A 144,179-nucleotide genomic window follows, 5' to 3' on the forward strand; every position below is an offset into this window, starting at 1 on the left:
ACATACAGACGAAACCCGTAACCCACACATCTATCTACAGGCCTCTACAGACATACAGAGTCATATGACGGGACAGGGCCTCGCCGTACCCAGAATATCCATACATACAGAGTATACAGAAGACAGGAGATATATACCAAAAATATACGCTCCGGATCAAAGGAGCTCTTCAAAACAGCTGAATCAGAAACCTACGCTGGCGGCGTATCACCTGGTGCGTCGGTACCTGCGGGCATGTAGCGCAGCCCCCGAAGAACGGGGGTCAGTACGAAAAATGTACCGAGTATGTAAAGCAGAACATAACAGATATAAACATAGTCCGAACCGGAGTCACAGAAATATACCGAACAGAACCATAAATCAGACTGACGGACAGTGTCATGATCCAGACAGACATACAGAACCGTGTGCCATACAAATAAACAGAATTATGGTTCGGACAGACAAACGGAATCATAATACGGACAGACGAGCAGAATCAGAATCCATACGGACATACAGAATCAGAATCCATACGGACATACAGACGTAGTCGTCTTTCAGACGGACAGACAGAAGTATGTCGGACAGAATTATGCATTCAGAGTAGTACAGAGTCATACAGAATCATACAGAGGCATGTGCTTATATAAATATAGATAGCACACGCATACATTCATACAGATCCCGGCCCTGTCTGGGGGCGCGGTAACAGAACCCGGCCCTCTTAGTACGGGACGCGGTGGACAGACAGAATCAGATCAGATCATATGCTATCCTGGCCGCCATCCCCATACACAGTTCATAATATCATACAGACATACAGATCCCGGCCCGCACGCCGAGGGAAGCGGTGAACAATGCAGAGGAATATGCACGATAACAGAACCTGGCCCGGGACGCAGTGAAGGAATGCATTGAGACAGACACGAACCGATAAATGAGAAACTACTTACATACAGACTCAACATACAGACTCAATCAAACTGAAGGGTGCCAAACGGCGAGTCAAAATCAGAGTATCCAGATAGTATGCATAGTACGCGCCTATATCCTATTTGGGAAGGCACGACAGATTATTAGCAGAATCAGATTCTCAGATGTTCAGAAATCATTTTGTAAGAATTGCATAAAAATAGTTGTATCATAATCAAAATAATAGTTCAATTGTTTTCTGAGAAAATCGGACAAAAGGGAAGTATTTAAAGTATTACAGAAGATATCGGGCCTTGTGGGCCCGCCTCGGACCAACTCGAGGCAACATATGTAAATTATCGCTAATAGACCTTATGAGGTCATCCATAATCGTTTGGAAGTGTTCCGACTCCGTTTAGGGAGGTTTTGTACAAAAACTCACTTTAAAGGCAATTTGCAAGAAAATAGCTTCAAATGAATTGAAGGAATTGGAGCGGTTTTCCGTCTCGAATTCCGGGGAACGAAGTCGTACTTAAGGCTCGCGGCCGAGCCTATCACATCCAGAACATGCCTAAGAACAAAGGGAAAGGCTTCACATACCTCGATAGCGCCTCACGCTCGCTTGGCGTCGATCCCAAGTTCGTCCAAAATCTAGAAATGGTCAAGTTTACCATTTGTTAGTTTCAACTTTTCCATAGTGCAAACTTAACACATACTTGCCTACCGAAATTTCGGCAGCATTTCCTCTGTATATATGACATCCCCAAAAGTTAAACACAGCCAAACAATCAACACAACCCAACAACAATATTCATAATAACGACAAGTAGCTCAAAATACATAATAAGGCACAATTTGCCAACTTTCCGTCATAACTTAATATTTTCCGTTCCGACCTTACACTTCCAAACCAAACTTATTATTTTGATGTTCATTACCCATCAAATTCATTACAACACGATTTGGAGGCGTATCATACCATTCTCACAAGATATACATAAGATATGCAAACTTACAAACTTTCCGTCAAAGCCACAATTTATCCAATTCTCCTAACCTTCAACATACAAGTTCATTATACAATTCCATCTTCCAAATTCATCAACAATAATCATAATTTGCCTCTTGATACATTCATTTCCATTTTTACATAAATCATAACAAAGTTGCATACTTTCCTACAACAACTTGATAACCATTTTTCCATAGCAACAAGAATCATTATCCTTTCATTCACTTCACAATAACACAATTGGCATACTAACGGAATTTGATTAACATTCCATTGTTAGCATGACACCACACGGCCATACACTAATTTTTCCAACTTTCACTAATTCATTCAACTTTCACTTCTAATACAATTTCTTCCATAACTACAACAAGATTTCAACAAAAATTCAACTCATCACAAGTATACAACACACACACACACACGGTCAAAACCTCCCACACGGCCAACACATATTCACACACATAACACACAAGTTTCATACTTCTTACTCAATTCCACACTCTACAACATGCATACACCTTCCATAACATAACAAAGGCATGAAATTCTTACCTTTTTCTTCAAATTCTTCACTTGGAGGATAAAATTGTTTTCTTGCCACAATACTTATATTAACTTGTAGAGAACCTTGAGCTTAGTACTAATATCACAAGACTTGGATTTTTAAATCAAAGATTTGGCTCCCAAAATTTTTCTTTCTTTTCTCTCTTCTTTTCTCCTCAAACCCGAAACCCTCTTATCTTTTTTTTTCTTGCTTGCTCTTTATTTTTTTCTTGAATGTTCCAAAGATGAACATTGGTCCAAGTATATACCCTTCATGTTAATTAGTCATGTGACTAATCACATGACCAATATACATGGTCTTGGGCCAACCATGGCCGGTTGGGCCTCCCAATTGGGCCTTAGTTCTCTTATTTTTTTTTGAGTCCAAATTGGTGGCTACATATTGTAATTCATGGGGAAAGTTTCCAAAATTCCAATTTTTCCCTTGGCCTCCTTCCGTAATTCCACACCAACGTATTCATAACTTACACATTCATACCAAGAAATGTCCAATAGCGGCCTTATTCATCACAAGTCCATTTATCTTGAATCTTTCGAATAAACAAAAATGTCGGATGTAACACTACTACTTTCTCCATATCATATATCAACTCCCAAACATCCATAACAACATTCACAATATAACAAGCAACAATCATCATTCATCTACATTATCCACATTTCACAATTTCACTTCGATTCCTCCATAATTGTGGTTATAGTTCACTATTGCGTTTTCTTACATATAATACTTACCCCATGTTCTAAAGGTCATTTATAGTGTACTTATAATCACCACATATCAATATTCATGATTCACTCCAAACTACTACTCAAAATGGCATTATTCTCTTATTCATGACCCATTTTCTATATCCTTTTACAATCCAAGTGTTTCAACTTTTCACTACCTTAAACAACATGAAACTACCATGAAACTTACCTTAGATTGTGTAGTAATAAGCCTTGAGTTGAAATACTTCTCTTGCACCAAAACCCTAGTTCACTTCCATTGATATTCCTTGGCTTGGATGAACTTTAATGTGTTTCTTACACTTGATTCACTTAGTTGATGTAGTTTATCACTAATATTTCTTGAATTCTTGTGGGAGAAGTGTTCTAGAGAGTTCTAGAGAGAAGGGGTGTCACGACCCGACTAGGGGCCGCGACGGGTACTCGGGGCTGACCACCGAGCACCGCTCGTTCTATTATCAATCTTACTCATTTAATGCTCTATTTTATATTCAAATCATAGGAAAATCATCTTTCATGTGAAACATACACACTTTCGTATACATTGGCCTTTCGGCTATCAAAACAATATATATATATATATATATATATATATATATATATATATATATATATATATATATATATATATATATATATCCATAATAGCAACTTCGTGAGGCCATATAACCCACACTGCGTATCTACGAGCCTCTACTGGAGTGCTAGACATATGGACGGGATAAGGCCCCGTCGTGCCCAAAATACATATACATATATGTATACACAAAAGGATAAACCTCGTTAGCACCTCCGGAATAATGGAGTGCTCCTGAAAATCTGCTGGTAGCTCCTATAGGTCTGCGCCGTCCCCCTGTCTACCTGTGGGCATGAACACAGCGTCCAAAGAAAACGGACGCCAGTACGAATATTGTACTGAGTATGTAAGGTATGAAAGCAATAAACATAATAGAGAAATCATAAGTCATAAGGTGAAGGTAAAACCTGCGCGACCTTTAAGGGCGAACACATTTCATACATATCTCATATATACATAATCGTCATATATGAATCATCATAGCGTATACATCATTATGTCATATAATTCATCGTCGTAGTACCGTATCTGCTCATACACATAAAACATTATCCATATTCGGCCACGTAGGGCTCGACAATATCCGTATTCGGCCACGTAGTGGCTCGACAGTATCACATACACAATATCCGTATTCAGCTACGTAGTGGCTCGACAATATCACATACATATCTTCCATATTCGGCCACGTAGTGGCTCAACCATATTACATACATCATAACATGGATCGGTATATCTCATCATCATCATTGTCATCACATACATCTCATAAGCGTATCATGACCTTTCATTAATGCATACATCTAGATTTAAAGACAATCTATGAAAACCACATCATATTCATAGCATTGACTTCGTATGAATATTGTAGGATAGACTTCATAATCTCTAGGTTTAAGCTCAACATTACCACTATCGTTTATGTAGCATATCTCTTACCTTTATCTCATATGAAATCCTCTATGAACATAGACTCGTAACTTTGCGGAACATTGGTCATAGGACATGCATTAAGGCTCATGGACAATCTATAACAATGTCGGGGTGACATAAGGTCGAGAACCCCCGAGTTCATTATGGAGCATTCATAAGCATTATGCCTCACCTTGAAGGAATTAGCATATAAGGTGAGTGTAGTCAATGAACAATATCAATGGATCGTAAAATTGTCACGACCCAACCCCGTAGGCCGTGACTGGTGCCCGACTTGGACACCCGTATACATATTCTTAGCTATATGTTCATTTCACAACAAACTCATTATGGATCTTATAACGACCAAACCATGGTCTCAAAACTGTCACGTAATCAATACATATAAAGGCAAGCCGACAAGGCTGCTACCACAATAGAATAAGCATACTGATAACACACACACAACTGATCACGTCTGAATATGACCCACACACATGTCCACAGACCTCTAAGAGTTCCAACAGTAAAATATGACGGGACAGGGCCCCGTCGTACCCATAGTCAACATATGCATATATTTAGATCAGAAAGGATCTATACCAAATCTGGGCTCCGGAACAACGGAACTCTCCAAAATAGCAGAAGGGAAATCCTAAGCTGACGGATCACCAAAGCGAGTATCTGCACCTGCGGGCATGAAACGCAGCCCCCCGAAGAAAGGGGGTCAGTACGGAATATGTACTGAGCATGTAAAGTATGAAATACAGTAAACAGGATCATAACTGAAATAAGAGTACAGAAAATGAGTATCATAATCAGAATACCAAATACTCGCTTTCGAAACATAAATCATGCACATTAATATCATATATCATATCCGGCCCCATTATGGGACTCGGTGAACATGGTCGCCACCCCGTCTCTGGCGCCATAACACAGCATACTCCAGAATATAATATAACTCCGTAACACAGCATAACTCCGTAACACAGCATAACACCATAACACAGCATAACACCATAACACAGCATAACACCATAATATATATACCGTACCGTCCCCTTTTACTGAGGGACGCGGTGAACAATGCAGTGAGACTGTGCACGATAACATACCCGGCCCGGGACTCGGTGAAAGATATATTGAGATATGCACGAGCATAGTAGTGAGGAACTATATGCAATTTAAAACATTTTAAGGACTCAATAGGATAGTCAACACGAACCATCGTTCGCAATTTCAAATAATAATCATATCATATACCTTTCGGATGTCCCTGTGGATTATATCAAAATGGAACTTTGAAATCATATGTACATATCAGTATATACGAAGCAAAACATAAATTATGTGAATCAAGATCAATAGCCATCCTAGTGGCTCTAGGAGTAGGAGTTTCCTTTGGAATCGTATATATATCGTGTATTCATTTCACAACGATCATGCCAAAAAGAAAGAAGAGTTAGCTTCACATACCTTTAGCGCTTATTCGCCACACAATATGTATACGCTACCCAATAATACTTCAACCTATATTAAGACGCCAACAACTACGATTAAGCTACGGGGAGATTCAAAACGTATTCTAGCGTTAGTAACTCATTTCTAGATGTTTAGTCGATGTTTTCTCTTATATCCAAACCAACTACATACAACCAATCCAACATCAATAATTATATGTTCAATACCAATCCGGGCAGCCCACACAATATTCCAAACAGCCCACATTCACAACATGCAATAACGATTCACATACGGCTACTACGTTCTCAAGTTACTCCTAATTGTTCGTAGCCTTAACGTTTTCATGTAACAACTTTACAACAGCCCAAACACTATGAAAACATGATGTATACTCTTAACTATAATTAGTTTTTCCAACTTAATGAAAACACAAGTCCAAAACAGTCCCTAACCAACAACACATCCAAAACAGTCCCTAACCGACAACATAACAATGTTCGGAATTCTTGCAAACGTTTACGAACATATTAAGCAAACCACATACGATTCTTACACATTATTTCATGTCTTCTTTTCATATAATTTCAGTAGGTTATGACCAGCAATCCACACGACAAGTACAACATCAATTCATACGCAACTAAGCTACATCGTCATCTCTATAATCCTTACAACAACTCACAAACGACTTTAGTTTCAACTCCAACCATTAAACACCTTCATTTCCATCATAAAATTCATGACAATAACAATCAAAATATCAAGTAAAATCAGTTCACTAACTTCTTACAAAAACAGTCCACTACACGACTACACCATGCTTCAACATCACTCACATAAAATCATAGATTCAATTATTTTCATACTAACACAACTTCACCTTTAACCTTCCAATTCTTTTCATTCTTTTTACCATGCAATCTATGATAGTAACAACCATAATTACTAAAGAAAATCAGTCCAACCATTTCACCCAAAACAGTCCCCACGGCCACAACATCATTCCAACACCAACATTCATGATTTTATGCATGTAATTCATGTTCACCAAGTTACTACCATACTTCAACATCAACATATATAACTCCATGGTTACTATCATGTTCCAACATCAACACACATCATTTCATGCATACAACTTATATTTACACATCTACATCACCCTTAATACATGAAAAGAATGTTAGATCTTACCTTGACAACTTGACTTCTCAACTTGGCTAGAGTTTGTGAATTGAAATGAAAATGGTCCTTGTTTCTCCAATGACTATCTTCACGTTTCTAGGGACCTTCTAAAGGGTTGAAACACCTTGGAAAATAATTTTTGTATCAAGACTCAAGGAGCTAATTTTCAGCCCTCTTGGCCGAATGCTTTCTCTCTCCCTCTCTAGGGTTTTCTAGTTTTCTTTCTTTGTGTTGTGAAGTTGAAATGAATGTAATGGATGATTTCTTAGTCATTATTTGGTTAACTATGATGCCTACAAGTTGGGCACATGCTCCACTCATGACCTTGAGTCACTCTATTAACTTTACACTTAAATTTCTATTTCTTTTCTTCACACTTTTGGCTAGTGTGTTGGTCGAGCACCTCCCTTTGTTTCCTTTCTTCTTTCTTTTCAATTTTTTACAAGACAATTGCATGTGTGGTGGATGATTCACACACTAACCTTTGTCCATTGTAATCATACAAGATGAATGGTCAATATTTAAATATGAAATGATTCCTCCAACATGTTATGTCTTCATAAAATAATGCATGCCTTCATTATTCAATTGCATGCTTCAACTTTTTCTCCTCCAATTTTCAGCCATCTTGGCCGAATATTACATGTATATTTCTTCCAATTTAATTGTCCACAATATAATGAAAGTGTAGTGGATGAATCAACATTAAATGTATATGTGTATGTCTTCCATAATAGTCTTGTTTTAGATGACTTTGAGTCATCTTTTGTGTATTGCACGTTGGTGTTCCTTCTTGGTTCATGGTTGTCACAAAATTTTAACTAACACCACAATTAAGTAGTTCCTAATCTCCAATAACATTTTTATACTAAGTGAAATATTTTAACCGGTTAGTTCTAGTTTAGAAATTAAAAATCCGAGGTTTCTATCTCACGTCGATTCCTTCGTGAATAACTCGACGTATAAAATACGGGGTCTAACAAATATGGATCATTAGCCTTGTAGAACCATGATATTATAGGCCTTAGTATCTTTAGGCTTAGACTCATCATCGGTATTGTCATGTACGTGACGTATCTCTTTTCTTTTTCTCGTATGAAGTTCTTTATACTCGTAGATTCATAGTTCGCAATATGTAGGAAAATCATGGAGAGATAGGAGGATTCATACCATACGATTCATGCCTTGGAAAGAAAGGACTAGCCTGACATACCTTTGTCGTTTACTAATATGTCACTTGCTTGTTCTCCTTTAATGCCCACGTTTCTACCTTCAAGAGAAGTCGCATTAACATTAGTTAATCGGCTATAAGAACATGTCGCATTTCCTTTGTTTCTACAACCTTTCTCATATTCTACATCAACTCCCAAACACTCACAACAACATTCACAATATTGCAATCAACAATCATCATTTATATACATTGACCACAATCCACCATTTCTCTTCAATTTCTCCACAATTATGATTATAGCTCACTATCGCGTTTTCTCATATATAATACCTATCCCATGTTCTAAATGTCATTTATAACGTTTCTACAATCACAATTCATCAATTATCATGACTCAATCCAAACCTTTACTCAACAATGTTACTATTCACACTTTCATGACCCATTTCCTATATCTTTCTACACTCCAAGTGTTTCAACTTTTTCATACCTCAAATAACATGTAAATACCATAAAACTTACCTTAGATGGTGTAGGAATAAGCCTTGAGTAGCAATACTCTTCTTGCACCAAAAACCCTAACTCACTTCCTTTGAAATTTCTTGGCTTGGATGAACTTTAATGTGCTTCTTACACTTAATTTTGTGGGTTTGATGAAGTGGATCTTTAATTTCACTTGGATTCTTGCATATGAAGTGTTTGGAAGGTTCTAGAGAACTCTTGAGTCGTGGAGGAGGAATGGGAATGAAAAAAAATGAACTTGGGTCTCTTATTTAAAAGCTTGAAATCTGATCCGTCGGGCAATTCTACGCCAATTTTGACGGGCCGTCAAAATGGTCCGTAAAACTGCCCAGTTAAATATGGGTTTCTGTGACCGTTTTACGCTGGTCTGTGTCAATTTGACGGACCGTATAATTATTTTACGGTTCGTCAAAATTTCTACGGGCCGTCAAATGGTCCGTAGAACTTTTCTGCTCAGACAGTCTGTCGTAGAATGGCCATACCTTTTGATCTCGATATGCTGTGAGGGCCCATGACCTATGGTTGGAAATATCTTTCAATTATCTACATCTTTCATTCTTGGTGTTTTTCCAAATTCCAAACTTGTAATAGCGTTTTGGCCCCTCCAAATCAGATCATCCGAAAATGTTCCCTTAAATCACCCTTTTGGATGGCTTATGCCCATATTTGGCTTATGGGTCCTTCTTAGGCCTTGCTCAATGCTCCATGTACTACTCATATATCTCTTCATATGTCCTTTAACAAACTCCGATGTGTGGGCCCCACTTAGCTTACAGCAACGAGGGCTTTTCGGTAAGTGACATATGAACCAATTCAACTCATATGGTCTCTAAATGTCATATGTATGCCATTATTACACTCTTATAATATAACCTTTCTCCTTAATCATCACATAAATTTGCTCTTCCTCAGGCCCATACTAAGCTGGCTACGACCTAGGTAGCACGAAATTTTCCAAGGTGTAACAAGGGGTGTGAAAGGGAAATGAAATGAACTGAAGCTTGGTCCCTTATTAATAACATAAATCTGTCCCGACCAGTTTCTATGGACCAACATACGGTCCGTATAAATTATACTAACCGTATGTATGGTCGTAGATTTGGTCCAGAGAGGGGTGCTAATATGGGCTGATTATACGGTTGAACATACGGCCCGTATGTTTTATACGGCCAGTATGTTTGGCCGTATAATGCCCAGTGTTCCGAAGTTCGTTCTCGTCCACTCGTTTGATCTCCAATCCTTATGAAACCTTCTTAACACTTGTTTAACACCTCATTAACAATCTAAGGGACGTTATACCTCTTCTCCAAAACATCATTAAGTCATCATTAATTTGTTACTCATAAATCCTTTCCGATGTATAACGTATACCTTGCCTTTCTTGGCAAACATTCTTCTATTACCTCGAATGCCTTCGAAATCTCAATTAGGATCATCCAATGCTATTTATTACTTATTGAAACATCGTATACTTCGTGCCCCTCGTTAGTCTATCCACTGTGCAACAACGAAAAATTTCCCGAGGTGTAACACGTGGGGACTTAAAAAGTAAACACATGTAACGACCCGTTTGGTCGTTATAGTCTTTTCGGCATTTTCGCCCATTCCCGAGCATTGATTAGCTCACTTTTGACCTGGGGGGGGGGCCGTTGATATGCTTCCCGAGGTGTCTAGATCGGATTCGGGCAACTTTTTGGCGAAATTGGGCTTAAGTGCAAAATAGTTGACCCAAAGTTAACTTTTGGGTAAACGGATGTTTTTAGGAAATCCATCAATTTCGAGAGATCCGGATGGTCATTTAGAACTTTTGTGTGTATCTGGTTCTTTTCCCAATGCACTCAGATGCATTTTGGGACTTGAGTTGGGAAATTGGAATTAAGGTATCGAGGGTTGATTAGGTCAACGAGACCTCCGTTGGGAATTCTGAGGCCACAAGTGTGTTCGTAGCGTGTTTTTATGTGTTTCTATGTGTACGGTATATGAGCAGATGACCTCGGGAATTAGTCAAAAATCGGATCAAATTGTGAAACTTGGGTGAACTTTCTAGTGTCTGGTGCCCACTTTGGCGGCACCAGCACCGTGGCAGCGGTACCGCTGGAGCGGTCCAAGCCATTTGGGCTTGACTGCTGAGCGGCCCCAGTGTATAATTAATGAAGTGTTAAAAACCTTTAGTCCCTCATTTATTTCCATTTCAAAATTAGAGCTTTGGGGACTGCTCTTGGAGATATTTGGAGAAAACTCTTGGAGGTAAATCTTGCTAATCCCATTACTATTCAATTAATCCTAAACATTATAGATCCCCCTTCTCTTAATAATCTCTTAGTAATGAGAGATGGAAGTAGGTTTGATGAACTTCTCTCTAGGCTTATTAATAGTGAAATTGATGGGGTTTATGCTAGAATTTGATGAATCTAAGGTTATTAATCACTTATCTTCCATTATTAGAGTTGAATTCTTGAATCAAAGAGCTAGGGTTTATACCCAAATTTAGAGGCTTTGTCACGATCTAACGGGAGGGCCATGATGGGCACCTGGAGCTAACCCACCGGGCACTTCTCATAATACTTTCACGATCATATTTAGGTGAGTCATATGGCCTGGTAACAATCTCCACGCATCAATAATTCCATTTCCATCGGCTAAAACACTTTTATATTAACGTCAGCGACTATGCCCATATATATATACACAAGTTGACGAGGCTAACAAAATGATATACAACAATATGAGCCGGCAAGGCTAAAAGACATCTAACTATACACAATTATCCACGAGCCTCTAAGAAGAGTATGAAACATCATCATATAGATGGGACAGGGCCCCGCCATGCCCATGTGTATATACACAAAAGAATAGTACCATCAGCTGCAACTCCGGATCAAATGGAGCTCCTCTAAGCAATCTCTCGATAAGCAGCCTAAGGATCAAGTCTATCCCTCTGTCCACCTGCGGGCATGACGCAGTGTCCACAAACAAAAGGACATCAGTATGAATAATGTACTGAATATGTAAGGCATAATCAATAACATAATAGAAGCATGAACGATAACATAAGAAAGAAAAGTTCTGGGATAATAGAGCCATTTATACCTCTAGCGACGTTCATCATATTCACTTACCCTTTTGCTAATGGGAACCTTCCATTACATACACTTATACATATAGTAGTATCATACCTAACCATAGAGGTTCAGTGTCTTACATACCCGACCATGACAAGGTTCGGTGTTATACATACCTGGCCGTACCATGGCTCAGTGTTATCCGTACCCAACTGCAGTGGTGCGCGCGCAATAGATATCGTACCAGGCCATATAAGCTCGGTGTTCTTAATAGTTATGCTTTGATACACACACACACACACACACATATATATATATAGACACACACACACAGGAGTACATACGTATCCTCAACATCATCATCATCATCATCATCACTTTCATTATATCCTACCTTAGAGGATCAACCTTCATAGTATGATACCAATGGTATCGTGAGAATATCAAGAATCATGAGTTTTAGTGATTCTAGGACATCGTAGAAGACATTATGGAATTCACGTGAGGGTATATAACATGGGATCATGCCTTAAGGAAAAAAGGGTTAGCCTTACATACCTCTTTGTCTTCTTAACTACTTAACATTCACTGCCAAGCCTCGAGAAATCTACATTTAAAAGGATTCATACCATAGTTAAGTCTTAAAGACACTCTTGAATTCAAACTAGAACAACTCATGAGCTAACAAAAATTGGGTAGCATTTCCCCTATTTCATTGACTTCAACCATATCGCAAAACAACTCCCAAACAACTATAACAATATTCACAATATCATAATCAAGTAGTCATATTTCATTAAGTCTCAAAATTCATTATCATATTCAACTTATGCCAACAACTTCACACCAACCCTTTGCACAATTTCATAAAACACTTCCTTGTCATCATTAATACCCTTCACAACAAGATTATATCCATAACATACTAAGAATCATGACTCAAGTTAGTTTACTACTAAAAAACATCATGAAATCTACATTTAGAACTCATCTTCTACTTTCTCCTTTCACCCAAGTTATTTAACAACTAAACATTCTTAATAACATGAAATAAGCATGAAAACTAACCTTTTATCGCATAAGAATGAGCTTTGGAGCAAGCCATCAACTTGTATGAAAACCCTAGCTTCAATACAAAGAAATTCTTGAAATCTATTAACCCTAGTGAGCCTCTTAACACATGAATACCTTGATTCTGGCTATTTAATCTTTGATTTCTCTTGGGTTTGTGTGGAATATGCTTGGAGAAGGGTTTTAGAGCTTTGAAGAGATTCGAGAAAGTGGGAAATGAAAAAGAGAGCAAGGGTTGTCCATGTATATAAAAAGAAAAATCTGGCCCGACCCGATTATACGACCAATTATTCGGGCCGTATAATTTATACGGTTCGTATAATTGGACCGTATAATCTCACCAAGGATTCACCCTTCTCTGGAAGTATTCTACGGACCATTATACGGGTCGTATAAATTATACGATCCGTATAAATAGCCGTACAATCCAAAGTTTTCTGAAACTTATGCTCGTCGATTCGTTCAATCTCCAATCCTTATGGAACCTTATTATCACTTACATAAAACTTCATTAACCATACAAGAGGCCCTATAGCTCTTCCTCAAGACACTACTAAATAAATATTAACTCAGTTATTGCGAAAACCTTTTAAAACATGACTTACATTTCATTTCCTTTAACGAACTTAGTCTTACATATTCATATGACTTCAAAATCTTATGATATGCACTTTAAGCTATCTAATACTCTCCTTAATCTCTTAAGGACTTCATATTCACCTTAAGATCGCACTATTCTACGTGCAATGCAATAATCCGAAATCTCTGAGATGTAACATACTCCCCCTCCCCCCCTCCAAGAAACATTTGTCCTCGAATGTTAGACTGTTTGGGGGATCCTACAAAAATTTCGCCAGGAGTTTCCCTGTAATATGGCACTACCATCCTGCCACAGCAACCCAAAATATATCACCTCACAGGGCTACACCAACAATATCAAGAACCATGGCCACACACGACCACGAAAGCATCAAGGAAAGCATTACATACCTGAAAACAATGACGTCTCTGCCTGGGCCTCCTCTGGAGGTAGAAATAAATGCGGGTACCTGAAATTCATGTCTTCTTCCGCTTCAAAAGTCATTTCCTCTATATTATTATTTCTCCATAAGACTTTAACTGAAGCTACATCTTTGGTTCTGAGTCTCCGTACTTGCATACCTAGAATGGCATTGGGAAATTCTTCGTAGGATAACTGCTCAGTGACTTGAATATCATCTACCAGTACAATTTTTGAAGGATCTCCAATGCACGTACGAAGCATCGATACATGGAAAATTGGATGGACTAACTCCAAATCCGAAGGTAGATCTAATTCAGAAGCCACTTGGCCTACCCTGCGTATAATCTCATAAGGTCTAATGTATCGGGGACTAAACGTGCCCTTTTTGACAAAACTCTGATGACGCCTTTCATTGGCAACACCTTCAAGAATACCCAATCTTTCACTTGGAACTCTAAATCTCATCGACGATTATCTGCATAGGATTTTTGACGACACTGAGCTGTTAATAATCAATCCTGTATAAGCTTGACCTTTTCTATAACTTGCTCAACCAAGTCTGGTCCTATCAATTAGTCAATCCTACTTCGAACCACCCAATTGGCGATCTACACTTGTGCCCATATAAGGCCTCATACGACCATTTGGATGCTGGAATGATAATTGTTGTTATAACAAATTCGATAAGCGGTAAGTGATCATCCCAAATACCTCCAGAATCCAATACACAAGCTCGTAGCATATCCTCAAGAGTCTGTATGGCACGCTCAGCTTGCCCATCAGTCAGTGGATGAAATGTTGTGCTAAGACTCACCTGAATCCCCAAACCTTCTTGAAAAGATTTCCAGAAATTGGCTGTAAACTATGTCCCTCTATAAAAAATAATAGATACTGGGATACCATGGAGTCATACTATTTCTTTGACATAAAGCTTTGCATAAGTTTCTGCTACATATGTAGTTCTGACTGGTAAGAATGAGCTGACTTCGTAAGTCTATCCACAATTACCCATACAGAATCATACTTACGTCGAGAACAGGGTAAGCCTGCAATGAAGTCCATATTAATCACTTTCCATTTCCAAGTTTGAATTTTCATAGCTTGCAAACAATCCACCGGGCGTTTGGTGCTCAATTTTCACTTGCTGACAATTAGGACATTGGGCCACGAATTCCGCTATATCTTTCTTCATTCCATTCCACCAATATATGGATTTAAGATCATGATACATTTTCGTTGCTCCGGGGTGAACAGAATAATGGGAACAGTGGGCTTCTTTCAATATTTGGTGGCATAATCCTACAATATCAGGAACATAAATCTGCCTCGACATCGGAGAACTCTATCTCCATAAATTTCAAAGGATGACTTCTTCTTCTGAGGAAGTGTATTTCTGTAATGAACTAGTATGAGGTCCTCATACTGGCGCTCTTTCACCTCTACTACTAGTGACGAGATAGCTGAATTCTGAATGGTAGGTCCCATATTGTCCGAGTCTATCACCCGAACTCCTAGGCTAGCTAACTGCTGGAGCTCATGAGCTAACTCCCTTTTCTCTGGCTGAACATCACATAAACTTCCCATAGATCTATGGTTAAGAGCATCAGACATAACGTTTGCCTTCCCAGGATGATATAGGATGTTAACATCATAATCTTTTAACAATTCCAACCATCGCCGTTGTAGTAAATTCAATTATTTCTGCTTGAAAATATATTGAAGGCTCTTGTGTTCCGTACAGATATCCACATGAACACCATACAAATAATGTCTCCATATCTTCAGTGCATGAATCACTGCAGCTAACTCAAGATCATGGGTTGGATAATTTTTCTCATGTTTCGCAACTGCCTTGAAGCATACGCAATCACTCTACCATGCTGCATCAACACACAGCCTAACCCAACGCCTGAAGCATCACAATAGACAACATAGCCTTCCGATCCCTCTGAAAGTGTCAGGATTGGGGAAAAAGTTAATCTGTTCTTCAACTCCCAAAAATCATGCTCATAAGCATCCGTCTATTAAAATTTAGCTAATTTCTGGGTTAACTTTGTCATTGGTGCAGAAATAGAAGAAAAACCCTCTATAAATCTTATGTAATAACCTGCTAAGCCCAGAAAACTTTGAACCTCCGTAGGTGTTGTAGGCCTTGGCCAAGTCTTCACGGCCTTAATCTTCTAGGTATCTACCCGAATACCATCGATTGAAATAATATGTCCAAGAAAGGTCACTGAGTTCAACCAAAACTCACACTTTGAAAATTTTGCAAATAGCTCTCACGTTTGGAGAATTCTAAGGACAGTACGTAAATGATCCACATGTTCTACCTCGGATGGAGAATATACAAAGATGTTATCAATGAACACAATCACGAATAAATCTAGAAAAGGTTTGAACACATTGTTCATCAAATCCATGAATACTGCTGGTGCATTAGTTAGCCCAAATGACATTACCCGGAACTTGAAATGACCATATCTTGTTATGAAGGTTATCTTAGGAATATGTTTCTCCCTAACTCTCACCTAATGTGTTACACCTCGAAAAATTCCATGTAGTTGTGCGGTAAATAAACTAACGCAGGGTAAGAGGCATATGATGTCCCTATAAGTAAGAAGGGGTACTTAACAATTCTAATTAAGATTCCAAAGACATTTGAGGCAAGAGAAGAAAGTTCGTTGAGGAAGGCAAAGTATAAGTCGTGTTTTGGAAAGGTTTTGTGAAGTACCGAGCTAATGTTGATTTAATAATGTATTGATGAATAGCTATAATGCTCCTTAAATTGCTAATAAAGTGTTAGACAAGTGTTAAGAAGGTCCCATAAGAATTAGAAGTCAAACGAAACATCGGGATCAACTTCGAAAAAATGTGAGTTATACGGCCACTTATACGGTTCCTATAACTTATACGGTCCGTATAAGAGACCGTATAACCTGTCCAGAGAGGGATCTTTCACTATAGGTATTATACGGTAACTTATACGGACCGTATAAGTGTCCGTATAATCCTCACCGGGCAGCTTTTAAATTTTATATAAGGAGGACCCCAAGTTCTTATTTTTCATTTTATTCATTCTCCACACTTCAAGAGGGCTCTAGAACATTATCCATACCATCTTAACATATATCCAAGAGAAATCAAGGGTTAAACATCAAGAGTTGGTAGAATCAAGTGTTTGGATGTTCATTAGGGTAGCTAGAAGCCAAGCATCCCTTTGGAATTGAAGTTGGGTTTCTCTCCAAGTAAAGTATTGCCATCCAAAGTTCATTTCTAAATCATCAAAAGTGAGTTTTATATTCATTCCATGTTATTAAGAATATTGAGGGGTTGAAAGACTTGGATTATGGGAGAAAGTAGAGTATGAAGCTCAAATGTAGAAATAAGGGTATTCTTGCATAGTAGCTTGACATGAATTAAGTTTGGTGAGTATGATATTATGGATATTTTTATTGATGCTTGGGAGTTGTTATATCATATGGAGAAAGTTGTAGAAACAAAGGAAGTGCTGCCCAATTTTCGTTAGCCCTTAGTTTAGCTTCAAGTATGTTTTCGGTTATCTAATCTTAGTACAAATTCTCTTGAATGTAGAATTGTGAGTATTGGAGAGAAGCAATTAGTCGATAAAGCTAGAGCGACGTAAAGATATGTAAGGCTAGTCCCCGTCTTTCAAAGACATGACTTCTATATTATAACTTCTTTTCTATATTTCCATGACCTTCTTATCTTCCAAAGATGAAAGTTAATGATTCTTAAGAGACTTTGTGAGATAGAGATAAGATATATTCCACGACAGTGATAATGATAATGATGCTATGATGAGCTTGACATTCTTATCTTTATGATTTCATTGATGTCATTTCTTATTGTTACCTCATCTCATGATATAGTTCCTTTGAGGTGAGATATAGTGATGAGGATTATTCCATAATGTAATCGGAGGTTACTGACTTACGTCACTCCGATAGAGTACAATTTTTATTCGAGCTCTTACGCATGCTTCGTGATAAGTATATAATGATGATTACACCATTCCTAGATGGTCGGGCAGCACCCCTAAGACAGGCGACTTACTACATCATGTCTATATGGCATGGGCAGACACCACTAGTGGGCGGTGTGAGATGATTACCCTGGACGCAGAAGGCCCGGACGTGGGCTAATGATATTATTGATTCAGACAGTCTATGTATATATGTGTGACATGTTTTAAAGGTAAAAATGAGCATGTATGATTCTGCCTCGAGAGGCAAGCAGTTACAGTTATCCTTTCTTCTTATGCTTTCTATATTTCCTTATTATGTTATCATATATGCCTTGCATACTCAGTACATTGCTCGTACTGACGTCCTTTCTTTTATGGACGCTGTGCTCATGCCCACAGGGAGACAGAGCAGACGCTTAGCAGCTTATTCAGCATAAGGATAGGAGCACTCCACTACTCTGGAGCTGCCACCTCTTGGTATATTCTTTTGTGTACATATTTAGGGCATGACGAGGTCCTATCTCATTCTTATGTCTCGGTACTCCAGTTAGAGGCTCGTAGATACTTATGTGTGGGTTGTTGATGTCATGAGACTTCCTCAGTGTATATTTTGTACATCATTTTTGGTAGCCTTGTGAGCCGATGTGTATATATATTTATATGTTTTGTAAATGTTGACGACCATCTTATGGGGAGTTTTGTCTTAAAAATGGCATATGTCCAGGTTGGGTATGATAGATAGCATTATGCGTGGTGCTAGGTAGCTAGCTCCTGGTACCCGTCATGGCCTACTAGTCGGGTCGTGACAAAAGCGGTATTAGAGCAGTTCCGTCCTAGGGTGTATCTACGAGCTGTGTCCAGCAGAGTCTCGTTTATGGGTGTGAAGCGAGCCACACTTATAAACAAGAGGCTGCGGGGCATTTAGGAAAAATGACCGTCTTTCTTCTTATTAAATCGTGCGATAGGGCTATGTTATAAGATTTCCTTTTCTCTAATTATGTATATGATTTCAGCGATGCCGGTAAAGAGGAAAGCCACAGCCGCCCAGAAGGGCAAGGCTATAATAAAAAGGCGGATGGAAAGGGAGCCACAAACGAATATAGAAAAGGTGATTCATGAGGCTCGATCCATACCTCCCACACTCAGCCTATTCTAGAAGAACAAGAAGGGGTCTCTACTCCAGCTCCTATGCCTCCAGTTCCTCCACCGAGTGCTTCAGGTCAACAGATGACCGAGGATATTTAGCTATTAACTCAGTTGGTTGCCGCTCAAGATCAACGACAGAGTACGGGCCCAGGTGATCGGGCGGTTAGTGCAAAGGCTCGTAATTTTATAAGTCTAAATCCTGCAGAATTTTTTGGGTCAAAGCCGGATGAAGACCTGCAAGGCTTTATAAATGAGATATTGAGGATGTTGAGGATCATCCATGCTTCGGATACCGAGTCAGTGGAGCTGGCATCTTATAGGTTGCGGATGTGGCGGTTCTATGGTATAACAATTGGATTTCTTCAAGAGGGGAAAATGTGCCTCCCCCGGTTTGGCAAGAGTTCGTGAATGCTTTTATCAGTCATTATTTGCCACCCGAGGTTCGTCGAGCTCGAGCTGATAAGTTTCTGAATCTAAAGTAAGGGAATATGAGTGCTCGGGAATATAGCCTTCGTTTTAATTCGTTGACTCGGTATGCTCTGACCATGGTGGCCGATATGGGAGACCGAGTACATCGATATGTGATTGGCTTAGGGCCACACTTGTTCAAAGATTGCTTGACAGCTTAACTACAAGAGGGGATGGACATTTCACGTATTCAGGCCCACGCCCAGAATTTAGAAGAGCAGCAAAAGCCGCAAAGGGGTGAGCGCGATATTGATAGAGGACAGAGCAAGAGGGCTAGATCTACCGGTGCTAGTCCTGAGTATAGAGGGGTCAGTAGCAACAGTATTCTAAATATTAGGGCTAGTTTGCGACTTGTGCACCTCCTCGATTCGTGAGCAGGAGACTTGATCGATCCATTTATTCTGGTACGGGCCAGAGTTCGAGAGTCTCAGGTCCCCAGTTTAGAGGTGATCCTAGTCAGAGGAGACCACCGGTTCCACGATGTAGCCAATGCAGAAGGTTACATTCGGGTCCGTGTCGCCAAGGCTCAGATGTTTGCTATGCTTGTGGACAGACTCGGCACATGATGTGTGATTATCCCTCGATGCACGGTAGAGGTGGGGTTCAGCCCACATGATCAGTAACTGGTTCTTCTTCGTCCGTGCGCTTCGTAGGACAGACTCCCCAGGCGCCAATAGGTCGTGGTAGGGGCAGAGGGGTAGCATCCAGTTCAGGTGGCCCCCAACCCCATATTTATGCTTTAGCCGGACGACAAGAGCTTGAGTCCTCCCCTGATATGGTTACAGGTATACTATCCATATTCTCTCATGATGTTTATGCATTGATTGATCCGGGTTCTACGTTGTCTTATATCACTCCTTATATTGCTGGCCATATTGGGGTGAAACTCGAGCCAATAAAGCCTTTTGAGGTATCTACTCCTGGTCGTGACCCGGTAATAACTAGACAAGTGTATAAAAATTGTGTGATTGTGGTATGTGATCGTCAGATTAAAGTTGATTTGGTTGAGCTGGAAATGTTAGATTTTGATGTGATTATGGGCATGGATTGGTTGACCTCTTGTTATGCTAATGTGGATTGTAGAACGAAAATAGTTCGGTTCAAATTTCCGGGCTAACCAATGCTTGAATGGAAGGGTAACACAACGTCTCCTAGAGGTAGGTTTATTTCCTACCTGAAGGCAAGGAAGATGATCGCTAAAGGCTATATTTATCATCTACTCCGAGTTCATGACATCGAAGCACAGCCACTGACTTTTCAATCCGTCCCGGTAGTAAATGAGTTTCCAGATGAACTTCCAGGTCTTCACCGGAACGGGAAATTGATTTTACCATTGATGTGCTACCGAACACCGAGCCCATATCTATTCCTCCTTACAGAGTGGCTCTTGTAGAACTAAAAGAGCTAAAGGCACAACTGAAATATTTGCTCGAGAAGGGATTCATTAGACCCAGTTCATCGCCATGGGGAGCACTTGTCTTGTTCGTAAGAAAGAAAGATGGATCTTTGCGAATGTGCATCGACTATAGGCAGTTGAACAAGGTGACGATAAAGAACAAATATCCTCTTTTGAGAATCGATGACTTGTTTGACTAATTACAGGGTGCCAAGTGATTTTTCAAAATTGATCTGAGATCGGGGTATTATCAAATGAGAGTTAGAGAAGAAGATATCCCCAAAACGGCTTTCAGAACCAGATATGGCCATTATGAATTTTGGGTGATGTCATTTGGGTTGACTAATGCTCCAGCAGTGTTTATGAATTTGATGAATAATGAATTCTGGCTTTTCTAGATTTATTTGTGATCGTGTTCATCGATGACATCTTGGTATATTCCCGGTCAGAGGCAGAGCATGCAGATCATCTACGTATTGTCCTTAGAATTCTTCACACTTGAGAGTTATATGCAAAAAATTTTCAAAATATGAGTTTTGGCTGAATTCTATGACTTTTATAGGCCATATTATCTCAGCTGATGGTATTCACGTAGACACTCAAAAGATTGAAGTGGTGAAGACTTGGCCAAGGCCTACAACACCCATAGAGGTCCGTAGCTTTTTGGAAGCGTCCTCTTCTATTTCAGCACCATTAACGAAGCTAATTCAGAAATCAGCAAAATTTCAGTGGACCGATGCTTGTGAACGCAGTTTCCAGGAATTGAAGGACAAATTAACGTCAGCCCCAGTCCTAACACCTCCAGAAGGGTCAGAAGGCTATGTTGTTTATTGTAATGCCTCTGGTGTTGGGATAGGCTGTGTATTAATGCAGCACGAGAAGGTTATAGCCTATGCTTCCAGGTAATTACGAAAACATGAGAACAATTACCCGACTCATGATCTTGAATTAGCAGCAGCTATTCATGCACTGAAGATATGGAGACATTATTTGTATAGTGTACATGTTGATATTTTTAAAGATTATAAGAGTCTCCAGTATATCTTCAAACAGAAGGAGTTGAATCTTCGGCAGAGGTGATGGCTAGAGTTGTTGAAAGATTACGATGTGAGCATACTATACCATCCTGGTAAGGCGAATGTGGTGGCCGATGCGCTTAGCCGTAAATCCATCAGCAGCTTATGTGATGTTCAACCAGAGAAGGAGGAATTAATTCATGAGCTTCGCCAGCTAGCTAGCCTGGGAGTTCGTTTAATTGATTCAGGCAATACAAGGTTTGTTGTTCATAACCCAACTATTTCATCCTTAGATATGGAGGTACGAGAGCGCCAATATGTAGATCCCTAGTTAATTCACTATAGAGATACATTACTGAGAAAGAGAAGTCACCATTAGAGGCTTCTGCAGATGGAGTTCTCAGGTATCGAGGCAGGTTGTGTGTGCCAAATATAGCAGGACTATGTCGTCAGATTCTGGAAGAAGCTCATTACTCCTGTTGTTCTATTCATCCAGGAGCAACAAAGATGTATCACGATCTCAAGTTAATGTATTGGTGGGATGGAATGAAGAAAGATATAACAGAATTTGTAGCCCAATGTCCCAATTGTCAACAAGTGAAGATTGAACATCAGAAGCAAGGAGCATTATTGCAAGCTATGGAAATCCCAACTTGAAAATGGGAAGTAATTAACATGGATTTCATTGTAGGCTACTCGTTCTCGACGCAAATATGGCTACATATGGGTAATTGTTGATAGACTCACGAAGTCGGCTCATTTTCTACCAGTCAGAACTATCTATGCGACAGAAGATTATGCAAAACTGTACCTTAAAGAAGTAGTGTGGGTTCATGGTGTCTTTGTGTCTATTATTACTGATAGAGGAGCACAATTTACAGCTAAATTTTAAAAGTCCTTCCAAGAAGGTTTGGGTACTCAAGTGAGGCTTAGTACAGTAGTTCACCCTCATATAGATGGACAAGCCGAACACACCAATCAGACCTTGGAAGATATGTTACGGGCATGTGTGCTAGATTTTGGAGGTAGTTAGGATGATCATTTACCTTTTATTGAGTTTTCATACAACAACAGCTATCATTCCAGTATTCAGATGGCCCCGTATGAAACTCTATATGGAAGGAAGTGTAGATCTCCAATTGAGTGGTTTGAAGTTGGGGAGACACAACTGATAGGTCCAGAATTGATTCAGCAAGCGGTAGAAAAGATCAAGATTATTAGAGACCGATTGTTGGCAGCCCAAAGTCGCTAAAAATCTTATGCAGATAATCGCCGACGAAACCTGGAATTTCAAATCAATGATTGGGTATTCCTAAAAGTATCGCCAATGAAAGGTGTAATGAGATTCGGAAAAAAGGGCAAGCTTAGTCCCCGGTATATTGGACCTTATAAGATTGTACGCAAGGTGGGCCAAGTGGATTATGAGCTAGATTTACCTCCGGAATTTGAATCAGTCCACCCAGTTTTTGTCGTGTTAATGCTCTGCAAATGTGTTGGGGATCCAGCTAGAATCGTGCCAGGGAATGATGTTCAAGTTATGGAGAACTTGGCCTTTGAAGAGGTACCCATTGCCATACTAGATAGGCAAGTACGGAAACTTAGAAATAAAGAGGTATCCTCGGTTAAGGTCTTATGGAGAAACAATAACCGAGAGGAAATGACTTGGGAAGCGTAAGAAGACATGAAGTCCAAATATCCGCTATTGTTTCCACCCCCGGAAAAGATTCAAGATGAGATGTCATTATCATAAGGTATATAATGCTTTCTTTTTAATGCTTTTGGTCAAGTGTGGCCATATTTTCTTGCCATTGTATTAAGCTCTGTGAGGCGATGTTATTGTGGGTTGTTGTGACAGGATGGTAGTGCCATATAGCAGGGGAAACTCTAACGAAATTTATGTAGAATTCCCCGAAAACTTAACATTCAAAGAGGAATATTTTTAGGGAGGGAGGGAGGGAGTGTTACACCTCAAAAAATTTCATGTAGTTGTGCGGTAAATAGACTAACGTAGGGTAAGAGGTATATGATGTCCCTACAAGTAAGAAGGGGAACTTAACGTGTTACACCTCGGAAATTTCTCCGTGAGCGTACAATGAATAGACCAACGAAGAGTATGAGTGTACGGTGTTTTACTAAGAAGGGGATGACTACTTATGAGTTTTGAAAATGCGAAAGTTGCAGATTTGCACTTCGACCCAGTTGGTCGTAAAATAGAATACGGCCCGTAAAGTGGTTTACGGACCGTAAACTGCTATCGTCTTTCAACATTCCAAAACTTCAACTTTCTGCCAAATGTCTAAATGGTTAAATACGACTCAGAATACGAACCGTAAATCGAAATACGACCCGTAAACTGTGACCGTAAACCACCATGACCTCCAGAAAACCTTTCTGGTTCTGTTATGCTTAAATACGGTCGTGAGAGACGAACCGAAAACCAGAATACGGCCCGTAAAATGGGTTTACAGCCACTGTGCACTTTCGACGACTGTTCACTTCAGATCAGATTTTGGGTTATTAAAAAGGGGACCAAGTTTATTATTTCATTTCACTTCACTTCTACATGACACCCCTTCTCTCTAAAACATCTCTCTACATAAATTTCACAAGAATTCAAGGATATTTGGTGATCAACAACATAAACTAAGTGAATCAAGTATAAGAAAACCCATTAAGGATCATACAAGTCAAGAGATCTCATTGGAGATAAACTAGGGTTTTTCTCAAGTGGAGTATTATCAACTAAGGCTTGTTCCTACGACATCTAAGGTAAGATTTATGATGTTTCGATGTTGTTTAAGGTATTTAAGAGTTGAAATACTTGGATTGTAGAGAGGTTTGGCAAAATGGGTCATGAATGTGGAATAGTGTCATTTTAAGAAATAGTTTGAATTGAGTTATGAGTCTTGATGTATTGTGATGTAAATGTGTTATAAATGATGTTGAGAACATGAGATGAGAAATTTACGTGAATGGACATAGTTGTGTGTTATAGCCATGGATACGAGTAATTGAAAGTAAGTCTAGAAATGTGGATAATGTGAATGAATAATGATTATTATTATGGTATTGTGAATGCATTATTGACGTTTGGGAGTTGATATACGCTATGGAGGAATGTTGTAGAAATAAAGGAAAGGTTGTCCGATTTTCTCTAGTTTTGGTCAGATATGCTAGCTAACGATTCTAATGATAGTATGACTTTAATGAAGGTAGAAACGCTAGCATTGGAGGTGAACGCGCAAGTCTAAAATAGTGAACGGAAAAGGTATGTAAGGCTAACCCTTCTTTCATAAGGCATGGTTCTTTGGCCAAATATCTAACTCTTTTATGAGACAGTGATGTCCTTCAAATGACGATCTCCCGAGCTAGTAAGCTCATGATTCTTGGTACGCCACGATTGTACTAAATCCCTCGTATGACGAGTAAGCCTATAAAGATAAATGTGATAAATCACGATAATAGTAATAACGATGTTGATGACGATTATGATAATGATGTAAATAGTAAAGATGCTTATGAGATATTATGTATATGTGTCTATGTATGACTATTATGGAACCCCGAGCTTATGAGGCCGGGTAAGATATGTAAATTAGTATGTATATGATTACGTAATGCGCGCACACCTCTGCAGATGGTACGGATAACCCTGACGCCTTGGTAGGGCCAGGTAGATGTAACCCTGAAGCCTTGGTAGGGCCAGTTATGAGTAACCTTGAGCCTTGGTTGGCCAAGTATGTATGAAACACCGATCCTGCATGGTCGGGTATGCTATATAAATGCTATGTATATGATATGATTATGTATATGATATGGTTACGAGTATGAATACGAATATGATACGATATAAATGTGAATAAAGGTATGTATACGAATACGAGTACAAATACGGAACAGAGAGATCCTATGCACGGCAAGTAAGTGCCTATGACGATGATATTACTATCTCCCATCTTGTGTTATTTCTCATGTTGCGTATTATGCTTCTATATTGATATTGATCATGCTTTACATACTCAGTACATTCTTCGTACTGACGTCCTTTTGTTTATGGACGCTGCGTCATGCCCGCAGGTGCACAGGGAGACAGGCTCGATCCATAGCGGTATTCTCAGAGACTCCCTAGCAGAGCTCCATTTCATTCGGAGCCATAACTTTTGGGTACTTATTCTTTTGTGTATATAATTATGGGCCTAGCGGGGTCTTGTCCCGCTTATGTGACATGTTATACTCTTCTTAGAGGCTCGTAGACATGTGTATATGGTTAGATATGTCTGGCCTTGTCGGGCTATATTTTGTATATCATTTTGATAGCCTTGTCGGCTCATGTACATTGTCGTGGTATAGATGCCAACCATGATATGAAAGCATTGTCGTCCAATGGGACTAGCATGAATGATGAACAGAAATGTACGTTTAATTATGTGGCTCACCTAGATGTAAGTATAAGTGTAAGCCAAGGGGTGCCCGAGTGGGCTAGCACCGGGCGCTCGTCGCGGCCCCCTAGACGGGTCGTGACAAAGGTGATATCAGAGTATTTCAGTCCTAGGGTGTGTCTACGAGCCGTGTCTAGTAGAGTCTTGGTTATGCGTGTGTTGCGCGGCACACTTATAAACAAGAAGCTGCGGACATTTTAGAAATAAATGACCTTCTTTCTTCATAAGAATTGTGCGATAGAGCTATGGTATAAGAAATTCTTGTCCCTTAATCGTGTGTTGTGTATTTCAAAAATGTCTGTAAAGAGAAAGGCTACAGCAGCCCAAAAAGGCAAGACGGTGGCAGAAAAGCGGGCTGAAAGAGCATCGCCACCGGTAGTTGAGGAAAGTGAGTCCAAGAGTGCGGCTCAATCTCAGTCCTCCCGTTCAGTACCTATATTAGAGCAGCGTGAGGGAGCATCAACCCCAGCCCCAGCACCTCCAGCTCCCCCACCAGATGCTTCAGGCCAAGATGTGAAAGAGGCCACACATTTGCTTACCCAGTTAGTTGCTGCTCAGACTCAGCGGCAAAGTACAGGGCAAGGTGACAGGGCTGTTAGTGCAAGGGCCCGTGACTTCATCACTTTGGACCCTCCGGAATTCTTTGGGTCAAAGCCAGAGGAGGACCCTCAGGACTTCATTGATGGTATGTTGAGGACGCTTCGATTGATACATGCTTCTGACACCGAGTCGGTGGAGTTAGCGTCGTATAGATTGAGAGATGTCTCGATCCAATGGTATACGGTTTGGATGGCTTCATGGGGAGCCAATGCACCTCCCCCGGTATGGCAAGAGTTTGTTGATGCAACATGGTAAGGTGATCGCGTATGCTTCAAGGCAATTACGGAAACATGAGCGGAATTATCCAACCCATGATTTAGAATTGGCCGCAGTGGTTCATGCGTTAAAGATATGGAGACATTATTTATAAGGTGTCCATGTGGATATTTATATAGATCATAAGAGTCTACAGTATATCTTCAAGCAGAAAGAGCTGAATTTACGGCAACGACGATGGTTGGAATTGCTAAAAGATTATGATGTTTATATCTTGTATCACTCCGGAAAGACAAATGTTGCAGTTGATGCTCTTAGCCGCAGATCTATGGGAAGTTTGTGTGATGTACGACCCGAGAGGAGAGAAATGACTCGTGAGCTCCAGCAGTTAGCTAGCCTAGGAGTTCGAGTAGTGGACTCAGGTAGCAGGGGGACTACTATCTAGAATTCAGCAGCCTCATCGCTAGTGGCAGAAGTGAAAGAGCGACAATATGAAGATCCCATGCTAATGCATTACAGAGATACACACCCTCAGAAAGAGGAGTCATCATTTGATATCACAGGAGACGGAGTTCTCCGATGCCGAGGCAGAGTATGCGTTCCTGATGTGGCAGGATTACGCCACCAGATATTGAGGGAAGCTCATTGTTCCCGTTATTCTCTTCACCCCAGAGCGACGAAAATGTATCATGACCTCAAGTCGATATATTGGTGGAATGGAATGAAGAAAGATATAACGGAATTCGTAGCTCAATGTCCCAATTGTCAACAAGTGAAAATCGAGCACCAAAAGCCGGGTGGATTGTTGCAAGCTATAGAAATCTCAATTTGGAAGTGGGAAGTGATTAACATGGACTTCATTACAGGCTTACCCCGTTCTCGCCGTAAGTATGACTCCATATGGGTGATTGTGGATAGACTCACCAAGTCAGCTCATTTATTACGAGTCAGGACGACGCATATGGCAGAAGATTATGCAAAGTTTTATCTTAAAGAGATAGTAAGACTCCATGGTGTTCTAGTATCTATTATCTCAGACAGAGGAACTCAGTTTACAGCCAATTTTTGGAAGTCTTTCCAAGAGGGTTTAGGGACCCAAGTGAGCCTTAGCATGACATTTCACCCGCAGACCGATGGACAAGCTGGGCGCACCATTTTGACTCTTGAAGATATGTTACGGTCATGTATGATAGATTTCGGAGGTAATTGGGATGATCATTTGCAACTCAATGAATTTTCTTACAATAACAGTTATCATTCTAACATTCAGATGGCACCGTACGAAGCTTTGAATGGGCGAAAGTGTAGATCCCCGATTGGGTGGTTCGAAACAGGGAAGGCTAGATTGATAAGGCCAGACTTGGTCCAACAAGCCATAGAGAAATTCAAGCTCATACAGGATCGGTTGTTAGCAGCCCAAAGTCGTCAAAAGTCCTATGCGGATAATCGTCGAAGAGACTTAGAGTTCCAAGTGAAAGATTGGGTATTCTTGAAAGTGTTACCGATGAAGGGTGTAATGAGATTTGGCAAAAGGGGGAAGCTTAGTCCCCGATACATTGGACCTTATGAGATTGTGAGAAAGATAGGAAAAGTGGCCTATGAGCTTGACCTACCTCCGGATTTGGAATCAGTCCATCCAGTTTTCCATGTCTCGATGCTTCGAAAATGTGTTGGAGATTCTACTACGATCGTGCCAATAAGTGATGTGCAAGTGACAGAAAAGTTGAATTATGAAGAAGTGCCCATTGCCATACTAGATAGGCAAGTACGGAGGCTTAGAAACAAAGAGGTGACCTCAGATAAGGTTCTATGGAGGAGCAGTAAACGAGAAGAAATGACATGGGAAGCGGAAGAGAGTATGCGATCCAAATACCCGCATTTATTCCAACCCCCAAAAGAGATTCAAGATGAAACGCTAACGACATAAGGTATGTATACTTACTTTTCATGCTTTTGGTCGTGTGTGGCCCTAGATATGTTGATATTGTAATGTAGCCCTGTGAGGCGATGATATTATGGGTTGATGTGACAGGATGGTAGTGCCATATTATAGGGGAGACTCTGGCGAAATTTTTATAAAATCCCCGAAGACCTTAACATTCGAGGACGAATGTTCTTAAGGGGGTGAGAATGTTACACCTCGGAAATTTCTCCGTGAGTGTACAATGAATAGACCAACGAAGAGTATGAGTGTACGGTGTTTTACTAAGAAGGGGATGACTACTTATGAGTTTTGAAAATGCGAAAGTTGCATATTTGCACTTCGACCCAGTTGGTCGTAAAATAGATTACGGCCCGTAAAGTGGTTTACGGACTGTAAACTGCTATCATCTTTCAACATTCCAAAACTTCAACTTTCTGCCAAATGTCTAAATGGTTAAATACGACTCAGAATATGGACCGTAAATCGAAATACGACCCGTAAACTGTGACCGTAAACCACCATGACCTCCAGCAAACCTTTCTGGTACTGTTATGCTTAAATATGGTCGTGAGAGACGGACCGTAAACCAGAATACGGCCCGTAAACTGGGTTTACAGCCACTGTTCACTTTCGACGATTGTTCACTTCAGATCAGATTTTGGGTTATTAAAAAGGGGACCAAGTTTATTATTTCATTTCATTTCATTTCACCTCTACATGACACCCCTTCTCTCTAAAACATCTCTCTACATAAATTTCACAAGAATTCAAGGATATTTGGTGATCAACAACATAAACTAAGTGAATCAAGTATAAGAAAACCCATTAAGGATCATACAAGTCAAGAGATCTCATTGGAGATAAACTAGGGTTTTGCTCAAGTGGAGTATTATCAACTAACGCTTGTTCCTACGACATATAAGGTAAGATTTATGATGTTTCTATGTTGTTTAAGGTATTTAAGAGTTGAAATACTTGGATTGTAGAGAGGTATGGCAAAATGGGTCATGAATGTGGAATAGTGCCATTTTGAGAAATAGTTTGAATTGAGTTATGAGTCTTGATGTATTGTGATGTAAATGTGTTATAAATGATGTTGAGAGCATGAGATGAGCAATGTACGTGAATGGGCATAGTTGTGTGTTATAGCTATGGATATGAGTAATTGAAAGTAAGTCTAGAAATGTGGATAATGTGAATGAATAATGATTATTATTATGGTATTGTGAATGCATTATTGACGTTTGGGAGTTGATATACGCTATGGAGGAATGTCGTATAAATAAAGGAGAGGCTGTCCGATTTTCTCTAGTTTTGGTCAGATATGCTAGCTATCGATTCTAATGATAGTATGACTTTAATGAAGGTAGAAACGCTAGCATTGGAGGTGAACGCGCAAGTGTAAAATAGTGAACGGAAAAGTTATGTAAGGCTAACCCTTCTTTCATAAGGCATGGTTCTTTGGCCAAATCTCTAACTCTTCTATGAGACTGTGATGTCCTTCAAATGACTTGATCTCCCGAGCTAGTAAGCTCATGATTCTTGATACGCCACGATTGTATTAAATCCCTCGTATGACGAGTAAGCCTATAAAGATAAATGTGATGAATCACGATAATAGTAATAACGATGTTGATAACGATTATGATAATGAAGTAAATAGTAAACATGCTTATGAGCTATTATGTATATGTGTCTATGTATGACTATTATGGAACCCCGAGCTTATGAGGCCGGGTAAGATATGTAAATAAGTATGTATATGATTACGTAATGTGCGCGCACCTCTGCAGATGGTACGGATAACCTTGACGCCTTGGTAGGGCCAGGTAGATGTAACCTTGAAGCCTTGGTAGGGCTAGGTATGAGTAACCTTGAGCCTTGGTTGGCCAAGTATGTATGAAACACCGATCCTGCATGGTCGGGTATGCTATATAAATGCTATGTATATGATATGATTATGTATATGATATGGTTACGAGTATGAATACGAATATGATACGATATGAATGTGAATAAAGGTATGTATACGAATACGAGTACAAATACGGAACGGAAAGATCCTATGCACGGCAAGTAAGTGCCTATGACGGTGATATTACTATCTCGCATCTTGTGTTATTTCTCATGTTGCGTATTATGCTTCTATATTGATATTGATCATGCTTTACATACTCAGTACATTCTTCGTACTGACGTCCTTTTGTTTGTGAACACTGAGTCATGCCCGCAGGTGCACAGGGAGACAGGCTCGATCCATAGCGGTATTCTCAGAGACTCCCTAGCAGAGCTCCATTTCATTCGGAGCCATAGCTTTTGGGTACTTATTCTTTTGTGTATATAAATATGGGCATAGCGGGGTCCTGTTCCGCTTATGTGATATGTTATACTCTTCTTAGAGGCTCGTAGACATGTGTATATGGTTAGATATGTCTGGCCTTGTCGGCCTATATTTTTTATATCATTTTGATAGCCTTGTTGGCTCATGTACATTGACGTGGTATAGATGCCAACCATGGTATGAAGGCATTGTCGTCCAATGGGACTAGCATGAATGATGAACAGAAATGTACGTTTAATTATGTGGCTCACCTAGATGTAAGTATAAGTGTAAGCCAAGGGGTGCCTGGGTGGGCTAGCACCGGGCGCTCGTCGCGGCCCCCTATATGGGTCGTGACATAACGATTCTAATTAAGATTCTAAAGACATTGAGGCAAGAGAAGAAAGCTCGTTGAGGAAGGCAAAGTATAGGTCGCGTTTTGGAAAGGTTTTGCGAAGTACTGAGCTAATGCTTATTTAATAATGTCTTGAGGAAGAGCTATAATGCTCCTTAGATTGCTAATAAAGTGTTAGACAAGTGTTAAGAAGGTCCCACAAGAATTAGAAGTCAAACGAAACATCGGGATCAACTTCGAAAAAATGTGAGTTATACGACCACTTACACTGTCTGTATAACTTATACGGTCCGTATAAGGGACCGTATAACTTGTCCAGAGAGGGGTCTTTCACTGGAGGTATCATACGGTCACTTATATAGACCGTATAATTGTCCGTATAATCCTCGCCGGGCAGCTTTTAAATTTTATATAAGGAGGACCCCAAGTTCTTATTTTTCATTTTATTCATTCTCCACACCTCAAGAGGGCTCTAGAACATTCTTCATGCCATCTTAACATATATCCAAGAGAAATCAAGGGTTAATCATCAAGAGTTGGTAGAATCAAGTGTTTGGATGTTCATTAGGGTTGCTAGAAGCCAAGCATCCCTTTGGAATTGAAGTTAGGTTTCTCTCCAAGTAAAGTATTGCCATCCAAAGTTCATTTCTAAATCATCAAAGGTGAGTTTTATGTTTATTCCATGTTATTAAGAATATTGAGGGGTTGAAAGACTTGGATTATGGGAGAAAGTAGATTATGAAGCTCAAATGTAGAAATAAGGGTATTCTTGAATAGTAGCTTGACATGAATTATGATTCTTGACATGCCATGAGTAAAACCTTGTCGTGGATGATGAAAATGGTGTTAAAGAAGTATTATAAGAGAATGGATATGACATTGTGCCATAGTTTTGGTTATGAATGATTTTGATAGGCAATGTTGAAAACTAAATAATGTCTAGCTTGATAAAGTTTAGTGAGTATGATATTGTGGATATTGTTATTGATGTTTGGGAGTTGTTGTATCATATGGAGAAAGTTGTAGGAACAAAGGAAGTGCTGCCCAATTTTCGTTAGCCCTTAGTTTAGCTTCAAGTATGTTTTCGGTTATCTAATCTTAGTACAAATTCTCTTGAATGTAGAATTGTGAGTATTGGAGAGAAGCAATTAGTTGATAAAGCTAAAGCGACGTAAAGTTTTGTAAGGCTAGTCCCCTTCTTTCAAAGGCATGACTTCTATATTATGACTTCTTTTCTATATTTCCATAACCTTCTTACCTTCCAAAGATGAACGTTAAGGATTCCTAAAAGACTCTTATGAGATAGAGATGAGATATTCCATGATAGTGATAATGATAATGATGCTATGATGAGCTTAACATTCTTATCTTTATGATTTCATTGATGTCATTTCTTTTTGTTACCTCTTCTCATGATATAGTTCCTTTGAGGTGAGATATAGTGATAAGGATTATTCCTATAGAGTACAGTTTTTATTTGAGCTCTTATGCATGCTTCATGATAAGTATATGATGATGATTACACCGTGCCTAGATGGTCGGGCAGCACCGCTAAGGTGGGTGGCTTACTACACCATGTCTATATGGCATGGGCAGACACCACTAGTGGGCGGCGTGAGATGATTACCCCGGACGTGGGAGGCCCGGACGCAGGCTAATGATGTTATTGATTCAAACAGCCTATGTATGTATGTGTGAAATGTTTTAAAGGTAAAAGTGAGCATGCATGATTCCGCCTCAAGAGGCAAGCAGTTACGGTTATCCTTTCTTCTTATGCTTTCCATATTTCCTTATTATGTTATCATATATGCCTTGCATACTCAGTACATTGCTCGTAGTGATGTCCTTTCTTTTATGGACACTGTGTTAATGCCCACAGGTAGACAGGGAGACAGAGCAGACGCTTAGGAGCTTATTCAGCATATTGACAGGAGCACTCCACTACTCTGTAGCTGCAACTCCTGGTATATTCTTTTGTGTCCATATTTAGGGCATGGCGGGGTCCTGTCTCGTCCTTATGTCTCGATACTCTAGTTAGAGGCTCGTAGATACTTATGTGCGGGTCGTTGATGTCATGAGACTTCTTCAGTATATATTTTGTACACCATTTTTGGTAGCCTCGTAAGCCGATGTGTATATATATATTTATATGTTTTGTAAATGTTGATGACCATCTTATGGGGAGTTTTGTCTTGAAAATGACATATGTCCAGATTGGGTATGATAGATGGCATTGTGAGTGGTGCTCGGTAGCCAGTCCGGGCACCCGTCATGGCCTACTAGTCGGGTCGTGACAGGATGATACTCGGATCTCAAACATATTTTTGAAAACTAATTAACACCCTGCAATTGATCAAATGAATCATCATTCCTTGGAAGCGGATATTTATTCTTGATTGTCATCTTATTCAACTGCCTATAGTCAATGCACATTCGTAAGGATCCATCTTTCTTTCTTACAAACAATACGGGTGCTCTCCACGGGGATGAACTAGGCCTAATGAAACCTTTCTCAAGCAAATCCTTCAGTTGCTCTTTCAACTCTTTCAATTCTATGGGATCCATTCTATAAGGAGGAATAGATATGGGCCTAGTATCCGGTAGTACATCGATAGCAAAATCAATCTCCCGCTCTGGAGGGAGCCCTGGAAACTCATCCGAGAATACATCCGAAAGCTCATTCATCATGGAGACTAACAGAAGAGTTGGCGATTCGGCTTTTATATCTTGAACCCAGACTAAATGATAAATACAACCTCTAGCAATCATTTTCCTTGCCTTGGGACAGGAAATAAACCTACCTCTCGGAGACGCTGTACTTCCTTTCCATTCCAAAACTGGTTCTCTCGGAATTTGGAAGCGAACTATCTTTGTCCTACAATTGACATTGGCATAGAAAGAAGCCAACCAATCTATGCCCATAATAACATCAAAGTCCACCATTTTTATCTCACGTAAATCATCCATGGTACGATGATTACAAATCACAACTACATAATTTCTATATACTCGGCTAGCTACTATCGGTTCACCAACGGGTGTAGATACTTCAAAAGGTTTAATTGACTCCGGTTTCAACCCAAATCAACCAACAATATAAGGAGTAACATATGACAATGTGGAACTTGGATCTATCAAAGCATATACATCATGTGAAAATACCGATAATACACCTGTTACGACATCAGGGAAGGACTCAAGATCCTGTTGTCCAGCTAAAGCATAAATACGGTGCTGAGGACCACCAGAACTGGGAGCTCCTCCTCTACCTCTACCACAGCTGACCGGCGCCTACGACCATTTCCCCAGAGGGAGTTTAGATGATGAAGAGCCGGCTGCCGACCATGAAGGTTGGACCCTACCCCTACCACCAATCGAGGGGCAGTCACGCATGATATGGCCTGGACGACTGCATGTATAGCAAGCATCTGAACCTAACTGGTACTATCCCCAATGTAGCTTCCCGCATTGAGAACATCGTGGCATGGGTGGTCTTGCCTAACAAAGTCGCCTATGCAATGAGAACCTGAAGCTCTAAAACTCTGACTCGACCCAGAGTGAGTAGATCGATCAAATCTCTAGCCCGTAAACCGTGGAGGTGCACTAGTCATAGAATAGCCTGAATGCCCAGAAAACAGCTATCTTTGCCCTTCTCTAAACTCACTAGTCGGACCCGAAGATCTAGTCTTCTAGTTATAACCCCTATCAAGCTCACGCTCACCTCTTTGTGGTTGTTGGCTTTCCTTTAAATTCTGGGTGTGGGCTTGAATGCGAGAAATAACCATATTGTCTTGAAGGGACGCAGTCAAGCACTTATCCATCAAATGTGGCCCTAAGCCACTCAAAAATCAATGTACTCGATCACCCATATCCGCTACCATGGCCGAAGCATACCTATCCAAATAATTGAAACGGAGACTATACTCTAAGGCACTCATACTTCCTTGCCTAAGATTCAAGAACTTATCGGCTCTAGCCTGCCGAACCTCAAGGGGTAAGAAATGTCGGAGGAAAGCATCAACAAATCCTTGTCATACCGGGGGAGGTGCATTGACTCCCCTAGAAGACAACCAAACGGTATCCCAATGAACCGCAATGTCCTTCAACCTATACGATACTAAATCCACCAATTCAACGTCGGAAGCATGCTGTTCCACCCTAGAAAATTTCATGTTCTAAGGCTACAGACGGCTTAATGTGAGCTCGAGGACGAGCAAATATCACAAGTATAAAGAATGAAATTCTACTGTAGTAGCATGAGTATGATATTTGGAATTCGTACATTATGATTGGAATAATACGTTAAAAGATATATAGCCCTCGTAACCGTAAGCTGAGGTGGGGCTCACATGATGGGATTTTTATAAAGGACATATGATAAGTTATATGGACAATATATGTGAAATTAAACACAACTCAAGAAGGACCCTTGAGCCAAATCCAAGTGTAAGCCCTCCAAAAAGATGTTTTTAAGATACGTTTTCGGGTGATCTGACTTCGGGAGGCCATAACCCCATCATTATTGGGGAATTTGGGAAAACACCTAAAATCAAAGTTGTAGATAATTGAAATACCTTTCCAACCATAGGTCGTGGGCCTGTATGTGACATCACGATAAAGAGTTATGAACGTTTTAAGTAACAAAGGTCAAGCTGGGCAGTGAAATGGGCCCAACCCGATTCCAATCCGGGTCAGGCCCATTTCCCTTGTTATTTAAGGGAAGTTTCAGCCTTCTCCTCTTCATTTTCAGACCAAAAAGACCCAGAAAATTCTAGAGAGAGAGCGGGAGGAAAGCCTTAGAGAGAAGAACCAAGTGTTGATCAAAATCCGAGCTCCGAATCCCGAAGCTCATGAAGAGAAAAGTGTTGTACGTTGCGTTGCCTTCAATTTGAGCTAAAAATCAGCCAAGAAGAAGAGTGTTGACGTGGTTTCTGCATACTTAAGGTAAGATTAAGGTCCCTTTTTCATTGTTAATAAGTTCATTTAGAGTTTTAACGGATTAGAACGGAGAAAATAGCGTTATAAATTCGTTTGTTGTTTTATTGAGATTTATGGATCGGTGGCTGTTTTGTGATAATATTTTGGGGCTATTTGTGGTTGTTATGAATGGTTTTGTGGGCTGGAATATCGTGGGATTGGCTATAGTTGTTGTTGTTGTTGTGTTTGTTGTTATACTATAGATATACGAAAATAAAGAAGTGTATACAAGCATTGGTATACGAATAAATATTGGGCTGTTTTGGAAGTGATTTAAGAATGGATTTAATTCTAGTTTGATATGAAATTGTTGGTGTTGTTGTTGTGGGTATTTTGATTGATGTTTGGCTAAATTGGAATCTCGAGGATTATTAAGTTTTCAGGGGAAATGCTGCCCGAATTTCGTTAAGTTTCATTCGTACTTGGATTGGTTAGTAAGTGATATGGATGATCTAACTGTGGCTTATGTTATCTTAATTTAGACCTACGAGCTCGAGAAGTAGACGTTGGAAATTTAAATAAGCGTTAAAGGTATGTAAAGCTAACCCTTCTTTCTTTTTGGCATGATCTTTGTGAAACAAACAGACGACGTGTATATGATTCCAAAGAAGTTCCTATTCTTAGAGCCACTAGGATGGCTAATGTTCTTGACTTCCAGAACCTATTTCATTATGTGTATATATGTTTATCCAGGGGTACGGTGGGGCCCTGTCCCGTCATATTTTACTATCGATACTCTTAGAGGTCTGTAGACATATGTGTGGGTTGGGTATAAGTTTTGTTCGGCTGTGTCTATATGGCTTACATATGGTATTGACATGTTGTGACAGCCTTGTCGGCTTACGTATGGTATTGACATGTTGTGGAAGCCTTGTCGGCTTGCGTATGGTATTGATATGTTGTGGCAGCCTTGTCGGCTTGCGTATCATATTATGTTTGATCAGTTGTGACTCCCTAGGAGACAGGTTTCCTGGATATATACGTATGATAACGTTATGAACCTTTGGAGTTCTTTGCAAATTTCCATATTGTTCTTAGATTCAGTTGACTATATCTAACAGGTATGTATACGAGTGTCCAGCTCGGGCACTAGTCATGGCCCACGGGGTTGGGTCGTGACACATGCATTAACCGAAGTGTCCTCAATATTCCATCAACAAAGTTTTGAGGGTCCTCATTCGGCTTTGACCCGAAGATCTCCGGAGGGTTCAAACTAATAAAATCACGGGCTCTTGCACTAACTGCCCTATCACCAAGACCCATACCCTGCCGCTGGGCATGAGCGGCGACTGACTTAGTCATTAATTGAATGACCTCTTTCATCTCTTGGCCCGAAACCTCTGGTGGAGGAGCTAGGGCCGGGGCCGAGACTCCCTCATGCTCCTCAGAAATAGGCAACGAGTGAGAGGACTGAGATTGAACCGCATTCTGGGACTCACCTTCCTCTATATCCGTTGGCGATACTCTTTCAACCCGTTTTTCTGCCATTGTCTTGCCCTTTTGGGCTGCCGTAGCTTTCCTTTTTACAGGCATTTCTAAAATACATAACACTCGATTAAAGGAAGAGAAATCCTTATATCATGGCTCTATGACACAATCTTATGAAGAAAAAAGGTCATTCATTCTTAAATGCCCGCAACCTCCTGTTTATAAGTGTGGCGCGCAATACACCCATAAGCAAGACTCTACTGGACACGGCTCGTAGACACACCCTAGGATGAAACTGCTCTGATACCACTTTTTTCACGACCCAATCAGAGGGCCAGGACAGGCACCCGAAGCTAACCCACCGGGCACCTCTCATAATACATTCACAATCATATCAAGGTGAGCCACATGGCCTGCTAACATTCTCCACGCATCAATAATGCCATTTCCATCGGCTAAAACACTTTTATATCAACGTCAATGACTATGCCAGTATACATATGCACAAGACGAAGAGGATAACAAAATGATATACAACAATATGAGTCGACAAGGCTAAAGGACATCTAACTGTACACAACTATCTACGAGCCTCTAAGAAGAGTATGAAACATCATCATATATATGGGACAGGGTCCCGTCATGCCCATGTGTATATACACAAAAGAATAGTACCAACAGTTGCAGCTCCAGATCAAATGGAGCTCCTCTAAGCAATCTCTGGATAAGCAGCCTAAGAATCAAGTCTATCTCTCTGTCCACCGGCGGGCATGACGCAGCGTCCACAAACAAAAGGATATCAGTACGGATAATGTACTGAGTATGTAAGACATAATCAATAACATAATAGAAGCATGAACGATAACATAAGAAACAAAAATTCTGGGATGATAGAGCCATTTATACCTCTAGCGACGTTCATCATGTTCACTTACCCTTTTGCTAATGGGAACCTTCCATTACGTACACTTATACATATAGTAGTATCATACCCGATCATAGAGGTTCGGCGTATTACATACCTGACCATGACGAGGTTCGGTGTTATACATACCTGGCCCTACCAAGGCTCAGTGTTATCTGTACCCAACTGCAGTGGTGCGCGCGCAATAGATATCATAACCGGCCATATAAGCTCGGTGTTCTTAATATTTATGCTTTGATATATATATATATATATATAGACACACACACACACACACACACATAGGACTACATACGTATCCTCAACATCATCATCATCATCATCATCATCATTACTGTCATTATATCATTCCTTAGAAGATCAACCATCATAAGATGAGACCAATGGTATCGTAAGAATATGAAGAATCATGAAGTCATCTTGGAAGACATTATGGAATTCACGTGAGGGTATATAACAATGGAATCATGCCTTAAGGAAAGAAGGGTTAGTCTTACATACCTCTTTGTCTTCTTAACTACTGAACATTTACCGCCAAGGCACGAGAAATCTACATTTGAAAGGATTCATACCATGGCTAAGTCTTGAAGACACTCTTGAATTCAAACTAGAACAACTCATCAGCTAACAAAAATTGGGTAGCATTTCCCCTATTTCATTGACTTCCACCATATCGTGAAACAACTCCCAAACAACTATAACAACATTCACAATATCATAATCAAGTAGTCATATTTTATTAAGTCTCAAAATTCATTCTCATATTCTACTAATGCCAACAACTTCACACCAACCCTTTGCACAATTTTATACAACACTTCCTTATCATCATTAATACCCTTCATAACATGATTATATCCATAGCATACTAAGAATCATGACTCAAGTTAGTTAACTACTCAAAGACATCATGAAATCTACATTTAGACCTCATCTTTTACTTTCTCCTTTCACCCAAATTTTTCAACAACTAAGCATTCTTAATAACATGAAATAATCATGAAAACTAACATTTTATCTCATAAGAATGAGCTTTGGAGCAAGCCATCAACTTGTATGAAAACCCTAGCTTCAATACCAAAGAAACTCTTGAAATCTATTAACCCTAGTGAGCCTCTTAACACATGAATACCTTGATTCTTGCTATTTAATCTTTGATTTCTCTTGGGTATGTGCAGAATATACTTAGAGAAGGGTTTTAGAGCATTGAAGAGCTTGGAGAAAGTGGGAAATGAAAAAGAGAGCAAGGGTCGTCCATGTATATAAAAAGAAAAATCTGGCCCGACCCGATTATACGGCCAATTATACGGGCCGTATAATTTATGCGGTCCGTATAATTGGACCGTATAATATCTCCAGGGATTCACCCTTCTCTGGAAGTATTCTACGGACCATTATACGGGCCGTATATATTATACGGTCCATATAAATGGTCGTACAATCCAAAGTTTTTCGAAACTTATCCTCGTCAATTCGTTCAATCTCCAATCCTTATGGAACATTATTATCACTTATATAACACTTCCTTAACCATACAAGAGGCCCTATAGCTCTTCCTCAAGACTCTACTAAATAAATATTAACTCAATTATTGCGAAAACCTTTCCAAACATGACTTACATTTCACTTCCTTCAACGAACTTAGTCTCACATATTCATATGACTTCGAAATCTTATGGTATGAACTTTAAGCTATCTAATACTCTCCTTAATCTTGTAAGCACTTCATATTCACCTTAAGCTCGCACTAGTCTATGTGCAATGCAATAATCCAAAATCTCCAAGATCTAACAGGTTTTGCCCCAACTTCGAAATTAGGGGATTTCATGAGTTAAATTAGTAACTAGGGGTTGGTTATGATCACCTAGTGATTAATTTGTTATTTTTCTTTAGAATTTCCCGTTTTTCCCTTGTGGGTCCGTTTCCCCAATTTCTAGGGTTAGAATTGACCTAAATTGAATGATAGCGATATTGGTATCATTCTTCATGATTTCTAATCTAGATTTCAATTATTCTTAGACTACTTTGGTTCTGAGCCTCAGCGGAAAGGCAAGGAAAAGGAGTGAGTTGTTGGTGTTTGCGGTTTGACCATCCAGGTAGATTATGGCTTATCCTTGGTGAGACTTCGTCTAGCAAAGCACACATTTAGATTATATTGTCGGAGACAGCATGTGAACCTTCGGGTACGAAGTTGGGTTGGATATTGCCTAAGGTTGAGCCTTGTTGTGTGTTTAGGGCTAGCCACCTCGTTGTGTTGTGATTTGATTGTTCTATTGTGTTAGCTTGACGCCATGAGTTATTGGTAGATATTGGATTCTGTTTTACCATCTTGATTTCGATGTTGTTGGCATACCCACTGTTGGTACTTGTGACCCTGATATATTGTTAACTTACCCATTGTTGGTACTTATGATTCGAATACATTGTTGGCCCCATTATTGATACTTGTGATATGGAGCATGATTATTGCTGATGATACGTGCATTGCACGCACTCTCATTCTTCATGATATACTGTTAAGACACTGATGATACTTGAGCAAATATTGTGATGAGTTGGGCTCAGTTTTTACTTGAGTGACGTGAGAGTCCGATATCCGATGTTCGTTCTGGAATCGTTGATTGAGTGAGTGCATGGACTCCGCGGGTCCCCCAGGGTGGTGCCGGTGAGAACCCCTCATGGGCAAAAATTAGGGGTCCCGTCTGTCCGTTGGGTAAAGATCCAGGACGGGTGGTACTTAGACTTCGCGAGTCACCCTGTGTTGTGCTGCCAAGATGTTGATATCTCCGTCCAGAGTACATGTGTACACAGTATTTGCATGGCATTGCACTCATACATTATTGCATTGAATTCACGGCTTGATTTGGAGAAGATTTGATGTTGTACTTGTGATGTTGGATTTGGACTTGATATATTGAGACTTGGCACACTTGGGATTAGATGTTCTACTTAGGTGACGACGTATACGTTATGCCCTTCGTCTTTGTCATAGTAGAACTAATGATTTTCTATTCGAGTATGTCTTGAGAATGGAGACTTGTGCTCGAGTTTGGGGACATAAAGTGCTATACTCCTTGTACAAAGGTATCGGTAGGTATTCTAGGTAAATTATGGAGTTAGAAGCTGAATGCATCAAATCGATAAAATCTTAACTGAATCAGGAAATTCTGCAGACACCAATCACTGTCGACGGGTTGTCGACATGTCGACGGACAGTCACTTGCACCATCAACATGTTCCTGCAGACTGAGACCTTCAGGAACAATTCGACGGGTCGGGTCGATGGACCGTCGACACATCGACGGAGCCGTCAACCCAACCGTCAACATATTTATGCAATCAGGGATTTATAAGCGTAAGCCGACGAAGCAAGCTGACGGACCTCGACACGACAACGAGTCATCGACCCGCTTGTCAAACCGCTTCTCTGGAACCTTCCAGTTTCAGTTATAAATAGACGACCCTGGTTTTCATTTTTTCAGATTTCACCTTCTCCACACTTCATGAGACCTCTAGAATATTCCATACACCATATGAGCATATATCCAAGAGAAAACAAGGAGTAATTACCAAAAATCAAGGGGATTAAACACAAAAGAGGTCCATTAGGGTTGGTAGAAGCTAAGAATTCATTTGGTATTGAAGTTGGGGTTTACTTCAAGTGAAGTATTTTCATCCAAAGCCCATTCCTACATATTCAAAGGTGAGTTTTGTGTTCATTTCATGTTATTAAGAGTATTGAGTGGTTAAAGGACTTGGGTTAGAGAAAAAGTAGAATATGAGTTCAAATATGGAGAAAATGGTATATTGAGTAGTAAGTTAATATGAATCATGATTCTTAGAATGAGATGAGTATAATCTTGTTCTAAATGATGCTAATGACGTTGAGGAAGTGTTTTCAAGGTTAAATATGACTTCTCGAGAGTTACCAAAATACGAAGTTCTCTTCTCCTTTCTTTCTCTTCTTTCTTTTTGATACTTGGTTGGCAGGGTCAGGGCCTTTCGCACTGCGCGAGCGCATCCGATTCGTCAGTACTTTCTTATTCTTAAACCACTTCTCGTTCAGTTGCTGAAAGATAGAGATCAGGCTTTCTAAATGAGATTGAGTTCCACGAATATGCGGGAAAATGGGGTCCTCTCACCTATGCTCACTTCCGTTTTAGAAGTCAGATTGGATTTCCAATTGGGGCTCAACAGAAGGGTTCCAAACCTGAAAGGCGAGGCAGATTTAATGCTACGTCCTTTAACGCTGTGGAAGCAGCAACCGGTCTGTTGGAAAGTTCCTGCATAAGTTGTCGAATCCTAAAAAAAAAGCTTTTCTAGGGACGCGTTGTTCAAGTCGAGTTTCCTTATTGTCTCTTCCAAGACATCCTTTCTAACTTCCCTATTTCCAAAGGAAGAAAGAAAGGTCGAAAGCTCTCTTTCGAGAGCCTCTTTTGTTGGGCTCCGAATTTGAGAGGTAAACCATGTTTAACTTGAAGAATCTATTGATTATGATATTATGGGTGTTGTTATAGATGTTTAGGAGTTGTTTATTGTATGGGGAAAGATGTAGAAACAAATGAGGTATCACCCAATTTTCATTAGTCCTTAGTCATTTTAGCCTAGACTTAAACGTGTTTCTAATAATCTAACCTTAGTACAATTCTCTTGGATGTAGAATCGTGAGCTTGGAAGGAAAGTGTTTAGTTGATAAAGTTAAGAAGACGAAAAGGTATGTAAGGCTAGTCCCTTTCTTTCAAAGGCATGACTTCTATGCTATGATCTCTTTTCTATATTCTATGATCTTATTATATCCTAAAAGTTGAAAGTTCATGAGTCTTAAGAGTTTCCTATGAGATAAAGATGAGATATGCTCTATGATAATGATGATGATAATGATGCTATTTTAGAGATTCCGAGGCCTATGAGATAATGCTAATATGGGCTTGATGATCCCATCTTTGTGATTTTATTGATGTTGTTTCTTATTGCTGCCTCACTGCATGATATTAGTTCCTTCAAGGTGAGACGTAGCAACGATGACTATTTCATAATATAATCGGAGGTTACCGACTTTACATCACTCTGATAGAGTCATAGTTTTCATTTGGGCTCTTATGCATGCTTTATGTTATTTTCATGTATGATCACAACGTGCCTACATGGCCGGGCAGTATAACACTGTGCCTACATGGCCGGGCAAACACACCACTGCAGTGGCCAGCTTACGCCCCGGACGGAGGAGGCCTGGACGCGGGCTAATGATGATCACACCGTACCTATATGGTCGGGAAACTTATATATATGTATGATATGATACTATTTTTATTATAAAAATTAGCAAGCATGACTTCGCCTTAAGAGGCAATCAGTTACAGGTTTGTTCTTCATCTTATGCTCATTCGTTCTTTATTGTGCTATTGTACATGCCTTATATACTCAGTACATTGTTCGTACTGATGTCCTTGTTCTTTTATGGACGTTGTGTTCATGCCCACAGGTAGACGGGGAGACGGCACAGACACTTAGAAGCTTTCTCAGCAGATTTGCAGGAGCACTTCACTACTCCGGAGTCGTTATTTCTTGGTATATTCTTTTGTGAACATATTAGGGCATGGCGGGGTCCTGTCCCTCCCTTATGATTTTAGTAATTCAGTTAGAGGCTCGTAGATACTTATGTGTGGGTTGTAGATGTTAAGTGACCCCTTCCTTGTATATTTTGTACATCGTTTTTTAGCCTCGTGGGCTTATGCATATATACATGTTTTGGGAAGATATTTGGAGATTGTTTCATGATAAGTCCTGTGTTGAGAATGATGTATGTCCAGGTTGAGCATGATAGATAGCATAATGAGTGGTGCTCGGTAGTCAGCTCTGGGTACCCATCATGGCCCACTAGTTGGGTCGTGACAGTATACTTGGCTTCTATTACGTTTGACTTATACTTGTGGGTTTATCTACTTATATGCTTTATTACCTGAATTGTGTTAGCTATGCTTAGTTGGCCAATGATGCCTACCAGTACCATTGCATTGTACTGACCTGCACTTGCTGCATTCCTTTATGAATGCATAGTATCAGGTTGGTTATGCTTCCATCTCCAGTGGCTGATCATCTTCAGCATTGTTCTGAGTCTCCAGGGTGAGCATGGTCGTTCGCTGCCTTGAAGACTTCTATATCATTTATGTCTTATTCTTATTCAGAGACATCGACACTTTTTGTATTTTATTCCAGACTTGTATTATTTTCTCTTAGATGCTCTTGTATGACTTATACTAGACCTTGGGGGCATTTTATTATTCCGCACTATTTCTATTATATAATATAGTGAGACTTACGTGTTTATTCTATTTCTGTTGCTTGATTTGATTAATTATGTATTTATTTATCATTGGTTTGAGGGTTCGCTTACTGAGGTGGGAAGGGTAAGTGCCCGCACGGCTTAGGCAAATTAGATCATGACAACACACAAGAGGTAGAATTAATGTTAAACTTATAAAATGTACACACGTTAGTCCCAGCTTAGAGTACAATTTCATGTGCTTTCTATAATAGAGTAATAAAATGAAGTGTAGAAAGAAACAAGTATGATAACGTAGAAGTGGAATAAACGTGTATAGGTGGAAAACCAAGTAGTAGTACTTGTTAAATGAAGTGGACCCACAATTGAAAAAGAGGAAAGAAACCAAGTACAATTGAAATAAGTTCAAAATTAGTGTACAACTCAAACAACTTTTTGTACAATTTGTTGTTGCCGTGTTCATCCATCTTGGACACTTAAATAAATTAGAAAAGTATGAAACAAAGTTGAAGTGGCATAGATAATATTGAGTGGGATACAAATTAAATGCTAGGATCACACGTATATAGGGATAGAGATGATGACAATTTTATGGAAAGACATGTGCTAACAGTGAAAAGGCAGAAGGATACAAAAGTATTTATAGGAAAAGATAAAGGATATGAAAGTAAGGAAAAATTGGAATGTCTTTTAAATGAAACACAAAGTACAAGTTTTCTTGCATGTGTTCGCCCTCTTATCCCATTTATATATAGTATAGACTAGATGATGAAAGCCCGTGCTAGCACGGGCCCAACACAGAAAATAGTACCACACATTTCTTTTTAGTCTGTCTTAAAAAAATGATATATTTTTATGTTTAGAAATCATTTAACTTGAAACTTCCCTTTTTACCTTTAATGAAATGATTTAAATCCACACAAATATCTATGAATTGTTTTAGACCACAAGTTTCAAAGATCTTTCCTTTCTTTTTTAAACTTCGTACCTAGTCAAACTATGTCACATAAATTAGGACAGAGAGAGTACCTTTTAGTAATATAATTATGGAATTTTTATTATAGAAAGTATTATAATTCAATTAATTGAAAATATCAATAAATTATTTTACTTAGTCCGTTTCTCCCATATATAATATGACTTTCCTGGTTTGATTTTCCAATTGAAAGATTTGAAATACGCCTTCTCCTACCGAGTTTTATGTCATCATCTCTTTCTACTCAACAACACTGAAAAGCGCTTTCATGTGTTAGCATCTGTTGTAGTCTTAAATTTTTAAGTATAGACCAACTTCATCATTTTAAAAAAATATGTGTATACGTTTCTTGACGGTTTATATTTTGTCTTCTTGATGTTATTCCTCATTATTTGTGTGAGACGTTTGGGTATAAGTTTTAAATCTTTTGGTTTTATGACTTTTTTAGCGGTTTTTGGGTTCAATTTAAATCGTTATTTCTTTTTTTCATGAATTTCTCTTTTTTAAATTTTCTCTAAGCATACCTTTACCATTTTCTGAACTTATTATCATTATTTAAATGTCCTATTTTTTTATTTTTTGCAATTGTCTAATAATTGTTCACGTTGACCCCATCTTAAATTTTTTTTTTTTTTTATTTCTACTATTGTAAAAGAGTGGCCCCACCTTAATTTTTATTTTTTTATTTTAACTATATTAGAAGAGCGGGTGGATGACGATCCAACCCACTCTTCTAATATAGTAGAAATATATATGACTGTTGAGGAAATTTTACAAAACCCTAAGTTACAACAAAACATTGATTTTATAAAAAAATATTTTCATTACAAATTTGTAGTGAGCATCCTAATGCTTTTTGGAATCCACAAAAGTGTTTTAACGCTTCCATATGAAGATGGATTTACTATAGCCCATTATAAGGAATTAATATAGACAAAACACCAAAAGGAAGCTCAGAGCCCGTTCAAGATTATTGCAAAACGGATCCAGATGAAGAAAGGACTAATGTCCAAAGCAGAGACTATAATATCTTACATGGAAGAAGATAAAAAATATTTAATGCAAAATCTGGACATAGAACTGCCTTTAGATAAATCAATGGCATCAGTTAATACTACAGATAATGATGACGAAGAAAACAACTGTTCAGCAGGAGAGTCTCAATCCATCGATCATATCGAAGAAATTGAAGAATATTTGAAAAAACTTCAAAGCCAGCTGGAAGAATATTTGAAAAAATTTCAAAGCCACCATGACTTGAGGTTTGGGTATTACCAAATGCGTGTTAGTGAACAAGATGCTCCTAAAACTGCCTTTAGGACTCGCTATGGTCATTATGAATTTTTAGTGATGCCATTCGGGTTGACAAATGCTCCAGCGGCATTTATGGATCTGATGAATCGCGTGTTCAAGCCTTATCTTGACCAATTTGTGGTGGTATTTATAGATGATATTTTAATATATTCCAAGAATAGTGAAGATCATGAAAAGCATCTCCGGATTGTTTTGCAAATTTTGGAAGAGAAAAAGCTCTATGCTAAGCTTTCCAAATGTGAATTTTGGCTTGGTGAAATGGCTTTTCTGGGACTTGTTGTATCAGTTGAAGGTGTGAAGGTGGATCCTAGTAAGATTCAAGCTATTATTGAATGGAAACCGCCTAAAAGTCTTACTGAAGTAAGAAGTTTCTTGGGCTTAGCGGTATACTATGGAAGGTTTGTCAAAGGTTTCTCCATTATAGCCTTTCCTTTGACTAAACTCTTGAGGAAGGATGTCAAGTTCGTATGGGATGACAAATGCTAAGACAGCTTTGAAAAGCTCAAATCCTTATTGACACAAGCTCTTATACCTACTCTACCAACTAAAGGGAAAGAGTATGTGATATATAGTGATGCTTCTCATCATGGTTTGGGTTGTGTCCTGATGCAAGAAGGGAAAGTGGTTGCGTATGCCTCTAAAAAATTGAAACCACATGAGTTGAATTACCTTACCCATGACTTTGAGCTCGCTTCCATAGTGTTTGCTTTAAAAAAATTAGAGGCATTACTTATATGGAGACACATATTTACTGATCATGATAGTTTAAAGTACTTGGGTACACAGAAAGATTTGAATTTGGGACAACGTAGATGGCTTGAACTCATTAAAGATTATGACTGCACGATTGATTATCATCTGGGTAAAGCCAATGTGGTGGCAGATGCTCTAAGTGGCAAAGCCTTTTCTAGTTTATCTCTAAGTCCTTTGCCTTTATTTCTTAAATTAAGAGCCATGAATGCTTGTCTTGCATTTAATTCTGATGGCTCTATTGTTGCTAGTTTGCAATTCAAGCCAGTTCTACTTGAACAGGTGAAAGAAGCACAGAAGTTAGATGAGAAGCTTGTGAAATTGATCAAAGAAGTTCAAACTGGAGGAAAGCTTGATTTTAAATTAAGGGAGGATGGTGTTCTACTTTATCGAAATAGGTTATGTGTTCCGAAAGATGACAACTTGAGGAAAGAAATTTTGAATGAAACACATACTTCACCATATGCACTGCATCCTGGAGGTACTAAAATGTACCAAACCATCAAAGAACACTACTGGTGGAATGATATGAAGAAGGACATTGCGGAATTTATTTCTAAATGCTTAGTTTGTCAACAAATAAATGTCGAGCATCAAGTCCTATTGGTTTGTTACAACCCTTATCGATACCTGAGTGGAAATAGGAAAGAATAACTATGGACTTTTTTTTAGACTTCCACGCACTCAAAGAAATCATGATGCAATTTGGGTTATAGTTGATAGGCTAACCAAGAGTGCTCATTTCTTGGCCATCAGAATAGACTACCCACTTAAACGTTTAACAGAATTGTACGTTACTAAGATTGTGAGGATGCACGGAGTTCCTGTTTCTATTGTATCTGATCGAGACCCGAGGTTTACATCTAGATTTTGGACTAGCTTGCAAGAAGCTTTGGGCACTAGGTTGAACTTCAGTACTTCTTTCCATCCTCAGACAGACGGCTAGTCCGAGAGGGTAATTCAAATCTTGGAAGATATGCTTCAAGCTTGCATTATGGAATTTGAGGGTAGTTAGTATAGACACCTAGCCTTGATAGAATTTGCTTCCAATAATAGCTATCAATAAAGTATTAGCATGCCTCCCTATGAAGCATTATAGGGGAGAAAGTGTAGAACTCTTCTTTGTTGGAGTGAAGTTGGTGAAAGAAAATTGGTTGGTCCTGAGATTGTGCAACAAACTGAAGATAAATTAAAAATCATCAAGGATCGTCTAAAAATTGCCTTGGATAGACAAAAGTCTTATGCTGATCTTAAGAGGTGTGAAATTGAACATCAAATGGGAGATAAGGTATTTTTAAAGGTTTCTCCATGGAAGAAGGTTATGAGATTTGGCCAAAAAAAGAAAACTTATTCCTCGTTTTATTGGACCATATGAAGTACTTGAGAGAGTTGGTCCAGTTGTATATAAACTATCTCTTCCACTGGAGTTAGATAAGATCCACAATGTCTTCCATGTTTCTATGCTTAGAAGATATCGCTCAGATCCATCTCATGTTCTTCCTGTTGAATCCATTGAGGTCAGTCTTGACTTGACATATGAAGAGGAACCTATCCAAATCTTGGTGCATGAGACAAAAGAGCTTATAAACAAGAAAATTCTTTTAGTAAAAGTCCTTTGAAGAAATCATTCTGGCAAAGAAGCTACTTGGGAGCGAGAAGAGGATATGCGAATTCAATATCCACAGTTGTTTTGAGGCTAGTATAAGGTAAATTTTGGGACGAAATTTCTTAAGGGGGAAGAGTTGTAACACCCCAAATTTTTTTAAAACTAACTCTTGAATTTTCGATTGACCATATCTTGATAGTAAGGGTATATTTTACTTCGCACTTCCTGAATGTGAACTTGACGATATTTGAAACTTGTTTGAAGTGTTATGGTGTAGTTATATAAACTACTCCTACTATGATTATCTTAGTAAATTATTAAATAGATTAGATATATATAAAAATGGGCAGCCACCTTATTATTTTATTTTATTATTTTTCCTTTCATCCTTATCCTAGGGAGTATATAATATCTTTTTGGGGCTCTTATCCTCTCCACCACCTCCAATTTCGATTTCTCCAAGGAAATAAAACACCAAAACCTGTCTCCTCTCATAATATTCATCCTCTAAATCAATCATCAAGACTTGTTTTGGTTGAGCCACAAACAACTCCACATGATTGAGGTAAGTTCAAAACCCATTTTTAAACTGGACAGTTGTTAGTGTTTTCTGCATATCTCCTTGAATAAAATTTAGTTTTAAGTGATCCAAGATGTTTTAGAAATCTATTTCATAGCCCTAAAACTTTCGTTCAGTCTCCAATACCCAGTTTTGCTTTTATTTACTGGAAAAGAGGTGATGAAGTACAGAGCAGGTGCTGCCCAGATTTCTGTTTTTGTAAACCCTACATGTACTACTGTTAGTATTTTGAGCATATCCTGTAGAAAAAAACTGCTATAGGAGTGATTTAAATTTCTCTGAAACCCCAAGACATATATCTACAACTTTCATTAAGGACACAAAGTCCATTTTTGTCGTTTACCCCTTGGAAACTGAGTCACAACACAAGACATTAGCACTGTCCAGAATTTCTGTTTTGATAGTTTAGGGTGATTTTCACTGATATCATGTTTAGTTTCGACGTGCTGAAACTAATGAACTTAAATAGATATTTGGTTGTGTATTTAAGGTATATATACTCTTGTACAATCTAAGAGGAATTGTTTGACGATGTGGACTTTGGTTGGTCTATGGCGTAGACGATTTAAACTCCTCGAGTTGTCGTAGAACTTGTTGTGTGGTAAAACACCAAGGTTTGTGTATAAACTTGAATTTGGAATATATTTATTTTCTGTAATTTTTGAAGTATCTTTGTGAGTTGTTCCTTCCTCTTCATCTTATATCATTGTACGGTTATTATCTCAAGTATTGCAAAATATTTGCTAAATCGCCCACTTGTATGAATTGCTTGATCATTTTGCATTCTTGTTGGGAATTTGTCCTTCTTGTTGCGGTGACTTTGTCATAGATATCAGGATACCTCTTGATTTGGATCTTGCCTATCTTGACTTTGGATTTACATTTCATCTTGATGATGGACTTTTGTCCATTCTCGAGTATGAGTGGAAAGTCACTTTCAACATGGATCTTGATTCTCTTGATTATTGGGTGACGACCCTTCTTGACTTAGGGCTTCGGTCCATCTTGATATTGATTGTGCTTGGTGTGATGGCATGACGTACATATTGGGCGAAATTGGTTATTTGAAAAACTCTCTTGAATTGAATTATAAGCTTTCTTGACACTTGAGCCATTGAATATTGATATTGATATTTTGAAACTCTTCAAGGTTTGGTATTTGATACTTTCGATATACTTGGTTACTTGATTTATTTTCATCTCATTGAGCTACCTACGACGGATAAGGGAATTGGAAAATCTAATGGCTCCAAGCCCAAAGTTTATATGCCACTAAGCTTTATGCTTACCGATAGTTGTTTCCTATCATAGGTAATGTTCGGGAGGAGATTTGAAGATGGCCATTTGGAGTAGACTTTTTGGGAACCTTAGTGAAGATCACATTTGCATATGCATCTAGGTCTTGTAAACTTTTGGGGACTTGTACATGATCCACCTGTCATACTTATGTAAGAAATTTTGGAGGCATGTTGGACACAAGACCATATGCTTGTAACTTGAACTTAGTGACTTGTCTTGCTGTTTTTAGGTGTACTTTTAACCCAAGTCATGCCACTCGGTTTACATTTTTCCTTGTAATTATGTACAAAGGAAGATACTAGTTTTCTGTGATAATCGCAAGTTTGAGTTTCGTGTATCTTATGGACCGGCAGTGGTGTTGATTTGAAAATATAATTTCAAATCGAAGTTTCTTAAATGTGTTGACTATTTGAGAAGGGCGTTACCATTTTAAATTGATACTCTACTATTGTATTTCATCTAAAAAAATTCAAAGGGTATAATGGAAAAAAAAATGTCGCACTTTCAACCCTTTTTCGCATGGGCCTATTTCCACTATTAAATATTTTTGTGAATATCTTTTGGCATAAATTTCTTTTAAACGTTGTAAGTGTGAAATCAGCTTTTGTTTCGTAAGTGGTATCCTCCCAAAGGGGATGCTACATTGTCGGCATACCATCGTATCCTATCGGCCTCCATGGGCAGCATCATCATCATTATCATCGTCGTCATAATCATCATATGACCAGTTGATCAGGTGGTAGTGCATATATAACGCTGTCACAGGTCTGTATTTGCATATATATATATAAATGATATGCAATGCAAAACATGATAAGAGTATAAGTAACTCTAAAGATCATACTGAATCTGAAAGAAGGCTTTCTGAAGATACATTATGGAACGTGAATCAAATGGGTCATCCCTAACTCTAAGAGTGGAACCATTATGGATTAACATTACGTGTACGTTTTGTTCATAAGGATCATGCCAAAACAAGAAAGGGACAGCCTTAACATACCTCAAGTCGTCCAAGTAATCCAACAACAAGCTTATCACCACTAGAGCGCCACTCCTATAACCAAGAATACATATACGACTTAGATGACGCTTGTATATCATGTATATCAATGATAACTCAATTCCAAAGTGAAATGGACAACCTTTTCCCTATTTCTTATTCATTACCACAAAGTATAAACCAACAATTTACACAACAACTCCATACGATCTCCTTTAACCTCATATTCTCCATGTTTAAAGATATACCATTGAGCAGGCCCATATACACTTGTATACCACACTTCCTCAACATTACTATTATCCTTTATAACAAAATTATGCCAAAAATTTGCTAACAATCATGGCTCAAGTTAATTTACAACTCAAAATATCATCAAATTCATATTTGAACTTTTCCTCCAATTTCTTCTCCTTAAATCTTAACATATTTACCACGTGAACTCATAAACATGAAATAAAATGAAATCTTACCTCAAAAATTCAAGAACACTCCAATTCCAAGATCACTTCACCTAGAAATATCCTCCAAATCTTCTACAAGAAGAAAAGACAAGTTTCAACCTCACTTTGAAACCATAAACACTTTAATCTTCACTTTGATTTAAACTTGAAGAATTGTTTGAATATGTTGGGAGAGGTTTCTTGTCACGACTCAACCAGAGGGCCATGACGAGCACCCGGAGCTAACCTACCGAGCACCTCTGAACGTACATCTCATAATCATTTTTAGGGGGACCACAAAAACAGCTCATGGGTATCATAATCTGTAAGGGCATATATCACAAGATAATGACACATCGCTATATAATCATCAATAACTATGCCTATAAACATAAGCCAACAAGGCTACCGAAATATAATACAACAATATGAACTGATAACGATATGGGACTTCTAGCTACACACATCTGTCTACGAGCCTCTATATAGAATACAAGAATCCATGAAGACGGGGCAGGACTCCGCCATGCCCAAGTATATACACAAAAGAGTAATATCAATAAACTGCAGCTCCGAAACAAATGGAGTGTTCCTGAGACTCCGCTGATGAAGCTCCTAAGGATTAGATCCTTCACCCTACTTTCTTGAGGGCATGAACGCAGCGTCCATAAAAAGGACGTCAGTACGAGCGATGTACTGAGTATGTAAGGCATGAATAGCAACATAACAAGAGATAGGGAACATAACATGAAATAAAGAGATAACTTGTACATCTGAATGCCTCTTAGGCAGATATTATGCATGCTTACTTTTTACAAAACATTTCTCATACATATATAACATTATAGTGCTGCGGAACGTGCAGCCCGATCCATAAATATATTATATCATCATAATATACCCATATATCCCGCGTTCGGGAAGATATCATAGTATACCAACTGATCAGGTGGTTATGCGTATATAACACCGTCACCCTTTTCCCATACCCCATATACATATAATATATGCGTATATAACACTGTTATCTTTTCTCATATCATATATACATATATAATATAAATAGCATGCATGAGAGCCCAATTAAAAGTTACTATTTTATCGGAGTGACGTAAGGTTAGTAACCTCCGATTTATGTTATGGAACAATCATCATCGCTATATCTCACCTTGAAGGAACAATTAAGAGATCAACAACTATGAATAAAATCAAGAAAATCATGAAATAAGCTCAATAATCTCATAATAATGTCAAAACCATAAGCTTTGGAATTTCTAGAAATGGGATGATCATCATCATCATCATTATCATCATGGAAAACATCTATCTTTAGTATCATAAAAACTTGAGAATTATAGTCTGCTAGCGTTTTGGGACAGAGGTGTCATGGAAAACATGTATGGGTTCATAAGGAAAGGAGTCATGCCTTTAGAAAGAAAAGGATTAACCTTAACATACCTTTTTGGTCTCCTTAACTACTTAACGCTTATCCTCCCAAGCTCGTAAATCTACATTCAAGAGAAATCATATTATTGTTAGGCTTATCGTCACATGCTTATCTTAAGCCTTCAAATTAAATCTTTTTAGAATCTGCGGAAATTCGGGCAGTATCTCTCCTGTTTATATCCCTAGCTCGAAATCACAATACCAACAAAACAACAACAATAACAACACTAATATCAACAAAATCATCACCAACACCAATATACTCAATAAAACATCCTACATGATGTTTTATGTCTCAACCAATCACTAGCTTTTATGAAGCCTTAACAACTAAATCTCCATAATACCATTCATAATATCAAAAATAGAGAGTATCCTTACCTCAATCAAAGTTGGAAGAGCTTGAAATCTTATTTATCTTCAATAGATTCCTTCGTCCCGTCAAAATTTGATGTTTAGAACAAGAGCCACAAAATCCTATACACTTCTCGAGCTTCGTTGATGGCTAACTTTAACCCTTTATGACCAAAATTTGCATATGGACTTGTAGGAACAGGCATGTATGTTGTGAAATGGTCTAGAGTTGGAAAAATGACCAAAAGGGTCCTTTTATACTTGCCAAGGTCGGTGCAAATTTTGCGCACTGTAGCAGCGTGTTCGCGCACTGTAGCTGGGCGCGCCTCTACTCTGCCGGCCTAACTTGTAACGTCCATAACTCTCAACTCCGATGTCATATTGACGAGCGGTTTGTTGAGTTGAAAACTAGACTCAATGAACTTCATTTTAGGCATTGACTTCACTTCAAAATTTTGCTAAATTTTTTCCAAATTTTTGACAAACTTATTTTCTTCGATTTGCTTGATCCCAGAACCTCTGGACAATTGCTTAACACTTGTTAAGAGTGTTCTTTAACCTTGTAAGGTTTCCATGATCTCTCTGAGCTTACGTTAGTTTACTCACGACGTAAACAATGCGAAATTTTTTGAGGTGTAACATTTCTAGAGCTCTCTTGAACTTGGGGTTATGTTTAAAATGACTTAAAATGAAGAGGGGTCATCATATATAAAGTCAACAAAATCCACCGATATTGGAAAATATAGGCTGTATATATTGGCCGTATAACATTATACGGCCAACTCCCTGGCCGTATAAAATTTATACGATCCGTATAATGGGCCATATAACACCACCTTAAAAACTGTCTTCTCTGGAAATTTTTAAAATTCTTAAATACGGTCCATATCTTAAAATACAGACCATAGCTCAATTATACTGTCCATATTCTATATTTTTCTCAGAAACAACTTTTTACGAAGCTCTCCGCTTTGATTCACTTATTCTCCAATCCTTCCGTACCTTACCAAACATGAACTTAAACCCTTATAAGTATAAATTAAGCATGTCCAACCTCATATATCCTCAGAAACTATCCCGGTGTCCAAAACTAAGACAACTACCATACGACGAATCTAAATGTAAAACTACAAGGGGTAACAATTATGTTGCCCTTGTCGACGTTTGTTGGTTTGCTGTGTTACAAGAGTATATGTTATACTCGGATACTCGGTTAGATAAGGCATCGGGTGTCGGTTGCGCCTCCCTTGCTGGGGCCTGACATCATTGTAGTAGCCATATCTAGATGCGATAGTGCCCCAACTATAGAATCAAGTGTAAACAGTGAATCATTTGTAAATAGTGAATCATTTATAAAGAAAGTAGGGAGTAGATTGAGAAATCACATCCATTCTATTTCCTTTGTTGTTTCTTCATTTACCTTTAATTTGGAAGCATAAATAAAGGGTCTCATCTGGTATGATAATCCATCCGTGAATTTGATATAGTGCGCACCTTTGGACATCATATTAACGGAGTCTTTCATTAAATAAAAATTTATTAGTACATGACGATGCGTGAAAGTAACCAATACTACATTCAGGTTTAACTCCACATTGCGCAAGTATGATTTTGCATAGTTCTTCCAACTCAGGCCATCCATATGAGAATTTCCCGATAATTTATTAGTGTGACTTCTGCTTCCATCCACTTCACAACTAGATCTCCATTGACATATTTCAGTTCTTTGATGGGAATTAGGGCTGCCTTCACCTTGCTTTGCATGCGAGGATTCAACATGTTTGCGTATTTATTAGTGGAACTAGGGTTTTGTGTGCTAGAGACTATAGTGGGTGCTTGCGTGTTGATGGGCGAGGGGGGGGGGGGGGAGGGGGGGGGGGGGGAGGGGGGGAGGGGGGAGGGGGGGGATTGGGAAGAACATGCTAGGGCTAGGGTTTGACCAGCCGCCAGAGCAGATTAACAAGTGGCAGGTGTGGCCATGGTTAGGGTTTGCGCTCAAAAGGCAAGGTTTACATAAGAGAGAAGAGAGCATTTTGATCCTCACTTAAATTCTAGAATTTCTTGTAGTGTCTTATGTCATTGAGGGACAAAAGTTATGTATGTGTTTTTTTAATGTTTTGGCTTCAGGGGTACCTTTGTCCTCTTTTGTACTTAATGTGCAGAAGGTAAAAAATTAAACACCACAAATTTGAGGGGAAAAAAATTGAAGACCACCCAAAATAGGAACAATTATGCAATAACCCAATTGATTCGAACAATTGAGCCCGAATACATTTTCTTGCGTGGATTGCCCTTCAAAGGCGCTGGTCTTTAATTTTTGCCCCTTAAATTGCCGGTCTTTACTTTTTGCCCTCCGCTTAAAAAGTGATCAAAATACCCCAAGGTTCTGGGTTCGAACCTCCAGTCAGTGAAAAAAAAAAAGAATTTCGCAAGGCAATGCTTTCGCGAAACATCTAATTGCTCAAAATTAGGCCTATTTGAACAAAAGTTAGGCCTTAAGGCAGAGGCTTCCTGTAAGAAAAACTTTTGCCTAAAATTAAGCCTTAAGACAAACCTCTGCTTTAAGACCTAACATTTGCCCAAAGTTAGGCTTATTCAAGCAAAAGTTAGGCCTTAAGACAGAGATTTGCTTCAAGACAAACTTTTTCCAAAAATTAGGCCCGAAGGCAAACATCTGCCTTAAGGCCTAACTTTTTTGCCTGAATAGGCATAGTTTTGCTACAAAACTCTGCTTTATATTTTTTTGACTAAGTCGGAGTTCAAATCCAAAACATTAAATATTAGGCGAAATATAAAAATTAAAGTGAAGCAATTTGAGGGGGGGAAAATTAAAGACCATTCCCGAATATGGATAATGTGCAAATTGCCCGGCCGAATGCGGTTCAATCCGGCCCACGAAGATTTCCTTTTCGACGAGTCGACCGTAGCATTTCTACTACATTGGGCAATTCGATTGAACTCTCTACACTTCCCCTCGTCTTGACCTTATTTCTTTCTCCAGTGTACTCCCCACGATCTCTTCCTCCAGCGACATCAGCTTTGTATGTTCTTTCTCTTTCTCTTGATCGAATGTGAAGTTTTGCAATGCCGTGCCTGCTCCGATTATATTAAGAAGATTTCTTGTCTGATTATGACTGCTGTCTGTGATTGTCGAACTTAGTTATTAAAATTAATGAATCCAGAACACGGAGTTGTCAATTTTCTTTTGTTATTCTTATTAACTAGCTTACATCGTTAATATGTGAATCGAAAGTTCTGATGCTTGTACTGTGCCTGCTATTGTGCATTATTGATCCATCTTGTGGATATTTCTCCAAAAAGATTTGAAAGAGAAGAACAGGGATAAGGAAAAGATATAGATAAGGCTACACGGATCAGTTTCTCCATTACGTCCCGAATCAGTTTTGTGGATATCTCTCACTAAATATGGGGAAAAGATATAGATAAGGCTACATGATGCGAAATATTAATCATTGTAAACCATGTATCTTCTACTAGAAAACAGGAGAAAGAAAATGATACAGAATTTCAGATATTAACCATTGTAGTGTGTACTTTCACTAATTTTTACTGCTAATTCTCAATCCTTGCAATGATGCACTGAATTTGCCAATCAAATCAATCAGTCAATGAACTGTCTTAACGCCAAATGAAGATGTGATCTGCTACATGAATCTTTTAATACCCAAACTAATTAGGAATTGCTACCTAGTTTTAATATAATCAGGATACTGGATATTACACTCTGGAAATAGGAAGAAAAGAAAAGGATAAGGTGTATAATATGAAATGTAAGCTATGGTAATGTTTGGTGCCGCATTTTGTTTTCTTTTGACTTAATTATGATTCTTCGATTACATACCCCCATACAGAGTAGTTGAAGAAAGAGAAGACGAAACCGGGAACCACTATAAAAATTCTAGGTTGCCAGTATCTAAATTAAAAAAGGATGTACAGGAAGTGCATCGTTGTGTTGGCGAGCATTTTATTTGAGTACGACTTCAGTGTGTAGTACATCATTTAGTCTTCATACTTTCCTTTTGTGAGTTATAGTTCAACACAGGAATCAGGTTAGTTCTCGACCTTGGGACCAGGAAGCTGGAGATATAGAAATTTTGAATAACTTACCTCATTACAAGGTTTGACCTTTCCAGGGAAACGGAAGGGAAGAGCAAAAACTCATTGCTGGTTAAACAGAGAATAGCTGAATAACCTTGGCCCCTTCAGCTAAAAACATGATGATATGCCACAGATTCTTGCTGCTGCTTATAAATTATAATATATGAAGCCAAATTCAGACTACAACCACTGAAACACACTTTAAAGCTTTTGCCGTACAGGAAGAGAATTAGTCCCCCTTTTTTTAGAAGGTAGGAAGAGAATTAGTCCCCTTATTCATTCAATTGTGTAGTGCATAAATTTCTTTGCTCCCTTACCACTGGGGAATCCAACAAATGCATACACTTGTGTAATGATAAAACTGTATTTATCTTTACATGCTCAGGGAATTATGTTTTCACTTCATTTCTTATTTTTGGGTTCAAAGTAGACATTCAAAGCTAATTCAGGTTCTTCTCTCCAACTCAAAGTCTGCTTTTCCAGTGGAGGCTAATAGTTCTTTATTTCTGTATATTGTTTAATTCAGGAAGAACGCTATTGGTGATCTACAGGAGCAAAGCTGACTTTGTTTGGGTTGCTGAGCAGTTCAATGGGCACTATTCTGAATCATCCTTATATCTAGGGATAGTTGTAACGTAAAACAGTCAAAATAAGAAGTTCCTGTAATTTGTAACTTGCTATATTTATTTGATCTGTGCTAAGAAGTATGATGACCTGAAATGGATTGAGGCCTTCCAAATCTCTTCTTTCCCTCTTGAATTTAGAAATTTGTAAATGTTCATTGGTACTAGTTTTAGAAAGAATTTGGCATCTTTAACTTGTGTTGTTTGATTGACTGATCTTTGAGAAATTCTCTTACTACTTCATCAATGGAGAGCTTAGCGCACCTTGAAGCATTGTGTGAGAGGCTTTACAATTCACAGGATTCTGCTGAGCGAGCTCATGCAGAGAATTCACTGAAATGCTTCTCAGTAAATAGCAGCTATATTTCACAATGTCAGTACATTCTGGACAATGCATCAACTCCTTATGCATTGATGCTGGCTAGTTCAAGCTTGTTGAAGCAAGTGACAGAACAGCGCCTATCTTTGCAGATCCGGCTTGATATTCGTAATGTTCTAGTTTGACTGCAGAGACTTTTGCCTTTCTATAATTGTTTATTCTTGCCCCCCCTTCCTCTTTTTTTTTTTTTTTCCTTTTTCTTTCCTTGTTTCCCGATTCTCTATTTGATTTGCTACTTACTTTTATGCTGCTCTGGTATGCCATCTTTATTTCTCATAAAGCTTGAACATGTGAAGGTAAAAGTAGAGGTATTTGGCATCATATTTGCTATTCTAATAAGGAAGAAGGTGAAAGATTCAATCTGCCTGCCAAAAACTAGAAATGTTGGAAAAGGGATTTATAAGTCGAACCATTGTAGTGGAAGATCTTGGGAATGTTAATGTTATCTTATTCAAAAAAAAAGATCTTGGGAATGTTCACTTTCAGATTCTGGCATTTAACATGGTCGTGCTTATTTAATGCTTTGAGGTTTCTATTGTTGTAAAATACTGATTACATATCTCTCACACATACATTACTACTATGTCTAGTATGTTATTAGTGTAGCTAATCTTCTCTTTTTATGAAGGCAACTATCTCATAAATTACCTGGCAACAAGAGGAATTGACTTGGAGCCTTTTGTAACTGCATCTTTAATTCAACTGTTTTGCCGAGTTACGAAGTATGGATGGTTTGAGGATGACATATTTAGAGAGGTGGTCAAAGAATCCACAAGCATTCTGAATCAGGTAATTGATGTTTAAGATCTTTTTGTAACCTATAGTGTACATGATTGGGATGGGGGACTTGCACAAGATGATGGGTTGAGGACCCTTTTAGCTTTATTGCTTGTATCTGGTTTGTGAATATTCATGCTTTTATGGTTCTATAGTTGGATTGTTGTATGTTATCTTCATGTAGACTCTCTTTACTATGCTCTTCCCGTTTTCCTTCTCTTTGAAATTGCAAGTAACTATGTCTATACTACATAACTTTCTGGCCACGCTTCCCTTTTGCTGGAAATTTTTGTGATTCAATTTGCATAATTGGCATGGTGTTAGTTGAGACCGGTGCTCATGGTTGAGTTGAGTCTTTGCTTCTTCTTGGTTTGTTTTCTAGCTATTTCTTGGGCTTTGTGTCTAATATATTGTCAGATCATGGAACCAATGTTGCTCGGATCCTCCAACAGTGTCACTGCATCTGTGTTGGGTTCTCCCAAAATAGAGCATTGTTGGAGGATCCAACACGGGTGTGGCAACATCTCGGAGAATGCAAGTAGCACAACTCCGGAACATGACAACAACAGAATCCATACATACTGAAAATATCAAAGCAGAAGGGTAATTCACATGAGGCCTTAATAATTATTTACAAAGAACAAAAAGTGTGAGAAATGATGGAATAGCTTTGACTATTCCCACAAGCATATTACTTACTTATGCTACAGATTTGCCTATTTTTACGCATAAGTAAATTCCTCAGAAGATTGACGGAAATTTATAGGTAGAGGAAGAAAGATCTACCAATGGTGTTCCTTGACTTAGAGAAAACGTCAGAGACTACCAAGAAAAGTTCTTTGGTGGATGTTGGAGAGGAAAGGAGCTCATATTAAAAATATTTAAATGTTGTAAAAGATAATAGTGGTAAAAGATGCATAATAATTTTCCACAACCGTTAGTTTACACAAGGTATCGACGTTGAACACACTTTTTTATCCGGTCATGGATGAGTTGACAATATATAGATGAGATTTCAGTTCTCTTTTTTGGTATACTACTTGTATACATGAGCTTTCCCTTTTATTAATGAAATTATTCATTGATTAAAAAAAGGGTGAGGTTCCATACTGCATGCTATTTGCAGACAATGCTGTTCGAATTGACGAAACTAGAGGGTGTCAACCTAAAGCTTGAACCTTAGAGAAGCATTCTGGAGAGTGATGAATTTAGGATAAGTAGGAGGAAGACTGAATATATGCCCTAAGAGTTGAGCAAACATAAGAATAATGAACTTAAGATAAATTTGACAACATAGTGGTGCTTAAATACAAGCAATTAAGATATTTAGGCTCGATATTGCAGAGAATGGCATGATAGATGAAGATGTTACTCTATGGAATTAAATAAAATAGTTGAAATTGAGAAATGGGGCCATAATGTCATGCTTGGGTGGATAGGGGAAAGTTCTATAAAAAGATTGTAAGGCTGGTAATGCTATAATAGGAGTGAATGTTGGGCCTCTGGTATCTATCATATTCACAACATGAGTGTGCAGAAATGCAAGTATGAAGGTAAAAGTGTCGTTCAAAATTATACGAGATAAAAAATTATCACATTCAACAAAAGGTGCAAATAGCACATATAAAGAGTAAATGCAAGAAGTTCGCTTAAGATGGTTTGCATGCTCTATGTCGGCCACCAAATGCAAAAGTTTTTGGCTATTACACCATGGTGATTGAAAATGTTGGACGAGGTCAACCTAAACTGACTTTTTAGGATTTTTTTGGTAGGTAGGGTAAGAATATCACTTGTAAGAAAGTTGTATTGAAGGTCCTACAATCTCTTGGAATCCATACAGACTTAGCAAAATGTAAGACACAATGGAAGGAAAGATCCGTATAGGCTATACCAATAAGTTGGGATTAACTTTTAGTTATGTTGGTATGTTACTTTAGGTCCAATAAATGCTAGAAGTCTTTAGTCATGTTAGAGATTTATATACCTCTAAAAGATATAGAGAACTTCTACTTTATCAAAAAAAGATATAGAGAACTTCTAGTGCCGATAATCTATTTTTTTTTTTTAATATTGAATTGAGACGGGTTTAAATGAAGTGACATGTAAGGATTCACATAGCTGATCCCAACATGCTAGGAAGTGAGACATTATCGTAGTTGTTATAGTTACATCAATCAAAAATAAAATTAATCAACTAAAATTATCTTCATGTTAAATACCTAATCGTGTCCTAATCGAATATACCATAATCTCAATACTCTCTTTCAAGGTGGAGGTAATATGTTATAAACTCGAAATTTGTTACAAGTGTATTTAATTCAAGGACCTCTTGGGGATCTAGCAAAAACATCTTTAAATTAGTGATCATCTTGATCATTGCCGGTGATAACAATATTATCAACATAAAGCACCAAATAGATACACAAATTTGAAGCAAAATGCCGATAAAATACATAGTGATCATCTTTATTGCTAGTCATGCCAAATTCCGGAATTACTGTGCTGAACTCTCCCCATCAGGCTCGAGGAGATTGTTTTAGACCATAGAGTAACCCGTACAATTGTCATACCAGGCTACTAGACTCCCCTGAGCAACAAAACCAGGTGATTGCTTCATATAAACTTCCTCCTTAAGTTCACCATGGAGGAAATCATTCTTAATGTCCAAATGATAAAGAGGCCAATGGCGGACGGCATCCATGGATAAAAAGATGGACAAATGTAATTACAGCTACGGGAGAGAAAGTATCAATGTAATCAAGCCAAGTATCTGAGCATACCTCTTTGCAACAAGGCGAGCGTTAAGCCGATTAACTTGATTGTCCAAACTAACTTTGAATGCATAAATCTAACGACAACCAATAATAGATTTACTTGAAGGAAGAGGAAGTACCAATCGCATGTAAAGCAGACATCTAGTAAATTATAGCCTATCGCCATTCGTGATGAGAAAGTGCTTCACCTGTAGACTTACGGATGGAAACAAAGGTTAAAGATGATACAAAGGCATGATCGGGTGATGACAGGCGATGATAGCTTAAAAAGGTATAATGGGGTTTGTAATTACGAGTGGGCCGTATACCTTTTTGAACTGCAATCAGTTGATACACTAAAGGATATGGAAAATAAGAAATTAACAAGAAAAAGTAGAGGATAAATAGATTGACACAAAGCAAGACACCAATTGGCAACTAAAGCTCTTCAACTAGCTAAAACCTCCAATTGGCATCCAAACTAGCACCTAATCTCTTGGGATGACCTCAAGGGAATCAAAGCTCCAAAGCAACCAATCCTCTCAACAATCACACCATCAAAAGCTTCCACAAGCTCACAACTCTCAAAGAGTATGTTTAACATCAATATTCATCAAAATAGCCTAAGTCTTGGGGAAATATTAAGTCTAGTATTTATACTAAGATAATAAGGAAGACTAGCTAGCTATTACAATTATACCTTTCAATGAAGGAAGAAACTTTTTTGGTTGGTCTTCCTTTGGAGATGAAGGCTTGCATTTAAATTATAGCCTCTTTTGCACAAATAGCCTCCTCAACCAAGCTACCTTCCATATCTTGAATGTGATGGTCTTGAAGACTTCCATCCAAGCTATCTCCCATATCTTGAAGGTCATCCTAGGTTGATCTTCCATGATCTTTAAAGACTCAATCTTCATGATCTTTGATGCTCGGCTTTGTGGGCAAGTTCTTGATGGAGTTTCGCTTGTATCATTCTCCCCTTCTTGAAAAGAATTCGTCCTCGAATCTAACCTTACAAGACCATAAAAAGGAAGAGAAACAACAACAAGGTCCTTAACGCATGAGGGGTAGTGCAAGAGTTAACAAATCTACCAACATGCCAAAGATGCACAAACTTGTGATATAGCCAAGTATCAACCGCTTTGATGAAGAAAAAAACTCACATAGAGCACTAAGCAATTGGCTATCCCAAAGATCACGAAATAAGGATATCATAAAGGTACCAATGGTTTCAAAATACCAAGTAGGCAATGTCACCGTGGGCCTTATAGCCATGAAGCGTAAATAATCCTCTATTTCTAGACTAGACCACCTCCAAGGTAGTAGCATGACCAAGTCACACGAATTAAAAACATCACCGGGGTCAAAAGGGAAGAATATCCACACATCTTGGTCAAGAAGACAATTTTAAACCCCATTTAAATCCCTCTCAACATAAGATGCACCCCCTAACACAAGCATGAGTGTCATCATATGCAAAAAGATAGTAAAGAAATGTGTCACACAAAACAACTTCATCTATAGTGTCCTCAAATGTAGCTTCACTATTACGTTCAAGAACAAGATCAAACGTGCTTCTAAGATTTTGAACACTCAAGGAAGAAGTGACAATTAGCAAACGAGTATCACCTTCCTTTTCAAAACACTCCTTCCGCACAAGTGTAATATCATCCCCTAAGGAAAGATCATCATTGTAGGGAAGAGCGTCATCATTTCGTAGTGGGTTTTCAAACACTTTGTAGCCCCCAAAAGTGGCTACTCTTTCAACATTACAAAACATCCCACTAGACACATCACTTACAATAGTCATGCTATCACCAAATAAGACATTATCTTTAAAGAGAGAACAATCAATGAACAATGAAGAGTCGAAGCATGCAATTTCATTCTCAAAAAGACAAATGTCTTCTTTTAAAGCACTTTCTTTCACATGACTATCTACATGACATGCATCACCACCACGTCCTTGGACCTCATCACTCGACACAAAGATAAGACAGAGACTCATTGCCATATTTATCAAACAATGGTGGGGTGTCACACTCATTCAAATGATCAACTAGATTCACATCATCACTAATCGGAGGTTCGTTAAGCACATCACAAGATACCTCGACTGGTGGATTATCAATACACTCAAATTGATCATCCATATCACATGATAATGTACTATCATTCAAATCACAAGGGCCAACACTAGGTGGACACAAATTGTCCTTGCAAGAAGGATAAATTCGGTCATCAATAGGATCAACTAGTGCAGGGACACTTTCAACAATGACATTATCATTACATGACAAAGAATCATTAAGCTCACACAAAGACAAGCTACAGCTCATACTCTCATCACAAACTTGTTCATTCAAAGAGTTGGAAGTATTGAGTTTAGCTATTGTATCTTGAAGTTCACACGAAGAATCTTCTGTACCTTGAGCTATCCATGGCAAGCTAACTTGACCAATCGTAAAGATGGTCTTGTCCTCCATTCCTCCTTTCAAGTATGGGAGTTCTTCACATTTACCTTAAAAAAAAGTATGGGAGTTCTTCACGTGAAGTCTCCTTTAGCAATTCGTTTCCTTGAGTACCTACAAAAGTTTCTTCACAACAAAATGAAGAAGTAGAAAGGTTAGTTTGAATGTGTGGCAACTCCCTCACGTCACTCCGCACATCCTCTCCTTTTTTCCACTCGTGAGTTTCCACTTTGCACTCTCTTACTCCTTTGTATCTTTTGTCTCTCAAGTTCATGGAATCCCTTGGTTCCACAAGGAGCCTTTTTCTTCTTCACCAAATGGAAAGGTACAGTAATCTCCTCTTCTTGTGGAAGGGACCGATTGGTCTCACAAGGAGCATTTTGCTTTCCTTCCTTTGGCTTCTTCAATTGGGAATTGTCTTTCGTGCCATTCCCTCCTACATGTGGCTCGAGATATATGTACTTAAATGTCCCTTTCAATACCTCCCAAGTCTCAATTGGACTTCTAAAAGTTGGCAAGCTTTGCTTCAAAAGTTCTAAGGGCTAAGTCCATCTTCCTTTCTTGCGAATAGTTGTAGCTAGCAAAGATTTTATCCATCATGAGTTCCCATTGTAAAAACTCCTCGCCACTAGCTCCCATACACATGATAGGCCATTTCACATTGGTCTCTCGCACCCTTACATTGGAAGGTTTTCTAGGAGGTACATGTGGAAATAGAAGTTTCCTCCTTTTATCCACTACATACCTACGCCAATTGTGCTCCTAAGCAACCCCATGGTCTTCGAACCAAGAATATTCCAAACACAAATCACATGTAATGTACCCACAGAAAGTACTAGACACTACACTTCCTCTTGATATTCCCCATGAGAAAAGGATACATTCATAAGAGTCTTCTCTCTTAGTCCATTGTAATCCTAGACAGAGTGCGGCCTGAGGAGAGATGTAACAACCACGACGTTGGTCATTAACTTCAAGTCGAACTCCCAATTCATCATGTACTTTCACCAACCTTGAATGAAATCTCTTGTTAGGCGCAATTCTGATCTTGACCTAAGGTTGAACTCTACTCACAACTCTTTTGAGTAGTTTTGGGTGGAGGAGGTCTCATGCCCCTTAAACAAGATTGTGTTATGGTGCCATGTGAGAGAGGGCAAGAACAACCACCACCGGCAAATATAACATGGCTATAAGTGGGCCTCTCATGACTTTGAGCTTCACTCTCATCATAAGTACTTGATACTTCACTATCTTCATTACTACGTTCATCACAAGAAGAGTAAGAGTTGTACCTCGAAGTACCTTCATAGTCATGAGGGTCATCATTGAGATCTTCTGGGTCATTAGCGTCAATGTAGGATCCATGAGTACTCCTTGCATCATGTTCTTCATTGTAATGACATTCACATCCCTTATTTAGAGCATCACACTCTTCATTGTAACCGTAGCCCTCCTCATCATAGCGATAATCGTCAGCATTACAACCATCAAAGTCGTCGTCACATGAATCGTAATCCATGGAGAAGTACCTGTTTAGACACTCAACAAAACAAACAAACACGTTAGGTTAGTGAAAACAACTCACAATCTCTCAAGTATAGGCACCTTTGGTTGCCTCACAAATTGCTTCGACCAATGATTGTGTTCTTGTTAATACGATTAGTCACAAGGGATTTAAGTTCTACTCTTGGCCGGAATAGATTCTTGCTTAACTTAGAAGAACGGACGACTCAATTCAAACTAGCGGACTTGAATCAAGAAGTTTCAACGAAGTTAAAAAGAGAAACGAACGAAGAAAAATTGGTACGAAAAGATAATCGGATGCAAGAACTAGTTAACAACCAAGTAAGGATCAATTATTAGTTGTTAATTCATTAGAAGAATCAAAGAAATGAAGTTAGGGAAGAATCAAACCGTTTTACTTTCGGGCTCCATGAAAATAAATGTCCAGACGAAATGCTCCACGAAATTGAGAAACGTGGAGACGAAATTGGCTCTATGATCTTTGGCGAAGTCTGTTTCAGTCCACGAAAATAAATGGGTTGATGAAATTGCTCCACGAAATTGAGAAACGAGGAGACAAAGCAGAAATACAGAGACGAAATTGGCTCTATGATCTTTGGGGAAGTTTGTCTCAGTCCACGAAAATAAATGGGTAGATGAAATTGCTCCACGAAATTGAGAAACGTGGAGACGAAATTGCGTGGCTGCCTACGTGGCCAGTCCACCTGGCACGCTGGGGGGGGGGCACGTGGCCTTTTTTTATCTTCTTTTTTTCTTTGACTTATTTGGCTCCACACAACCTAGTAATTTCCCCCTTTGGCCCTACACACACTTTTCTACAACTTGACCTTGGGAGTTTGGATCAAACACTCCTTTTTGGTCACCTTCTTCCTATGAGGATATGAATGTCTTCAAGAACACCAAGAACATTAAAAAATCTAACCACCTTCAATTCATCTCCAAATCACTCCAAAATTAGATTTATAATTCTCAGCTTTTAGAAGGGATTAAGAATGCTCGTATTTTCTTTATGAATATCCAAATTTTGGCGAGAACAGAATGTGAGCATACACTCCGTGAAGATTGATAGATTTTTATATGCCACCTGCTCTTTCTCCTTATTTTTAGTTTTGGACTTTTTATTTTTCCTTCCTTTCCGTAAGTTTGCTGTGACTTGCACTAGTGTATTTGCCAACTTGGTAAATAAAGTTCTAATTGTTTTTTTTCCTTGTGATATCTATGCCTCAGACAGCATCTCGTTATGCAATTGGTTTGAAGATATTGAATCAACTTGTGTCAGAGATGAATCAGGTTAGTCTTTCATAAGGCTTATAGTTCCTAATGTGACTGGCTGCTGTCGTATCCTGCCAAAACCATGTAGATGACATCCAAAAAAGGGAAACTAGTTAATAGTACCAGTTTCAACCAAAAAAAAAAAAGGGGGGGGGGGGGGGGGGGGACAACTAGTAAAGGAGATACCATGTGGTTTTTCCACTTCTAGAGTTGTAAGCTTATAGAAATATGTTAGTGCTAAATGGCATGTCCTAAATATCCTAATGGGTTGTGTATGTATGTACGTAAAAAATGTTCGTTATCATTATTTTGAAATTTAATTTAGTATAATAGAGTTGAACAGAGAATGATTAGCTGTATCTTGTGTTGCTAATTGTTGCAATTCTATAGCTAGGTACTTTTTCTTCTGATTTCAAGTGTTCTGATATGGACCTAATAATGGATATATTCTACCTCCTTACTGATATAGGTTCTTTGAATACAACAACAACAACAACCCAGTGAAATCCCACATCGTAGGGTCTGGGGAGGGTAGAGTGTACGCAGACCTGACTCCTACCAAGGTAGGACGGCTGTTTCCGAAAGACCCCCGGCTCAATAAAAGCATAAAAAGAAGTCAGATACGGTTAGATAAGGTTAAGAGATTCGGATAAGAGATTTAAAGCGATATGGAAATGAAATAATGCAAGCGACACAGATAATACAGGATAATCAGAGCACAGAAAATAACCGATAATAGCAGAAATCAGAGCAGATGACACAAGATAACCAAAGCACAACAACAACAACAACAACAACAACAACCCAGTGAAATCCCACAACGTGGGGTCTGGGGAGGGTAGAGTGTACGCAGACCTTACTCCTACCAAGGTAGGACGGCTGTTTCCGAGAGACCCTCGGCTCAATAAAAACATAAAAAGAGGTCAGATACGGCTAAGAGATTCAAAGCGATATGAAAATGAAGTAACGCAAGCGACACAGATAACATAGAATAATCAAAGCACAGGAAATAACAGATAATAGCATAATAGCATAAATTAGAGCACAAGAAATTATACTACGATAATGCGACTACTAATAAGGCAGGGTAATGAGACTATCTACTAGCCTTCTACCCTAATGTGGGTCCTCCAAACCCTCCTATCTAAGGTCATGTCCTCGGTAAGCTGTAACTGTGCCATGTCGTGTCTAATTACCTCTCCCCAATACTTCTTTGGCCTACCCCTACCTCGTCTGAAACCATCCATGGCCAACCTCTCACACCTCCGCACTGGGGCATCCGTGTCTCTCCTCTTCACATGCCCAAACCATCTCAATCTCGCTTCTCGCATCTTGTCTTCCACCGAGGCCACTCCCACCTTGCCCCGAATATCCTCATTCCTAATCCTGTCACTCCTGGTGTGGCCACACATCCATCTCAACATTCTCATCTCAGCAACTTTCATCTTTTGAATGTGAGAAATCTTAACTGGCCAACACTCCGCCCCATACAACATAGTCGGTCTAACCACCACTTTGTAAAACTTTCCCTTAAGTTGTGGTGGCACCTTCTTGTCACATAGCACTCCGGAAGCAAGCCTCCATTTCATCCACCATGCCCCAATACGATGTGTGACATCATCGTCAATCTCCCCGCTGCCTTGCATAATAGACCCAAGATACTTGAAACTACTTTTCTTCTGGATGACTTGGGTACCAAGCCTCACTTCCAAGCCAGCCTCCTGAGGTGCTTCACTAAACTTACACTCTAAGTACTCTGTCTTGGTCCTACTCAGCTTAAACCCTTTAGACTCCAGAGTTTGTCTCCAATCCTCCAGCTTAGCGTTAACTCCGCTACGAGTCTCATCGATCAGGACTATGTCATCCGCGAAAAGCATACACCATGGCACCTCACCTTGAATTTGCCGCGTCAATCCATCCATCATCAAGGCAAATAAGAACGGACTAAGAGCTGATCCTTGATGCAACCCCATCACAACTGAAAAGTGCTCTGAGTCTCCTCCTACTGTCCTTACCCTAGTTTTGGCTCCCTCATACATGTCCTTGATCACCCTAATGTACGCCACAGGTACACCTTTAGCCTCCAAGCATCTCCATAGGATTTCTCTTGGAACTTTGTCGTAAGCCTTTTCTAGGTCAATGAATACCATGTGTAAGTCCCTCTTCCTCTCCCTATACTGCTCCACCAGTCTCCTCACAAGATGGATGGCTTCTGTAGTTGAGCGTCCCGGCATGAATCCGAACTGATTCTCTGAAATAGACACGCCTTTCCTCACCCTCATCTCCACCACCCTTTCCCACACTTTCATAGTATGGCTTAGCAGCTTGATACCTCTATAGTTGTTGCAACTCTGGATATCTCCCTTGTTCTTGTATAGAGGGACCATTACACTCGACCTCCATTCTTCAGGCATCATTGCCGTCTTAAAGATGACATTAAACAACCTAGTCAGCCACTCCAAACCTGTCGGGCCCGCACTCTTCCAAAATTCCCCAGGAATCTCGTCAGGTCCGGTTGCTCTTCCCCTGCGCATCCTACGAACAACACCCTTAACCTCCTCAACCTTAATACTCCTGCAATACCCAAAATCTTGACGCCTTCCAGTATGTTCGAGGTCTCCCAACACAATGTCTCTGTCCCCTTTTTCATTTAAGAGTTTGGAGAAGTATGACTGCCATCTCCGTCTAATGAGAGTCTCCTCTACCAATACTTTGCCATGCTCGTCTTTATGCACTTCACTTGAACCACATCACGTGCCTTTCTCTCCCTCGCCTTGGCTAGCTTGAACAATTTTTGATCCCCTCCTTTCTCTTCTAGTTCAGCATAAAGGCGTTCAAAAGCTGCCGTTTTTGCCGTCGAAACCGCCAACTTCGCCTCCTTCCTTGCCATCTTATAAAGTTCCCTATTCGTCCACTGCTCCACCTCATCCTTGCTTTCTATCAACTTCGCATACGCCACCTTCTTTGCTTCCACCTTCCCTTGAACTTCTCCATTCCACCACCAGTCCCCTCGATGCTGGCCACGACTACCTGTCGAGACCCCCAACACTTCCCTTGCTACCGCCCTAATGCAACTAGCCGTCCTATCCCACATACTTGTCGCATCCCCACTACTATCCCAGGCCCCCATAACCTTCAATTTCTCTCCCATCTCCACGGCACTAGTTGTGGTCAAACTCCCCCATCTGATCCTAGGTCGGTCATCCACGACCCTCTTCTTCCTCGGCATCTTGATCCCTAGACCCATCACCAAGAGCTTATGTCGGGTTGTAAGATAGTCGCTCGGAATGACCTTACAGTCTTTGCACAGACCTTTATCGTCCTTCCTAAGGAGTAAAAAGTCAATTTGGATCTTAGCCACTGAACTACGGAAGGTTACCAAGTGCTCCTCCTTCTTTGGGAAACTCGAATTGGCTATCACCAACCCGAAAGCTCTTGCAAAATCCAAAAGTGAGACTCCTCCTCCATTCCTGTCCCCGAAGCCAAAGCCTCCATGCACATCATCATAACCTCCCGAAATAGGCCCGATGTGCCCATTGAAATCACCTCCCACGAATAACTTCTCAGTAGGCGGTATGCCTCCCACTAATTCGTCCAAATCCTCCCAAAAGCGCCTCTTCTCCTCCTCGCCTAAGCCCGCTTGCGGCGCATAAGCACTAATAATGTTCAAAGTGAGTCCTTCAACGACCACTTTAATCGACATCATCCTATCAGTGGCTCTCCTAACCTCTACCACCTGGTCTCTTAAATCACTATCTACTAAAATGCCCACCCCATTTCTATACTTCGACCTACCAGAGAACCACAACTTATACCCGTCTACCTCTTTAGCTTTAGGACCTACCCATTTAGTCTTTTGGACACAAGCTATATTAATCTTCCTCTTCTTAAGAATCTTAACTAGCTCTATGGACTTTCCTGTTAACGTCCCAATGTTCCAAGACCCTACTCTCAACCTAGAGGCTCCTTTAACCCACTTACCCCTCCTAACCCTCGCCCCCGTTCCCGAACGAGAACATGACCCTAGTCTACCATCACTAACCAAAGCCACGAAAATAAGTATGAACTAATAACTACAAGTGTATAGATAAATAGTGGATATGGCAACCGGAGGTACCAACTCCAGTTGAACTGAACCTGGTTGTCGCCGGAAAACACTGTTCACGGTCGAGTACTGTTCACTGCCGGAAAAATGTTCACAAATACCTGAAAGGGAGAAGAGAATAGGAGGGAAAAAAGAAGAAAAGAAAAATAAAAGAAAAAGGGAAAAGGAGAGAGAGAGAGGGTTGGCCGGAAAAAGTCGCCGGCGATGGCGCAGCAGCGTACTGGCAGCGCTAGGAGCAGATTAAAAAAAGGAAAAAAAAGGAGAAGAGAAGAAGAAGAGGAGAAGAAGAAAAGGAAAGAGAGAAGAAAAGTAAATCTAGCCGGAAAAGTGGCCGGCGTTACTTGGTCGCCGGCGTCACCTGAACAGTGGTGACGTATGGTCGCCGGACGGAGTGGTGGGTGGGCAGATCTGGAGAGAGCAGAGGAGAGAGAAAGTGCAGAGGAGAGAGAAAGAGCTGTTCAGGTTCTTTGAATCAGCCAGTTAAATAAACTCATGTGGTTATACATTTTCTTGATTGCAAAATATCCAGGCCAGTCCTGAATTTCCATCCGCACAGCACCGTAGGGTGGCTTGCTCGTTCAGAGATCAGTCGCTTCTTCAAGTATTCCAAATATCACTGACATCAATGGCCCAACTGAAAATTGATGGTAATACTCCATCAGGTACAATCATAATCGTGATTTTTGACGTTATGTGCAATTTGCTTATCTGACTGTTGTTGCTTCTTATTAATATGCAGTAACCGTTTCTGAGAATGCGGCTAGCAGCAAACTACAAGAACTGGCTCTTGCTCTGTCCCTAAAATGTTTGTCATTCGACTTTATGGGAACGACGGTTGATGAATGTTCGGACGATTTTAGCACTATTCAGGTGGTTTTGTCTTCTATAACATGCATTTATCAAAGTTGTCTAACCTATCTGCAATTATCATATTGCTCACTTAACATTGTTGCAGATCCCATCTTCATGGAAGCAAGTCCTGGAAGATCAATCGACGGTGCAGATCTTTTTTGACTATTATGAAATCAATAAGCCTAACATATCGAAGGAGGTCAGTATCTTACTGTTTCCGGTGCCTTCAAGTGGATTTTTGCTCCGTTATTGTCATGATTATTTAGCTTTGCTTTGAAATCCTGATAAATTATTTTGTTTTCAAATCTCTAGTTGCTAACTTATCATGGTTTACATGATTATATTTAGTTCTGTTTGATTATTAAGAACATTTTAAATGCATGAACATCAATGAAAAAACATTTCTAAGTATGTGAACTGTTTTATTCTTTGATTTATGCTTATATTCTAATGTGATTGTTATTGTTTGCTCTCTCTCTGACTCACTTATCAGAGCATTCATACTTAACATGTGATTAGCTTCTACTTACATAAATTTATGGGGATGATCTTGAATTGGGACTTTGAATATTTTCAGGAGCTAATTTTGTCACTTTGCTGTTAAAAAAAAGTAAATTTTGAATGTGCAAGTCCCTTTGCGCCAACCGCTAGTTCTTTTGCATTCTGCTGGAAACATGTAAATGCTGTATAGTCAGATTTCTCTGTAACAGCATCTGCATATAATATCACCTCTCTATACCAACTAAGTTTTTTCGGACCTGATTTTTTATGTTATATTTTACTTTTCTATAACAACATTTTACCTATAACATCAACAATCAATTTTATAACAGTATGCTCTTTGTAAAATTACCCCCATATAACATCTATCTTCGTTTTTTGATAATATAATAATAATCAACCATTTTTATAAAAATAGAATATCTATGATTACCAATAATAAGTTTATAAGATTTGACCAAATATTTAATTTGATACTTTAATATACTATATTTATGACATAATATTACATATATTTATGATATAATATTACATATGAATACATATTTGTAATATAACGGTTCAACTCTTAGATTCTCTTCAAGGGAAAGCAATTGGATACCCGTTTGCTATAAGTTTGAATATAAATCTTCGTCTGCAATCGTTATATTTCCACTAAGAGATTGGAATATACGAAACATGCTACAATTATAAATTTCTTCCTTCAATCTTGAAAGAATTTAATTTCCAAGTAGATTCAATACGTGTGTCTTAGAGCTTAAAACTTTATCTATTCAGTTATAAATTTATTGAAATTGTATTAATTTTCTTTAATATTTAGTTAGTGAAGTATTCATATCTTTGAGATTTAAAATTTAAATAATTTTTTTATAACATTAAGATATAAAAATATTAGATTTATGCATCTTTATTTGCCTATAACAACCAACTATTATTGAAATGCCAAATGCTGTTATAGGTGTATAACAACCATTCTCTATAACAACCAAAAAATTTTGGACCCAATGATGCTGTTATAGAGAGGTTTAACTATATTGATGTTGCCAGTTGCCACTATTGTTTTGTTAAGTTGTTTAAGAAAATTATCGTTTTAATCGTTGGAATGATTGCTGAACTGTTTTGGAAATCACTCCTTTGATCTTTACACAAATAAAATGGGTTTGCTAAGAATCTCACTTGTTCACGTGCTTGAAACTAACTATATTTATGCCTCATATTTTTTATTGTACTGGCTTACTACTAAACTCATGTGAAAGGTGGTTTGAGCAATAAAGTTGAGTTGCTAAACTGTTGTCAAGAATTCTCTTTTCAGTCCACAATTCAGGTTTCCAAACTTGTCGCAGTAAATTGACTAGTATAACAAGCTTAATTCTGGTTCAGGCTTTAGAGTGTTTAGTCCGGCTGGCTTCAGTGAGGAGATCGCTGTTTACAAATGACACTTCTAGAGTGAAATACTTGGCACACCTGATGACAGGAACCAAGGACATTATGCAAACTGGGAAAGGTGAACAGGTTCTTTTTGCCTTAAATGTCTTGCTAATAATAGCTTTGCCTCTCTATAGCCATAGTAATCGTAGCAGATAACGTTAGTTGTACAGGCGTTATATTTATAACTTTGAAGATCAAGATTGGCCTCTGGATTTTTTGTCATTTCTTTTCCCGTGGTTTTATTTTATTTTCTGTTTCAGTTCTTTGGTTATCTTAATTATTTCTTGTAAGAGTGGCATTTTATCAAATTTGCTAGTGTGATAATATCATATCCAACACTGTTAGGTCATTGAATTTGCAGACATTTGTTCTGGTCTTGCCAGAGGATAGCCACATTTCACCTCCAAAATACTAAAATAAAACATCCACGGTGCTTATCCCTCTTGAAGTCCATTTTGAGGCAATGTCTCTTTAGGTGTTAAGATTTCGTATCTGTAGATGCCTAACATGGGAAAATCCACCTTAGATCTTTTTGTGATACTATAATACTTCCTCTATCCCAATTTATGTGAAACTTTTTGCTTATTGAGTCAATTTGACTAGTCTTCGGAGCTAAATTCCATTAGATTAACGAGCTAAATTGCATTAGATTAACTTAATATTTAAAATTAAAAATTTTGATATTCAAGGACTACGTTATTATGTTGAGCCCTACTTACAGACACTACTTCCCAATCCTTTTCCACGTAGGATAATATATACAAAATCTATTCCTATTCCTATTCCTATTCTAACACTCCCCTTCAAGCTAGTGCATACAAGTCATATGTACCGAGCTTGTTATAGATGTAACTAATACGAGGGCCAGTGAGGAACTTGATGAAAATATCTGCAAGCTGATCACTCGACTTCATAAATTTTGTATATCTACGAAGAGTATCTTTTCTCTGACAAAGTGACAGTCAATCACAATGTGCTTAGGCCTCATTTGTTTACACTTAATGGAGGTCTGAATCTGAATGGTTCACACTTTAGGTCATTAAGTGCATTTGTTTACATTAAGATCTAAGCACTTATTTGGTCTGAATAGGTTTTAATCATTAAGATCTTGAACAAAGTCTTAATATTATTAAGAGGTATTTTGTATGGCTAATATTTACTCCCAGCTCCACCACAACCCTACCCCCATTCCCACCACCCATCCCAACCCTTCACTACCCCACCCCCATACTAACCCCCTACCACCTACCATCCCGACCCCCACCCCTACCTACCCACCGCCCACTCACCCCCACTACCCAACCCCCACCCCATTCACCACTCCCCACCAGCCCTCTCACCACCACCCAACCACTACCCCATTCACCAGCCCCGCCCTACCCCCCACCACCCACCCTCGGGCCTACCCTAGACCCACTGCACCACCACCACCCACCACCTCCCCCACAACCCTCCTACCACCGCCCCAACAATTCTCAAAACGCACCTACCTCACCCACCACCACTACAAAGCATCTCCGCCATTACTAGCTAACATAAATGTTTCATTTTTTTAAATCAAATAATATTTTATTTTCTAATATCTTGTTACTTTTTTATTTGAATTGTATATGTATTATGTTTAAATCAATACATTATACACATTCATATGTTGAAAAACAAACAGTGTTAATCATTCAGTGTTCAGATTTAGAGACAACATCTTATTCATTCAGATGTGCATTCAGATTCAGACATCTTAATCTAAATGAAAACAAATGAGGCCTTAGTCCTCTCCTGAAATACCGGGTTTGATGCGTTTGTTATCACACACAAGTTCCATCTCACTGATTTCTCCAAATTTTAGTTCTCTGAGTAACTGTTTAATCCACGCTAGCTCACAGGTTGCTACAACCATTGCTTGATATTCTGATTTTGCACTAGATCGAGCAACCATGTTTTGATTTTACTATTTCAGGACACCAAATTATCTTCTACTAAAACACAATATCTATTTGTAGAATGTCTATTAGAAGGCAATCCTGCATAATCAGCATCTGTATATCCAACTATCTGTTCATGGCCTCGATCCTCGAAGAGTAGTCCCTTTCCTGGAGTTGACTTTATATATCGCTGAATGCGGACAACTGCATCCCAATGACCTTTTTTTTTTTTTTTTTTTTTTTTTTTTTGATGAAGTAAGTTGTTATATTCATATTCAAAAGCATCAAGCAGATGCAAAAATTTATAAAGAAAAGGTTAAAAACTCCAGACGCTGCAAAACAAAACTATTAAGAGCTGGGAGTTTAAAACCATGAGCAAAAGACTCAAGGCTACTAAGCCACTGAGAGGGAGCCAATGAAATCTAGATGGGGGATAACATCATTTACTGGTGATAGATTGCTCCAACTAAAAAGGTTAACTAAGCACTTTGATTTTAGAGAACAGTTAGGAGTTGAAGTCCCATCAAAGCATCTGCTGTTCCTCTCTGTCCATAAACACCAAAAAATACATGCAGGTATCAGTTGCCAGATCTTGTTGATGGTTTCGCTCACTTTCCATAAGCTCCAACTTTCAACTGCTCCTTTTAAGCTATATGGGATTGTCCAATTGATTCCAAAAATTGCTGTAAACATGTGCCAGAGATCTGCTGCAACAGGGCGGTGCAAAAAAAGATGGTTAACTTACTCTGACTCTTTTTGGCACATATAGCATCTGTTCACCAAATGGATCTTCTTTTTTAAATTATCTAGAGTTACTATGGCATTTTTGAGGGCTGTCCAAGTGAAACACTTGACTTTGGTGGGTAATTTTGTCTTCCATATCAATTTCCAAGGCCAAGGATCGGTCAAAACATTGATAGTAGTCGTCCTATTATAACTCGCCTTCACTGAGAACACCCCTTTGCTTGATTCTCCCCATTTCAGGCTATCTGGTGTTTGTGAATTCACTGGAAAAACTTCCAAAGATTTAAACCGGTCAAAGATCTCTCCCAGTTCCCAGTCCTGCAAATTTCTTCTAAAACGGATATCCCATATGTTTCCATCCCTGTTGCAAGCAACTGTGGAGTCTGGTTCTGTTGCTATTAGGAAGAGTCTAGGATGAGAGTCTTTCAGGGGAATATTAAGCAACCACTTATCTTTCCAAAACTTTACAGAGGTGCCATTTCCAATCCTAAAGGACACTTCCCGGAAGAAGTCATCCTTTATATTATTAATGTACTTCCAGGGACCAACACCATGAGGGGCTGTATTTTTTCTTGGTGCACCAGTTGTCAAGTTGCCCATACTTCGCGTTGACCGCTTCTTTCCAGAGGCTAGGCGTCTGCTGGCCATACCTCCACCACCAGTTCATCAGTAGGCTCTTGTTGTGTTTGTTTGGATCTCTTATTCCCAACCCACCCTGATTCTTTGGTAGGATAACCTTTTCCCATTTCACCAGGTGAAATTTGTGGTCTTCACTGTTACCTTTCCACAAAAACGTCCTTCTAAGTTTGTCCAGCTTACTTTGCACCTCACCAGGCATAGGAATAAGGGACATTATATAAGTTGGAATGCTACCCAGGACACTATTGATTAGTGTCAGCCTCCCTCCCATGGACAAATATTGCATATTCCAATTTACCAGCCTTTTTTCCACATTTTCTATCACCCCATTCCATACTCCGGTGTCTTTGAATTTTGCTCCCAAGGGAAGACCAAGATATGTGGATGGAAAGGAGCCTATGTCACATGCCATGACTTCTGCTAATTCAGCCAAGTTTTGCACTTCATTTACAGGGTAGATCTTGCTTTTCCTCATGTTGATGTGAAGCCCCGAGATGACTTCAAAAAGCATTAAAGTCCAGTTTAGGTATTGCACCTGCAATTTCTCCGCTCCACAGAATATTAAAGTATCGTCTGCATAGAGCAAGTGAGAGATTGTTACAGAGTGAATTGGGCCACTTTCCACTTTGTTCAATCCAGTGGTTGGGTTTAGCTTTGTCTAACATATTTTTCAGACCTTCCATAGCCAAGATGAATGAGAAAGGAGAGAGGGGATCCCCTTGTCTTATTTCTTTCTGAGGTGAGAAGAAGCCCACGGGGGCTTTATTCACCAAGACAGAGTATTTAACAGTAGTAAGACTATGTTTGATCCATCTTATCCACCTTTCTCCAAACCCCATTTGTTTCAACACTGAAAGAAAGTAAGACCAATTAACTTTGTCAAAAGCTTTCTCCACATCCAATTTGCACATAATCCCTGGTATTCCACTTTTTAATCTTCCATCAAGCATCTCGTTGGCAATCAATGAAGCATCAGTTATCTGTCTGTTCTTCAAGAAGGCATTTTGTTCACCTACCACCAGCTTCCAAATCACGGACTTCAGCCTCTCCGCTAATACCTTGGCCAGAATTTTGTAGACACTCCCAATGAGACTTATAGGTCTGAAGTCTCTAAGGTTTTGAGCCCCCTTCTTGGGAATCAGTGTTATGAATGAAGCATTGTTGGACTTGACCATGTGACACTGTTGGTGGAAGTGGTTAAAAGCAGCCACAATGTCTTCTTTTATAAAGACCCAAGCACTTTGGTAGAAAGCCATTGTGAAACCATCCAGGCCTGGGCTTTTGTCTGGTGCACAGGAAAATATTGCTGTCCTGACCTCTTCCTCTTCAAAATCTCTTTCAAGCCAGGCTTTTTCAGCTTGGGAAATACTGGACAGATTTTCAAACTTGACTGCAGGTCTCCATTGTTCCTCTTCAGTGTGAAGAGCTTGATAAAACCTCAAAATTTCAGCTTTAATGTAATCTTTGTCATCACTAATTTCTTCCCCAATCTCCAGCTTGTCTATTTGATTGCTCTTTCTGTGAGAGTTAGCTACACTATGGAAGAATTTTGTGTTCTTGTCCCCTTCTTTGAGCCACAAGCATCTAGACTTTTGTCTCCAAGAGACCTCTTCTATATTTGCCATATCCTGCAACTTGAGTTTTATATGCAAAGACCTATCCTTTTCAGCCTGAGTCATTAGTCTGTTCTCTGTTGATTGCTCCAAAAGAGCTAATTCCTCCAACATTCTGCTCCTTTGATCTTCCAACTTCCCAAAGGTCTCCCTATTCTAGCTAGTGATGTCCTTCTTCAAGCATCTTAATTTTTGTGTGAAGATAAAATCTGGGCTGCCTCCAATGTTATAGCTTTGCCACCATCCTTGCACCATATCAGTAAATCCTTGTGTTTTTAGCCACATGTTCTCAAATTTGAAATAAGAAGTGTTTGATTCCCACTCTCCACATTCCAGAAGCAATGGTCTGTGGTCTGACACAACTCTTGGTAGAGCATATTGGTTTATTGCTTTGAAACTTACATTCCATTCCGGAGAGATTTGGAATCTATCAATTCTTGAAGCCTGTGGAGACTCCTCACCTCTGAACCAAGTGAAATTAGCTCCCTGAAGTGTTAAGTCTATGATGTCCAAATCTTGGATGATGTCACTGAAGGTGTTCATGGCTCTGGACCTTCTTGTGCAATTGTGTCTTTCACTCTCATACCGGCACACATTGAAATCCCCACTTGTGACCCACTGCTCATTCCACAAGCCCCTCACTGCAGCCAATTCATGCCATAGTAATTCTTGTTCAGGGTTAGAATGTGGACCATAGACTCCCATAAAGCACCATCTAAATTCTTCTTGAGTGCTTTCCAACATACAAGAAATAGTGTAAGAACCCTTGTGAATTTCCCTGATGTTCCACTGTCTTTTGTCCCACATCACTATAACACCCCCACTTCTACCAATAGAATTTAGTTCAGCCCATTCCACCCATCTATTCCCCATATCTGCCTGATCCAGTTTGGAGTCCATTCCTCTATTTTTGTTTCCACTATATATGCTCTCCATTTTTTAATGAGTGACTTTATTGTGGTTCTCTTCCCCGTCTCATTGAGACCCCTTACAATCCAGCTTAGTATTTTGATCTTAATCCGGAGTTGCTCTTGCGGAACCTGTCCCTTTGTACTGACCTTTTCCCATCAGAGTTCATATCCCATTTCAGTCTTTCTAATTCCAATATCTGCTTTTTCTTTCCCTTTTTATCTGTTGTTATGGCTGTTATGGCTGATTTCTGTTTCTGAATTAGCTCTTGTCTCTTTTGATCCATTCTCAGTACTATGCCAAGGATTTCATGTTCAAAGCCTGATGCATTAATCCCAAAAACCTTGCATGCTCGAAAAAGCACTGTTTTCGACCATCTCGATGGTTCAATAACTAATGGAGTGCTGACATGAGGTGGGACAGAGATGTCTTCAGTGTACCAGGGGAGTGAGGCCATCGCAGGAAGAGAGATCAAAATCAGAGCTGCTTGCCGACTCCCTAAGTCTATAAATTGGGGGTCTTGGGATCAGCATATTGGCATTTACAGGTTCTTCTTCATCATCTGCTTCAGAATTGGGTGCGCGTGCATGGTCTCGAGAACTTTCTTGACATCCACTCCTTCCATAGGCTTCAAACTCCACAGAGAGGGGGTCGAAATAATTGTCGTGAAAGAAAGTCGCATCTCTGTTTTGGCATGGATCGATGAGGGGGCCCTTTGCTGACCACTTCGTTTTAATATTTTTGCCCTTCTTTTGTTTTCTCGTAATTGGGCCACAGTTATAAAAAGAATTTGGGCAATTCTGCCCTTCTTTTGGGGTGGTCTTTAAATTTTGCCCCTCATAGTTGAAATCTTTAAATTTTGCCCTTCAGCTAAAATCCATGGGTTCCAGGTTCGAACCCCCACACAGTCAAAATTTTTAAAAAAAATCGCAAGGCAGAGTTTAAATTTCGTTATGCCCCCACCGCCATACACTTGCGAAGGAATTATCAAAGTTATGTCGGACCCGGCATACTTATGCCTTATGGGCAGACTTGGCATAAGTATGTTGGGTCCGGCATAACTTTGGTAATTCCTTCACAAGTTTATGCCGGGTCCGGCATAAAAGTTTGCCCATTAAAAGTATGCCCCACCGGCATAAACTTGTTAAGGAATTACTAAAGTTATGCCGGACCCGGCATACTTATGCCAAGTCTGCCCATAAGGCATGAGTATGTCGGGTCTGCCATAAATTTGGTAATTCCTTAACAAGTGTATGCCGGGTCCGGCATACACGCGACCTAAACCTTGCCTTGCAACTTTTTTTTTAATTTATGCTTGAGCGGGGGTTCGAACTCAGAACCTCATGATTTCTACGTGAACGCTCAGATTTGCAATGCGAACTGAAAAAATTAATGACCAGCAATATGAGGGGCATAATTTAAAGACCACAAATATGAGGGGAAAAATTTAAAGACCACCCCAAAAGAAGGGCAATCCGCGCAAAACAATGAAAGAATTTCGGCCCAACTTTGTCTTTGTTGCTTTGGCCCAACTGGAAGAGGCTGCTGGCCCATGTTTTAAAGTCGTGTAGCCCTTTTTGACCTGATTTAAATTAGACCCATTTGAATTTTGAAAATAATTTCTTGGATATCCAAGATTTTGGCTACGGACTGGAGGATAAACGGGTTCCTCCCTTGTACGACTGGAAGAGACTTTCTCTGTTGCTTTCCCGGCGATTGATTTTTCGACGGCTGCATCCTCAACTTTTCTCTGTGAAATAAGTTCTTCCAGAATTGAGATCCTGAATCTTGAGTTGCCCACTTCCAGTTCTACTTCTCTAGGGATTTCACCTGTATGATTCTTCATGCAGATGCGTGCCCAGAAAAGGGGAGTTCTAGATTTTGTGTCCTCATCAATCCCAACAAAACCACCACATGAATTTTCGATGCTTCTAAAAGACTCCATAGTCCACCCATTTAAAGGAAGCCCAAAAGCTTTGATCCATGAATGACCAGATTCCGCCTTCACCGGAGTTTCCCCATATTCTGGCGACCACCAATCCAATGTCAGATGCCTCCCGTTCCAGAACCAATTCCCCGATTTGATTCTGGCTGCTTCAAGTCAGGATGGTAGTTCAAAGAGGAACTTGTTGTGAGTTATCGGCATTACTCTCATACTTGCCGTCACTTGCCATCTCTTGAGAAACCAATTCTGGATTGTTTCAGTCTTGGGACTGTGATGGAAAGGGTCGTTGAAGCATCCAATTAGACATTTTGAAAGAAATTGGGAGCTTTCATCCTGGTTTTCAAGAATTTCTGATCTTCTTTCACGTTGCAAAGGCCACTGGGAGATCTCAGCCGTCTGTAAGAAGAATTTGCTTTCAATGTCTGTGATTTTCTTGTACTTTTGATTTGTTGCTTCCCCCAAGCTATTTAATATCTTCCCGGCTATTTCTCCCCATCCCCCATTGTAAGCAATTTTTGGAATAATAATGGCTCTTCTCCTTTCCCCTACAATTGTTTCAATTCTGAGATATCTGCCGTAGAAGTTGTAATTCTGGTATACCCTGTATATGCGAGTTTGCATCTTCCTCCCCCATCTTCTGTATAGATTCTCCTGACCACGAGAAGCTGTTGCATCTGCGTACAGACCCATCTGATATTTCTTCATCTAGCTTGATCTGACTAGTAAACTTGCGTCCTCTCTCCACCCAGATAAACAATCTTTCAGACCCACCGTTTTCTTGATAAATCTCAAATGATTTGTCGCCTGAAATGAAAAAAATCTCCCCTCCTATTGTCGGGGTGAGAGCTCGCCGGAAAGGAAAGGTTAGAGATAGAAAAATAAAAAGGGCACATTTCCCAAGTCAGAGCACATTTTTAGTACTTGCTTTGTTTTTTTATCACAGGGAGAATTCATAAACTGACTTACAACACTCACAGGGAAAGAAATGTCAGGTCTAGTCACTGTGAGATAATTCAACTTACCAACCAACCGCTATATCTTCCCGGATCACTGAGTGGCTCCCCCTGTTCGAGCAGGAGTTTAGCATTCGGATCCAGAGGAGTATTAATGGGTCTACATCCCATCATCCCGTCTCCTACAGAATGTCTAAGGCATACTTACGTTGCGAAATAACAATACGTGAGCTGGATTGAGCAACCTCAATACCTAGAAAATACTTCAGTCTGCCAAGATCTTTTGTTTGAAAATGTTGAAAGAGATGTTGCTTTAAATTAATAATACCATCTTGATCATTGATGGTAACAAACGATATCGTTAACACAAACCACCAAATGAATACATAGATTTGGAGCAGAATGCCGATAAAACAGAGTGATTTGATTCACTACGAGTCATGCCAAACTCCTGAATTACTGTGCTGAATTTCCCAAACTAGCTCGAGGAGACTGTTTCAGACCATGAAGTGACCGATGCAATCGAATCACCAGCCCCTGGGCAACAAAACCAGGTGGTTGCTTCATACAAACTTCCTCCTCATGGTCATTATGGAGAAAAACATTATTAATGTTGAAGATTTCAAGAAGAAAAGAAAGTCTTCTTTTTTATTTCTTGATAAATTACAGCTCAGGACAATGGGTATTTATACATTAAGTCCTATGTCTAAATACGGAAAGAGAATATTACATAATAATTTACAATCAATACAATATCAATATAATATCAAACTATATCAAACCAGATCAAACTATATCAAACCAGATCAATCAACACTCCTCCTCAAGTTGGTGCAAATCAACACTCCCCCTCAAGTTGGTGCAAAGATATCATACATGCCCAATTTGAAAACTAGTGTATGGAAAGTTCGTTTGTTGAGGCCTTTGGTAAACACATTAGCTAGCTGCTTTTCTGATGACACATGGAACAAACTCAAGATACCACTCGTAACCTTTTCTTCGATGAAGTGTCGATCAATTTCCACATGCTTTGTTCGGTCATGCTGAACTGGATTCTGAGCTATATTTGCAGCCTTGTTGTCACAATACAAGCAAAACTTTCCTTTTCCATACAATCTCAATTCCTCTAATAGCTTTTGTAACCACAAAAGTTCACAAACACCCTGGGGCATAGCTCGATATTCTGCCTCCGCGCTTGATCTAGCAACTACACTTTGCTTCTTGCTTCTCCAGGTGACCAGGTTTCCTCCTACCAATATACAGTACCCCGATGTAGATCTTCTGTCATCTAGAGATCCAGCCCAATCTGCGTCCGTAAAGGCTTCTAATCTGAGGTGACCATGTCTGGAGAAAAGTAGACCCTTCCCTGGAGCAGACTTTAAATACCGCAAAATGCGAAAGACAACTATGAGGATCTCGGGGATCATGCATGAACTGGCTCACCAAGCTGATTGAATAGGCTATGTCTGGTCTAGTGTGAGAGAGATAAATGAGTCTTCCAACTAGCCTCTGATATCTCTTCTTATCAACTGACTTTCCAACTCAGCTGTGTAGTCTGTGGTTGCTTTCGATGGGTGATTCTGCTGGCTTGCAACTTGTCATTCCAGTTTCCTTCAAGTGGTCCAGAATATACTTTCTTTGAGAAATAAATATTCCCCTGTCTGATCTAGCAACCTCAATTCCCAAGAAGTACTGCAATTTTCCAAGATCCTTGATCTCGAATTCTTGGGCCAACAACTTCTTCAATCGGGCCATCTCCTCCTTGTCATCTCCTGTCATTACTATGTCATCAACATACACTATGAGAAGAGTGAGTTTACCCTTTTGATGTTTTATGAAGAAGGTGTGATCAGCATTGCTTTGTTGGTAACCGAAAGAGATCATTGCTTTGCAGAATCTATCAAACCAAGCTTTAGGAGACTGCTTCAGTCCATACAAGGCTTTCTTCAGTCTGCATACCTTTCCTCGACTTTGTTCAGTACCAAAACCATGAGGAATCTCCATTTACACCTCTTCTTTTAAGTCTCCATGAAGGAATGTATTCTTCACATCAAACTGCTGTAAGTCCCAATCAAGATTAGCTGCACAAGACAAAAGAATTCTAATAGTGTTCATTTTTGCAGCAGGGGCAAACGTCTCTTGATAATCCACTTCATAAGTCTGAGTGAATCCCTTAGCCACTAATCTTGCTTTGAATCTTTCGATCGAACCATCAGTTTATGTTTAACCGTGAAGACCCATTTGCAACCAATTAACTTTTTGTTGGGTGGTGATGTGACAAGTTCCCAAGTATCATTTTTTGACAAGGCCTTTATTTCTTCGATCATAGCTTGCTTCCATTTGGAATCTACAAAAGCTTCCCTCCAATTCTGGGGAATAGACACAGAAGAAATAGAAAAGGCAAAGGCTCTATAGGAGGGAGACAAAGAATTATAGGAGACAAAGTTAGATAAGGGGTGTTTGGTGCAAGATCTGACTCCTTTCCTCTGAGCAATAGGCAAATCTAACTCTGTAGGAAATATAGATAACGTACCAGAGGAAGAAGGTTTGACTGCGACAGATTGCATGATGGCTTCTTTTGCTCTATTTCTCCTTGAGTAAGTTATCAAATCCGGCCTATCCAAACGACCAACAGTTTCCCCCTGAACAGTCTCCCCCTGAATTGTTTCTCCAATTTCACTTTCCTTTGTTTTAAGAATGGAACTAGGAAAAACCATCTCTTCTTCCTTATAATTCTCTCCCTGAAGAGGTGATGGTGTAATATTGAAATAGGGCCCAAATTCTCGAAAGGTAACATCCATGCTGACAAAGAATCTCCTGGAAGGAGGGTGATAATATTTGTACCCGTTCTGTGTTGGAGAATACCCAATAAAGACACATTTAAGAGCTTTAGGATCAAGTTTCCCGGAGTTCCTAGTGTGAACAAAGCAAACACAGCCAAATACTTTTAGAGGAACAATATATTCATTTTTACCCTTTAAAGCCTCCATTGGACTCCGAAAATCAAGGGTTTTAAGAGGCATTCTATTGATAAGGTAGGCAGCTACTAAAACGGCATCCCCCAATATGTTTTTGGTAAATGCATGGTAAACATAAAGGATCTTGCTACTTCTAACAAGTGTCTATTTTTTCTTTCTGCAACCCCATTTTGTGCACTAGTATAAGGACAACTAGTTTGATGGACTATCCCATAAGACTCCAAATAAGCTCCGAAAGTTTTATCCATGTATTCTGTGCCACTGTCAATTCGAAAGATCTTTATCTTAGCTTCAAATTGAGTACAAATCATTTTATGAAATGACTGAAAACAAGAGAAAACTTCACTTTTGGTCTTTAACATGTACACCCATGTCATCCTAGTGGAACAATCAATAAAAGTAACAAACCAACGACTACCAGACAAAGAAAGTGTTTGAGTAGGACCCCATACATCAGAATGAATAGTCGAAAAAGGAATTGTACTTTTATTATTACTCAAAGGATAAGAGTTTTTTGTATGCTTGGCATATTCACAAGCATCACAAAACAGAGATTCAAACTCGGCTCTGATACCATGAAGATTTCAAGAAGAAGAGAAAGTCTTCTTTTTTATTTCTTGATTAATTACAGCTCAGGACAATGGGTATTTATACATTAAGTCCTATGTCTAAATACGGAAAGAGAATATTACATAATAATTTACAATCAATACAATATCAATCTAATATCAAACTATATCAAACTATATCAAACCAAGATCAATCAACAAATTTCCAACTGATAAAGGAGGCCAATGGCGGAGAACATCTATGTATAGAAAAACATGACAAATGCTATTTTAGCCACGGGGAGAAAGTATCACTGTAATTAAGCCCAAATATCTGAGTATACCCTTTGGCAACAAGGCGAGCCTTAAGCCGATCAACTTGGCCGTCCGGACCAACTTTGACTGGATAAACCCAACGGCAATAGATAGTAGATTTACTTGAAGGAAGAGGAACAATCTCCCAAGTACCTCGAATGTAAAGCAGACATTTCGTCAACTGTAGCCTGTCGCCATCCTGGATGAGGAGCATGAGATTGAATGAGAAGAGTGCGAGCAGTCTCAATGAGGTGCCTATTCTTCCTCTCTGCTATCCGTTCTGCTTACTTACTCTATACCGAAGTAACTCGATATATTCCTCTACAGATAATAAACTCGCTAATTACCCGTAGTGTTAGCCTGAGCAATATGAGCATTTTTGGGTGGTCGACCATGCAGAGAGTAGCATTCTTCACGAGTGTATCCAAGCCTATTACAATAACTACACTTAGGTCGAGATCTTCCAAACCGACCTCCTCCTCATCAATTCTTTAAAGACAGTAATGTTCGGTTTTTGGATCTCCTCATTAAGGGTTTTGAAGTAATCATATTTCCAATTCTCGTGTTTTTAGAGTTAAATATATCATCGTGTTGTTAGAGTTAAATATATCAAATCTGAGAGACATAGCGAAATTTGACTTGAAAAGTGGCATGGAATCTGAAATCTGAAAGGACAGTCGCCGGAAAAGTCCAAAAGGGAATCTGAAAATAAAATAGTCAGCGCACTGCTGGTTCGCTAACCAGTTGTGGTGGGTTTTAATAACTTGTTTCCCCTTTTAAAATAAGATGAGGAATGTCCACCACAAATGGCAGCGAACCAGCTGTGCACCGGAATGTGATTCACATCTTCTCTTGGTTGTTTATACATGTAATACCGGCTCACATATGGAATTTTCCCTTTTCTTAAGCTTTTGCCATTAAGACTGCACCCCTTGCCATGATTCTTATGAATAGGCATGCTTTCTTCGATGCTTCGTTATTTAAATGGCCATATATGGAAACCCCCCTTTTCAACGACCTGTGATAAAAAGACCCGACCAAGAAAAGGCTGTTTCCCCTTCCCTTCTGCATCTATCTGTCCTGACTTGATTGTGTAATGCTTTGTTTTTTAGTGCGTTTCCATCAGGCTATGGAGTTCCTCAACAGGCAAACAAGTTTCTCCTAAGCTTTAAGTCTCATATTGCCTTCCTGTTTTGCTCTCAGTATACTTGATAAATTGTTGCTTCCTTCTAATTGGATATGCGAAAGTTAGAAGGATGGGTGACATTTAGTGTATCTTTACCCTACCATCTCTGCCTCCAAAATCAGACCTTGTTTGAGTATTCCCATTGCCAATTTTTAAAATGACACTTCCGTTGAAGTCCAATTCCTTCATAATACTCCTCGACACTGCCTATTTCCCTTCCCCTTCAGTATTATACTTGTTCGCTACCACTATCCTACTTAATGTGTACTCCTTGCTCCCAACACAGACACCCCCCTCCCCCATGCGGGTGCCTGATTGCATGTGACCGAGCGAACCAACTGGCTGGCTGAATCAACATGTGATATCAAAACATAACTGAATGCGAAAAACAACGAAACACATGCTGATATACTAAAGGTCTGACTGAAATCATAATGTGGAAATACTTAGACATTTTGAAAATATCTGAAAGTAGCCAACATGGCTAAACCGAAACAACTGAACAACTGAGTATAACTGTCAATAAGACTAACATAACAAATATCTGATTGTCTGAACTGTGTCTATGAAGCCTATAAGAATACTGAATAACAGAGCTGTCTATAAACTGAAATAACTGGATAGCTGACAACGCCTCGAAGGAATTTGGGGCTCACTAGTAGCTGATACGTGCACTCCTAAATAGCTGAGTCGTCAACCTGTATATGATGCAGGCCCTAAGCAATAAAAGGGACATCAACACATTTGAATTGTACTGGTATGTAAAGCAACTGAAGAAATAAAATACTGGAACTGAAACGGAAACTGAACTAAACAGGAAAGCAAGAAGCTGAAGTACTCCCTGTTCTGGATGAAGAATCACATGTAAAACTGTGAATATAACTGTGGCCTAGGGCCCAAATAATGTGCACAAAAACTGTGGCCTCAGGCCCAAGCAATACGTATGCATAAACTGTGGCCTAGGGCCCAAAAATACAGATGCAGGTGTTCAACATTAACAATTTACAAGAGTGAGACTGGGTATAGCTGATAGCATGATAACTGTTTCTGATTATGGGACTCATGCAAATAACTGGTTATACACTAACTGAGACTCATGTGATAACAATGCATAAGTCTATAAAGATTACGTGCTGAGTTCATGATGTTCAAAGTGACAACCATGAACGAATTCTGTAACTGCAACCCTAGAAGATAACAGTTCTATATCATATCATGAAACTAGAGCTAAACTATATTCTGAGTCAAATTACTGACAAGTATGAAGAGTGAGGCGTAGGGAGAATCATGAATATTCCCTAACGTAGATAGTTAGCCTCACATACCTTAATTCCAGCCTTTGAACGTAATACAACGTTCGTCAACCCTTTCAACTTTGATCTCTATCAATACAAGTCAAAGGGATTCTATATTAGCAATGATATCCATGCTTTGGTCATCTAGACATTTTATCAAACACTTGGTGGGCATAAAGCTCCACAACCTCCGTTAATGGTGTTTCTTCACCCAATTCTCATTCTATTACTTGTAGGTAATTCTACAATCTCAATTAGGTGTAATTAACATCATTCTCCATCACCCATATGATTATGACAATCTCAAGTCAACAATCCAAAACTCTACTATAGTTCGTGTAATTCTCTTTACTAAACCCATTTACTATTCTCCCAAGAACTGATCAATTCACTATTATGAATGATTAGAGTGTAGAAGCATTACCTTTTTGACGTTCAATCCTCTTGAATTCGAGTTCTAGGGTTTCCACGCCCAACAATAATGTTCCACTCACAACTCTATCGATTAGAAGGGTTTACTCAAGTTAGAAAGAGATTAGGGACTTGAATTCAACCTAGAATCGTGAAAAACTTACATTGGAGGGTTCTTGAGGCTTGGAACTTGTTCCCTTTGACTTTAGGATGATTTTTCGTGACTAGGGTTATTAGGGAAATAAACCCCAATCTTAAATATAACTTAAAACGCGAAATCCCGTCTTTTACCCGAAACCCGGCCTTATACGCGATGGGCCCGCGACACACATGCCGCGCACGACCCCCTGCAGTTCAGTATTCAGAGAGGGTGTTTTTGTGCGATTGCCCGCGACGCGGGGCCATCGCACACGCCCTCACAAGCGACCTGTGTCGGTTCTGCACAGTTTTCAGTAAAATGGGCATAACTTCTTTTACATAGCTCTGTTCAGGATCCATAATATACAGTTGGAAAGATATTTCAAAGGGCTACAACTTTCATGTTTTAAGTTTGCTCAAATTCTCAACGGATTTTCACGAAATTGGACTGGAAGGAAGACGTATCGAAAATTTAGCCGATTCTATAGAATTTTAAGCGCCTTACTATTAGCCATATTGAGACGGTCATATATCCTTGCTTCGATCTCTGATTGGCCTGGTCCTTATATCGTTAGAAAGGTATTTCTACGTACTACAACTTTCATTGAGAGTAATTTCCCAAATTCCCAACTAATCAAGGAGTTTTGGCTGCCCGAAATAGGCCTATCAACCATTTTCGCAAAACGTTCAAACCTTCATTTTTTCCACTAAAACTCTAATGATACGAGTCTAACCTTAGTTCTAAGATACGGAGTGTAACATTGCTCCATTTGTGCGTGACCCTCCTTGCTCGTGGAGCGGCAAACCAAGAAAAAGAAAAGCTTTATCATGACTACCTTACTTGAGCAATTCTTGTTATTGTTATTCTTTCGTAATAACATTTTCAGTTTACCAAATGAAATTCTGCCCCTTTGTTTGTCTTCCACATGATGTTCCTTTGAAATCTCTCCATTATGATTATACTTATCTGGTACGCACATAAGGGACATGTAGTATGTTTGAACATTTGATAACTTTACCTTGATCATGACTTCTATGATGCAGAAGAGAAAACATCTCAAGCTATTGGGGTTTAAATAAATATGTTTACGTGTTTTGAACTGGAAAGGAAATCACTATCTAATTACAATAGGAGTAAATTAAGTCACCCACTATATGTACCTATGTTCTAGAATATTCACAAGGATTCCAACAACTTCGTTACCCTTTATGACAAGTAGCTGTTGTCACCCCAGGGACCAAGTGTGATGGACTGTGAGATACAAGCACCATGATTATCAGTCTAGCATCAGAAGCGAAGTGTGCGGATATCTGCTTAGTCGTCTGGTACTTGAGAAGGTTATTGTATTCTACCTCATATAAAGAGAACTTTTGATTGGTTGGGTTAACAGGTGATTCGGTCTGAGCAACATGGGAATTTTTGGAAGGTCAACCCTGTACTAAACAGAACACATCACGAGTATGACCTAACTTTTTACAATAGAATACCTTGATTGAGGCTTCTTAGAGTGAACTCCATTCCGAGTTCCAGTCTGATGCTAGGACAAAATAGTCTGGAAATGTCACTGTATGACTAAACGAAATAGCTGGTGCAGGCAGCCGTAATAATCAAGTGAACAAGGTCATCGGCAATAGGAACAGTAGGGCTAGCCAAAATATGGTCAAGCACCGAGTCAAGATCAGATGAAAGTCCAATAAGTGTAAATACTAAAAACATCTTCTAACGTTGCTCTAATTGTTTTTCAACACTTGTACTAGTGAACATAACTCATTAAAATCTTCTATAACTGCCTGAACCTGTCCAAGATAAATGGACATCCAAATCCTTCTTTTTAGGGTTAGTCAACCGAGAAATCACATTATAAAAGTGGGAGATGTCATTTGTGTATAAATCACGAGCCTTTCCCAAATCTAAAAAGCAAGTTTGGAATGGAAAAAACAGAGGCATCAACTTTGAATCAATCGATTTTCACAAGACTACAGAATTAAGCATCAATCTTTTCCTATTCTCTCCTATTCTTTTCACTAGTATCCATACCCGCGCATTGCGCGGATAATATTAAATATAATATATCATAAGAAATATTACTTGAAAAATACGGTAGACATGAAGGAGCATGAACGAATTTTGGTTTTGTTATATGCATTAGCTCTTTATATATGTTGGAGTCTTTTGCTCTTCATAATATTTATGTACATAGTCGACACTCATTGTATGTTTCAAATAAAGATCAAAGAATTTATCAAGAATGAGTATAGCAGAATGGTAGTACTTTGATAATGAAAAAGTCACATAGACAAAATGGACGATTAGATATCAGAGTAGAAGATTAAAACATTAAGAAAAAGTAATGGCAGATACACAGAGCAATGGCAGATAGACAGTCACATATTTGTTTTTGCACATTAAATTAACCGAATACAATCTCTCCATGCTACAGATGCACAACAACTACTCTCGGTCTTCAGAACTCTCTTTTTCTTCACAAATCTCCATTAAAGATATAAATTGTCTGATCGATTTCGTTCTTCTTTCAAAAATTTCTTGATAAACTATTTTGCCCAAATGAAAGTAACCTTCTCATTCCGAGGTCTCAACTTCATATACTGTTCTTTTGAGCGATTGATCCAACTGATTGCATCTTGACTTGGTATGCTGCAACTTTATAGTTCAACTGTTTGAACAGGCTTGTACATATGACAACAATAATACCTTCGAAAATCGATTCCAAAACACCGGTTAATGGGGGTATATCCTTTTTGAAAAAAATCTACCAAGCAATCTGCTTGCAGTGGCTCTGTTCACAGTTGAAAGTATCTTAAAATATGTCCTGTAAAAAGTTGGACATGATACACTACTTCTAAGGAATTAAAGTCTAAAGATAAAATAGCACAAGTCCACAACCATCATTCTGTCCATAACACTTAAATCTTGAGAAAAGGAAAATTACCTTGTTTATCCCTTCAAGAGTAATTATCTTGTTTGCCAGAGAACTTGCCATCCTTTTCACTGGAAGATAGAGAAAACAATATTTTGCTAACAGCTCAGTAAAAGTACTCAATAATGGATTTCATGTTTCTTACTTTTCCTATTTATCTCGAACTTTATAAATTAGAATACAACAGCTTGAAATCGGCAAATTATTTGCACTTTATATATATACCTATTTCTTGCACCCAACAGTTAAGGTCTGCGTACATCCTCCCCTTCCCACCCCACTCGTGGGATTACACTGGGTATGTTGTTGTTGTTGTTGCTTGCACCCAACAGTGATGCCCAAACTTTTTTGTTTCCTTCTTTAGTGCATTATCAAACATGATAAGAACATAGAAAAGACTAATAATTCTCTCATCTATTCAAATTCATACATGTCCGAAAAGATAATTCATAACGATGAGAATGATAAATCACTCAAAATTTGGTGGAACAAAAGAATGCACTCAAGGAAATTTTGCACATACCTGTAACTTGTAAAGCCATTATACATTGCACATGATCCTAGACCTTGAAGCTTGTGTGAGGTATTCTCTTCCTACCGCTCAATTACCTGAAACCATAATCCTTCCGGTGCTAGGGCCCTAATCGAAAATGAAGAAGCATATGTAGTTAATAGACAGCTAGTACAACGGAAGGCAAAAACTACAATTATAAAGAAAATAAAACATAATAAAACGAATGAATTGTTGACGGGGAAATATTACAGAATCCATACTAAAATCAATCTGGCTACTGTCTATTTATATGTAAAGATGTAAGCGTCAACAAATATGGGTTTTTGCGCCCAACCATGAACTATAAATTCTCTAAATTTGTTTTTTTCCCTCAAATCCCATTAATCTTTATGTCTATTTATCAGATCAAGATTGAAACACTGTGTTTTGTTATGCAGAAGTAGAAAATTGAGATCAAATTAGCAATTAACAAACGAAAGAACACAAGGATGTCTTTCAGGCTTCTAGTCGGTAATTTAGATACAAAATTCTCGTCTTTGTTTATGTGTAATTTTGTTTTGAAAAATCTACGGTAATAACAAAAGCCTGACAAAACAAAACAGACACAACACTCTGAAGAGAAAAAAAAAACACAACTTTACCTGCGTCGCATTCCTGATAAAAGAAACTTAAATCTACAGCAAAGGATATTTTGGCTTTCTCCTTCTCTTTATCCATATTCAATGACATTGGTGAGGGCATGTATATGATGTGTGACTAAGATATGTTTTACAATTACTTCGTGTATGAATATGAATAGGACAATAAAAGATAGTTGAGCTCAGTGTTATCAAAAGCGAAAAGCGCAAAAAAGCTCTAAGGTTAGCTGGGGCTTTAAGCGCAAAGCGCAAATAAAGCATGGGCTTTAATGAAAAAAAGCGCAATGGTGCAAAAATACAAATATATATATGTTTAGTCCAAGATTAATAATAATAAGCATGAATAACAAATATATGGGCAAAGAAATTGTAAAAATATTACGATAAAAGTGAAATATCAATCATCTAGTGTCACCTCTCCAAGAGAGGCTCATTGACAAGGAAAAGTATGTCTTAGAGCCTTGATGACGACACTGAAGCGCACATAAAGCGAGGCGAAGCGCTCAACATGTTTTGAGCCTCGCTTCAGGGCTTAAGCGCGCCTTTGATAACATTGGTTGAGCTAAATGGTGTCTGGCATATCGCATATACTAAAAGTAGTGTCCCTTGGCATTCTTTGTGAGAAAAGACTCCTATATGAACTAATGAGATCTATTATTTCTGCACATGATATACATCATGTAGCCTACACCATAAAGTCAGCAAACACAAAGCACTGCGCACTTTCAATTTTGTATTGGACTTGCTTCGCATTCAATACAGTTGACATATCTTTCTACCCACAACACCCTTACCATAAAGGGAATAGCCGTTTTCCAGTACGTAGCACAGAAATTCGTAACGATTCGTAAATTCCATAAACACAGACATGGAGCACATATAAGAGGAGTTTTGATACATGATTGACATGGACATTTTTTTTGTGCTTCTTTTGCTTCCTAGAAAAATGAAGTGCCGTGATAGAAAAACTTGTGTAGATTAACAGGTTTGCAGCACTTTTATCTTTAAAATGAAATCATCTTAAGGAGAAATAATCACCATAATCCTCATTTTAAGAACAAAACAGAAATCATACAGAATAGCTCAATGACCAACAATACAAAGCTCAGACATTCAAGTGCTGCGTAACTATATCACACACACATGACATGGATCACATAGGAGAGGAGCTTCATGACATGACTGATATGGCAAATATTTTTGTTCTCTTTTTTGCTTCCTAGAAAAATAAAGAGCCCCATTTAAAAACTTGCGTATGTACAACTACATATTCGTTACTTCAATGTCATTTCCATCCTAAACTGCATTCTCAACATCCGACATGAATCGTATCATCCTATGACAGTAAAACAGCAAAGAGACATGCAACGTTGCAGGTAAAATATTTATGTTCCTTTTGATGGTGTTACAACTAAACACTTGCAACCAACTCCTAATGGAAAAGGTTAATTAGTGCTTCTATTTGGTGTTCACTATAAACAAAGCAATGAGCATTAAGATGGTAACAAACTCGGGAAACGCCACTGCAGCCGCCAAACTCGAAAATATTAAAATTGCCTTAATTCATTAATAAATCCCTAAAAGGAAGACAATCCGTCAATGTAATCTGTTAAATTGACAAAAACATGGAGCAAAAAGATGACAAAATGTATGAAAGCGATGAAATAAGTATTAGGGAGATTTAAAATCTTAACTTTGTTGCACAAACAAAAAGGATGCGATTGTTTACAGGATTACTGACCAGCCCATTAGGAGATGGAGTAGAGGACCTTTTCCCGATTCAAAGTGCGAAGGAATCACCAAAAGGAATCAACTGAAAAGAGAGATCTCAGAATTTTCCCACTGCAAATAATAAAGTTGAATAACTAAAGAAAAAGGAGTTTTCAAAGCTTATGATGGGAAAATCTAGAGGAGAACAACCGATGTAATTTTCGGTTTCGGGAATTTGATCGGAGAGTGGAAGAGCGGTTCCCTTTCAATGGATATAACAGTGAGTTGGAATAAATACCTGGGAGGAAGTTTTATTATTATTATTATTATTTTTAATTGGCTTTTAAAAAATTAATAATAATTATGTAGTTCCTTTTTTCTTCTTCTTTTGTCTTTTTATTTTTCTTTTTAAAATTAGAATTTTTTTGGTGAAAACACTTGTCATCACATCATGCTTTTGCCTCTCCTATTCTATATAGATAGATTAATGTCCTTGACCTGTCTAACTAAGTGATCTTGAACACCTTGTCCCTTCCACTAAATTGAATAGAGAAAGAGCAAGATAAGTAATTCGCACTGCCTATCAAGGGTTCTGTAGTGATGGAATGATTCGGGTTGCTGAAAATCATAGGTTTAATACCAATAATATCTGATCCGAAAGACGTGATGATGGATCAAAGCAAAATTCCTCCACATATCAATTATATATGATAATGTAGATGCTTCCAGAATGCTATCAGTGTCCAAAAATAGAGTAAATTCTGGCTTGAGACAAAAAAATAGAAAGGACAATCTCCGGAATTTAGAAACCCTCGTCAAGAAATGGAAAAAATCGTCGGAAAGAGGTGGAATCTAGATGGGTAGACTCGGCTTGAGGTGGCGAGTCCCACAAGTGAAAAAGAATTTCCGAAAAGTGCTCCACGCCATCTGGCGCATGTGTTGGAAACCTCGCTGGAGAGCTTACCGTTGGCAGCGCGTGAGGGTGCGTGACATGTCTTCTTCCAAAGATTCTTTCGGGGTTTTGCTTGCCGGATCCTGATCTACTTTATGGATGTGTTGGTTTTTGCACAACTTCTTGAGAGAAGAATATTGACGTAGACAACCCTGTCACCGAAAAAGTTGCAGTGATTGATTTCTTTTTTCCTGAGTCACAGGTATTTTGCGCTGTGATAGATTTTCTCACAATGCGCTTATATCATGTGAAGCGGAAGATAAAATAAAAGAGAATTCAATTTGATTATTCCCATTATTGGGGTTTAAATAACTATCTTTACATGTTCTAAAAAAGACAGGAGATGACTACCTGATTACAGTAGGAGTAAATTAAGCCTGCTACTTTATTTACGTATATTCTAGAATATTTGCTAGGATTCTAGCAGCTTCGGTACCCCTTTATGACAGTACATGTGTTGTCACCCTGCTTGTTTCTTCTCATCTCTTCCAATCACAAGATTCCAAGGCAAAGTGGCCCTATTTGATGCCCCAGTGGTAATCCTGGGAAGTCGCTGGGTGTACTCCAATTCTGTAGTTAAACACCTGTGCTAATTCTCAATGTTGTCAGCTCTCACAAGAAAATCTCGCACTTTTGAGACTGATTTTCTATTGCGACATTGCTTGAAGCTATACTAGGACCTGTCTCAGGTAGGAAAGATGAAGTATCTCTACCTCGCAAAAAAGAGGTCTCATCCGTGAATAATAGATGATATACTCTGGCATTTCCATTGCTCCTTAAGCCTGCCTTGAAGTAATATAGAGCGGCCCCTATCCGCTATGTCTTGCTCAGTACATCTGTCACTAACATGAACAGTATAGGTGATGTGCTATTGGAAAGCTGCAAGTGCTTCCATTGACTTGGTAGTAAGAGACCGTTTCGCTTAATTTTATATCCTGCCCAGGGTGGGGCAGGTAAGTCTCCAATTCCTCTCCGCTTTCAGAATTAGCCTTTCTACCTTCACAAGGTAGGGGTAAGGTCTGCGTACACACCACCCTCTCCAGATCCCACTTGTGGGATTACACTGGGTATGTTGTTATTAGTACTATTTGGAATAGAAGCTCACTATTGCCTCTATCTCTGGCTCATGCTTATATTCCGTGTCACCCACATCTTTCGTCTCCACTAGATTCCTTCTATCAGCTACTATCAACCTGTGGAAGAACTTTCTGTTGGGGTATCCCTACCTGAAAGTGCTTTAGATTTGATTTCACCATCTAGTCTCCTGCACTATTCATCATTGCTAACTCCTCCTTCCTCCTTTTTCTTCCTATTAGCTCCTTACCTTCCATCTTAGATCTACAAGATGCTTATTTGTAATCTTGGTACCAGTCATCATTTTAATAGCCTTTTTGATGCCTTAAGGGTGTGACTTAGTGGTCAAGAAGTGGGTACAAACCTTGCAGACTAGGGTTCAAATTATAGTAGTGACAAGAAATGAAGGGATTTCTTCCCTTCTGCCTAACTCTTGGTGGGCTGAGTTACCCTTATCTCTACTGGTGGGAGGCAGCAAGTACTCGCCTGGACACCACCGTTGAAACAAAAAGGAAACTCTTTTTTATCAAAAAAAAAAAAAAAGGATGCTAATTTACAAATCGCAGAGCTGACTGCCGGAAGACCTCTCTACTGGATATGGGTTTTCAAGTAACTTATAAGGTCATTTAAGTATCTTCAAAAGGTGCCCTTTTATTCAGGCGCCAATTTCTCTTTAATTTGAAGGTTTCATTGGGATTTAAGAAGTTCATTGTTTGAATAGAATTCCGGTTGTCTTTCTCACAAATAAAAATTGAATTCAGGTTATGAGATAGAGATAATGCATAAACATTGTACAGTTTATCAAGCTGAAATAAAGTCTTGTTGCAAAACACCAGGTCCCTTTTATGACGTTGGTTTGCAGAAAAACCTCAATCCTTAAGTAGTAGCTCAATAGAATAGGAAGTCTAAATCTAAATTTGATAAATTTGGGAAAACTGAAATCATTTTGATTCTTTACAGTTTCTGTTCCAACAATTCTTTAACAAAAAAAGATGTTATGTCATCTGTGAGTTGTACCCAAAATTATACCTACCTAACCGATTCATTAGACCGAACTGTTAATCTCTGTCAGTGAAGCTCTTAAAAGGAAAGCTTATAACTAACAATATCCATTACAGGTCAGATATAGACATTGATAAAGCAGGCAGGTCTCACTTTTTGCAATCATGCTGCTGTATTTTCCTATTTCCTTGTAATTATCACTGGATGCAGTACACTTATTAAATACTAAATCGGACAGGTCTTTTGAGTTGATATCATATTTTTCCTACTTTCTTTTTCTCCTAGCTTTTGACATGGAGGGATGGGGGAGGGAGAAAGGACATGAACGGATGAACATAAGATGATTCCTACTGATTAAGCATCACGTAGATTGCGCAAGAGGATGATGGTTTAGAATGTTACATTTGCTGTATTCTGTTTTAGGTTCTGATGCAATGAGTCCCCATTCCTCCTTCTTGGAACAGGTCTGGCTCATCATGATAATTACCATGAGTTTTGTCGGCTTCTTGGACGTTTTAAAGTCAATTATCAGGTATGAAGCCTTTGCTCCGGTACCTTCATTTTCTTGATAATACGAAAAAGAGGTCTTTCTTGGGCTAATTTTTGCATCTTTATCTGTATTAACCCTCTTTAGTTGAGATTGTTCCATTAGAATCATATGTTGTCCTATGTTCAGTTAGAATACTCATAACCAGAATCTATATATCTTTGTAATGTTGGGAAGGGATTTGAAATTTCATCAAGGATTTCAATCTATTCATAGCTTGCTCTTAAAAAGTATATGAAAAGAAACTAAAAGATGGACAGAATAACCCATCCAATCCAAATTTCCGTGTATTGTGCTTACTGATTAATTGTTATTTTGTTATATCATGGTTCTTAGTTTTTACTATTTTTTGTGTATATGCTTAACCTCTTTCCCACCAGCTTGTTCTTTACTGGGCATCCGGGCGAACCAGCCGGGTTAATTAACTCAACGTAAAGAAAGCTTCCTTTTGATTGTTCGTAATTTTGTGCTATTTATAATATATAGGTTTTTATATTTGTATTTATTAAAAACATAGTCGAGTAAATAAAAGAGTGCTATCTCTAACTATGGACACCGCCACCCATTATCAAAAAGAATTTCCACATGCTTGACTCAGAAAAAAGAAACCATGGACACCACCGCCCATTATGAAAAAGAATTCCAGGTGCTTGGCTCATAAAAATAAAAAATAAAGACCGCACGTGAAGGGGCGTGCCGAAAATATAATTAAGTTAATAAAGTTTTCTCTCACAAATTAAGCTTAGTAGATGAGATAGTCACACATTTCAATATTGTTATTTATATGACTGCTTATTCGAGATTATGTATTGTTTCTTTGTGCAAAGTTTTACAATCTTCAAACATTGCTCATGTATTATGTAAAATAAATAAGTGCTTATTAATTAGACAAGTAAAAGATAAAAACTAATAATTAGAAACTTTGAGCAATAGATGAATTTTTTTTGGTGCACCCATGTAGTTCCTATTTGTTAGATGATTAGGTGTCTTTTGGAGAGAACCATATTTTGTAGGTTCTCCTGTTTTGGTATATTTCTTGTATATGGCCAAGTTGGTGCAGTCATGTTTTTAAAAGCTTGGCCATATACAAGAACTACAAAATATGGTTCCAGGTAGCGAGATCATACCAGTTGGTGCGGTGGACAACATTGACTTACTTGCCCAAGTTTTGCGTAGGGCTCTCCCTCCTACCTACCTTGGATTACCATTGGGTGCGGCGAACAAGGACCTTGGCTTGTGAAATTCGGTCATTCAGAGGGTAGAGAAGAGGTTAGCGGGTTGGCAGAAAAGATACTTGTCCAAAGGAGGGGAAGGAAGTGCTTATCATGAGCACTTTATCGAGTATCCCTACTTATTGCATGTCCCTGTCCAGCGCACCTACCGTTATCATAGAAAAGTTGGAAAGGTTGCAAAGAAACTTTCTTTGGAATGCGGCGTATGGTGCTAAGAAGTTTCACTTAGTGCTTTGGGTGATCGTGACATCTTCGAAACGATTGGGAGGGCTTGGGGTTAAAGACTTGGGTAAATGGTTGTGAGGATTTGGGATGGAGGGAGAAGGTTTGTAGAGAGGGGTGATAGCGGATAGATATGGAGTTATGGAATGGGGCTGGAGAACAAATGTGGTTACTATGCCTTTCGGGTGGTGTGTGGTGGAATATATTGAAGGGGGTGGGATGCCTTTGATGACAACATTGCTTTTAAGGTTGGGGATGGGAGTAGAGTTAGTTTTTTGATCGAAAGTGGTGTGGAGATGTGCTAAAAGATGATTTCTCGGTTTTGTATATGGTCTCTTGCCAAAGGTAGTTGTCTGTTCAGAAAGTTAGGGGGACACAAGGGGATGGGACTTTTTGAGATTTGAGGTTCCTGGAGATTAGGAGGTGACCTAGCATTAGAGATTGCTAGCGTTTCTTCACAAGCAATGAGAACCAGTCGACCGATCCGATGCTTTGAGTTGGGAGTTGGGCGATAATAAATTGTTTTCTGTCAAGTCCTTCTATGAGAAGTTTCTGGCTAGGACAAAGGTTAGCTTTCCATATGATTCGGTATGGATACCTAAGGTACCGAGGAAGGTGTGTTTCTTCTCGCGGCTAGCTACTAAAGGGGTGATTGTGACGGCGGAAAATCTTAGGAAACGAAAGGTTCTTTGCATAAGTTAGTGTTTCTTTGTAAGGAGGCAGGTGAGGACGTGGATCATATTTTGCTACGTTGTAAGGTAACAATGAGGTTATGGTGGGATATCTTTAGATGGTTTGGCGTTTCCTGGGCTAGGCCAAGATCCGTGAGGAGTTGATGTTCAGCTGGAAGCTAGGAGAAGAAGGTGCAAGGCTTAGAATGTTACTGCTCTTGCTTTAATGTGGGTCATTTGGAAAGAGAGAAATACGAGAGCTTTTGAAGGGGTGGAGATGAGCTTAGCTCAATTAAGGAGTAGTCTCCGATCCCTTATTTTCTTTGGTGCACCCTTGTAGTTCCTGTTTATTTAGAGGATTGGGTGTCTTTTGGAGAGAACCATATTTTGTTGGTTTTCCTGTTTTGGTATACTTCTATATGGCCAAGTTGGTCTAGTTATTATCAATGAAACATTTTACTTGATAAAAAAAAAAAGTTGGTATCTGCTAGTGGTTATGTAGTGTGAAGACGAAGAATCTTGTGTTTAGTAAACCATATTTAGGTCCATAACCTGAACCAAGTTGGTATTGCCAATTCTTCGATAAGAGTTGACCACATCAAAGCCTTCATTAGGATATAGTCATGGAAAATTTGTTTGCTCTTAAGTTTGCTCCTCATTGGCATGCTCATAGTAGACTTTACCATTTGTCTCAAGTCTGACCATGCCAGGATATTTTGTTTCATCTTCCTTTTATTGATCCCTACGATGTGTTTGATACTTTTATATGCCTTGTTTATGTGGTTTTGGTACTTCTATCGCAGTTATCGGAGCTTGTCAATGTGGAAAGTTATGGGGAGTGGATACGTCTGGTTGCCGGATTTACTTTGAGATCTTTGCAGTCTTGGCAGGTCATCTCTTTGATAACCGGATTCAAGAATAGCCTTTGGTCAATATATTTTGACTCTGTTTTTGTGAAAACCGATTTTTTTTTTTTTTTTTTTTTTGAACTATGAGCAGTGGGCTAGCAGCAGTGTTTACTACCTTCTTGGACTGTGGTCCAGATTGGTTTCATCGGTGCCATATTTGAAGGGAGATACACCAAGCCTACTTAGTGAATTTGTGCCAGAGATCGTCAAAAGTTTTATCACATCTAGATTTGGTTCCTTTCAGGTTGCACTGAATTGATTTAGCATGTGAGGTTGCATCAAGAGTTCTCATATTAAGTTGTGCCTTTTGATTTACTTTCTGTTATGTCTTGTGTTGTAGGGCGAAGTCTCTGATCTCTCAGAGAACCCCCTTGACAATGTTGACCTTCTTCAAGATCAGCTCGATTGCCTTCCTTATCTTTGCAGATTTCAGGTTCAGACACTTTGAAGATTATCAAAATGTTCTTAAGAGCTTCTCGACTCTCTCTCTTTTTTTTTTGTTTTTTTGTTTTTGTTTTTTAAGTTCAGTATGTGTTTTCACTGCTGGTTTTTGATTTGCTGAATTCGGTTTTATTCGATACAGTACGAGAGTTGTAGCTCATACATTACACAGATTACTGATCCTCTGCTGCAGATGTATATGGTACACTTAGATTTTCTTCTTATAATTTGTAAGAATTGAAGGCCCAATGGAGCTTATGCATTTGAGCGATACATTGTTTCTGCTTGAAACAGGAATCTGCTGATCCCCAGGTTCTTACAGTGGTGGAAACAAAATATGCTTGGATAGTTCACATAATTGCAGCTATTGTTAAGACTAAGCAACTTAGTGGATATAGGTATTGCCAGCTTATTTACTTAGTTTAAGTAGGCGTTTGGCCATCAAAACCAAAAAAAATAATAAAAAAAAATCACTTTTTTGGGAATATTTGAAGTTGGAGTTGGAGTTAGAGTTGTGTTTGTGTTTGGCCATAGTTCTTGCAAATAATATTTGGTTGTTGAAATGTACTTTTTCTAAAATTTATGAAATATGATTTATACCCCCAATTTCTAAAAACTTGCAAAACCAACCCAAGCAATTAATAAACATAACCAGTGCGTAAACACTGCCCCATCAACCCCACCTTGCACTTGTACTCCATACAAAACCCAACAAAAACTAACCCAAGTAGCTGTAAACACTACCAATACTTGAAAAGATTCGAACAAGAATGACCCAGAATAGAAAACATGTTCCTTTTTTATAAAAATGTTCCTTTTTTATAAAAATAAAGACTTTTAGGATAAAAATTGAAAGCAGAAAAACAAAAGTAAATGTCCAAAACAGAAAATGGAAAAAATGTAAAAAGTGAAAAACTAGGTTTTGGTTGTTTTTCAAATTCCAAATACAACTTCAAGTTGTTTTTGGAATTTTTATGGCCAAACACTAACTTTTGAAAAAAGTGAAAACATTTATCGGGAAAAAGTGAAGAATTCTCATGGCCAAACGGGTCCTAACTGTGTTGTGAAACTTCTAGGTTTGCCATTCTCCCAATTTTTTTCCTCATGCTTCTTTGCACTTTCAGCGGCGAATCTCAAGAAATCCATGATGCGGAACTTTCTGCACGTGTACTGCGGCTGATAAATGTTACTGATAGTGGTTTACGCAGTCAGGTTTGCTCAAATTTCCTCCTGATATACTTTGGCAATGTAGCACTGAAATATAAAAAAGTTATTTTGTCATGTTCTCCTGAAATAGAATGAAGGTGCGACTCTATTGTGTCAACTGCATTGTCTCTTTTACACATTCGAGCATTGTATTCTTTTTTCTTTCCTTAGGAAATTGATCAAATTTGTATATATTGGGTGACATTTTGGTTCTCACGTCATCGTTTATGACATTCATCATGTAATGCAGAGATATGCAGAAACGAGCAAACAGCGCCTTGATCTAGCTATTCTTGTATTCTTCCAGAACTTCAGAAAGTCGTATGTTGGAGATCAGGCAATACATTCATCTAAGGTACATAATTGAAATTTGTTTGCTATCGTACCCAAGTGCTAAACTTTCTATTCTCATTTCTTACTGGGTATTTAATCCATTTATTCTTCTGCAGCAACTATATGCTAGATTGGCTGAGCTTCTTGGGCTCCATGATCATATGCTTATATTGAATGTCATTGTTGGGAAGATAGCAGCCAATCTTAAGTTTTACGGAGAGGTAATTGTAGTAGTTGATTTCTTGTGATTTTTCCATGAACGTGAATCATTATTTCTCTTCTTTTTCATTAGAGTGAGGAAGTCATCAGTCAGACATTAAATCTCATGTTGGAAATGGCATCTGGGCAAGTATCATCTTACTTTTCGTCTCAAGTTTTTTGCTATCATTAGAATTGAGGACATCTCCTGCTCTATTTTAGTTACTTCAACCTTCTTGGATTGACAGATATATGACTGCAAAACTTCTTGTAAAGTTGGATACAACTCAATTAATAATCTCCCATCGGAATGTAAGTATCATTTGTAACTGATATTGCTCTCTTTTCTGTTGATTCCTAACATTTGTGTCTTTGGTTGGACTGGAACTTTAAATTTTGCATATTTAGAGGGAAGAATTCCCATTTTTGGGGGACTACAGGTGCTCTCGTAGTAGAACTACCTTCTACTACATTATTGGCTTGTTGATCTTTATGGAAGATAGCTTTTTGAAATTTAAAGCATCAATGGATCCACTTTTGCAGGTATTTATGTATTTGGAACGGTCATTAGAGTAACTCTCTCCTTTGTCTTACCTTCAATAGTATGCAAAAGATTTTTACTCCTCAGCTTTCATTTTTGTTTAATTGCACCACAAATTGCTTAGCACTCTTTTCCATGAGTTAATTGCTCCTAGTAATTCGTTTTAGTATTGAAGTTCAGAAGCTTTACTTATGTTTCTGCTCCTCACACTGATGATTTGAGTTTAATGATGCAATAAAAGGTCTTGCTGAGTTTGGAATTGATATCGGATGCCCTGTTTCGCACTGATGATGTTAAACAAGCATTCATTGGGTTGATGAGGGATCTCAGAGGAATTGCTATGGCTACAAGTAGGTTAGTAGCATGGTCAATATGAATATTTTCTGTTGAGGCACAAGACTTGATTTTTGGAACACTCTAATTCTTACTTTGTCCTCCTATTCCTACCGTTCAACAGCCGAAGGACATACGGTTTCCTATTTGATTGGTTATATCCATCGCACATTCCTCTTCTTCTTAAGGCTATAACAATATGGGCAGACACTCCAGAGGTGAGACCTAATCCACAACTTGCCATACTGCACTGGTTCTATTATCATCGTCAAAGTTGTGTGCCTACAGTTATCATTTTATCTATATATTCTTGCTTGATAACAGAACACTTAATTTTAGAAGTTTTTTGTGTTTTTAAAAAACAAATGCTTAGCAGCTGTCAAATATTTGTAATATAACTGGTGAAAGTACTTTTTGGCTGTACTTCAGGCCCGTAAGGTATGGAAAATGAAAGAAGATTCTGCGTGCACTCTCTATGGAGTGGAGCGACTATCCTTAATCTCCTCTTCCCTATCTCACCCTTTTTTGCCTTCGGCTATTACCGGCTGGCAGGGCTTGGCCCAACATTGGATTTGTTTGAAAACTACCAAGTGGCATTCATTCAATCAAATCTTTATGCCTATGCCAGCCCAAGCTAATTTGCGCCTTTTTTTATTTTTTAAATTTTTTATGGAAAGGGAGGAATGCAGGGAAGGAGTTTTTCCTTTCCACGACACATGCAGTAGCTTGTGGCATGCAGTTAAAGTGTAGTGCTTCATTAAATCCTTAAGGGTTTAATTGTTCTTCAAAGAGCGTTTTACAGTTCCTGGTTTAAATCTTTGCAACCGTTCTGTTTTCCACACATTCTTCCATAGAAGTCGTACTCCATGGAAGCACATCTAATATACTATGTATATGCTTCTCTCTTGACGTTTACTTGCTAATACAATAATGAGCTACTCTGGTTGCAGTATGGGTCCTGGATAAAGCACGTTTGTGTATATGGGTTAACATGCTGGTGAAATGAAGAGCTAACAACATTGGAAACAAAACAGTAACTTGCTGTCACGTCCCAAACTACCACCTAGACGTGATTGGCACCCAGCACACACCACCGGCCAGGCGAACCAAATTTTCATATTTTAACCATAAATTGCAGCACTTAATATATTAAATAAGTACACAAACAATGTGATAATTAATTATGGATAATTAGTATCTCAGAATATTAATCTAAAACTCTTGCCCGAATCTCACACTAGACCATGGAGCATCTTAAAGAATTTCACAAGACTCGAGTGTGTAAATCCCGAAAGAAAATACATCAATGAATAAATAATAAAGACTATTTGATAGCCTCCACGAACAATGCGGCGGTTCACCTCAACAACTGGATTAACTCTAGTGAACTTGTTAGCTACTAGCTCTGTCGCCACCAATAGTATCTGCATGGACATGCAGGTAAGGAGTGAGTTATATGTAAATATAACCCAGTAAGATCCTTGATCTGCTAGTTTAAATACCCCTGGAACAAGTGTTAGAAAATGCAATCACACAACGAGCGCATAAGTATTATGCACAGAAATTATATCATAGTATAATATCCAATAAGGTCCAAACAATTGTTTATCAAGAATACTATATATCTCAACACAATTTACACTAAGGACTTGAAGACTCCTTATTCTTATTTCTTTAGACCACGTCACGGAGGGGTCTCGGCTTCCATAAAAAAAAGTTAGTAACTTCTATGCTAGTCCTCACAATTACTCCACTTCCCTAATTATCTGGAACCGGCTCCTAAAAAGAGAATTTTTAGTTGAAAGTCCGGCTCTCGCAAGAGAAAAGAAAACTATTCTTCTTAGCAGCTTTTTCAACGTTAGACGATTCCCTTGATCTTCTTCTCGGTGCAAAACACCAACGCATTTAACTCCATTTGTTAGAATAGCTTCCATTGAGTTAGTCTCATTTACTGCAGCAAATAGAAAGAAGGGCAACTGACGGGAAGGTTTGGCACCTCGATGTCGGCTCTTCGCCACCTGGGGCCGCTTCCTCCTCATCCAAGTGACTAGTATCGACCTCATCCATAACTATTTAGTCAAAAAAAGAATTCATTTTGATCGAACCGCCTTGGTTCTGGAACTCGTCAAAAACCTATCATAGTAGTCATCGGCTTGGACAATCAAACCTATTTCTCGATTCACTCAAAGAGGTGGGCGAGGTTCAAAGGAGGAAAGGCTTAGGGCCCTTCCTCGTCTCTGGGTGCCTAGGTATCCACCGTAAGCCTTTCCTCGTTTGAACCTCGCCATAGGCTATTACAGACGCATCAAAAAAGACTTTTTGATCATTTTCTTCTGATTATCTCTTTTTAGCCAAACTAGTAGCTTTTGGGAGGATGAACCTAAAAAAAGGATAAAGGCCCAGCAGAAATTCCTCTGCTACAGAATCCGGTGTTAGTTGAATAACCCGGGGAGCCGGCGACCGAAGCCCCGGTGAATGGCTGAAAATAAAGAAGGGTCTTTCAAATTTGAAAATAAATGAATTGCTAGTCGTAGAATATTATTCTCGTCAGACTTAAACCTCAGATTGAAACCAAGGGTTCGAAAAATTTTCTTCCTTTTAGGCGAAGTAAATTAACCCAAGGTTAAATAAGTTAAGTAAGATAAATCCGAGGAAACGACCGGAAGGGAAGCAACTGGGCTAGATGATCTTTCCAGATTCTCTATCAAGTTGGAGCTCAATGGGTTCCTTTTAGTTCCTGGGTTTTTCCCCCTCCGCCATGGCATCGTCTTTTAAATTCCTGATCATCATTGATAAATTGAGGGGAAAAAAGAAAACAAAAGTGAATCTGAAGAGAAAAACAAAGAATAATAAGATGGCTATGGAGTAGAAGCTGCTGGCGGTGGAGCGATGATAGTCGGTGCCATTGTTGCCGGGTGAAGCAAACATAAATTTTCCTATCTGTAAAATTGCTAAAATTCTTCAGAAGAAAATCACGCATATTATTGGTATTCTTTATGTGTAGTGAAAAATCAAGTATGTTACTGGTGGCTTGGGGCTGAAATGGCGTTGTGGTGGCCGTAGGTGGTGCTCCGGCGGGAATAGAGCAGAAAAAGAGAGAAAATAAGAAAAAGAAAGAAAATGAAGAAGCAGAAAGAAGAGTCTTAGTACTATACTAATAAAACTAATAAAGCGTAAGTGTACCTAATGTCCAATGATAAAAGGACATCTGGATAAGTTAATCAAGTTTGGATATTTTTATGCTTCCCTCGCGCTTTTAGTAAGGTGAAAACAATTTATCTGCCATATCACCTTGTAGGGTAGTATTAATTTCACTTTGAACAAGGATAGGGGGGTAATAGGTTGCCTGATTAGTTGGAGCGTGAAACTCGACTTTTCGGGTATAGCTCAGGCTGCAAACCATGTCTTTTGCCATTAAAAAACGCAGAAATTGTTCCCTAGAATGTGCTTGTTCTTTGGTGCACACTGGAGATCTTTTAGCTTCTTCTGCCTTTAGATCTGATATAACTATGTTTTCATTTCTGTTAATGCCTGGAATAGGTGACAACACCGCTACTTAAATTCGTAGCTGAGTTTGTGCTGAACAAGTCCCAACGACTGAATTTTGAAACCTCATCTCCCAATGGCATTCTTCTTTTTCGAGAACTTAGCAAATTGATTGTTGCATATGGATCCAGAGTTCTCTCTCGGCCTAATCACGTGGATATGTATCAGTTGAAATACAAGGGTATTTGGATTTCCTTGACTATTCTCTCAAGAGGTAGGATATTTTTAGCTTATAACCAGTTTTGGTAATGACTTAGAATTCCCTGTGTAATTGTTGGCCCTTCAATTGGAAAGCTTCCTGTATGTTGTTTGCTTGCAAGACCAACCTTCTCCTGACTGCTGGTTTCATGCCAAGCAGAAGACTATCGGAGCTCACTGCTTGTGCTTTAGGTTGTCTTGTTTTTTCGCCTCTTTTGCCTTCTAATTGTGATGAACTTAACTGGAGTAGTTTATTATTTTTGTCTTGACTAAGTTTCTTTCCTCTAAATAAGAAATAAGTATATTTTATAAAGTTGATTTTTCTATAAACCTGGAATTCTATGATCTTATTGTTCTGAACAGTCAGGTGAAAAGCTATTTAAGCAAGTCCTGCTTACCTTTGTTTTTCATTTCCTTTGTTTCCACTTTCTTTTGTAATTCTTTTCCCTTGTACAGAATATATGTTGCTCTTTCGCCAGCAGGTTGTTTGTGTTTTCTCCCTCTGTGTATTTAGCTAATGAACAGTACTGTAACCCTGAAAATGTGAAATGTTAACTAATGAGAATGTAAAGAACTGAACTGAGGGTCCTTTCATTATGTAATTGTTTATGCTTCACTCTGTGCTGTAGCACTTGCTGGTAACTATGTCAACTTTGGGGTGTTTGAGATTTATGGCGACAGAGCGCTTGCAGATGCTTTTGACATTGCTATGAGGATGGCACTATCTATTCCTTTGGCAGATATACTCGCATACCGAAAGGTATTTTATTAAGAGCTGGTCGATTCAGAAAGCTCTCTGGTTACATTATTTCTTAGATGCTTATTACATGAGGATCAACTCCTCTTGATATATGACGTTAACAAAACAGTACGTTTAAGCTGGTGTGATTTGAATTTAAACTTTTGCTGCTTTATGCTTTGAGCAAAGATGTTTTATGTGATTTTGGAACATATAAGCTTAGCAATAAGCTCCAAAATTTGCTGTCAGCATTCTACTTATTTGGGAGTTTACTCCCAACAAAGAACGGGAGCATCACATATGCACCAAGTTTGAGCCCCAAGTTTCCGTGGGCTTTTTGCAGGTGTAAAGTGTGGTCTGTTGTGGCGAGTGGTCTGCATCCACTCAGCTAAGAAAACATACTGTGGGCGAGTGGTCTACATCCACTCAGCTAAGAAAACATACTTAGAAGTAACACTGTTACAACACGGGAAAATATACAGACTACTGACACGTTTGAGAAGTCAACATTGTGGTGGGAAGAAATAGTGCTGTTTTCTTTTGGCATTATGTTTTATCTGAAATTTTAGGCAATTTTGGTTCCGACATTGATGCTAGCATATGAAAAATGCTGTAGCTTGATTATAATATTTTTATCAAGATATACATCTTTAAATATGGATTTGATAGGAGCCCATGATAGTTTTATGTGTGTTTGGAGCGCCATTTGTATTCCTATAGTTGGATGAGATTTCAGGCGTTATCGAGTCTTGAAAATAAAAGATAGAATAAATTCAAGAAAGTGTTTCTTGAATTCAAGATGGATCAAGAAATTCAAGAAAATGATATCAAGAATTTCGAGACAAGTCTATCCTCGGAATTAGTTCCTAACAAGAACAGTTAGTTAGCAAAATACTAATCGCCTTTGGTGGAGAATTAATCTACGAAAATAGATTATAGAACCCGACCCCTTTTAGAGTAACAAAGAACAACAATAAGCCTAAACTTCTCGCCTTTCTTGAATACCTAAAGTAACCTAAGTTTTCAAGGGAATTAAACTTACCACCTTGAAGTTGATTCTTAAAGGTTGAATAAATCTAAGAGTATCCACATTCAGGAGTTGAAGGAAAAGTCCTCTCAATATTATTGATAATAATCTGAGGTTGGTCTAAAAATAACAAAGAAATCACCCCTATATATAGGGTCTAAGCGGTGTCCAACCTTAATATAAACAATCAAGGAATTAGAATCCTAATCTACTTTGGATAAGCAAATCCAATATCTTTACGAGAAGGAAATCCAACATCATTAGGGAGAGGAAAAGTATTAATAACTACCTAGGGAAAGAAATAAGGAAAGTATTTAAAAGTGTGCCCATTACATTCCATGACTAACTAGGAAATAAATAAGGAAACTTTGACTAACCCTAAAATTAAAAAAAATTGGAATCTAGACGACGCTTGCAAACAACTTGGATAGCAGTTCCTCTTAATGATTTGCAGGCCTATTTAGGCCTTATTGGGGAGCAAGGAAGCCCATTTTAAAGGCTGAAATGTGGCGCAAGCGGAGCTTCTTAGTGTGCAAGTTGATTTGGACCTCCTTCAAGGGCCGGTTGTTGATCCCAATCTACCTCGATTTTGGCCCATAAAATAAATATAACACTTGGCCAAACAATTCTCTTTGGCTGGAGCTCTTCCTCCAAAACTAGACACTTCTTTCTTTAGCCCAATGAGCTTGTTCTGAAGTTTCTTTATTGAAATCTTGCCATAGGCTTCTAAAAGTTTCCAAAGCTTCATCCAAGTCTTTTAATGGAGTGATGCTTCTATAGATGCTATTAATTCCATTATAAAAATATAACAACTTCCAATTGTCTCATCCTGTAGCTTTCAGGAGCTTACTTCACATTCCTGGAGATCATGATAAAAAACCAGATCCAGCTGATACTAAATTTGGACTCAAGTAGCTTTACATTTATTGCTGGATCTCTTGAGTCTGGACTTAAAGTACTGGATGCAACTATCAAATCACAGGTTTGTGCTTTGTGTCAGACCATCGTCCTTGGAATGTCGAATACCATTTCTTTGTATTTGTTTAATCTATGCAAGTGTTGAGATATAATATAATCAAGTAATGTGATAACAACTTAAGCTTTTACACGTGGTGGTCACACATTTCAACATTGTATCAGCTCCGGCAAAGGTCTTGTGTTCAAATCTCAACACCACCCAAAAAAAAAAGCTTTCACGTGTTTGGCTAATGATAAAGAATTATGTACACACGTGAGTGAGACTTAATATAATTAAGTACTATATAGTGTGATCTTTCTTGACAGCTTAAACTTTTATGGGGTGGTCATATTTCAACAAGGCTGCTGGCATGAACATATGCTTTATTCTGAAATTACTAACTCTAATTACTTTGTTCTAGTGTGCCTCTGCTGTGGACAACTTGGCTACTTTTTATTTCGAACACATAACAACTGGAGAGTCACCTACTACCCCCGTGGCTCTTAACCTGGCGCAGCATTTAGCAGACTGTCCAAGCATATTTCTTGAAGTAAGTTCAAATGCTCATTTTATTTGAAGCTATAACGATTTCATGAACATTTTAGAAACTGCATATGGGTAGCAGGGATTGGGTTTTACAGTTGCAATGTCACACGAACATCTGGAGTTGATTCTCCTGTTGAGAGTGAAGAACGCAATTTCAGTGAACGATTAAATCGAGAAGAGGCGTCAACATGGGAATATGCTGAAAATGAAAAAAAAACAAGGGGTCTAGACAATGGAACCTCGAAAACGTGCTCCTTGATATGCTATTATGGATCGAAAAAGAAAAGGGCCTATATATTGGAGTCTGTGAGAAATTATGAGAGAAAAATATTATTGAAATTATGTATCTACATTATTACATTGAGCCCTATTTATAGATACTACATCCCAATCCTTTTCCATGTAGGATACTATATAGTATATACAGATCTTATACCTATTCCCATTCTAACACTCCCCCTCAAGCTGGTGCATACCAGTCATATGTACTGAGCTTGTTTCAGATGTAACTAACACGAGGACCAGTGAGTGACTTGGTAAAAATATCTTCAAGCTAATCACTTGACTTCAAAATTTTTGTAACAATATCTTTAGACAGTATCTTTTCTTTGAAAAAGTTTCAGTCAATCTCAATGTGCTTAGTCCTCTCATGAAATACCGTATTTGATGCGATATGAAGGGCCACTTTGTTATCACACACAAGTTCCATCTGACTGAATTCTCCAAATTTTATTTCTCTAAGCAACTACTTAATCCAAACTAGCTCACAAGTTGCTACAATCATTGCTCGATATTCTGATTTTGCACTACTACACTCCGTCTTACTCATCCAGGACACCAATTACCTCCTACTAAAACACAGTATCCAGATGTCGAACGTCTATCAGAAGGGGATCTTACCCAATCAACGTCTGTATATTCATCGATGCACTCATGGCCTTGATCCTCAAAGAGTAGTCCTTTACCTAGAGTTGACTTTATATATCGCAGAATTCGGACAACTGCATCCCAATGACTATCCGAGGGAGAATCCATAAACTAACTTACAACGCTCACACGAAAAGAAGTGTCGGGTCTAGTCATGGGAGATAATTTAGCTTACCAAACAGCCGTCTATATCTCCCAAGATCACTGAGTGGCTCGACTACCTACTAACCTTTTACCCTAATCCTCGACCTCTAAATCCTCCTATATGGGATCATGTCCTCGGTAAACTGAAGGTGCGCCTTGTCCTGTCTAATTACCTATCCCCAATATTTCTTTGGCCTCCCTCTACCTCTCCTCAGACCCACCATAGTCAACCTCTCACACCTCCTCACCGGGGCATCTATGCATCTCTTCACATGCCCGAACCATCTCAGCCTTGCTTCCCTCATCTTGTCCACCACAAAGGCCACTCCTACCTTGTCCCGAATATTATCGTTTCTAATCCTATATCTCCTCGTATGCTCACACATCTATTTCAGCATCCTCATTTCCGCTACTTCCATTTTCAGAAACGTGCGAGTTCTTCCTCCCTACTGTAAGTGTCTAGCCAAAAAGTTGAGTTGTTGGAGCTGGAAATCAAAAATGGAATAGGAAGTCTTTGATTTGCTGCAGAAATTACAGCAAGCTGTCTTTGGAATAACTTGCTATGCTGGATAAAGTCAAATTCAGTAGGAGGAGCTAAGAATTGGATGTTCTGTGAAGTCCAGCCATTGTAAAGAGGTGGAAGATATTGCAAGAGCTGAAGAAACATCTTGGAGGCGAGAAGCAAAATTTTTTATGGATCAAACAAGGTGATAAAAGCACAAAGTGTTTTCACAAAATTGCTAATGCACACAAGACAATTGCATTAACCAATTTTTTTAAACATATGGAAATAAAAAACTTCTAAACATATATGAAAGTGCGCACTTCTTAGACTAATTGGCTTGAGAGAACCAAGAGATGTTTTGAGGAAAAAAGATGACATTTCTTTTGTAAAGAATAGATGTTTAGTTTACAAAATCTGTACTTTTGGTGCAAGGGTCATATGTTAGATAGCATGTTTCAATTTGTGGATTGTTTAGATAGCATGGGCATTGTGAAAATTTGTAATTCCTTTCTTGTACCCTTCATAGTACCTTCTTGGTACTGATTTTGATGAAATTTACTTGACCTTATCAAAAGAAAAACAATGTCTCGTGACTCGTTTAGATGCCTAGATGTAATAGTCAATGGGTTATTTAAATTTTACCAAAAGTCTTCCAATCAAATTGATAAATTTCATCACTAAGTTTTTCCAAGCCTTAGGATGTGAAAATGTGAACACCCATTTTAGTCTCAAGTTATAGGATGTGAAAATGTGAATACCCATTTTAGTCTCAAGTTAGCTATTAGATGAGTTTAAAGCCCCATATTCTTGCTATTTAACTCTATTCCTAACTTTTACTTTTTTTTCCAAGCAAAGTAAAAGTGTCTAGACACAAACAATGTTGGCCACCATTAAAAGTTTTTAGGTTGCACAACCTACTTCCTAGCATATGCAATATTCAATTTTCACCTAAGGATGGAACACGTTAATGTTGGACTGATCCATTTGTTATGCCAACGTGATCATTTTCCCTGATAGATATTGAAGACGCTCTTTGAGATTGTTCTATTTGAAGATTGTGGCAACCAGTGGAGCCTAAGTCGACCGATGCTGAGTATGATACTCATCAGCGAAGAGGTGATACTGATTTTTGTAGCATTTAGATTTATCTCCAAAAAAAAAAAAAAAGAATAAGAAGAAGAAGATTATTCTAGCATTTAGATTCCTTTCCACTAATTATTTCAAAAACTGCAAGATGCAAAAACACAACTATGACAAACACAGTTTTCAAGAAAAATGCAGTGGGTTCTCTGGGCAAGTTGTCACAGCAGTTCCACGTTCTAATATCATTAATTTATTGTAGTAGCAAAAGAGAAGCATAACCTTATGAATGATAATAGATTCAGCAGATTTAATCCGGCGCTTACTGTTGAGATGTGTTCTTAGTTTCAAAAGCTGCTGCACCAATTAAATATCAGAAATAGTTGTATCCACAGTGCTTGATGTTGTCCCTTTGCATAGTCCATTGCTTCTTTCTAAAAGGTTGTCATGGAATTCCCTTATGACTAATATTCTTTGTTAAAAGAATCATCCCAATCCGTCAAATTATTCGACTTATGCAAAAGTTTATAGGGGGAGCTAACCATTTTGAAACCTGCACTCCAGATTTCTGATTATCTGTAATTCTGTATGTAGGAAGGAATAATTTAGTGGATGCATTAACATTATGAAAGCAAGAACAATTTAGATTCTAAAATGTACTTGTAGTGGAGAGGCATGGTTGGTTATTACTACACCTGATACGATTATGACTTGCATCTTGCAGATGTTCTCAAACTTAAGAGCTCAGATTTTGTCTTCACAGGTATGAGAAACGAATTTGTTAGAGATAATTTATTTTGTCAATATTGCTGGTTTATTTGGCATCATGTTTATTATTAAACAATATTTTCTCCTGCTACAAGGGCGAAAGAGCTGGACTGGTAGTATAAATGCAAATCATATGAGCAATCCTTCCCGGCCTAATAAGCTATTTACTTGTGCTGACAGCTTCTCTTTATCCATTTTTATTTGCAGTCAGCAGACCAACAACAGCGTCTTTCACTATGCTTTGACAAACTTATGGCTGATATAACGCGAAGTTTGGATCAGAAGAACAGAGATAAGTTCTCCAACAACCTAACTAGATTCAGGAATGAGTTCCGGACCAGATAAGCACACTGATATCAGCAAGTGGTGGATCCCTTGTACATATATAACTACCTTTGTCTCGCCTTCCCAAACATATACAAAAAGAAAAGTCACATTTCAGCGGAGAACAGGGGAAGGGACAGCCAAAGAAGAAGAAACAACAGCAAGAATGTATTCAAGAAAAATGAAATAGTGAGGGTGACTGAAGTTTTGTTCTCTCTCCTCTTTTTCCCCATGGGTGAAATGCGTTCTGTTAAGTGATAAGTCATTTTTTGTTAAATACATGCTGCAATTTTTATCACAAGTGTACAGTCCAACAACTGGAGATCTTACTTTTGCTGATAGAAATGCAGAAGTTCATCAGTATTTTCTGAAAGGAGAGTTTGTAGATGACTATCGTTCACGTGTTAGATTATTGCAATCTATTGGTATAATGTGATTACCAATGGGGGTTTGTTTTCAGATAGGAGAGTTTGTAGATGAGTATCGTTCACGTGTTGGATTATATGAATCTATTGGTATAATGTGATTACCAATGGGGGTTTGTGCATTATTTATAGCAATGTTTGATGCTAATAGAAGTAGAAGCGTGTTTTGCTCTTGAACCTATGCATAGTCACTTGGACCTTCGTGAAATTATAATGGAGGATTCGCCTGTTTCTTTTCCTTTACTGTACTTCGTGTTTCAGTTCATTCTAGTTCTTTTTGATTTTGATAACCGAAGAATTCCCACGGGATAGTGGGGTACGGTTTAATGGGTAGTCGTTAGGATCGTGCTAGTCCTATGCGTTCTCAAGAATTATATTTTTAGAACAATTCACGTAAGAAGGTAATAAAGCGGAATGTAAATCAACACAAGTATTTGAACGTGGAAAACTCTTTGATCAAGAGAGTAAAAAATCATGACCTATCTTCCTATAGTATTTACCCAAAGACTTCACTAAAATCTGAGCCGTTGAAAGGTTTACAAATTCCTTATAACACCTAAAGAACCTGTTTCATAAGCTGTCCGCCTAAACAATCTAGTTGTTTTGTAGAGATCCTATAACTAACCAACGAAACACCAATTACACAATACTTGCAAAGATAAGTAGTCGGATCCACAAAAGAACCTAACTAATATAACTACAGAACTAGATAGATAAATCTTGATAAACTTGGATTCTGTGTTGTTTGGACAGTTGACACTTCTTGAGATGAAGGTGTTGATTGCGTTCACTGTTGTCTCTCGTTGGAATATTTATGGTTGTGGTTCAAGCTCCAAAGCTTGTTCGTGTTGTGTATCTATAGGAGTATTTGGTGCCTTCAATGATTTAATCTAAGCAGGTTTTGGCTTCATCAATTGTACTCGAAAACCAAACCTTCTTTTAACTTGGAACTTCCTTTCTTTCCTTGTATGTTGGCTTGCTTGTCCCACTACAATGCTAATTTCCATGCTGATCAACTTATGGTATTTGTAGAATATTACCATCACTTGAAGTCCAATTCTTCATCGAATAAGAATCAATCAATTTTCCTTTTTTCTCTAACGTAGGCATGAAAATTCCAGTCTCTCATTGCCAAAAGATCATTTCCTTTGAATATTGTGACTGCTTCACTGAATCCTTTGGAGATCTGTTTGGATGTATCCTCCTTATATCTCCCTTTGATTGTCTCGGGTACATTACTTGTCAAATCATCAAAACCTCAATATTAAGCCCATGATCATTGAGCCAGTAGCTACTCAACAATTTCTCACATTTTGATGACGACAAACACATAACGACTTCATATTCTTCATATGCGCTTTGACCAGCTTAGTTCATTCATTTTCAGATCTGTATCAGCATCTTTCCCCTTAGGCTTTGGTCCTATGTTGACAATCTTCGCCCTTAGAACCAGCTCCATGTTGTTCTAATGCTCATGTTCATAAAATTAAGGTTCACAACAAGAGGTTTGTAAGCTCCCAGTAGTCCATCCTCGAGTTTAGCAAAGTTTGTAAGCTAGCTGAGTCGGTAAGACTAAGTAAGTAACCTTCCACTCATTACAACCTTATAGATGGTTATACAGAACCTGTAAAATGATATGTATGTCCTCTGATGATATATGTGCGAGGACCAGGTTCTTTAGCATAGGACATAATTTTCCAGCCTTATCTCTCCACTTTCTTTCTTTCCTTATAATTCTCCTTATCACTCCATAAATTTTCATGTAGCTCCTCCTCCATCCTTATCGCTCCATTATTTCTCCCGTATAACACCTCATCCAATGCCTTATAATATGCCTTTTTTTTGAAAAAAAAATAAGAAACAATTTCTTTACAATGAATTTCTATATGGCAACTGGGTGTATATGTCTATGCAACTTTCAACTTTCATCTTGGACCATCTTCAATCTTGTATGGTCATATATTGTTCGTGCCTAATATATCTGATGTTGGCACATGATTTGTATATGAATTGAATTTTCCCCCTTTTGATATCATAAAAAATAATAAGCAAGTTCAAGAGCTCTAACAACGTAATCTGGTTAAAACCTTAAGAGGAATATTCGTAATCACCACTTTAAGTCATAAGACTCAAACCAAAAGATTACATCATTCTACACTGCCAGGAAAGATATGAATGTCAGGTAGATATTTGATAGGATTTGGGCTTGGTATAAACTACGAAGGGATATTAACCAGGTTCTTATTAGGCTCATTTTGTGTAGGTACCTATGTAAGAGAGTACGTGTATCCGCTTTTGGTACTTTTGTTCAGTTTTTGTTCCCCCTCTCACTCATTCGTGTTCTCGTCTTTCTTCATCACTACTGACTTTATGTGAAGTCATCCTGATTTTTTTATTTTTATTCCTGATTGAAATCTTCCCTCTTGTTAATTTTTTTACCCCCTAAAAACCAACTCTTCCAATGTTTCTCCATGTTCAATGTCTTCCTCTTCTTTTCCAAGTTCTCACTTCTATCATTCTCTCTTGCTTACTGCTTGTGTTCTTATAATGACAGATATTTTAATTTCTTAAGAATGTGACTTTGAGTTCTATTGTTGATAATTTGATATGGGTTAAGGTGTCTACCAACCAATAGATATGGACTTGCAAACAAGAGAGGGGCTTTGTGAACTTGGGTATTGGTATAGGGTAACTCAAGTTGATTTTTTCTAGAGGAAGTTTTTATGGCGGACTGGGATGGATTGACATTTTACACATATAGAAGCTACTTTCAATTGGAAATGACGTGCATACCTGATATTCGTAAGAACCAGGTTCTTTTACCAGTTTCCTCGTGGTATGCATTGTCTATGCTCGATTGTGCATGCCATGAGTGCATATCAATTTTGTCTTAAGCACTCTTCTTTTCATATCCAATGGGAGAGGACTACTATAATGAGTTCATCTTCAATATTCAACTGCTTCTTTTATCAATACACCTTTGTATTTTCTCCTACTTCTTCAACACCCTTTCTTTATTTGGACAAGTTTCTTTGCGGGTGGTCCTTTTGATAGATCGTCCTGGCTTGTATTTGTGCTATGCTTCAGAGAACCACTTCCACTTGGTGGTTTCTTTGGGAATATTTGAATGCCATGAGTCTATGTGGTCTTCCTTCTTATTCCTCCCTTTTCCACATACTGCAATGACTTCTATAGCTAAATCTTCACCTCTTATCGTCCTTCTTCATCTCTTTCTCCATGTACCAGGTTCCCTAGTGATGATATTTGGGAAGTTAGTTTCTCGTGCCCCCGTTATATTCCTGTCCTCTGCCTATTCCTCTTTTATGGGACTGAATGTTGCACAGTTTTCAACTCCGTTTCTTTTGGCTCAATCTCCAGCCTTAGCCCTCTTTGTTGCCCTGACTTTGAATGTTCATGGAGTTTCTTAAAATAAAATCTTTTTTGGGGGTCTTAAGTTCTAGTCCAGGAATATTGTATCCTTCTCTTATGAGCATCCGGTTCTCCGTGATAGTTCCTTGGAGAGAATATATCTGGATTGCTTCTTCTGGCCCTATTTTATACTGCTGCTTTTCGCTCACCATTCCTTTTCATTGAAGGACCAGGTTCCTTACTTTTCAGCCTATATTTTAATTGCTTCTATAGGCATTTGAAGGTTTTGACTCATTGAGACGTTCCCTTTTTCATATGTTTGTACACACGGTCTTCATGCTTTCCTCATCTATTCTAGGAGTGGGATATGCAAGTTGACAGGTCTCATACTCCCATTCGTAGGCTTTTGGTTGGAGGAGTATTCCCTTTTTGCTATGACATGTTTTGAGATATTTACACATGCTTTATGTTTTATTATTTAGGGATAACTCCAATTTGAGTTGGGTCCCTTTTGGTTTGCATGAGACTTACTTTATTCCCGGGGTAAGTGATCAGGTTCTTCTCTGTCACGACCCGACTAGGGGGCCGCGACGAGCACCCGGTGCTAGTCCACCCGGGCACCCCTTAGCTTACACTTATGCTTGCATCTAGGTGAGCCACATAATTAAACATACACTTCCTTTCATTTATCAAACTAGTTCTATTTGGACAGCAACATCTATATGTCATCATAGGCATCTATGCCACATCAACATACATGAGCCGACAAGGCTAACAAAATGATATACAAAACATAGGCCGACAAGGCCAGACATATCTAACCATATACACATTACTACGAGCCTCTAAGGAGAGTATGACATAACACATGAGCGGGACAGGACCCCGCTATGCCCATAATTATATACACAAAAGAATAAGTACCCAAAAGCTATGGCTCCGAATGAAATGGAGCTCTGCTATGCAATCTCTAAGAAAGCTACTATGGATCAGGCCTGTCTCCCTGCGCACCTGCGGGCATGACGCAGCGTCCACAAACAAAAGGACGTCAGTATGAAGAATGTACTGAGTATGTAAAGCATGATCAACATCGATATAGAAGCATAATAGACAACATATGAAGTAGCATAGGAGGGAGAGACAATAATATCATCATCATGGTACTTACTTGCTTTCCATAGGGATAGTCCGTTTCTATTGCGTACCCGCATACATACATCCGTATCCGTACTTAATTACCCTCATAATCATTTACAGCTCATATACATAACATATTCGTACTCTTAATGATGTCATATACATAGCATACACACACACACACACACACACACACACACACACACACACACACACACACACACACACACACATATATATATATATATATATATATATATACATACATATACATAGCGTGCCCGACCATGAAGGTTCGGTGTTTCATACTACTTGGCCAACCAAGGCTCAAGGTTATATCTACCTGGCCCTACCAAGGCATCAGGGTTATTCGTACCATCTGCAGATGTGCGCGCGAGTTACGTAATCTTATACATATATTCTACCCGGCGTCATAAGCTCGGGGTTTCATTATAGCCCTTCATAGGCACACATAAGTATAACAGCCCACAGGCACCTTTAGCATCATCATTATTATTATCATCATCATTATCGTTACGTCTACATTATAGGCTTACTCGTCATATGAGGAGCGTAGTACAATCGTAATACATATCAGGGATCGTGAGCTTACAAGCTCGGAAGATCAATCATTTGAAGACAACATACTCGTATAGAGGATTTAGAAATTTGGCCAAAGAACCATGCCTTATGAAAGAAGGGCTAGCCTTACATACCTTTTCGTTGAACTATTCTACACTTGCACGTACTCCTCCGATGCTCACGTTTCTACCTTCATTAAGGTCATACTATCATTAGAATCGATAATTAGCACACATGGCTAAAGCTAGAGAAAATAAGACAACATTTCCTTTACTTATATGACATTCCTCCATATCGTATTTCAACTACCAAACGTCAACAATACATTCACTATAACATAACAATAGCCTTTAATCGTCTACATTACCCATATTCTCAATTTACTTCCAATTTCCCACTTTCAAGACCATGACACATGATTTCGTCCATTCGCATACAAATGTCTATCTCATGATCTTAACGTCATCTATAACACGTTCATACCACAACACAACAACAATCATGATTCAATTCAAACTATTTCTCAAAACGTCACTATTCATCATTCATGACCCATTTTGCTATACTCTTCTACAATCCAAGTATTTTAACTCTCTAATACCTTAAACAACATATAAATATCATGAATCTTACCTTAGATGTTGTAGGAACAAGCCTTAGTTGATACTCCACTTGAACAAAAACCCTAGTTTTCCTCCATTTGGATTTCTTGACTTGAATGGTCTTTAATGGGTTTCCTTACTCTTGATTCACTTGATTTATGTAATTGATGACTAATAATCCTTGAAAACTTGTATAATAAATGTAGAGAGATGTTCTTAGAGAGAGAGGATGAAATGTAGAAATGAAATAATGAAGTTTGTCCCTTATTTAATGATCCACAACTGATCTGTCGGGACCATTATACGGTCCATTTTACGGTCCGTATAACCATTATACGATCCTTAAAATCGACTGTCAAATGAGCCTGTCCTGCACCCTTCACTGTGACCATTTTACGGTTCATTATACGGGCCGTATAAATTTATACGGTCCGTATAACTGACCGTAAAATCCCACCAGTGAGCAACCTTTTCTGTGATGGTTTTACGGTCCATTATACGGTCCGTAAACCATTATACAGTCCGTATAATGAGCCGTATAACCCATCAGTCCACTACATTGATTCTCGTCTCTTCGTTTGATCTCCAAACCTTATGGATCCTTCTTAACACTTGTTCAACACTTCATTATCAATCTAAGGGACGTTATAACTCCTTCCCAACACATCATCAAGTCCTTGCTAACTCGTTGCTCGTAATTCCTTTCCGATACTTATCACATACTTTGCCTTCTCTTGGCAATCCTCTTCCCTCATCTCTAACATCTTTAAAATCTCAACTAGGGTCATCAAATGCCATTCCTCACTAGTTCGTTCACTTGCGTGCCAACGGAAAATTTTTCCGAGGTGTAACATTCTCCCCTCCTTAAGAACATTCGTCCTCGAATGTTAAGCACTCGGTGATTCTACAGAAATTTCGCCAGAGTTTCCTCTGTAATATGACACTACCATCCTGTCACAACAACCCATAATATCGATGCCTCACAGGGCCACAACATAATAGCATAAAAATTTGGCCACACACGACCCAAAAAGCATAAAAAAGGAAAGCATACATACCTTAGGATCTTGACGTCTCATCTTGGACTTCTTCCAAGGGCTGAAATAAATGTGGGTATTTGGATCGCATACCTTCTTCTGCTTCCCACGTCATTTCCTCTCGTTTACTGCTTCTCCATAGAATCTTAACTGAGGCCATTTCTTTGTTTCTAAGTGTTATATCCCACATTTTTGTGCGTTCGGACAATTCAAGATAATCACGGGAAGATAACAAGCAAGGCACTATTTTTATTTTGTTTGGCATACAAGTTGCTTGTGAAGAATTTGGAAGCGGAAATATTAAGAAAGGCTAGGGGTAAAAAGGTATATTCGCAATATGACTCGTGGAAATATGGACGGAGGCTAAGGGAAAATTTGGAATTTTGGAAAAATAATAATTTATGAGTTACAAGACCAAGAGAACAAAATATGGGCTTCGAAATTAAAAAAAGGGGGCCACTTGGGCCATCCACATGGGTGGTCTTAGGCCCAACTAAAGCTTAAGTGGTCAATAATAAAAGATGACCAAGTCATCTTTTTCATTCCAACCTCTAGAAATTTCAAGAACATAAGAACACAAGAAAGAAAGAGAAAAAAAAAAAGAGCTTGGCCATTCGGCCTTGGAGAAAAACCGAGGAAAAAAAGAAGAAGAAGAGTTTCCAACTTGTTTTTCCTAGCCAAACAATTCATTGAAGGGTTCTTAACATAGTGAAGGGTTCTTTGGAGCAAGGAAAACACAAATCTTTGCAAGTTTTCAATTGTAGCCAAGTGAAGAATCAAAGGAAAAAGGTAAGGTTTGATCTCATTTTGATATGTTATGGATGCCTAAGTATGTTGTAGTGTGTAAAGATGGATGAAATTCATGTGTTAAGGAGGTGTGTGTGTGTGGCCGTGACTTGCATGGTCAAGCCGTGTGTGGTGTGTTGTGTTGCATGGAAGATTGAGTTAATTCCATATTGTGTGTTGGTTGTTGTTGTAATGTATTAAAATGGATGGAAAATTCATGAAAAATATGCGTATGTGTGTGTTGGCCGAATGGTATAGGTAATGGAAGGGTGTGATAAATTGATTTTACTTAGCATTGTAATTGTTGTTATGGTAGGTTCTATGATGTAAAATAAGGATTTAATGGTTTGGAGAATTGAAAGTTTGGTTGTGGTGATGGAATTGGAAATTGGTTGTAGGAAATTATATCATTTTAATGCGATTTTATGATATTATGAAAATGTGTTGTGATGGTTTTGTTGCATAAATAGGAACTTTGGGTGGAATATGGAATTGTTGAATATTGGATATATGCCTTGGAGTGTTCTTAGTCTATGTCTGAGTAATCTTAAATTAGTATAGAAGTATGAAAACATTGATATTCACTTGAAAATGCAAAGTTAGATTGGGAGTTGTTGCATTATTTGGAAAGGAAGACTATTTATGCTAGAATGCGTTTCTAGCCGATTATTGATGTTGTTGATATTGTTGTTGGTATGGTTGCTGCTATTTTGGCCGAGTTTAAATCTCGGGGATGTTATACGTATAGGGGAGATGCTGCCCAAATTTTTGTAGACAAGTATTGGTTAAGATTGAAATCTTAAAGCCTTACAATTAACATTTGGTAATTGTGACCAAATTGTATATTTTGGCGAACTTGAGACTTGATTTTGGAGACGTGTACGAAGCGGAAAAGGTATGTAAGGCTTTACCCTTCCTTCTTTGGCATGTCTTAGACATAATAGGTTTGGGTACGAGCCTCGGGGACTACTCTATCTCTAGAAATCCGAGTTTGAATTTGACCCTTATTCATTCAATAGAATTGAATTAGATGCTCTATGTTCAGTTGGAAAGACAGTTTGAATATATGAAACTTCCACAAACGGAATCGGAATGCCCTAGAACTTTTGTAGGTAACTCCATCAAGTCTAGGATTCTAAGGCATAACTTTTTTTCTAATAATTCGCAATGTTTTCCAAAACGTCTATTCTTTTCCAAGACAAAGGTGTATGAGTTTGTAAGCTTTTATGACTATAATGATGAATATGCTTTTGTAATGATAACGATGATATCAAAGAAGAGGACAAGTCTAGAGTGAGTATGATAAGAATGGTTTTATGTCAAAAAGTCTTGAGTTAAAGATTCAATACGAATATAAGAATAATGAGCTAGTTCTTGATTTTAATTCCACTCCTTTATCATGACTTTATTTTCTAAAGACTCCAAAGTATATGAATTAATGTTTCATGAGGCTTACGATCTTATTCTACGTTTTCTCTAAATGCTATTCTTCATTGATAGTCTCGCCTTATAATACTAGTTCCTTCAAGGTGAGGCATGATGATCCTGATTATTCCATAATGTAATCGGAGGTTACCGACCTTACGTCACTCCGATAGAGTTGTAGCTTTCACTTGGGCTCTCATGCATGCTTTACACTTATGTATGATTTGTTTTATGACACCGCGCCGTCCAATGGGCGGCCGGGCAGACACACCACTGCAGTGGGCAGATTATGATTACCCCGGACGCGGGAGGCCTGGACGCGGGCTTATTACACCGTACCTACATGGTCGGGTAGTTTACTTACAGATATTTACCTGTTTTTTTTTAAGAAAGCTAGCATGCATGGCATCCGACCTAAGGGGCACTCAGATGTAAAGATTACTCATTCGCCCCATGATATGCTCAGATAGTATAACACTCCCCCGGGTGGAGCCTCCCGCAGTAGGAGCACGGAGGCATGGGTGGCCTCGACTGACCGGGACCTCTGCTCGCCTGTGAGTCTGGAACTCTGGAGCTCTGGTCCGAAAACTGTGGGGGTGTGCTGTGTGCTAGCTGGGACGAATACCTGTTACCCTGCCGCTGAGAAAACCCACTCTGAAACTCCCTCGAATACCCAGCCGATCTGGCTCTCTTAGGCTGGCTCCTGTCGTGGCCCCTATCAGGCCGACGTTCCCTACGTCGGTCCTCCATGCCCTGGGCATGCGCCTGTACCCGGGCAACATGCATCCCTGGCTGAGAAGCCACCGCCAGGCAACTATCAATCAAATAAGGGTCCAGCCCCATCACGTACCGGTGCACCCTGTCGGCCATCTCAGCTACTATAGCGGGTGCATACCTAGCCAGTGAGTCAAACTCTAGGCTATACTCTCGAACGCTTCTACCGTTCTGTCTCAGGTTCAAGAATCGATCAACCCTAGCTCTCCGCAGCTCTGGAGGTAGAAAATGATCAAGAAAGGACTTAGTAAACTCAGACCATACTGCTGGGGGAGCATCGTCACCCCTGGATAGCTGCCAGGACTCATACCAGTTCGCCGCTACCTCATATAACCGATATGAAGCCAACTCGATGGACTCAGTCGGCGAAGCCTTAATCAACCGTATCGTGCTCTCCATCTTCCTGACAAACTCCTGGGGGTCCTCTTCGGGTTTTATCCCGGAGAACTCTGGAGGATTACATGTCAAGAACTCACGAGCCCTAGAGCTTTCATATCTGTCCGCACGACCACCCCCAAATCCATGCCTGCGAACCTGCTCTGTCATCAGTGTGGTCAATAACTGAACCGCATCTCGCATGGCCCTGTCCTCCGCCCCTGGCTGTGGAGCTGGAGGCTCGGGCACTGGAACCCCGGGAGCTCGCGGTGGAGCCGCCCTCTGATCAGCAGCTGCTGCTGCTCCAATCTCCTCTGATAAGGGCGGTGTAACAGAACCGGCTGACAGGGGCTCATCCTCAAGTACCGGCCATGCACTGGCCCTGGTAACTCTCTGGGCCCGGCTGGTCTCTCCTACCTCCACCCCCGCTTTGCCCTTCTGGGCAGCTGTCGCTTTCTTCGGAGGCATCGCTGAAAACATAACAATTCGTTAGGAGGGGATCATCCTACTAATACAGTTCTATCGCACGATCTAAGATCCAAAGAAGGGTAACATCCTAGATGCCCTGTAGCCTCCTGTTTATAGATGTGGTGCACAACACACCGATAAACAAGACTCTACTAGACACGGCTTGTAGACATTCCGAGGACTAACCGCTCTGATACCAATTCAGTTACGACCCAACCCCGTGGGCCGCGACTGGTATCCTAACTGGATACCCATACGTACCTACCTACCAGAATTGGCGCATCAGACAGATAATTCACACTAGCTGTATACAAACTTAAGCCAATACAAATGCAGCGCGTGCTATAACGTACACATATCCGAACATACTGAAATTACATATAAGCCGATGAGGCTAACATAACGGACAGAGTCACAAAATCGTACGTACCTACCCGAATCGTAGCAACCCGTAACCCACATACATATCTACAGGCCTCTAACAGACATACATAATCATATGACGGGACAGGGCCCCACCGTACCTAGAATTTCCATACGTACAGAATGTACAAATGTCAGAAGATATATACCAAAAGTACACACTCCGGATCAAAGGAGCTCTCCAAAATAGCAGGATCTGAGCCCTAGACTGGCGGCGTATCATCGGGTGCGTCTGTACCTGCGGGCATGTAACGCAGCCCTTGAAGAACCGGGGGTCAGTACGAAAAATGTACCGAGTATGTAAAGCGAAAATATAACAACATAGTCATAGTCTGAATCAGAAACACAGAAATATAGTGGACAGAATCATAATCCAAACGGACGGGCAGAAATGTATCGAACAGAATCATAACCCAGACGGACCGACAGAATCATAATCCAGACGGACAGACAGAATCATAGTCCAGACGGACAGACAGAATCATAATCCATGCGGACAGACAGAAGTATGATCCAAACGGACGGACAGAATCATGCATGCAGAGTCATACAGAGTCATGTGCTTATATAAATGCTGACAGCACCTACATACATACATACAGATCCCGGCCCTCTCATGAGGGGCGCGGTAACAGAACCCGGCCCTCTTAGTACGGGACGCGGTGGACAGACAGAATCAGATCATATGCCATCATGGCCGCCATCCCCATACACAAATCATAATATCATTCAGATATAAACAGATCCCGGCCCGCACACCGAGGGACGCGGTGAACAATGCAGAGGAATATGCACGATAACAGAACCTGGCCCGGGCGCAGTGGAGGAAGCGTTGAGGCATCCACGAACAGATTAATGAGAAACCACATACATACAGATCATCATACAGACTCAATGGAACTGAAATAGGCCAAATGGCAGGTCGAATCAAAGTATTCGGACAGTATTTATAATACGCGCCTATATATCACTTGGGAAGGCACGACAGATTATTACCAGAATAAGACTTTCAGATGTCAAAATCATTTTGTAAGATTCATAGAAAAATATAGTCATATCATGATTAGAATGTTAATCCAGATGTTGTCTGAGAAAATCGGACAGAAACAAAGTAGTTAAAGTTATACAGAAAGTATCGGGCCTTGTGGGCCCACCTCGGACCAACCCGAGGAGGCGTACGTAAATTACAGATAGTAGACCTTATGAGGTCATCCATAATCATTTGGAAGTATTCCGACTCCGTTTAGGAAAATTGCATACTTAAAGCTCACTTTGAAGACAGGTTATAAGGAAATGGATTCAATCTTACTGAAGGAATTGGAGCGGATTTCCATCTCGAATTCCGAGGAACGGAGTCGTATTTAAGGCTCGCGGCCGAGCCTATTATGTTCAGAACATGCCTAAGAATGAAGGGGTAGGCTTTACATACCTCAATTGCACCTTATGCTCGCTTGGCTTCAATTCCAATTTCGTCCAGAATCTGAAAATGGTCAAGTTTGCCAAATGTCAAATTCAAGCTTTTCAAGAATCCAAACTTATTACATACTTGCCTACCGAAATTTCGGCAGCATTTCCCATATATATTTAACATCCCCGAGACTTAGCTCGGCTTAATATATCAACACAGCACCCAACAACAACATCAATAACAACAACAAGTATTACAAAATATGCAATATGGCATTACTAGCCATCTTTCCGACATAACACAATATCTTTTATTCCGACCTTACACTTCCCAACCAATCTTACCATTTTCATATTCATCACTTATCAAGGTCATTACAACATGATTCGGAGACATATCATATCATTTTCTCCAAATATACCTAAGGTATACACAATATACAAGCTTCCTACGAAAGGCATAATTCATCCACAATTTCCAATCTTTTAGCAAACATGTTCATGACATACTTCTATCTTCCAACTTCATCAATGATAATCATAATTTGCCTCTTACTACTTTCATTTCCACATTTACATAAGTTACAATAAACTTGCATAATTTCCTACAACAACTTAACAACTATTTTTCCATGACAACAAGAACCATTATTCTTTCATTCACTTCACAATAACACAATTAACCTACTAGAGAAATTTAGTTCATCTTCCCTCATTAACATGGTACCACACGGCCATATTCTATATTTTCCAACTTCCACCAATTCATTCAACTTTCATTTCCAATACAATTTCTACCATAACCATAACTAGATTACAATACAAAATTCAACACATCTCAACTACACCATCATACACACACACGACCATACACACACATTCACAACGCACAAAATTTTCATGCTTTTCATTCATTCCCACACACTACAACATATATACATATATTCCATGGTTTAAAAATGGTAAAATTCATACCTTTTCTCAACTCTTCCACTTGCCACAAATGGTAGTTTCTTGCCAAAATAATTATATCACCTTGAAGAGAATCTTGAGCTTAGTAGAAATTCCAAAAGAGATGGATTTTTGAACCAAGAATCAAGCAACAAGATTTTTTTTTCTTTTTTCTCTTTCTCTTTCTCTTTGGCCGTGAGCCTTTTTCTTTTTTCCTCTCAATTTTTCTTTTGATTTCTTGAATGTTCTAAGGATATGGATGACTATATATTGTCACATGGAAATTAATTAATTTCCATGGACTTGGGCCATGTATGGACGGTTGGGCCTCCCATTTTGGGCCTCACTTTCTTATTATTTTGTGAGCCCAAATTGATGGCTTAATCTTGTAATTCATTAAGCAAGTTTCCAAAATTCCAATTTTGCCCTTGGCCTCCTTTCGTAATTTCACACCAATACATTCATAGCCGACACATTCATACCAAGTAAGGTCCAAATATGGCCTCATTCATTACAAGTCAAGTTATCTCAAATTTTTCGAATATGCAAAAATGCCGGATGTAACACGGCCCATCCTATTTCTATATGTATTTTATTTAGAGGCTCGTAGACAGCTATGTACAGTCAGATGTTTGTAACCTTGTTTGTCCCCGTCTTTGTATATTAAGTTAGTAAAGTTTATTAATATATGTTTATTTTAATGCAATTAATGGTAGTGTTAAGTAAAGAAATGACGGTATTGCTTGTAGGCCCACTTAGTAGTAAGAGTAAGATACGAGATCAGAGGTGCTCGGTACAAGTATCGGGTACCCGTCGCGGCCCCTAGTTGGGTCGTGACAGAAGTGGTATCAGAGCAGGCGGTCCTAGGGGTTTGTCTACGAGCCGTGTCCAGTAGAGTCCTGTTTATGGGTGTGTAGCGCGCCACACTTATAAACAGGAGGCTGCAGGGCATTTAGGAAATTTGACCTTCTTTGTATTCTAGATCGTGCGATAGAGCTATGTTACCAGGCTTCCGTATTCTTTTCTTAATCATGTGTTATGGTTTCAGCAATGCCGATGAAGAGGAAAGCTACGGCGGCCCAGAAGGGCAAGATGGTGGCTGGAAGCAGAGCCGAACGGGAGCTACCAGCGGTAGTAGAAGGAGATGAGTCCCATAATGAAGCTCCTTCTCAGACTTCTCCTGCTTCCCCTGTATCAGCAGAGCAGGAGAGAGCTCCAGCTCCAGCCCCAGTACCACCAGTTCCACCGCCAGCAGCTGCGGGCCAGCAGATGGCAGAGGCTATTCAGTTGCTGACCCAGCTAGTTGCCGCACAGGCTCAGCGGCAAGATGCAAACCAGGAAGATAGGGCGGTGAGTGCAAGGGCCCGTGACTTTATTACCCTAAAGCCTCCGGAGTTTTATGGATCGAAACCAGAGGAAGACCCGCAGAGTTTCATAGATGAGATGTTAAGGACACTGAGGATAATACATGCTTCGGACACAATCAGTGGAATTGGCTTCATACAGGTTGCGGGATGTAGCAGTTCTGTGGTATAATAGTTGGATATCTTCGAGGGGAGAAAATGCCCCTCCCCCGGTTTGGCAGGAGTTCACGGAGGCATTTCTTCGACATTTCTTACCGCCGGAGGTTCGACGAGCTCGAGCTGATATGTTTTTGAATCTTAAACAGGGAAATATGAATGTCCGAGAATACAGCCTTCGCTTTAACTTGCTAGCCAGGTATGCCCCAGCCATGGTTGCTGATATGGGAGATCATGTACACCGATTCGTGAGTGGATTGGGGCCACACTTAATTAAGGAATGTTTGACGGCTTCACTCCAGGATGGGATGACCATCGCTCGTATCCAGGCCCACGCCCAGAACCTGGAGGAACGACATCAGTTGCAGAAGAGTGAGCGTTATTTAGATAGGAGCTCCAGAAAAAAGGCCAGATCTTTCGGAGCTAGAAGTGAGTATAGAGGGGGACAGACACAGGAGCAGTCCAGGATTTCGAGCCCCCAGTACAGCAGTGGATCTGGTCGGACGGGGCCGCCCCCACCACAGTGCAACCAGTGTGGTAGAATGCATTCGGGACAATGTCGTCTGGGTTCGAATGCTTGTTATGCTTGCAGATAGATGGGGCATATGATGCGTGATTGCCCCTCGATGCGAGGTAGAGGTGAGGGCCAGCCCATAGGATTGATAGCTGGTTCGTCAGCGTCCGTGCGCCCTCCTGGACATACTTTCCAGGCTCCAGCGGGCCGGGGCCGGGGCAGAGGAGGAGGGGCACCCAGTTCAGCCGGTCCTCCGCACCATATATATGCATTGACAGGACGGCAGGATCCTGAACCTTCCCCAGACGCGGCTACAGGTACACTATTGGTATTTTCCTATTATATGCATGTGTTAATTGATCTAGATTCTACTTTATCCTGTACCGTCGCTTATATTACTGAACGCATTGGAAAATTGGGAAATTAGAATGAAAATTAGTCGTACACATAAGTAAAAAGGGTGAATAGTAGTGATTGCGGAGGCTAAAATAGTAATTAAAAGAGAAAGATGTGTTACGGGGGCGTTTCGAAAATGGTCAAGACCCCAACGTGTCCCATATTATGTGATATAGGCAGTGCGGGGGAGTGGCGGCAAAAATACTAACACTAAGACACTAAAATGTATTAGAGTTTTGAGGTTAAGCGTGCTAGGGTGAGAACAATTTCAGGATGGGTGACCCCCTGGAAAGTATGCTGAAAATTTCATGACTATAAATATAGGAGGCGAATATGAAATTTGGGCAACCTGAGGGGAAACCAGGATATGTAGAGCGATTAGAAACCCTATAGAGACCGCGTAGGCTGAGACGGATTAGGCTAGCGGAAAGGGAGAAAGTGCGATCGGGCTTTAGGATTAGCAAAAGTTCGAATATCGTTTGGAAATGTTTGTAAGTAAAATAGTAGTAATATATATATATATGTTTGTAACATATCATTTGTGACTGTAGAATTCCAGAGATAGTGTTGCGATATATATAAGATCGCAAAAAGCGACGGTTATTTAAAGAACATAGGCATGCATAGACCCTCTTAATAAAGGGGGGGGGGGGGGGGGAGAACATGCTAGACTTAAAATGACCTGGGATAATTCGAGCTTCGAAAAAGGGGAGACCTCCCTAAAGTGTCATAATACGCCATAAGGCCAGTTCAACATTCGAGGACGAATGTTCTAAAGGGGGGGAGGATGTTATATCCCGCATTTTTGTGCGTTCGGACAATTCAAGATAATCGCGGGAAGATAACAAGCAAGGCCCTATTTTTATTTTGTTTGGCATACAAGTTGCTTGTGAAGAATTTGGAAGCGGAAATATTAAGAAAGGCTAGGGGTAAAAAGGTATATTCGCAATATGACTCGTGGAAATATGGACGGAGGCTAAGGAAAAATTTGGAATTTTGGAAAAATAATAATTTATGAGTTACAAGACCAAGAGAACAAAATATGGGCTTGGAAATTAAAAAAGGGGGCCACTTGGGCCATCCACATGGGTGGGCTTAGGCCCAACTAAAGCTTAAGTGGTCAATAATAAAAGATGACCAAGTCATCTTTTTCATTCCAACCTCTAGAAATTTCAAGAACATAAGAACACAAGAAAGAAAGAGAAAAAAAAAAGAGCTTGGCCATTCGGCCTTGGAGAAAAACCGAGGAAAAAAAAAAGAAGAAGAAGAGTTTCCAACTTGTTTTTCCTAGCCAAACAATTCATTGAAGGGTTCTTAACATAGTGAAGGGTTCTTTGGAGCAAGGAAAACACAAATCTTTGCAAGTTTTCAATTGTAGCCAAGTGAAGAATCAAAGGAAAAAGGTAAAGTTTGATCTCATTTTGATATGTTATGGATGCCTAAGTATGTTGTAGTGTGTAAAGATGGATGAAATTCATGTGTTAAGGAGGTGTGTGTGTGTGGCTGTGACTTGCATGGTCAAGCCGTGTGTGGTGTGTTGTGTTGCATGGAAGATTGAGTTAATTCCATGTTGTGTGTTGGTTGTTGTTGTAATGTATAAAAATGGATGGAAAATTCATGAAAAATATGCGTATGTGTGTGTTGGCCGAATGGTATAGGTAATGGAAGGGTGTGATAAATTGATTTTACTTAGCATTGTAATTGTTGTTATGGTAGGTTCTATGATGTAAAATAAGGATTTAATGGTTTGGAGAATTGAAAGTTTGGTTGTGGTGATGGAATTGGAAATTGGTTGTAGGAAATTATATCATTTTAATGCGATTTTATGATATTATGAAAATGTGTTGTGATGGTTTTGTTGCATAAGTAGGAACTTTGGGTGGAATATGGAATTGTTGAATATTGGATATATGCCTTGGAGTGTTCTTAGTCTATGTCTGAGTAATGTTAAATTAGTATAGAAGTATGAAAACATTGATATTCACTTGAAAATGCAAAGTTAGATTGGGAGTTGTTGCATTATTTGGAAAGGAAGACTATTTATGGTAGAACGCGTTTCTAGCCGATTGTTGATGTTGTTGATATTGTTGTTGGTATGGTTGCTGCTATTTTGGCCGAGTTTAAATCTCGGGGATGTTATACGTATAGGGGAGATGCTGCCCAAATTTTTGTAGACAAGTATTGGTTAAGATTGAAATCTTAAAGCCTTACAATTAACATTTGGTAATTGTGACCAAATTGTAGATTTTAGCGAACTTGAGACTTGATTTTGGAGACGTGTACGAAGCGGAAAAGGTATGTAAGGCTTTACCCTTCCTTCTTTGGCATGTCTTAGACATAATAGGTTTGGGTACGAGCCTCGGGGACTACTCTATCTCTAGAAATCCGAGTTTGAATTTGACCCTTATTCATTCAATAGAATTGAATTAGATGCTCTATGTTTAGTTGGAAAGATAGTTTGAATATATGCAACTTCCACAAACGGAATCGAAATGCCCTAGAACTTTTGTAGGTAACTCCATCAAGTCTAGGATTCTAAGGCATAACTTTCTTTCTAATAATTCGCAATGTTTTCCAAAACGTCTATTCTTTTCCAAGACAAAGGTGTATGAGTTTGTAAGCTTTTATGACTATAATGATGAATATGCTTTTGTAATGATAACGATGATATCAAAGAAGAGGACAAGTCTAGAGTGAGTATGATAAGAATGGTTTTATGTCAAAAAGTCTTGAGTTAAAGATTCAATACGAATATAAGAATAATGAGCTAGTTCTTGATTTTAATTCCACTCCTTTATCATGACTTTATTTTCTAAAGACTCCAAAGTATATGAATTAATGTTTCATGAGGCTTACGATCTTATTCTACGTTTTCTCTAAATGCTATTCTTCATTGATAGTCTCGCCTTATAATACTAGTTCCTTCAAGGTGAGGCATGATGATCCTGATTATTCCATAATGTAATCGGAGGTTACCGACCTTACGTCACTCCGATAGAGTTGTAGCTTTCACTTGGGCTCTTATGCATGCTTTACACTTATGTATGATTTGTTTTATGACACCGCGCCGTCCAATGGGCGGCCGGGCAGACACACCACTGCAGTGGGCAGATTATGATTACCCCGGACGCGGGAGGCCTGGACGCGGGCTTATTACACCATACCTACATGGTCGGGCAGTTTACTTACAGATATTTACCTGTTTTTTTTTAAGAAAGCTAGCATGCATGGCATCCGCCCTAAGGGGCACTCAGATGTACAGATTACTCATTCGCCCCATGATATGCTCAGATAGTATTACACCGTACCTATATGGTCGGGTAGCATTACACCGTACCTATATGGTCGGGCAGCATTACACCGTACCTACATGGTCGGGCAGTTCACTTGAGATCTCTATATGTTATTTCTAGAGGTAAAGTTAGCTTGTATGATATCTGCCTTAAGAGGCAAACAGAGGTACAAGTTATATCCCTTCTTTATGTCGTCTTTATTATGATCATATGTTACTATTCATGCCTTACATACTCGGTACATTATTCGTACTGACGTCCCTTCTTGTGGACGCTGCGTTTTCATGCCGCGCAGGTACACAGGTTGACAAATTTGATTCCTAGGAGCTTTTCCACCGGTTTATTGAAAGTGCTCCAGTTATTCCGGAGCTCTAGCTTAAGGGTACTACTTTTGTGCACATGTTCGTGCACGGCAGCACCCGGCCCATCCTGTTTCTATATGTATTTTATTTAGAGGCTCGTAGACAGCTATGTACAGTCAGATGTTTGTAACCTTGTTTGTCCCCGTCTTTGTATATTAAGTTAGTAAAGTTTATTAATATATGTTTATAATAATGCAATTAGTGGTAGTGTTAAGTAAAGAAATGACGGTATTGCTTGTACGGCCCACTTAGTAGTAAGAGTAAGATACGAGATCAGAGGTGCTCGGTACAAGTATCGGGTACCCGTCGCGGCCCCTAGTTGGGTCGTGACACTAAGCCTCCGTACTTGCCTGTCTAATATGGGAATGGGTATCTCTTCATAGGTCAATTTCTCCGTCACTTGCACATCATTTACTGGGACGATCCTAGTAGGATCTCCAATACATTTCCGGAGCATCGAGACGTGAAATACTGGATGGACTGACTCCAATTCGGGAGGTAGATCTAACTCATAGGCCACTTTGCCTATCTTTCGTACAATTTCATATGGCCCAATATACCGGGGACTAATTTTTCCCTTTCTGCCAAACCTCATAACGCCCTTCATCGGCGACACTTTCAAGAATACCCAATCTCTCACTTCGAACTCCAAGTCTCTTCGACGATTATCTACATAGGACTTTTGACGACTTTGAGCCGCTAACAACCGATCTTGTATGAGCTTGAATTTCTCTATGGCTTGCTGAACCAAGTCTGGCCCTATCAACTGAGCCTCTCCTATTTCGAACCACCCAATCGGGGATCTACACTTCCGCCCATATAAAGCCTCATACGGTGCCATTTGAATGCTAGAATGATAACTATTATTGTAAGCAAATTCAATGAGTGGCAAATGATCATCCCAATTTCCTCCAAAGTCTATCATACATGCCTGTAACATATCTTCAAGAGTATGAATAGTGCGTTCAGCTTGTCCATCGGTCTGTGGATGAAATGTCGTGCTAAGGATAACTCGGGTCCCTAAACCCTCTTGGAAAGACTCCCAAAATTTTGCTGTAAACTGAGTCCCTCTATCGGAGATAATAGAAACTGGAACACCATGAAGTCTCACTATCTCTTTAAGATAAAACTTTGCATAATCTTCTGCCACATAGGTCATCCTGACCGGTAAGAAATGAGCTGACTTTGTGAGCCTATCCACGATTACCCATATAGAATCATATTTACGTCGAGAACGGGGTAACCCTGAAATGAAGTCCATATTAATCACTTCCCCCTTCCACGTTGGGATTTCTATAGCTTGCAACAATCCACCCGGCTTTTGGTGTTCAATTTTTACTTGTTGACAATTGGGACATTGAGCTACAAATTCCACTATATCTTTCTTCATTCCATTCCACCAATATATGGACTTAAGATCATGATACATTTTCATTGCTCCGGGGTGGATAGAATAACGGGAACAATGAGCTTCCTTCAATATCTGGTGGCGTAAATCTGCCACATCGGGAACACATAATCTGCCTCGGCATCGGAGAACTCCGTCTCCTGAAATATCAAATGATGACTCCTCTTTCTGAGGGAGTGTATCTCTGTACTGCATTAGCATGGGATCCTCATATTGTCGCTCTTTCACCTCTGCCACTAGTGACGAGACTGCAGAATTCCGAATAGTAGCCCGCTGCTACCTGAGTCCACCACTCGGACTCCTAGGCTAGCTAACTGTTGGAGCTCACGGGCCATTTCCCTCTTCTCTAGTCGTACATCACATGGACTTTCCATCGATCTACGGCTAAGAGCATCAGCCACAACATTTGCCTTTCCGGGGTGATACAGGATATCAACATCATAGTCTTTTAGCAATTCTAGCCATCGTCGTTGTCGCAGATTCAACTCTTTCTGCTTAAAGATATACTGAAGGCTCTTATGATCTGTGTAAATATCCACGTGGACGCCATATAAATACTGTCTCCATATCTTTAATGCATGAACCACCGCGACCAATTCTAGATCATGGGTAGGATAATTCCGCTCATATTTCCACAATTGCCTTGAAGCATACGCAATCACTTTACCATGCTACATCAATACACAACCTATCCCAACACTTGAAGCATCGCAATAGACAACGTACCCTTCCAATCCCTCTGGAAGTGTCAAGACTGGGGCAGAAGTCAATCTACCCTTTAACTCTTGGAAGCTACGTTCACAAGCATCTGTCCATTGAAACTTTGCTGATTTCTGGGTCAATTTTGTGAGCGGCGCAGAAATAGAAGAAAAATCCTCAACGAACCTCCTGTAATAACCTGCTAAGCCCATAAAGCTACGAACCTCCGTAGGAGTTGTTAGCCTTGGCCAAGTTTTCACGGCCTCAATCTTTTGACTATCCACTCGAATACCATCGGCTGCAACGATATGCCCTAAAAATGCTACCGAGTTCAACCAAAACTCGCATTTGGAAAACTTTGCAAATAACTCTCGAGTTCGAAGAACTCCAAGGACAGTACGACTTAGAGCATTAGCCACAACATTTGCCTTTCCGGGGTGATACAGGATATCAACATCATAGTCTTTTAGCAATTCTAGCCATCGTCGTTGTCGCAGATTCAACTCTTTCTGCTTAAAGATATACTGAAGGCTCTTATGATCTGTATAAATATCCACATGGACACCATATAAATAATGTCTCCATATCTTTAATGCATGAACCACTGCGGATAATTCTAGATCATGGGTAGGGTAATTCCTCTCATGTTTCCGCAATTGCCTTGAAGCATACGCAATCACCTTACCATGGTGCATCAATACACAGCCTAGTCCAATGCCTGAAGCATCGCAATAAACAACATATCCTTCCAATCCCTTTAGAAGTGCCAAGACTGGGGCAGACGTCAATCTACCTTTCAACTCTTGGAAGCTACGTTCACAAGCATCTGTCCATTGAAACTTTGCTGATTTCTGGGTCAATTTTGTGAGCGGCACAGAAATAGAAGAAAAATCCTCAACGAACCTCCTGTAATAACCTGCTAAGCCCATAAAGCTACGAACCTCCGTAGGAGTTGTTAGCCTTGGCCAAGTTTTCACGGCCTCAATCTTTTGACTATCCACTCGAATACCATCGGCTGCAACGATATGCCCTAAAAATGCTACCGAGTTCAACCAAAACTCGCATTTGGAAAACTTTGCAAATAACTCTCGAGTTCGAAGAACTCCAAGGACAGTACGGCTTAGAGCATTCGCCACAACATTTGCCTTTCCGGGGTGATACAGGATATCAACATCATAGTCTTTTAGCAATTCTAGCCATCGTCGTTGTCGCAGATTCAACTCTTTCTGCTTAAAGATATACTGAAGGCTCTTATGATCTGTATAAATATCCACATGGACACCATATAAATAATGTCTCCATATCTTTAATGCATGAACCACTGCGGATAATTCTAGATCATGGGTAGGGTAATTCCTCTCATGTTTCCGCAATTGCCTTGAAGCATACGCAATCACCTTACCATGTTGCATCAATACACAGCCTAGTCCAATGCCTGAAGCATCGCAATAAACAACATATCCTTCCAATCCCTTTAGAAGTGCCAAGACTGGGGCAGACGTCAATCTACCTTTCAACTCTTGGAAGCTACGTTCACAAGCATCTGTCCATTGAAACTTTGCTGATTTCTGGGTCAACTTTGTGAGCGGCGCAGAAATAGAAGAAAAACCCTCAACGAACCTCCTGTAATAACCTGCTAAGCCCAGAAAGCTACGAACCTCCGTAGGAGTTGTTAGCCTTGGCCAAGTTTTCACGGCCTCAATCTTTTGACTATCCGCTCGAATACCATCGGCTGCAATGATATGCCCTAAAAATGCTACCGAGTTCAACCAAAACTCGCATTTGGAAAACTTTGCAAATAACTCTCGAGTTCGAAGAACTCCAAGGACAGTACGCAAATGATCCGCATGTTCTGCCTCGGATCTAGAATACACCAAGATGTCATCGATAAATACTATCACAAATAAATCCAGGAAGGGCCTGAACACATTATTCATCAAATCTGTTACACCTCGGAAAAGTCCCCGTACTTGTACAAGGAATAGAACGACAAAGGGTATGAGTGTAGGGTGTTTTATTAAGTAAGGGGTGAAGATTCATGAATTGTTGGAAATGGAAAAGTTGTAGAATTTCATGCAGCTCAGTGGTCGTATAGTGATTTACGGCCCGTAAAGTGATTTACGGACCGTAAACCACCATCGTCCTCCAGCCTTTCAAATTCCAACTTTCTGTTAAGTGTGGAAATGCTTAAATACGACTTGGAATACGGCCCGTAAACTGGTTTACGGACCGTAAACCTCGATCGTAAACTGCAATATTCTTCAGCCAACTTCTCTGTTTTGGACATGCTTAAATACGACCAGGGAGGACGACTCGTAAACCAGTTTACGGCTCGTAAACTGTGGTTTACGACCACTGTTCACCCCGACTGAAATTCATTAAAGATCAAACTTTGAGTTATTAAAAGGGACCAAAGCCTCATTTTATTTCATTCTTCATCCATACACTTCAGGAACACTCTAGAATATTCTCCAAAACACTTCATTCAAGAGAATCAAAGGAACATCAAGATCAACCCCATTAAATCTATAAGACATAGTGTATGAAGTGCAAGTAAAGGTCATCTACCTCAAGAAAACCCAAGAAGAGTGAAGTAGGGTTTTGGTGCAAAGGAGGTATTACTACTCAAGACTCATTCAACCATCACCTAAGGTAAGTTTCATGACTTTATCACATTGTTTACGGTATTGGAAGACTAAGACACTTGAATTGTAGTAAGACAGAGGGAGTGTACCATTACTGAGTGAGTAGTGTCACTATGGAATGATATATGAATAGAATCATGGAAGTTAATATGCGATGATTATAAATATGTTTTAAATGACGTATAGACCATGGAATAAGTGTGAAGTGAGTAAAATTATGATGATAAGCAAAAACCATAAAATATAGGGAAATTGGAGGAAAATGGTGGATTTTGCTTAAGGTATATAAATGATGGTTGTTGCTTGCAATATCACGAGTGTGGTGGTATATGATTAGGAGTTGAAATAGAACGGGGAAAAATAGTAGAAACAAAGGAAATGCCGCCTAGTTTTCTCTAGGAATAACGACGCGTTCTTATGATGGATTAACTAATGTTAATACGATTCTCTCGTGAAGGTAACGACGTAACTTCGAAGGAAGACAAGTGAGTGATAGCGTAGCTGAACGACCAGGTATGTGAGGCTAGTCCTTTCTTTCTAATGGCATGAATCTTATAGTATGAGTCCCTCTCCTCTTCATAAGTTCATGTATCCCGAGAAGCTTAAGCCTATATTCTAACATGTCTACATAAGATGAGAAAAATGATATGATGATACCATATTGACTATGATGTCCTTTATTGCTTACACTCACCTTATGTACTAATCCCTTCAAGGTGAGGCAGAATGTCGATAATTGCTCCATAATGAAATCGGGGGATCACGACCTTACGTCACCTCGGTAGAGTATAGATGATCTTGAGCCTATGCATGCATCATGTTAAGATAAGCATATTTTGACGAACTTATTATTATATGTATTTTATAAAGAGCATGTCATGATTGAATCACACCGCACCTATTTGGCCGGGCAGTCACCGCTACGGCGGGCAGCTATACGGATACACCACGGCCTTCGGGCGTGGGCAGACACCACTAGTGGGCGGCATGAGATGGTACCCCGGACGCGGGAGGCCTGGACGCGGGCTTATATTATTGATGATCACACCGTTCCGGTAAGGACGGGCAACTTGCATGTCATGCATTTATGATATCATGATGAGTATGAGTAAGGCAGCGTGTATTCCTTCTCTTATGGTTATTCTTCAGACTCAGATGCTCATATTGATGTTCTCCTTATATTGTTATTGCTCTCCTTCATTGTTTATGCCTCTCATACTCAGTACAACATTCGTACTGACGTCCTTTTCTTTGGACGCTGTGTTCATGCCCACAGGTAGACAGGGTGGCGAGCTTGATCCAGATAATTAGGAGCTGTCAGCTGTTGAGAGCACTCCATTGTTCGGAGGTGCTTATGATTTCTTTTTGGTATATATGTATATATATATTTTGGGCATGACAGAGTCTTGTTCTGTCTCTTGTATAGTATGTCAGTAGAGGCTCGTAGATGCGTAGTGTGGGTAGTATGGTCTCACAGTCTTCATGTATATGTGTACTTCTTATTTTGATATACTAAAGATCCTTGTATATATAA

General features: G+C 39.1%; 1 protein-coding gene across 8 annotated transcripts; it reads left to right on the plus strand.

The window, feature by feature from the left end:
* The first annotated feature begins 58,249 nt into the window (after positions 1 to 58,249).
* On the plus strand, positions 58,250 to 118,720 carry LOC132626568 (uncharacterized). Of its 8 annotated transcripts, none has more exons than XR_009577392.1 (29): positions 58,252 to 58,465; positions 60,070 to 60,653; positions 61,174 to 61,334; positions 69,298 to 69,360; positions 73,977 to 74,109; positions 74,187 to 74,317; positions 74,403 to 74,498; positions 76,181 to 76,304; positions 101,118 to 101,185; positions 104,129 to 104,215; positions 104,325 to 104,477; positions 104,574 to 104,666; positions 104,817 to 104,876; positions 104,969 to 105,072; positions 105,799 to 105,886; positions 106,131 to 106,235; positions 106,330 to 106,434; positions 106,506 to 106,558; positions 106,660 to 106,723; positions 106,820 to 106,954; positions 107,194 to 107,306; positions 107,410 to 107,503; positions 110,826 to 111,045; positions 111,659 to 111,789; positions 113,631 to 113,777; positions 114,175 to 114,303; positions 115,796 to 116,077; positions 116,893 to 116,991; positions 117,680 to 117,718. XR_009577392.1 is itself a non-coding variant. In XM_060341480.1 (29 exons), the coding sequence occupies exons 2-29, from the start codon at positions 60,413 to 60,415 to the stop codon at positions 118,066 to 118,068; spliced, it is 3,174 nt and encodes a 1,057-aa protein (XP_060197463.1). In that variant the 5' UTR covers positions 58,255 to 58,465; positions 60,070 to 60,412; the 3' UTR covers positions 118,069 to 118,720. The 8 variants fall into 8 exon arrangements, 7 of the variants coding, with proteins under 7 accessions (XP_060197470.1, XP_060197469.1, XP_060197468.1 ...); XM_060341480.1 differs by lacking the exon at positions 115,796 to 116,077 and adding an exon at positions 117,931 to 118,720 and having other exon boundaries at positions 58,255 to 58,465; XM_060341481.1 differs by lacking the exon at positions 115,796 to 116,077 and adding an exon at positions 117,931 to 118,720 and having other exon boundaries at positions 58,255 to 58,465; positions 73,977 to 74,094.
* Positions 118,721 to 144,179: the final 25,459 nt, after the last annotated feature.

This window comes from Lycium barbarum, chromosome 2 (assembly GCF_019175385.1).
Source record: "Lycium barbarum isolate Lr01 chromosome 2, ASM1917538v2, whole genome shotgun sequence".
Classification (NCBI taxonomy): Eukaryota; Viridiplantae; Streptophyta; class Magnoliopsida; order Solanales; family Solanaceae; genus Lycium; species Lycium barbarum.

Excerpts from the sequence above, each read along its gene's own strand:
- LOC132626568 (XM_060341480.1), top strand. The coding sequence starts at position 60,413 with ATGGAGAGCTTAGCGCACCTTGAAGCATTGTGTGAGAGGCTTTACAAT. Across the intron at positions 76,305-101,117 it reads CATTATGCAAACTGGGAAAG|GTCTGGCTCATCATGATAAT; the intron begins GTGAACAGGTTC and ends TTCTTGGAACAG. Across the intron at positions 107,504-110,825 it reads TATGGGCAGACACTCCAGAG|GTGACAACACCGCTACTTAA; the intron begins GTGAGACCTAAT and ends TGCCTGGAATAG.